Source organism: Solenopsis invicta, chromosome 6 (assembly GCF_016802725.1).
Source record: "Solenopsis invicta isolate M01_SB chromosome 6, UNIL_Sinv_3.0, whole genome shotgun sequence".
NCBI classification, from domain to species: domain Eukaryota; kingdom Metazoa; phylum Arthropoda; class Insecta; order Hymenoptera; family Formicidae; genus Solenopsis; species Solenopsis invicta.
Genome location: NC_052669.1, coordinates 22,220,001 through 22,339,439, shown reverse-complemented (window position 1 = coordinate 22,339,439; position 119,439 = coordinate 22,220,001). Strand labels below are relative to the sequence as shown.

The 119,439-nt window shown below is 33.9% G+C and overlaps 6 protein-coding genes across 9 annotated transcripts; 5 read left to right on the top strand and 1 right to left on the bottom strand.

The window, feature by feature from the left end:
- The first annotated feature begins 404 nt into the window (after window positions 1-404).
- LOC105203876 (homeobox protein Nkx-6.1) lies at window positions 405-55,456 on the top strand. The gene is made up of 4 exons (XM_039451330.1): window positions 405-3,027; window positions 16,384-16,494; window positions 30,625-30,836; window positions 52,391-55,456. The coding sequence occupies exons 1-4, from the start codon at window positions 2,238-2,240 to the stop codon at window positions 52,679-52,681; spliced, it is 1,404 nt and encodes a 467-aa protein (XP_039307264.1). The 5' UTR covers window positions 405-2,237; the 3' UTR covers window positions 52,682-55,456.
- A 9,998-nt stretch (window positions 55,457-65,454) lies between these two features.
- LOC105203850 (ubiquitin carboxyl-terminal hydrolase 8) lies at window positions 65,455-76,886 on the bottom strand. Of its 3 annotated transcripts, XM_011172772.3 has the most exons (11): window positions 76,108-76,886; window positions 75,682-76,028; window positions 74,650-75,574; window positions 74,387-74,556; window positions 73,703-73,832; window positions 73,460-73,618; window positions 69,782-70,018; window positions 68,803-68,907; window positions 68,520-68,726; window positions 67,782-68,137; window positions 65,455-67,546 (listed from the first exon to the last, which is right to left on the bottom strand). In XM_011172772.3, exons 1-11 carry the CDS (start codon window positions 76,369-76,371, stop codon window positions 67,432-67,434), a joined length of 3,015 nt encoding a protein of 1,004 aa, XP_011171074.1. In that variant the 5' UTR covers window positions 76,372-76,886; the 3' UTR covers window positions 65,455-67,431. The 3 variants fall into 3 exon arrangements, with proteins under 3 accessions (XP_011171074.1, XP_025991606.1, XP_025991607.1); XM_026135821.2 differs by lacking the exon at window positions 73,460-73,618; XM_026135822.2 differs by lacking the exons at window positions 68,520-68,726; window positions 68,803-68,907.
- A 629-nt stretch (window positions 76,887-77,515) lies between these two features.
- LOC105203849 (SCY1-like protein 2) lies at window positions 77,516-83,622 on the top strand. Its single transcript, XM_011172771.3, has 7 exons — window positions 77,516-77,939; window positions 78,050-78,288; window positions 79,156-79,494; window positions 79,823-80,125; window positions 80,631-81,015; window positions 81,188-81,563; window positions 81,643-83,622. The coding sequence occupies exons 1-7, from the start codon at window positions 77,516-77,518 to the stop codon at window positions 82,154-82,156; spliced, it is 2,580 nt and encodes an 859-aa protein (XP_011171073.1). The 3' UTR covers window positions 82,157-83,622.
- Window positions 83,623-87,221: 3,599 nt separating this feature from the next.
- On the top strand, window positions 87,222-104,801 carry LOC105203875. Of its 2 annotated transcripts, XM_026135851.2 has the most exons (16): window positions 87,222-88,100; window positions 92,843-92,981; window positions 93,329-93,566; window positions 94,522-94,726; window positions 95,286-95,507; window positions 95,595-95,744; window positions 96,108-96,456; window positions 97,593-97,723; window positions 97,807-98,052; window positions 98,499-98,754; window positions 99,643-99,861; window positions 100,154-100,325; window positions 100,553-100,726; window positions 102,164-102,305; window positions 103,386-103,584; window positions 103,678-104,801. In XM_026135851.2, exons 2-16 carry the CDS (start codon window positions 92,921-92,923, stop codon window positions 104,733-104,735), a joined length of 3,822 nt encoding a protein of 1,273 aa, XP_025991636.1. In that variant the 5' UTR covers window positions 87,222-88,100; window positions 92,843-92,920; the 3' UTR covers window positions 104,736-104,801. The 2 variants fall into 2 exon arrangements, with proteins under 2 accessions (XP_025991636.1, XP_025991635.1); XM_026135850.2 differs by having other exon boundaries at window positions 103,386-104,801.
- A 1,791-nt stretch (window positions 104,802-106,592) lies between these two features.
- On the top strand, window positions 106,593-114,521 carry LOC105203874. The gene is made up of 16 exons (XM_039450851.1): window positions 106,593-107,270; window positions 107,517-107,701; window positions 108,014-108,058; window positions 108,152-108,261; window positions 108,433-108,649; window positions 109,020-109,197; window positions 109,266-109,418; window positions 109,859-110,193; window positions 111,334-111,421; window positions 111,667-111,851; window positions 112,155-112,199; window positions 112,289-112,398; window positions 112,588-112,801; window positions 113,171-113,348; window positions 113,417-113,569; window positions 114,024-114,521. The coding sequence occupies exons 1-16, from the start codon at window positions 107,216-107,218 to the stop codon at window positions 114,365-114,367; spliced, it is 2,595 nt and encodes an 864-aa protein (XP_039306785.1). The 5' UTR covers window positions 106,593-107,215; the 3' UTR covers window positions 114,368-114,521.
- A 231-nt stretch (window positions 114,522-114,752) lies between these two features.
- LOC105203873 (neuronal acetylcholine receptor subunit alpha-9-like) lies at window positions 114,753-119,089 on the top strand. The gene is made up of 9 exons (XM_026135865.2): window positions 114,753-114,988; window positions 115,096-115,922; window positions 116,186-116,370; window positions 116,690-116,734; window positions 116,828-116,937; window positions 117,130-117,349; window positions 117,720-117,897; window positions 117,968-118,117; window positions 118,566-119,089. The coding sequence occupies exons 2-9, from the start codon at window positions 115,868-115,870 to the stop codon at window positions 118,904-118,906; spliced, it is 1,284 nt and encodes a 427-aa protein (XP_025991650.2). The 5' UTR covers window positions 114,753-114,988; window positions 115,096-115,867; the 3' UTR covers window positions 118,907-119,089.
- Window positions 119,090-119,439: the final 350 nt, after the last annotated feature.

Below are 119,439 nucleotides of genomic sequence, written 5' to 3'. Positions count from 1 at the left end.
CGTCCTCACGTTTTATTTGAAGCCGAGTTATTTCTTTCCTCGCTTGAATTGTGATTCTTTTTTTACTAAAATAAAATTTCGTAGCAAGATGTTACAAGTTAAATATCGTAGCTATAACTAAAACGTTATCATTCCATCCTACAAGATTTTATCTCGCACTTACAGAAGCGTTTAAGCACGTAAGATCGGAAAGATCTACGTTTAAAACGTGAAGGTAAAAAATTTTGAACCGAGAGAAACCTGCTCCAAGTTTGAGAATATTTAGCTCACATACGGTGAGCGAAAGAAATTTGCGAGGAATTCGTTAAAGGATTATACGGTCGCACGTCGAACTGGAAGAGTCTCTCGCGTGAGTGTGCGGGAGGAAAAGGAGAGTGCCGAAAGAGAGAGAAGAGAGAGAGAGAGAGAGAGAGAGAGAGGGCGAAAAGCGCGCACACCCCGACAACGTGGCGCTTAATGACCGGGAGCGCGAAGTGCAGTCAGCCGCCGTAAATTATCCGTTCGGTCGAAGGCGAGTCTAAAACGCGGATCCAATAGACGAGAGCGGAATCGAGCGACGAAGCGCGGTCGACATTACATTGGTCGGCTGCCAGAGCCGGAGAGAGCCGGCAAGTTCATCTGACATTAGTTACGTCAGCCGCGCGCCGCACCGAGCGCGACGCAGCGATGGTTCATCGGGATGAAGTAACCGAATTCTCGTTGACACGTGTGCATCGGCATACGTACGACGGGCAGGAGGAACGGGAGATCAAATGGACCATCGGCAGCGAATAACTCGATTTGCTCCGTCTACGCGTACTCGACTGGCTGAAAGGTCGAAGAGTAGGTAGGTGGTGAACAGCAGTCGAGTGGGCGGGAAGGATGGAGCCTAAATGGTACGGGAGAGGATGAAGGAAAGAGATAGGAGACGGTTAGGGTAGGTAGCGAGGAAGGAACGACGGAAGGAAGGAAGCGAGTTATCGAGACAGTAGTGTCACCGTAGTCGTGCGGAGGTGCCTAGTCGTCGAGCAAACTAGAGGGCCAGTCTCAGAGCCAAAGAGGCTCAGTCAGCCAACCAGCCAGCCAGCTAGCTAGCCAGCCTGCCTGCCTGCCTGCCTGGCTTGCTTGCTTGCTTGCTTGCTTGCCTGCCTGCCTGCCTGCTTGCCTGCCAGCCAGCCAGCGAACGTACGAGCGAGCAAGCGAGCAAGCGGACGAGCGAGCGAACCAGCAAGTTCTTGTTTTATTCAGTCGGGATCATAAATTACGAATTTAAACACACAATGAAAGACGCTTAACAAGAAGCTAACGCGAGATTGAGAGGCCCCGCCCGGAACACCTCTCCTTCCGGTGGAAAACCACCAGGCCGACCAATCCGACGGCGGTACCGCCCCCGGGCACTTAAACGACCCACGGACGGCACGCCAATCGACTCGCGTCGAGGGCCGACCTATCTCTCCCTCCGCTGCGGCAGTTTCCGGAACGCGCGCGCGAGGACGAGGGCAAGGACGAAAGCACGGGAGAGAGACTCGATCTCCCGCCGGAGAGAGAGCGCGCGCCCGATGCACCCTGCTCGCACACCATTTGGCGACGCGGCGAGTCACTCGGTGAGGACTACCCCGTACCGTCGCGGCACGGACGACGACTTCCTGATCGCGCGTGTCGACCGCCCGTCGATGACCACCAATTCAGTCCGGAGCAGTCGATGACTGATCGTTCCCCGATCGTTCCTCGTTCTCCATGTCATCGCGCGGAACCGGTGAACCGGTGACTGCTCACGGTGTGCGGTGATTACTCGTCTCCACTCATCGATCGCTTGCACTCGCGAAACGTGCCAAACGACGCGACGTGTGATCCGCGGGGAAACCATGAGGATCAGTGATTGACCTTTTGCCTTCCAGTGAGACGGAAGACCGGTAAAAGGGTCGGGAAAGGGAAAGAGCGATAGAACATCATCCTCCTACTTCTTCGAGAACAGTGTCACTCGCGGTCGCGATCGCGGTTAAAGTGTCGAACGTGTCCTGTGTCGCATCGTCGGTGCAGTTCGACGTCGTTCGAGCGAAACGACGCAGTGAGACGATATATTTCCTGATTCAACGGCCGACATCGCCACGGGACTTGCTCCCCGGCACGGCGGGCGGTTCTCCTCGGGAGAATCCCTTTGCGCGCGAGGACTCCGAGGCGGCCGCACGCCTCGTCCAGCGCGCAGCTAAGCACCGGCTAAGATTTTTCGCTCACTACCGAACTATGCGTGGTGCGAGATGGTGTGTTCTCTGACCAGCGGCAAGGCCTGCGCCGACAGCGGAGACCCGTGCCCGGACCCGCCATCGCGCTCCACGCCGGAGGGCGGTGGACTCGAGATTGCCGAGAACATGTCGTCGTCGCTCAGCGACGCGCACCGACGCAACAATAATCATCACCTGGACCAGGGCGATCGTAGCTCGTCCGCGGGTTCCTCGCTGGGCTCGTGCTCCCCGCCGCCCGCCTCGAGCCACTCGCCGCCGCCCCCGCGGCCGCCCTGGCTCCACGACTTCCACGCGGCGGCCGCGCCCCATGTTTTGCAATTTCTCAATCTAAGCGCCGCTGGGGGTGGCATGCTCGGCAGCCAGCCATTGGCAGCGCTGCACTCTATGGCGGAGAGAAGTCATCAGCATCAACAGCAGCAGCAACAGCAACAGCAACAACAGCAGCAGCATCAACAGCAGCAGCAGCAGCAGCAACAGCAGCAGCCGCACCAGCAGCAGCATCATCCACCGCATCAGCAGCAGCAACAGGGCGGCATCCAATTGCCGCGTATCACGGTGCCGTTATCCACTATCACGCAAGGTCAATCGTCACCCACCGGTAGCGGCAAGCATAGTCCGGCAACGTCCATCACCTCCGTCGGCAGCAATCCTCACGGCATCGACACGATACTTTCGAGACCGACGGCGACGGTCCATCCCCAGACAACGGTACCGCCATCGCACGCGGCCCTGCCACCGACCCCACATCCTCAGCACATGGCCGCGCCGCGGTACGCCATGCACGCCGGCTTCACGGCGTCCTCGGGTGCGTATACTACGGTCTTTCTAAGTTTGATCATTTAAATTCAGGTGACGCGATTGCATGCTTAATTGATCACGGACTGCTTATCTGCAGCCGATCTGTGTCGTTCCAGGTAGATAAGCGCTAGAAAGAATTTATTGGAACATTGATTCATTTGAATAATTTAAACATTTCCTTTTGAAAGAGTTTCAACAGTCTCTAACATGTCTGCGTTTTCTTGAGAATGAGGAAAGATTGAAAAACTTTCAGTTTGCTGTTGGATTGGTCAAAATACCTAAAAAGTTGCGAATGACGTGACATTTATAAGTAAATTTCTTCTGTCCCCTCTAATACGCCTTTAGATAGGAGAAAAAAATTATTTATTCCCAATTGTTAATTAAATTTCAAAAAGATGAATATAACGTAGATAATTTTTCATTTTATTTTATATCGAGCTACTAGTGGAACCTCGATATAATATTTAAAATCATTTAGGAAAGTTTTATAAGAGTTGTAGTTTAATTCTAATATTAATCTATTTTACTTAATAAAGTCAGAACATTATTAAGAAGTTCAGAGGTGTACATTCTATGCAAATAGCTTTATCAGTAAATAGGGGAGAACATTGGCATAGTTTTCACAATTTTGACATTTTAATAAACAATTTTGATTAAATGCACTATATAATCTGATAGAGAAAATCTTTCTCAATATTTTCATGCCAAAAATGATTCCGTATATGATATTGTTTCTTTGTAATAAGTAAAATACGAACATGCCGTATAGTATTACTTATACGACAAGCTCCATGTTAAATATTAATGAAAACATGATAGAAATAGAAAAACAAATCGCAGAAACGTGTGTACTTCTTGTAGACATTGTATCTTAAGATTATTTTCTGATGATCGAATAATAGAATGCCGTTACAGAACAAACAAACGTAAACTAATTTAAATGAAAGAATTGTGAACATTCAATTGAATGTTCACAATTCTTACTCGCGCATGAGCTAAACTTGCCTTACGAGTCAATACACCCTACGTACATTCGATTTTAATCATTTGGTTATAACAAGTTATTTAATATTTAAAATAACATCATATAGTGACAGAAACTTTTTCTTAACAAATACTACTTCACTTAGAACTTCGAATTATTCTCTCAAACTGGAAAACATTAATACGAAATTTTGCATTACTCGCTTTAATCTGATTTTTTTCCTTTTTAAATGTAATACTTGTTTGATTTAAATAAAACTTTGGGAAAAGTTTATATCATAAAAGACATATTTTGCGACAATTTTTCCATTGTTTCTTACATAAATACGTAAACAGACTTCAATACCAACTTGTGTCAACGAGCCCTGGTCTCCCCTACGTAAAGATTAACTATGTTTTCTTTGCGATAAATCATATCATACACTTTTCCAAAATATAAAACTTCAACTAAATTTCCTCGCGACAATGTGAGAAAACAATTTCCTGATAAAACAGCCAGCAATCGTAGTGAAAATATTGTGAAAAATATTTTGTAAACGCGGAACAGAGATAAATGTCGAGGGTTATTGATGCTTGTAGATATTAGTAGCATCTGCAACGGTAACAATTCGGTAACCATTCGCGCGTTTGTGATAGAAAATCGGGGGGAAACCGCCGTTCTCTACGCACAAATCGTCGCGTGCTGCGATAGCGTGCGTGTAATGCGGGACGGATTGAACGCATTAATCGTAGAATTACCAAGGGCGGTCGATCGAACAAGCGGGCCAGACGAAAGCGCGACTAGGAGTTACAAATCTATTACGAAACTATCTGTGCATTCGATACGATCGGCCCCGGCGTATAATTCACGGATTTACATAGTCCGAGTCTGATTTTACACTTTGATTCGCGTGAATCACTATCGCCTGGTTTTAACTCATTCTGGCCTAACGAAGAGATAAATATCAAGCGCGGCTTTTGATTTATCGGCGAGACAAGTGAAACTTGCATAAAGAATCATTTAAATCGGAATTGCGAGAACAAATGTAAAGCTAAAGAGATTTAAAATTTTTTTTAAGTGCTCTGAAATGATCCGAACGTTCTAGCAGTCTCAATGATTAGATTTTCCTTAAAATTTGTCGTAGAAAAATTATGAAGACCTCATAAAGATCTTATCCTTTTGTGCGGTACATTTTTGACATAAATGCACGAGCTTTCAATTCACTTTTACAATGTTACTTCCTCGTGTTTTGTTGCTGGCAGCCTGTGCCATCAAGACCTCGTTTGTGATGTTGCAAATGCATAACTTTTCCATCGGATGACGCGCGACAAAGCAGAAGGCGTTTGTCATCGCCTTGAAAGCATGTGAAAAGATGTCACGTTCAAGAGTGCTTTCGTGTGCAACGTCTTACCTCGCGTATATATTAAGTTAAATATGATGCGGTGCGCATCACTAATATTTCACACTAAATTATTTGCCATTAACAACAACGCCCGAGTCCACACAAGAATGTATAACACGATTCAAAATAATTTATCTCGGTAATATTTCGAATCGATAAAATTGCAAAAGTCATTCAAGCTCAATGCCGCTTAAATAAAGTATCGATTTGTTATTACCAAGTTATATAGATAATAGATATATAGATAATTACCAAGTTACAATTATTACTTTACTTTATAATCGATAACGATTTTTAGAAAAATATTTATCTCGAATAAGAATTTACAAATTTTTAAGGTTCACATTTTGTAAAAATTCCCCCAGCATTCTTTATGAGTCACTTTTCATTCCTTAACTATCAGTAATATATATATTCAGGTATCAATTTTAGAATTATCGGAGAGGGTCGATGTTACAACAGCGGCAAGATAGGGTCGTATTATGAAGTTGCTCATACAAATAACGTGTCGTACAATATCGCGGCAATATCGGAGACGTGGGTTTAATTCATAAACGGTATCACGGTTTAAAATCTATAATCTGTTAAAATGACTTTATCGCGCGCCTTCTGCCTAAACGAAATTTGCTACCCAAATATTCGAATACAACTGCAACGATTTGACAATCTAACATTCACACAATTAACAAATATTACATTAAAAAAACCCTTGGAACAATAAATACATAGTAATATATTAGAGGCATTTAAAAATATTTCTTAAGGCTTCGTCTAATTCCGAATATATAATGAAAATAAGAATAGCAGCTCTCAAATCCTGAAGTAATTAGTGTAGAATTAGTTAAACACGGCGTTACGTCATCTCGTTCGATTCTTTTTAACCGCTGCGAATTAGAAAGGCAATTTAATACAGAAATGTTAAGTTAAATAAAAACAAGAACATGAATAAGAATTGCGGCGTGACTTTGATTGAAATATTGACCGGAAGGAGCAGCGGACGCGGAACGGCGGCTCTAAAATTTATGCTTACCGAATTACCTGCTCTCCCCCGGTACATTAACGAGCGACGCAAACGAGGGACGTTACTTAACATTCATGACATTAAATTTCTAAATGATTTGCTCCCGACAGAGCGCGGGTATACTTCGTAATAACGAATCGCTAAACAGCGCGCGCTAATATATCCGCGATTTATACGTTTCGCATATCGAAATGTGCTAATCGAGGCATCGCGAGTTCGATTTTATCGCGTGATAATACGATATATGCGTACGTAATACAGCGAGAAATATAACGCGACTTTATAGTGATTTTAAGCTGAGAATTCTCTGCGCTCAGTTTCACTTTTTATTTATAATTTTATTCTCTTTTTTTGTATATAAAAAAACAATTGTCCTTTTCATAATAAAAGAGAGAACACCAATACTGTTTCCTCTTTACAACTTTGTTTTCGGGTAACGTTTCTTAAACAAAAACTAAAGATAAAACTTTAAAAACAAATTAGAAAGTGTTTTCTATCGGAGCAGTTTTCACTGTACTATTCCGTAATTGTGTTATAATTAATATTTTTGCAATATAATCCAAAAAAGCGTCTGAGAAATTATGCCCCAAAACTGGCATAATAGGCAGAATTCAAATACAGTCCTATAAGCTATTAACTATAAAATAAATCGATAAATTAAGTAATAACATATATTTTTATGTATTAAATAAACAAAGTTTATAAAATTAAGAAGTTAGAATTGAACTCTCCTACTTTATACATTTTGGCGTTTTATTAGGGTTATATTTGGATCTGACGCTATTTTTCAAGATGTGAAAATATTCATGAAACATCTGTCAACGTTGTAGTTGAAGATTTTGTAGTTGTTGCACTCTATTCTCACGAAGAAGTGTATCGGTTTACGCTGCATAGCGTTTTATGTTTCAAGCTGCACTAAAAGGAAAATATGAAAGAGAAAAGTATAAACAAAACAGTTTTAGGGAGCTGCAAACGTGTAAAATGATCTAATATTATCAATAACATACTCACTATTGTTTAAACTACGTAATTTGCAAGAGAAAATCGTGTAAACTTTATTCTCGCTTTTCAAAAATTCGTTTTTAGTAGATTTTATAGAAAAAAGAGCTGTAAATATATGAACTGTGAGATTTTATTTCTTATCTTAAACAGATCAGGTTTTTATCATAGTGTTTAATTTTCGAGAAATAAAGATATGTCGCTTCAGGAGCCAGTCAGTATTGGCAACTTTCCTCTACTGATGGTAGGTAAAAAATAACCATCTTCAACTTATCTTAAAGCATCCTATCTTTGCCATTTTAGCTACACATCTCTATTATCTTAATAATTATTCTTGCTTCAATTTTGTCGCTAAATTTTCATTTGCTCACTTCTAAATTTTTAGCCGAGTCGCAAATCAAGTAGCACTTTATGTACGTGAATGAGAAATTAAGAAAAAAAATGCAGGAAGGAATATTATACTGCGGATGGTTGTGTTTACAATAGGACGCGAATTATTTGATAGCCAAATAGGGCGACCATATACGAGCGGAAGTTAGGATATTGCGGGTTAACCAACTGACGACCATGCTCGTACGCGGCTTGGTGGCGAATTCGGATTTCCGCGAGAGGATGCATGAGCTTCTGGTCCACTTGCGGTTGAACGAACAAAAAGATTACACGTTACGATAAACTGCAGCGGTAAACGGGCGCCGAGCAGCGCAGTACGGCAATGATAAAAAAAAAGTGACGATGGAAAATGCGTATAAATTTAATGCCGCGCAGGAAAGAAGAGGCCTCTTGCGAGGCAGCGCTCGAAAAATAAAGATTTATACTAAATCGCGATTGTGATCGCGCACCAAAGCTTGCCGTATACATCTTTCATTACTCCAGTCCAGTAAAAAAAAAAAAGAAAAAAAAAGAAAAAAGAAGAAAGAAACGAGAATCATATCTGGATGCGACGCAGCGTGCGCGCGCGAGCAATTCAATTTTGGAAAGTTCGTCGCAAAAATATCGCGGTTACGTTCTTGCCTCGTTCTTCGTGACGAATTACATCCTGCGGATTTTTACGACGTTGATGACACCGCGCGGAGTTATTACTGCCGCTGCTTCGCGAAAACGCCCTTTCAAAATTGTTATTCTTTACGCGTTTCGCATGATCGATTTCGGGAAGCTAGATCTAATGTCACTGCCGTATATATCGTAGAAATTAGGATCGGACATTCGTGATGCCGGAGACCGGCACTCGTGTGCCAAAATTGGGTTCTCAGCAGGTGTAGTACGTTCGCTACGTTCCAAAATAGGGCAACGCCCGGCCCGTTGGAGCCGAATATCATGAGGCGGTATGTTTATCCTGAAAGCAGATATTCACATCATCCTAGAAAAGGAACTGCCCGACGCGCCATGTGCCTCCTCACGTGTGTCTTTCATTTTTTATCGCTTGTAATAGAAACCTCGGAAATATTGCGTGACATCTGCTCCGGTTTCTATATCATAAATTATGGCGTTTTCGTCCCCCTCTTTAAGCGCTCTCGTCGCGAAATCTCTCGCCTTTCTCGCGACTCGCGTCTTTCGTGACATTTTGTTTATTATACAAGACGATACAAGAGTATGTGATTCACGGGGATCTGAAAATTCCTGTGCAATCGAATTGCCGTCGGTAACTGCATTAAGAGGTAGAGACCACTCGCTTGCAATAAACGCAGTTATCTGGTGAATAAATTCAGGAGCAACCAATGGGAACGGGAATCGATAGAGAAGCGAGACGTTTCTTAAACACATTTACTTGCGCCGCGTCCAATTAGATGGATTAATTGTTAAAATATGGGAGCCGCTGCCGGCTGCAGGCTTCTCTCTCAAAGGATTATGCACAGTTGCAAAAACCTGTGCTAAATTTAACTTATATCGCATGTTCTAAATGGTCCGCTTACATTTTTGTGTTAATTTGGAACGAATGTAGAAAATAACATAATTATTCTATTAAAAATGAACATATTTCTTTAGTCAAATTAATATTTATGTTAATGCGTACATTTTATTCATTTCGCTTAGAATTTACGTTTCAAAATTATGTTATTTTCAAGTTGTTTGTTCACAAAGATGTTAAATATCAATTAAAGTAATCCAACAGAATACCCACAGAAAAGATTTCTGGATTCACTGCTATTACTCTTTTATCAAAAAAACAAGAATGTTATAGAAATACTCATAATTACTGTTAGGGAAAGATATTGTATTCTTCTTTCACAATCGGTAGTCTGATATTGCTGAAAGAGCTCGCTGTGTACCAAAACTAACTTGTCTCGCAGTATACACCGATTATGATGAGATCAACCAAAATTTAGTTAAATAGTGATGAAATGAATTTTGTAGTTACTGGTACCAAAAACTTAGTTACATTTAATAAAACATTTGATCAATTAGTTGCATAAAAATAATTGTTGGGTTAAGGCTACAATTGTTTGAACAAAACAATTACATATTTAATAATTATAACTGTAAAATTTATTTGATCATTAACACATTTAACTAAACTTTGGTTGATCTTACCAAATATTTTTTTCAGCGTATGGGTTAATACACGGAAAGAATAGTTTTGCCGAAACATCTAAAAATTTAGCTAGATACAGATCTAAAAATAAGTTTGTTAAGCCATCAAAATAATTGTGTAGGACGTTCAAACATGATGATCAAGACTGCAAGTTTTGATATTCTAACAAGCAATTAGTTTGATTGCCTGACAGTTATTTTAATGGTCCAACAAAATTATTTTCAGATCTGTAGCCAGCTAAATTTTTAGACACTTTAACAAAATCGTTCTTTCCGTGTGAGGTCTTGCTTTATGCGTAGGAAAACATTGTTGAGCTTTCCGCAAAGATTCATTAATTCTGATACATTGTGTCGAATTTTTTACAGGAGATTACTTGTCCACACAATTCCCTATCGTTAATGCTGCACGCGGCTATGTAGCAATTAATTATTGTGCCGAAAGAACAATTTTACTGAAACATAGATCTGAAAATAAATATGTTGCATCATTAAGAAATTGAGCTTGGACATTTTAATTGGTTGCTAGAATGTCGAATATTTTTGCAGCAGTGTTATCATGCTTGAATGCCTTACACAATAATTTTGATAGTGCAACATAAAATTATTTTCTGATCTGTATAATATTGTATCTAGCTAAACTTTTAGATACAGCATTAAAATTGTTCTTTCCGTGTATACTTTTTCAAAATGTAATTCTTTACACGCTAAATATCTACTTCTAAACGCCGTTTTTTTTTAAATATTTTGCAAAAAATGCTTTGAAATGAAAACGTCGAACACTTTGGAATGGCGACGCGCGCATGTACCTTATGCAACACGCAAACGCACATGCACAATTTTAGTACTGCGAAATAAAATAGTCATATATCGTTATTGTGTAATCCTGTCAAATGCATTTGCGATATTTGCCTGTGTTTCAAATCGGCGCGGTGTACATACACACCCGCGGCTCGTATTTTAGAGCATATGCCCGGCGTACAATGGCGCGTATACGTTGGAACTATCTCGCCGTAATTCGCGTAATCGTATACGGTTTCAATAACGGTTTAATGGGTAACCGACTTCATTGTCGTATTAGACAGATTACGTCGATTACAAATACGACGAGCAATGTGGCTCGTATTTACGACGCGAATTCGGTGGCGCGCGAATGCCGCTCTGTCAGAATTATAGACGGCTACCGGATACATACGTATGTATGAGTATACTGTTCCGGTAGCACATATATATATATGTATATGTGTGTGTGTGTGTGTGTGTGTGTGTGTGTGTGTGTGTGTGTGTGTGTGTGTGTGTGTGTGTGTGTGTGTGTGTGTGTGTGTGTATAATATACGTACAGCGTACATATTCCCGTATAAATTCCCTCCGCTAAAACACATCGTCGCGTTTTATTCATATGAATGGCGCGCCGCTGATTCGATTCGAGACTGACTGACTGAAATAAAATAATTTTAGAAAAAAAAAGAAAGACTCAAGGATAACAAATTTGTTAAAGTTATCTTTAAAATTAGAAGCCCCGTTCTTTTCACGCTATCGTAATCCCACGATGCGAATCATGCGACGAAAAACGTGTAAAGAAAATAATTTAGTCGAGCTATTATGTCAAGAGAATATTGTCTATTTGCAGAATATAAAAATATATATGATTATAATCGCGTCACACTGTATGGAGATCGTTCTTCTTTTTCACATTGCCGCGCTATCGTCATCGCGATTATGCGATTCGCAACGCGCGCCGCTAATTGACATCTGATACCGATCGATCTCTCGCGCGCGTACGCTTTACACCGATGGTCATTAATTAAATTCTCGGCGGACGCGCGCGCGAGACTGCCGAGATCGCCGCTGTATAAATGACAAAAAGCCAATCAAAATGTGCGGTATTAAACGATAAATATTTCGTCCGCTTACTCGCCCGTCGACGTCGCGTCCGTACCTTATTCACCGCGATATTCAGTGCGTCAAATATTTATAGCTTACGCTCTCGCACCATGTTTTCCCGATTGGTCGTTCCAATAAACGCGACGTATCGCATATATACACATAGGATGTTCTAGATTGCGATTTAAAACAAACTCTTTTTGGCAAAAACGTTGACACATCGATTGCTTTTCGCAGCGTATATATACACGGAGAGAATTTCCTCTTAGAAGTTACATTGAAAAAATTATGATAATCGCGAGATATAACATGAACTTTGGAGAATTTTACTATACGTCTGGTTTAGTAAAATTTTTATAAAATTTGGTGAAATTTTAGGAAAAGTATTTTATAATGTAAAATAGATTGATTAAATTTTATAAAGAACTTAAACTGTAGAGAATAAGATGATTATGGCCACTTTTGTATTATCTTCGTTATTAGGACGAATTCTAATTACTTATGGAAGTGTATGTTTAATGGCTTGTTATGTAATGGCGCTAACCAATACTCAACAGACATTTTTACTTTTGAGTATTTCAAAACTTTTACAAAATACATTTTAACATTTAATTACACACTCCTTCATTGTTTTTAAACTTGAGCGTATTATCACACGAATGTATGCACACTCGTGAGTGATTTTTTTTACTATGTATTTAGCTGTACATATTTCGAGTTAAACAATAGTAGTTTGTTAATACGATAGAATATTGGTAATAGCATCAAAATTTTCAAACCGAAATAATTCTTCGAAAAATCGTTTGTCATTCTCCAGAGGGCTACGTTCAGAAACATTTGAAATATCATTTTGTTGTTAAATGTTAAACAAAAATGAAATAATATCTCTAATGTTTTTGAACGCAGAAAAATTCTAAATCATGAAAGATTAAAAATATATAATTTTGTAACAAAATACTGTATCTTTTTTAAACAAAACCATTTTCTAAATTTACTTTCATGTTAGCCCATATTAACAGCCTTCTATCTCGTCGATTCATTATACTATGTTGCTATATTTTTAAAAATAATATTCAATGTAATAAGTAATTCATAACTTTGAGTTTAGAATCCATTAAACATTTTGATGAATATAATCGTTAAATTTCAATATAAAATATTATTAACAAAGTTATTGCATAAAATGTAAGTGGCTACCATCTTCTCTTCTACTTTTAGTAGAATTTTAGTTTCAGTAAAATTTTAATAAAATTTGGTTGAATTTAAAAATATTTCATAATATAAAATAGCTGGATTAATTTTTATACTAAAATTTTACTAAATTATAATAAAAGTATAATAAAATTTTTCAAAGGTCATTGCATGGTGACTACCATGATTTTGAAAGTAAATTCTAAGAGAAAATTTTCTGCGCACAAAGATTCGAATTAAATTTCAAAATTGAAAACAAAATAATCTTATTTCTTGATTTTGAGTCTCTCGCGTTTTCAGAATTTTATTTCGAAATTTAAGTTGTATCATATTACGTGTCAAGATATTTAATATTGAATATTTTAAAAAATCACGAGGGATAATAGCTGATCTTGTGACTTTTTCAAAAGATTGACTGTCCAAGTATCCGTAATTAAGATTAAGAACGAGGATATTTTGGTAACATGCGTACACACTTTTAAATGCTTTTAATTGCCCGATTCACGGCGCTTTCGAACGAGGCGTCGTAAAAGCGCGTGCCGGGGGTCCGTTTGAGGATCGAGTAGACTTCACCTTTCCACTCCTCTCGTTCTTCGGGCCCCGGCCACGTGGGCCCGCGGACAAAGAGCATGATCGTCGGTATTTTCGTTGATGAGCGTGCGCGGGTTTAGCCGTTTATGATCCCATAAATTCCATCTGATTTCGGCGTAACGGACAAAAGGAGCGGCGATCGGATGGTCGTATCGCGCGTATCCCACTATTCCCGTTCCCGTTTTCGTCGTCGACGGTAAAATGGAAATGACGCTTTATTGTTCGGACGGACAAGCGTGGATGGCCTGTAGAAACACGCACCCGAAACGAATTAAACGCGCCCACGCAACCGGGAGCTCACTTTCTCTCCGTCGCGATTATGGCTAATTTCTGAATGCGGACGACGACGGTGTCACGAATCCGAATCGTCGAATGATTTTCTTTGGTAAACGACGTTGTACCGTGAATGTCCTCCCGATGAAATATTGCGAGAATACGCAGGCTTATTATATGATGACGATCAATTAAACGTGGGTGTAAATAACTTTCCGAAATTGCATTACAAAGGTAAACGTCCTGTTAGGATCTTCTCGAAAGTGACGACATACATTGATACAGTCCTCTGCATAAGATTCACGGAAAAGGGGAATAATTTATTAGAAATTCGTGCAAATCAAAGCTTTTTTAAGGCAAAGTTGAATTTTATTTCTTTATTCGAATCCGAATCGAACTGAATCGATGAAACGTAATCTTAAATTAACATCATAATTATTGTTAGGTATTGAATTTTAATATACAGATGAAAAAGATTTAGGAGATTTCTATGTAAAAAGAATCATTGATAATATGATAGAAGGTTATTTTAGATTATTTTAGATATGATTTTATAAAGTTATCAATATGTCATTCGTATTTGAACTTGGATTCGAAATTTTCGAATAGCTTGGATAGCTCAAATAGTTCGAATTACAAAGAGATTCAAATCTTGATTCGATTCGCATTCGACTAGTTCATATATAATTCATTATTCAATAAGAATTATACATACATACTTTCTTACTAACAAGCTGAGCAAATGAAAACAACGACTATCTTCTAGAATATTTTAACGATTATGAATTAATCATTTTGAGCACGACATACTAAAACAATAAATAACGAATTCAATTTATATAAGCAGCTAAATCATTACAGACTTTTCCAATTAATAAAAGTTAAGTAGAGGGAGGCATTCACTAAAGTTAAATAAAAATATAAAGTTTGCAATAAAATATTCTTGAGTTTGTTGAAAGAAATAATCGCTTTTGAAAGCACAAGAACTCTCAGAAATATGCATGAATGGACATAAGTCTCGCGCCTTTCTCACAAAGACGATAAGATAATAATAAGTCTTGGAAACGCGAACGATGATAATTCCGCCGTGTCTTTTATTCGATTCGCGCGTTTCGATCGGTCAGAGAGATCAATTTAATCTCCCTTAATCCGCGCAAAAAGTCCGTCGGATCCCAACGACCGATATTTACGGATTCGATATCCCAGTCATCGTTCCCTCGCATAGAGCCCGGCTTAAGTCGACTAATTTCTCGCGTTCGAAAGGTCGGATCATTAAGGTCTCCGCGTAGCGGGAGTTGCCGAGAAGCCAGCCTCCTCTCTCGAAGCTGCGAATCGAATTGGCGTCGTGTGTGCGTGCGTGTGCACGAGTGTGCGGTCGCCGATAATCTCGACTGAAACACCAGATTCGATAGATACGAATTTCCGTCGAGCTGAACCTGCGGCTCCTAAATAGAGAGAAACGAAAAATGCCTACAGATCCTTTAATAACTTTTTTATGCCAATTTCGTTGATGTAATATATCGTCTCTGTCGATACTTCTGTTACAAATTGTATTCAGTCAAAACTGGAAAGAACGAAACCGTACGATTTGCAAAAATCAGAAATAAAATTGTAACTACATTTGTAATACAATAACGGGCGTTCGGAGTTTTCTCAGTTTGACATTTAATTATTCGGCGGGGAGGAGGGGAAAAGCGGAAAAAGGGCGAGATTGAAATCTGTCGCGAGGTCGCGCGGCTTATAAAATTGCGGCATTTAAATTCCGCTTGCATATCCCGGGCGGATGCGAGTTGTATGAAAATTGCGTATGATAAAAATGTGAAATGAATCGCGTAGATGTGGAAACGAGCGGGAGGGGAAAAACTGAAGCTTAATAAAGCGGTTTACGGTGGAGAAACGGGACGACTTGGCCGACATCGATCCAAGGAAGCTGTTTTACTCGGTCAGTAAACGCGCGCCCGTTCTACATCTCGCCGTTGCATTTTACGGCTTCCTTCGATTATTACTTCAATATGCGCTCTGCTATCTGAATTATCGTAAATCCAATATCGTTATCTACACCGACCGTCGGGTCAAAGCATATGTTATGTTCGCTACGTTTAATCCCAGTATCAGTTAAATATACATCAACCATTATTAATATCGCGAATAATTGTATTAACGTCATTAAGTAGTACACTTTTTTTCAAAGGAGAGGAAAAAAAGTCGCGAATAGAAAAGTATAGATGATTACATATATTTTCAGCGTCGCTGAGAATCTTTTATAAGATTAGAATTCATCATTGTTATTTTCAATTTGCAATTATATTTATTTGTATCTTATTTTTGGAAAAGAGTTAATTGCTGCGATTTTTACCAATTGAGAGTTATTAGTTACTTTTAATTACCATTTAAGTTATAGAAAAATTGAAAAAAAATGTACAATCCCGGTGATTCGCGTGCAGACTTTGGAATAAGTTTCAAGTCAAAATTCGCAATATGTAAGAGAGTGCTCATTTGTATATCTCCCTAGGTATCGGTCAATTTCAACAAAGAGCAGAACCACGGCACACTGCTGTCTATTGGCCGGGCCTTCAGGGACTAGTCAGCGATCCTCTCGCATGGCGCGCAAGATTACACACATGTAAGTTCGATACTCTCACGTACTACATCTTTTATATATACATATGATAATATTATGAAAAGATAAAGAGGAGAGAGAGAGAGAGAGAGAGAGAGAGAGAAAGAGAGAGAATACCGTTCTCAATACTCACATATTTACGATATTGAAAACAATTCATCGCAAATGCTCTTAACATTAAAATGTAATTAATACAAAGCTTATTGGTCATTAAGATTTGTTAAAATGATACGCTCGACTGTGTCTAATAGTAATAATAATTTATTGCATACGCGTGAAAATCAATGCAGCACTAAAATTTTTCAGAAATTTCTCAGAAATGTTTCAACTGAAAAGTGAAACATTTCATAAAAATTGCGAAATATACCTGCAACATTTCTAGAATAGCAAAATGGTCGCGATTCTTGTACTTCAAAGTTTATAGAGAAGTTGTTGAAAAGCTACTGACAAAATCTACAACCTTTTTAAAATATTGTCAAAAGATTACTGAAATGGTTAAATTATGTAAAAAAAATTATAATTTACGTAGGAATACCAAACAGTCCAATTTTGAGGGCTCATCGTCGAAGAATATTTCCACTAAACACGGGCGAGAAATCTTGTAATGTTGCACCTTTTAATCCTCAATGTTTTGTAGAATACTAAGTTTTTATTCTACAAAATATTTCGTAGAAAGTAGGTTTTTGTCGAGAAATATAAAAATCCGTCGCGTCCATCTAAATAGTGATTCCGCGTATTGCCCGCGAGTTTTCAAAATCATTTCACGCGAAAGCTTTACGAAACACTCACATGTTTTCAGATTTATTAAATTGTAATGGATTTTAGAAATATTTCTCTGTTGCAACATTTTATTTCACATATTGCAGAATTTTTTCAGAATTGTTGTGTAAATGTGAAAGGTTGAAATGATTTTGAAAACTTTCTGTAGAAATCGTGAAAAAGAAGGTCGGTGAAAAAGAGGAAAAAAGGGAAATTGTATACACAAATGGTAAGCAAGGTTGCGTTATAACGTCTACAATTATATTCAGGGAAGTAACGCGTTACTTGTAACACCATTACCGTTGCAATTACTTTTTTTAGTAGCGGACTGATAACGGTATTACTTTACTTCTTTACTAACTGTAATTTAGTTACGTTTTTTCAGTAATGGTAACGAATTTATGTTACTTTTATCGTTACTTTTTACATTTTCAACCTATTTGTGATAATTTCATTTGTATACGTGTGTGTTCAATCTTCAGTCTCAATCTTCACTCTCCAACTATATTCATAATCTATTATTATGTTTAAACTCATTGTTACCAATATGTTTAAAAGAAATTATGTTTAAAATATCTTAAATATAGCTTTAAAATGTCATAAATCAATCATATTGCTGCATATATTTTAAGAATAATTTTGAAATTATTACATTAAAATTTTAAAATACAAAATTACTAAAACATATAAATTTATAATATTACATAAATATCGCTATATTTATAAATTTAATAAAAACTAAAACTTTTAATTTGCATTTCAAACATTTAAAAATTTTTCTTTTCAACTTTTTGAAATATTTTGTGTTTTCGCAAATTTAAGATAAAAGTAACATTGTTTAATATGTTAATAAAAAAACAAAAAAGTAAATTTTATATTTAATTTCATCTTGTTTTTGAACTAAAAAAAGTAACGGAAAAGTAGCGAATCATTTTTAAATAAGTTACTTTTTAGAATTAGTACGAGTTACTTTTAAAAGGTAACTTGGCCAATCTCCTGATTACATCTTATTTTTAATTGGAAACCTTTCGCACATGCCTCTTTCCTCTCTTATCCCTTAACTTTTGACTTTACTCGAGCATTTCTTCGGCAATGGAAGAATGTATTGTTGTTACTTCTAAATACGCGCATTGTCGTCGTACGACTCAACTGCCTGCGGATGTTTCGTTACCTTTCCCCGGGCGGATCGTCGCGGCGGATTTGACAGCTGCGCATGTTTGCTTTTGCGGCAGGAAAATCACAGGGCCGAAGTGAAGAAACACGTGCTGCCGAACGTGTCTCCGTTTGTAACGGCGCGGCGTGCCCGGAAAGTCGTTTGAAACGACTCTCCCGGCGTGGGTCGCCTATGGGGAGGAATTTAAAAAATGCGAGAAAACCATCGTCGCGCGCGGAGAGAGCGCGGGAAAGGAAGTCGTGAAGCGATCGAGGGGCCCGCGGCTACGAGAAGGACAAGGGGGACCCTCAATCTGAACGGGGACACGTAGATGACGCATAAACGGAGAATTTGACCGCATGAAAAATGCACCTCTATCAATAGCTCTTTTGCCGTTCGTTAATCTTTTCGAGAGAATCACCAGAATTTATCCAAAATTATGATCAAAAATCTTTCAAGTATGCGCTTAAGAAGAAAAATGAGCATACAACGGTAGCTCTAGTAGTAGAATGAGAATCGTTGAACATAAAGTATTATACAGTGAGTACCAAGTGAATAACTGTTCGGTTTGTTACATGTGTACGTGCGTATTATTTATAAATGTGCAATATATCACGTTTATAGATGTGATTATTAAATGGAAATTTATAGAATTACAATATACGAAATTAAAATATAATTTCGAGAAAAATGAAATTCTACGTGCTAGCTAGACAAAATTGTGTCGTGCATGTCACAAGAGATATTGAACGTTGAATTTAAAATTAATTCGAGTTATCGAGTTTACAGTATCATCGATATAATGCAACGCATACTAATTACTAATTGAATTGCAAATATTCGTGTAATCTATTACTTCCCAATTTACACTAATATACATCATCTTTTACATGCAATTTTGTGACAAAGAAACGGATGCATGAGTAGCTAAATGAGGTAGGTCAATTCTAAATTTTTAGTATTTGATTCACGAAAACACATTGTTAATTTCAAATTTATTGTACGTAATTAAAATCGAGAATATACAGAGTGTTCCGCAATTCGCGAATCATAATACGATAGCAAGAAAGTTCTCGAAAAATTTAGTAAAAAAAATAGCTATTTATAGATATTTATTTCAAGAAGTAAGTTTTGGGACATAAAAGTTTAAAGCTGGACAATCACAAATTACGTTTAGACGCATGTTCGTGAGTCGCTAATCTATCACGCGAGCGATAGTTTTAATGACCGTATGACAGACAACCGTCTAAAGTAGGATTTGAAAAAATCCGAGTTTTTTTTTTAAACCAGCCCAATGGGTTTTTTAGGTTCTGTTAAGTTTTAGTGAGTTTTTTTCAGGTTTAATGAGTTTTTATTTTTCATAAACTAATAAATAATAAAATCTGCTATTCATTTGATAATTAAATATAAAATTCTATTTTGAATTAATTTCAATTTAAATTACAAATTTATTTCTTTTTATAACATATATCTATATATCTGTATAAGGTATTCTGTGTCAAATCGATCAGTCTTTAGTTTCGACCATTTTTTATTCAATTCATTTTTTGACAAAAGTGATTCATTTTGTATAAGGTCTTTATGCTCATTACGTATAATAATAAATTTTTTGTAACTTTACTCAAAAATTAAGAAATAAAGTTTTTAACTATAATATTTGAAACAGAATAAAAATGCAAACTAAAATAGGTACAAAACACATTAAATTAAATTAAGTTTTATTATGTGTCCTTGTTCTTTATCAATTTTACATGTATCTTTTATTTTATTTATATTAAATTATATTTGTTTCTATTAATTTACAATATATTAAATATACTATTATATTATTAAATTCTAATTAGATTTTGAAATAAATTTTTAAATAGATCCAATAGAGCCCGATGGATTGGACGATCTCGCCCCTGATCTAAACGTAATCTCTAATTGACCGGTATTAACCTCTTATATTTCAAAAACTACTTCTTAAAATAAAAATCTGTTCTGTATATCTGAATCTTCAGATCGTAATCTTTCTAATCTGCAGTGTCGTAACTGTGATCATTAATGGTTATTCACTAATCAGTTTTTCAGTTTCAATTGAGAAGGGGATACTCTCACTGATCGGAAGTAGTGTATTGTCATTGAAAGACAGTGCATGTATCACTGATTGATACAGTTAAGTACCACTAAAATCAGACTATTCATTCACTGTTTTTCAGTGACTAATACAGTGATTCCGATTTACATAGTACAATTAATTTTTCTTTAACTTTCTTGTTGTAGTGTTTTTTCGATCACCGAATTTTAGAAAATTCTGTATACGTACAAACATTTTTACTTGATTTTAAATCAAATAGAATAATAATATTATGCAAGACAATCAAATCTTTGCGTTATGCAAAGTATTAATCTAAACGTAACGATTATCCAGAATATCAATTTATTAAACTTGTCAATTTTAACAAAGTAGATTTACTAATTAGATACTCATTCGATTGATTCTTCGTGTGTGAACTTCTCAATAAAATGTTAGGAACTATGGATTAGGTATTTGCAAAACTTGTTCATTCATATCTAGACTACGTGATCATCGTTTCGTGTAGACACCGGCAACGTCGATCGTAGCAGGTCGATCCCGATCGTTATCAAGTGCCGACACACTCCCTTCGCACTCCCTCGGGCACTTGGACGGTTCACGCTCAATTAGCCGGCGGGATCCCCCCTGACATACATACCGGGACATTCTCGATGGTGATACGGCCGTCGTGTATACACCCCCGTTCTTACGAGAAGACGATTAAGGGCATCGCAGAGAGAGCAACAGCGAGAGAGAGAGAGAGAGAGAGAGAGAAGGAGAAAGAAAAAAATCACAAACAAAGTGAAAGAACACGTGACATCCCGTCTCGTTCCCCTTTCGACGGAGAGCGATGGCGATGAAGGCGAGAGACGGAGAAAAGGCAACGCGATACATCAACTCTCTGCGGGGGACGGCACATGTGCCGCGGCGGCGGCGGCGTCGCGACGTAAGAAGAGCGTGTGGAACGCGGGCGTGGACACACCGTGTGGAGAGGCACGTGTGTGGGCGCGTGTGCGTGCTCGCCGCCGCACGGCATGTCGACAGAGAGAGAGAGAGAGAGACGGGGGGGAGAGGAGAGTGTGTCATACGAAGCGTGGAGGGCGAATAAGAGGGTGGTAGCGGTAGTCCGCTGCGGCGTCGGATCCGGGATATCATCATATTCAATATCAACCCTGCCGCCAACCCCCGGGAGCAACCGCTGCCGGCCGTCGGTCGCCCTATCTCCGTTGCCCCGTTCCCCCCCTTCATCCCGCTACCTCTCCCGCACGCTACGTTTTCCACACTCGCGCGAATAACTCCGGCAATATTTTAACTGCGGCATCGGGGCATCCGCGCCTGCCTTTTCTACCGCCTCCGGTGGTACACGCTGCGGTGGACTCACCCCTCGACCCCCTTCATCGAATTCTCCTCCCATGGGGTGGCGGAGGAGGGGACACATGGAGACTGGCGCGTACCCCGCGCTTCGCGCGGAACGTAAGAGTTACACCGGCTACGCGGTATATTTTATATTCCGGGACGAAACGTTGATCGGCTCATGGCCCTCGCGAGGCATCGCCGAACGATCGCCACGGGAACCGTCCTTCTATTTATGCCTCCGCACCATATATATCGAGATACAACTATACCCTGAGATAAGCCAACCCGAACTAACTTTCATCTTTTTCGCCCCCGCAGCCTTTTATTCTCCTCTTGTGCCGATGGATAGTGACAATAATCACCTCGATATTTATCCGATATTTGAGAATCGTATCGATAAGCACAACTGAATTCGAAATTGAAGCGTTTATATCAAGAATCTTTCATGGGTAATTAGAAAAATTTCAATTATAGAAAATCTCAAGACTGTATTAGAGGAAGAGAGGGAAAAAATTATATTTGCGAAAGTCTTCTGCTATCTAAAGAATTTAAATTGTACTGTTTTTCAACCCTTACAATCACACAATTCGGATCTTGCATATTACTATAGGTTCTGGAGATTTTCGCTGATTTCAAATCCGCTGTCGTCAGATTTCTAAAATAATATGGCAAACGAAATATTTAAAAGTTAGCTATACAACACAAAGTTGAAAAAATGTAAGTTTCTACAATTAAATGCAATTTTACATCTGTTCGTAGAAACTTACACCTTTTCAATTTTGTGTTGTAAAGTACTGAAAATTTCATGTGCAAAAAATGTGTAAAAAAATCATATTTTGCTCTTTAGAACTTTATCTACTTTATTTAAAAAAAATAGTGTGCAATTATCTGGAATAATTCAGAAGAAAGACAGGGATCGTGAGATGCCGTAACATTTCATATAATTCGCGTTAAGTTCTAATAGCAACCGTTAAAATTACTTCGTTACAGTCTATTTAGACATTGAAGGATGATTACTAGTCATTAGTGTTCACTGTGTTTTTATAAAAGCTAAATTTTAATCACAAGTAGCGATTTTTACAGATGTATACTTTCTATATAATTTTGAGAAATATGTTAGACATTAATTTTTTTTAACTTCAGTCTAGCTTAAAAGCCTTGAATGTAACTTTAAAATAATGTGATGCTTTATAACGTTTTATATTTTTAATATTACGAAATTTCCTGTCTACATCACAAAACTTTTAAATAGTTTCAATATTAATTAATAAACAGGGGCTATTAAAACTTTTAATAACTTTCGTTAATATTAATTTGTAATCGCGCGCGCGAAATTTTCCGCATAAAATCCTCTCATAATGCTACGATTTCGCTCCTACGTATAGCATAAAATCCTATCCTATGCATAAAACACGAACTTCTCGTGAAAATGACGGGCATCTATCCATCCGCACGTCGCTCCCTTCATTCCCATTCCCATAACGAGAACGTCGGATATCGTGCACCTTATTTCTGTTTAGATATCCACGATGTACACTGTTATTCCTGCCGCCCTTTCCTGTATTTTCCTTCTCCACACTTTTTTTCACGCCGTCATCGCCCGTTCTTTTCCGTGTTTCCCCCTTTTTTCTCCCGCGTTCACCGACCCTGTCTCTCCTCACTTTCCTCATCTGGTGGGCTTTATGGACATGAAACTCACCCGAGTAAGCGTCACGTAAGCGAACCCGGTAATGAAAACGTCGCTGACGCGACGAGATTCCGGTGGCGGTCCATGCCGGCCGATGTATATTGTTATTACTCACGATGTATCCATAGAGAGCGAATCACCCTAGCAGGGAGAAGCCGACCGCGATCTGGCTTCCAATAACTTTTCGCAATTGTGTTTCATTGTGGGACATTGTCTCGGCGTAGAAATCAAGAATAATCCTTCGACGACGGAAAAGTTCTCAAAAAAGGTTTATACCATTTCCGAAAAATTATTTTCGTGCACAGAGTTACATATGAATTTTCGTATGTAAGCATCAAATAATAAAAATATTTGAGATTAAGTAATTAACAAGTTAATTATTTTGATTCGATGTGAATGATTTTAATTATAACTTTTTTTGCATTATTTTAAATTTGTTATTGGGATATTATTTATATGGAAGGATCGATATAATTTTATTTGCGCGCGCGATACATTCTCTTAAATCTCGCTAATGATCGCAACCTTTCGATCGGCGCTGGTATCATCGTTAGTGGATCTCGAGCGGCGGGGAGACCTCGTTAGCTCGAATTAACTAAGCATCCATTTACTTTTGGTGACAACACACTTTGCACACTCGATAAAGCATTCCTCTCAGACGTCAGTCGACTCGATGCGCGCCGTTATTACTCACGTCGTCGATGGAGCGAGCAGCCCCTTCAAGAGCGCCCGATCGTGCTTTCTAGAAGTCAAGTGATATCCGATTCAATTACGTCGAAGTGACGGACCATCGCCCTACGTCATCCCTGACTTTTTATTTCGACAAAAGCATTGCGCTATATCCACTTGAATATATGCAATTATTATTGATAGAGAGCACAAGTGACGTACATACACATGAAAACGTACCGTTTCGGAAGTTATTTATTTCTCTTAATGGGGAAGAGTTGCCGAATGCGTATCATTTATATTATAAATTATTTTTTATTATATTTTATTTGGTATTAATTTGTATACGAATAAACATTAAAAATTGTAGTTTAATAATTCAGGTACTACTTATTACTATGTTTAAACTTCCACCAATAATAATTAATTTATTATGACTCTTTTTGCAACATATTGCAAAAGATTCGATTCAGGTAACTGATCGTGTAAATCATACCTGTGGGTCTCCTAAATGGTATTGGTTTAAAAATATCGAATTTAAATAATTAAAAATAGAAAGAATTACTAATACTTATTTTATTAATAATTTATTAAAAGAAAATCAAATATTTAATAACAAATAAATAGTAATGAAAAAGTTAAGTTGTCGAAATAAAACTATTAATATCATTTAACGTAATGAAATTTGTGACGGCACAATTTAGAAAACTTATTTATAAATGTCATATAAAATATTGATTTAATCTCTAATATATACAATTGCAAATATATACAATAAATGTAAAATTTTCTAGAATAAATTCTTTTATGAAAATATAAAAAATCAAATAGCCTGATTACCTATATTATTACACATAAATTAATTAAACATTAACATGAGAGTGCATTGAGGCGAATCGGATCAATTTTTCTTCATTGGTAAAAGAATAATAAAAAAACTAATTTTGTTATTAAGTTTTACCAAATTTTTAATATTTACATCTTTGACTTGAGTTTCATATAATAAAATAATACAGCAACATTTCTTATTACACAACAAAAAAATATCAAAAAAATGGAATTTATCCGATTTGTCTCAACAATGGGTGCGAAGGAGATCGTCAATTTAAAAGAAATAAAATCTGAAAGAAATAAAACTGAATGAATAAATTCTTTAAAAGACTCTATTAAGCATTTTTATTACAAACTCACAAAATTGGGATCGTGATTTTATATGAGAGACATAATTTTTTCGCGTACTCATGATCTCTGTGCTTGTAGCATTGACTGACACTGAATCATACGCAATACAAAATTATTGTTTATTGTTTCCGCTACAGAAAGAACGGGTGGAAGTAACTAACATGATAAAACAGATCGTATGAAATAAAAAACTAATGATAACTATCTCAAAATCTTTTTCTTTAAAACTATCTTTTGTAATAATCCGATTCGTCTCGGTTCACTCTACATTTAATTAAACTGTTGCAGCATGCATAAATCAGGATGATTAAATATTTGTCTATATCACTTATTTCTCATTTATTTCATATTTTTATCACTAAATGGTGCTTACATTAAGTAAGAATGTAAAATATTGAGGATACACAAGATCATCACGCATTCGGTAACTCTCCTCTGTATGGCGTGTAACTTAATATAGGAACATATATATTTGTCATCTAAAATTTTACAGAAATTAAATATGAAGATATCATTTATTGCACACTATTTCTAGATATCGCTTAAACCTTTAATGAGAATAATCAACAGAACTACATTGAAGGAACAGACTTTTTTAAATATAGCTTAACATTGTCATGGTTATAAAGTTCTCTTTTCGGTTCTTTAGAATACCCAAGTGGAAACAGCAAGCACAAACGATTAAATTTTGATATTGCTAAAAAAATAATAGAAACTATCCTATCGATCTCGTCTCCCCCCCCCCCTCGCTCTCTCTCTCTTTCTCTCTCTCTACGTCCAAATCGCGACGCATCTTTACCACGAATGATTTGTTTCGCCCCGAACTCTCGGGTGGATAAAACGGCCCGTGACACCGCGTGCGCGCGCGGGGGGTCGCTCACCCCGTATAAATCGAGCAATCGAGCGCGCCGAGCCTCGCACCCGGACTTCCGTTCGCCGATAACGAATATTACGAATGGCCGGACGGTGTCTCGTTTTTGATCGTTCCTCTTTTTTGAAACGCCGCGCGCGCTCACGCCGATACGGTCACCTGCCGCTGATTTACATCGACACGATGCGGGCGGATGCATCAATTTGCCGTGCCGATACTTCGTCTAATCGGACATCGGAAGCGTTATCCGCGGCAGCGGCGATGCTCCGGCGCGCGCGCGCGATGGGCGGCTGCGTGTGGAGGCGGTATCGATATATACGCATTATCCGGAGCGATTTCGCTCGCATACACTGCCCGCGACACGCGTGTCACTTGTTCACTCTAAATCGGCTGATTAAATTATGGTCCTTCCCTTCCCTCTCCTCGTTACCCTCTATCACGCCGCGACACGCTACAAAGATTAATCCGGAATCCGTTGGCCCAGCGGAGGATGATACCTTCGACAGATATGACCACGTGCCGAAGACAAATAGTCCTTTTGATCGACGTAATGCGTAAATGCGACTCGACAAGTGGACGTCTCTTTTCGAGCAACTGTTTGTTTGCGTAAGACAAAATCGGCGTAATCCGAACACGGCAATTTCGATGGCTCGGAAACGATCCTCTATTTCATTTGTTCTATTAACTATCGTTCTTTGCGGGAAAAATTCACGCGAAACAGAATGGGCAGATTCAATTGAAATTGAACGGCATGGCCAATAGTTGGGTTAAAACTTTATACCACAGGTCCGAATTCCCAAGCGAAAAAAATATTTTGTAGAGTCGAGCAATAAATCGTCGGAACGACCGGACCCAATCGGACGTTCGGCTTGTTTAAAAAAAAATCAAGAAAGTTAATTAAAAAGCTTTAATTAAAAAGCTTTTGCTGTATGGAAACGTGGTATTTCTTTGTTATATATTGTTTAACACGTTTTATATATGTTGCAAAATATATTATGGTAAATCGTTCATCGTCCGTTGTTAAAACTTCCTTCGGTAATGTAATAAAGTCCAAGTATTATAATCGTACATGTGTTTCGCGATCAGTGTTTGCCGTTATCTATATAAAATTATCTAGACAAGGAAATGGCTTTATCTTATTTTTACCTAAATTATTAGAATGTCTTCTTTATCTTAGATAAAAGAAGTGTTATCTTTTTCAAATTCTCTAAATTTTTTTAAATTAATTTTCTCTAAACTAATGTGAACGAGTATTACCTTTTTAGCTTCAACCTTCAAGTCATTATTCTAACAGAGGAATTTCTTTGAAGTGATAACAGCAGATTGTCAAGATCGAAAAGTAGTAACACAATATAAAAGTTGCCCCTAAACCGTAAAGGAATCAAAAGCTGGCATAAGGAATTTTCTCATTATAATGTGAGTTATATTCCCCTTCTGTATTTCAACTTTAATTTTTATTTGCATACTGATCCAAAAAGAGATACTTTTTCAGATTGAATTATTTGAAGAATACTTGTTTTTAAGAAATAGAGATTGATAAATTAAAATATGAATATATTCATAAGAAAACACAAATAAATGAAAACATAATTGATTTAAAAGGATCATAGCTAGATTTTAGTACTGATATTTCTTGTGTGCTTTCATATACAGGATGAGTTTTAATTCCTGTGTCAACGTTTTACCACAAGAGGTTACTCTAAAATAATCTGAAACGATATAGAATTTTATCTAGCAAAATTTAAAATTAAATCATCTTTATTTTATCTAAAATACGTGTGTTTCATTTTTCTTTATATAGATAATTTTAAGTTATCTAAGCGCAACACTGATTACGATTATATTTTTTATTGAATTTTAAGTTCAATCTGGATAGACATATTTTACTTTAATGTTTTAATAAATTTCTCACAGTGTACAAAGTCCGAATGTCATTATTGCGTTCAGTCAAGAGTTCGATCCCAAGTTCCCTGAAAAATTGCGCCATCGCCGATGACACTGATAACGCTTTATCTCGCGAGGAGAAGTCTGAAATTACACCGCGAAAGAAATCCCGCGGCGCGCCGTATGCGGCGCATACAAATTTTGATAAAAACGCGGACTTATCGGGTTTTGCGGAGGCGGCCGCGGAGATATGCGCGGCGGCTTAGTAGGACGAATGGGGGGATATCCAACGGCGGAGAACGTACGCCACCCCCGTCGCCGTCGAAGGCACCGGGGTTGGAGTGCGGTAAGCAGCTCATTAGAACCCTCCCCGCCGACCGGCCATTATTGCCTCGTTCCGTATTCCGTTACAAATTGCTTTATTAAATTAAAGTCCCACAACCCACACTGTACCGCGTCACGACGACCCTGCGCGTCGACCCTTCCTTCTACTCACCCCCCTTCAAGTCCCTTTCCGCTTCTCGCCCCCTTGTATATACGCGTCCACATGCCACATCGGACCGTGTGCGGCCCCCTCATCACCGCGGAAGACGGTCCCCCTCGACTGTCCCTCTCAATTACCCTCGAAAATTTTCTCGAGCCTCTCTTTCCGATCTAATTAAGAGTTGGATGGCACGAGTAACCGAGATTAAAAATAATCAGCCGGCGCGAACCTTGATAAAGTCGTTTAATCTATGAAGATTTTTTACGAGACAATATTGTTGATGCTGACAACAATAATTGATTGAAATTCGAAATGATGTAAATGCCGAAAAGACAGCTTTAATAAATTGGAGAAGAGATTATAATGTAATCTAAAATGTTGACTTTGCTTAAAAACATAAGAATATAAAGGAAATAATGTGCTGAAAATATGTACATTAAAACTACTTTGTGCTCATGAAAAGATTATGAAAAAATATGAAGAAGAGTGAAAAAGACCTCTTATATAGTTTTACACATTTTTAGTTTGCATTTTTTAAGCAATTGTAAATATTGCAAATAAAATAATTAAATTAATAAAATCAAATCGCTGAAATATCGAAAATAATGTAAATTATGTAAATTAAATAAATATAAATACAGATTTGATTATTTTTTAATAAGATTCGTAGAGACTGACTTACGTCAGTAATTAAAATATAAGTAATATAACTTATTGTTGTAATGTAACTTGTTATTTTGCAAGGTACAACTTATTATGTAAAATAGAAGTAATTAGAGAAGGAGTATAAGTTATTTCGTAGAAAAATCAATGCTATCGTGAGTCCAATGAAAGAGAGAAATATTAAATGGTTGCGGCAATAATTACCAACGTTATAAGGACCGTAATTAATTCCCGGGATATGGCGAATTAATTTCGAACTGCGGTTAAAATGAAATACTTCTTACAGTTATAACACGGAAGCTAATTATGCTCGAAGATATATCGCAGACATATTTTTCCTACGTTAAACAAATGGGGGTAAGTGTGTATATGGGGCAAGTGCATATAATAGCGTTGCATCTCCCTAATAAATTTCATTGTGCTATATAATTAGCATACTGGCAATATAACGAAACCAAATTTATTAAGAAAGTACAAGCGTATTATATGCACTTGCATACATACATACATATTCTATAACTGCATATGTACGTACTTATCCTCACTTATCTATGTAACCCAAGCTGTTGGTGTTAGTGTAACGAATATGGCGATATTTCCCTACGACTTGTCGCGATGGAAAGTCACAGATGGGACTCCCAGCTTCCCCTTTAATTCTGTGAGTCGGAAAAGAGATCATGAGGGGCCCAATAGAATGTCCGCACGACAGTGTGCACAATCGAATGCGCACAATTGCACGAAAATACAATAAAAATGTACAGTCAATCGTAGATGTGACATCAAAATTCAGATATACCTCTTTTAACAATCGTATCTCACTTTATTAACAATAAATTCATATATTTATATGTACATATATACAATCAATCTATTGTTTGTTATTAATAAATTGCTAATTAAAGTTTACATTCTAAAAATATGGTTTTTAAAATTGTTATTCCTAATTTTAAAAAATACTCTGTACGAATATTTTTTGCATCCACTGTTAAATTATAACAATATAATTGTTACAAATAAAATAAAATATCGTCTGCATAGAATGTCATTGTTGTCAGAATTTCGTTAGGAAAAATATATTCCTAGTTTTAAAGGATATTCTAGAAAAGAAAAAGAAAAAAAAATATATATATATATAGAGTCATTAAGTATATGTGTGTTAAGAGGGCTTGTGCAAAGTATATAATCCTCTTATTTCGAGAACACCATTTTTCCGGTGTAATCTCAACTCTCTCGCTCCGAACGGTACGTTTTAGGCTAAATTAAACAAAACGCCGCCCGATGCTATTGGCCAAGGCTAATTACTCCATTCGCAGCGAAGCGAAACGGATATTCAGGAGCCACTCATCGGGTGACGCGAATGTTGCAGTGTCGCAACAGCTGGGCTGTCAGCAAGCGATGACGGGCACGGGCGGCGGCGCCGGGGAACACGATGGCGGCAAGAAGAAGCACACGAGGCCCACGTTCAGTGGACAGCAGATCTTCGCCCTGGAGAAGACCTTCGAGCAGACCAAGTACCTAGCCGGCCCAGAACGCGCCAAATTGGCGTACGCCCTCGGAATGTCGGAATCCCAAGTCAAGGTAACATCTCGTTATTAAACTCACCGTACATTCAGCCAATTCACCGAGATGACGTTTCTGTCCAATCGATCTGTATTTTAATTAAATCTTTCGCTATTTAAAGACCACTATAAACGCATTCTCTATAGAAAGAAGATAATCCTTTACGTTTATTTGTGAAAATTATCTTTTTAAAAGTTATCTTTTTAAATGATTAGTTACATACATAGAAAAGACCAGCAAACGTCAAGTTACAGAACTGTTGATCATAATTTTCTATTCAGCAACATAACTGTTACATAATGGGCCGGTTTCACCGATACCGTTAACATAATCGGCTAATTTTTCTGTTGGAATTGGCTAATCGCATCTGTCGTTAAGTAAAATTGATCAGAAATAACCAATCATTGACATTTAATCGGTCGATCGAAGTTAACGGCGTTGGTGAAACCGACTCAATGAATAAGTTACGTAACAATTACATTGTTGAGTAGAAAATTATAATTAATAGTTTTATAACTGTAACTTGGTATCTGCTGGGGAGTTTTCAATATCCGAGGGATATTTTTTACAAAAATTATAGGTTATAGCGAGCATAACGAGATTTCGCATGATTTACGTTGCAAATATCTCGACAGTCGTCAAAATCACATCGCAAGTACCTCCCCGTACGTAAAAAAGGAAGGCGAGGAGACATTTGTCTTCGAGTTCGCCGCTGACACAGAGAGATCGATCAAAGCATCGCCCCGGCGCGGGAAACGCAAATCCGCGCGTTGCGAAGTAATCCGCGACCGAAAAATCTCCCTTGAAAAAAGAAATCCGCCGCGATCGTCCGTCGACGCCCCGAAAGGGGGGCACGGGGAGGGAAGGGGGCCCTCTCACGATGGTTCTCGCAAAAAGTGGCGCGGAGGCGCGATTTTAAAAAACGTCCTGCTCGTTGCCCGGCTTACTCCATCAACGCGCTTCGCCCGCGGGACGAAAAGGGCACAGGGAGCGAGAAAGGGGGGCGAACGGAGGAGGCGGAAAGGGAGGGCATCTAACGAGGTAGCCGGTAAAAAAGTTCGAAGGATAAAAGAAGGTGACAAAACAGCCGGAGACGTGTCAAGCTTTGCGGCACCTGTGTCATCCTCAGCGTCGCTCTCTCGCGAACGCCGACGGTGCGTCCGCCTCTCCGTCTCTCCCCCTCCCCCCCCCTCCCTCTTTCGCTACTCTCTCATCGTCAGGAGAGAGAAGAACGGGGAACACCGGGTGAGACACGGGTGAGGCCGCGGTGACGGTGAGCGAAAGGACGGAGGGAGAGTTATCTCTCTCCTTTCGTCCTCTGCATGAGCTTTTGCACTCCTCTTCTTCCTTCCCAGAGGCATCTCTCTGGTCTCCCTCCCCGCAAACTCCGCCGCCTCTTCGCCATCCACCTTCGACGTTCCGCTCCGAGTCGAAGCCTTCCTCTCACCCTTCGTCTCCTTTTCCTCCTCTTCCTCTTCTCTCGCCATCTTCGACCCTCTGAGAGAGAAAGAGAGACGGAGAGAGAGAGAGAGAGAGAGAGAGAGAGAGAGAGAGAGCGCTTCCCATTTGGAAACCCTCAACCCCTGCAGGGCAGGGTTTTCCCTTTCTCTCCTTCTCTCTCTCTCTCTCTTCTCTCTCTGTTTCTCTCTATCTATCTATCCCTCGCGGACTCGGGCGTCGATGTAGCGCTGTCATTGGCTCGTTCTACGCCGCCATATTTACATTTTTATTGAAAGCTACAAGTCTGTGTCGGTGAGTGATGGCGAAGGGGGAGCGAGAGTGCGAGCGTGGCGCCCCCTGAAGTCCACGAGGGTTGGGGTAGCTAGGGGGGTGGACGAGGGACGCGACACGGGGGAGGGTGGACGAGGAGTTGCGCGAAGCGAGAGCACGGGCGAGGGGACGCGCCGCGGGGGTGAGGAGGGTTAGCATTCAATTACCTCGGATTTCCTCGGGAAGAGGCGATTCACCTCCGCGTATATGCCATCTTCGAGGGCGAGATTGCCCCCGGATCTCGGAGTGCCGGCGCATTTTTCGAAATATTACGACAATATATACCCGCGTACTCTTTTGCGCGACCGGCTGACTGAGAAAAAAGATCGGGAGGAAGAGAAGGCTTGTTTACATCAACACCCCCTCCCTCCTCCGATGAATCCCGCGTTATCTCGCGGTATCGTGCGATTTCCTTTAAAGTTTCTCAGGAATGAGTGCGGTGATCGTGAAATTTTGCGGTAACATACATGTATCTATGTATATGTGATAGGGGAAAAAAATGGTGATATCGGCTGGGATTACAGCTGTTGCTTTACACATCCAATCGGCTTCACCCCTCAGCGCGAAAGATCACGGTCTAAACATTCCAACTTTCTTAAAAAGTATGAGATCATCTGCTAAAAGAATCGACTTCAGAAATCCTCGAACCTTGTCATAAGAGAAAGAAAGGAAAAGATTACGCAAAAGATTCCAATAAATCTATCGCTGTCCGAAATGAAGAAAATTATACAACTGCGCTCGCGCAGCGCAGCATTGCGACTGGCTGTGCACATGGTTGTTTTATTCGAGGGTGATATCTTATAATTGGGATACACGGAAGGATGTAGAGAACGATGCGGTCGATGTGAGCGGAATACCAACGATAGATCGATACCGCTCCCTCGCGGTTTCGGGTAATACCGGATCATTACATACTGGACCTATCACTTTTTTCAATATTGGAAAGGGATTTACGCGGTACGAAGGGATTTGGCAGCGCTACCCGATGAAGATTTATACCGGCCCGCCATTTCACAATTCCAGATTTATAACTTTTTCATTATCGAAACGTATACCTTACCGACGCCCGCGTCCGTTATGGACGCGCGAGTGCGCGTTCCTTTCTTTCTTTTTTTTTTGTTCGCCTAATAGCGCGACGGCGGATTTCGGGAGATGTAATCCCCGGAATACATTTTGCCACCGATGGTTCTCGGGGTTATATCCGTCAGGCTGTACAAATTGCCCGCACGTTAATATATTCGATCAACCGAACGTCGTTGCTCGAATGTGACTCCCGTATCCTTCTCGCGGAACGACACGGGAAGGAGCGTCTCTCCGTAATGCGCGCGGTCGGCGTTCGCATAAATTCTTGCGATGAAATATTTGCCGGTGATGTATATGCGTAATCTGAGCTAATAAATGATACAGGTGTTTCGCATGTAGGATCTTGTACGCGACACATATGTAACATTGAATTTAAATCTCTAAGGGTTGATATAATCTTTTCGTTATTACATTAAAACATGGTAAATTATATTATTTAATTAATAAAACGATAAGCGCAATTTCTAACATATAACAGTGATAATTTCTTTTCGAGACGTATTTTTTCTTTTTAAATTTTAAATGTCTCTATTCACTTAAGGTAGACCCCAACTATGCGAGTCAACGACAGACTCAAACATTATATTCCTAAATTTGGACGAAATCTACCATTATGTAAAATTTAAAAATAAAAAAAAAAAAAATTTTATACACTTACATTATTAAAACATAATAAAATAAATTAAATTATGAAAAAAAGGAAACATACGTATCATTATGTAGTAAATGATAACATCTTTATTGTCATTCCTTGACAATGTGACGATGTTAAACCTACTAGACTTTCTCAATTCTTGAGAAAATTTATAAAACCAGGATCTTTTAATGACTCAAACTTTATCATCATACGGTAAACATTTGTGGTCTTCTTACACATATTTTCTCACGAATTCAATTACTTGAGACTTGTTTTTTGATTACCTTTTTGTAGTTTCAATATTATATGAAAATTCGTGTCGCAGAAATAGCTATACTACAACAGCAAATACGGAAAAATCTGTGATATTTCAACGGGACGGTAAATCGAGCTCATATTTTACAGGCACATGTAATAATATCTTATTTACTTGAGACGAAAGTTTCAAGACATCTTGAATCTATGTGTTTTGGGATCTAACTACTATAAAAAATTGAGTTAAATTAAACACGAATATTTGTTTGAAGAAATTAATTGATATCATCGTTAATCTTTCGCAATTCCGTATCAAAGTGTGCTTGCTATATTTATCTATACATGTAAATTACTTATACATATGTCCGCAAATAACTGCGCTAATTTCATTACATTATTTAATGACAGTTGGACATTCGCGCGATCGAATAGGTATAACTTCGTCATTGTCGAAATTGGTAATAATGTCCGTCGCACGATTTAATCAGGGACCACCGCGTAAACACTCAGTTAAGACAAGTCAAGTGCAACGCGACGCGACGAGACGAGACGGAGAGCTTTTAGCTATGAATGAGCCCCCTTCAGTTCCAGCACGCGTGTCCCCCTATTAGAATCTAATACGGCAAAGTGAACGCGGGGCATTTGCGAGTTAAAGACCGTGGCGCCCCTGTTTCGTAGGCGGGCTCTATCTCTCTCGCGTATCGGAGCGTGTATCAGGTAGAGTAGGAGAGATAGAGAATGGATTCAAGGGCGATGAAGAAGAGCGTGAGCGAGCGGTAGCACGGGAGACTATTCGAGAGCAGTGAAAGAGAGAAAGAAAGGAAGGGAGGAAGCGGACAGGATTGTGTATAGCGATGGCATCGACAGTGAATCAGGGGGATTAGATACTTTCTTGTACAGATGATGCCGGGGGTGTGGTAGTCGCGATTCATTGCCGCGACTAAAAGTCAGTGGTCTCTCCAGCGCCTCTCTCTTTATCGAGGCGATTGCGGATACGGCGGAAGGGAGTGTTTGGATAGACTATAACTTTGCTGAGCTGGTTAGTGTGCGAGAAGAGGAGCGGCGAAGAATCCTTTATCTCTACAGTGTGGTCTAATAGTTGTCTGAATTGCGCGGATCCTATTTGAGTGGTTCGCAGGTTCGAACTTAAAGATATTTTATAAAGGTTTTTATTATTTTTTTAAAGAAAGTTGACTATAGTACACAGACAGAACGTTTACGAGTTTATTGAAGTAAAAATTTAAAAATTTAGGTAGTTACAGATTCAAAAATAATTTGTTAGACTTATCAAAATAATTATATAGAACATTCATGCACGATGAGCAAGGCTGCAAAAAATTTTGACATTCTATCAACTAATTTGAGTGTCTTACACATTGATGGCCCAATAAAATTATTTTCAAATCTGTATCCAGCTAAATTTTTAGACACTTTAGCAAAACTGTTCCTTCCATGTAAATTCGTCGAAAGATTCGGTTACAACAGCATCCTGTTTGTTACTTTATGTCTGATTATTAAAGAAAAATTTACATAGATATGGAAATAGTTATTAGAAACAAGAGATATAAAATTTAATCATTATTTAAAAATTATTTATTATAAATAATAACTGTTCGTTTAATAGTCATCGTAACGAAATCGTTAAAGCAATATTGTATCAATCTTATTACGATAAGATGAGAGAACATTCATAGCGTCACTTTTACCACACAATCAACCGACTCACCCTACACTTTCCCTCCTTTCGTCGTAGCTTTTAAGCAAAACATCCTACACCATTTCGAGTTAATTGAAAACAGCGGCATCCCCAACACATTAAACACGATATCAAACTACACGTCGCAAACGGGCTCGGGCCCTTCGCTACGACTGTGTTTCATCCAAAGGGCAAACGCTGGATAGGGTCACCAGTACACGCGGAATTGCAACGTGCCTTACAACGTGTGCTGCGCATCCCTATTCACGCTGTACGATGGTGGGTGCTGATGCTGATGGCAAAGTGGTTCCCCGTCCAGGCAGACTGCTCGGCAGCGGCTACCGGAGGGGGATCGGCGTGACTCGGTGGTGACTGAGGGGGTTGGTGGGCCGAGTTGTTTACGGCGGAGTAATCTGCTCGTCGACGGATACCAATATCGATGACGTCAATTAGTACGAGGCGGAAGGTCTCTCTCTCTCTCTCTCTCTCTCTCCCTCTCTCTCTCTTCTTCTGCCCCGCTTCCCGCCTCTGCCATGTATCATCATGGCGGTGTATGTACGTGGCGCGGCGCGGCGCGGCGTGGCGTGATAAATCACAGCAGCAGGCGGCGTACCCTTCATTCACCTCCCACTACCACCATCAGTGTGCCGTATCGCACTGCACCACACCACACCACACCACATCGCGTACCCTCGAAATTGGCCCACATGTACTTGACTCCATAATGCCCGCGATTCCACCGGCTCGACTCACCTCGGCCCGGTTCTCTTTCTCTTTCTCTCTTTCTCGATAAAACCGACTTTATTTTTCGGCCGAACCTGCCAGCTACCTTCCCGGCTGCTGTTGCACAGATCTTCTCTCTCGGTTTGTCTCGTGTGTCCCGCCCGAGTTCATCCATCCATCTTTCTCTCGCTCCTTCCCTTCCCTTCCCTTCCCTTCCTTCCGCTCGACCCTGCCAGCGGAACGATCTCGTTGAGATCGCCAGCACGGAATTATATCAGGGTGTATACACGGGCGCCCGAGACGCCATTATGTTTTATGGGCCGCGTAATTGTATGGGCCGACCTCGGGAAATTATTAGGAACCTTTTTCCGGGGGGCCAATATTTCGATACCGACGAAAGAAAAGTAATGTCCCTGCTCGCTAGTTCGTAACGCGAGTAGCTTGATTATCGCGGCGACGAGAGACCGTGTCAATGACATTTGATAAACCGGATGCGCGTAGCTTTTGCGCTTTCGCGACGCGATAATTGCTTTTCAATGGCGTCGCGCTTCATCCAATGGACACTTACACTCCGCCAGTTATTTTCAAAATGTACACATTCTGCGCTTGTTAATTTTTGAAACGCTGCGAAGGTATCGTGCATCTCCAGTTAATATAATGTAAAAAAAATACAAAACATCGAAATCTTATCTTATATAGTTAGCATTTAAGGTAACTCCGATATACACGCCGCATCAATTGAAAATTTAATTTATCAAGTATTATTTATTATGTTTAAGGAAAATAAATTATTGTATATCAATAAAAACTTTATGCTGTCAATTACTATAAAAAAATTTGAAATACAAAATATTTTTTTGAATTTGGAAAAAACTTCAAAAAATCTCTGCATTTTTGCCGTATATCAAAAGTGGTGGAATTTATGGCCACTATGAGTAGGACAATCAAATTGAACGAGGAATACAAGATCTAAGCACTTATATTTTCATATCCATCCTTTATTAGGGATGGATCCCTTATCTCTCTATACTTATATATCATGAAATAATTAAATCTTTTACATTCCTGCAGAAAAAGTAATCATTTTACGTAAATTATAATACATCGCTGCGCCACTCATAACATTGACCAATTCATTCGTCTCATAATGATTTTGTTGATATTAAGAGTAAGAAATTAAAATTACAATAATATAACATATAATAGAGTGATTGCAAGGAATACAAGTAAGTTATCTCCAAGCCTTTTATTTTTTCTGACTTTTGCTTGTGAATCCTCGCGTGGCGGGGAATACCGGAATTATCCTATGTGACTTAATTTAGATTTAGGAATATTTGATAATTATGTTTAGTTTAATAAAATAAAAAAATTGACAAAAAAAATAGAAAAATGTATTAAAATTATAATACTAATCTTCGATTAAATTAATGCCAGGTACTAAATACTCGATAAAAGTAATTAATAATATATAATACATTGTAATATACATTCCACAATTTTTATGTATAACATCATTTACCGCAAACGTATAATTTATTTTTACGTATTTCTTTATATATGTATATTTCTAAGTGCGTATTATTATGTAAAAATGATCATGAAAGGTTTAGTTGACATGCCACAAGGATCGTTTCGATGCATTCAGTTTAACGGGTGTTCATCATTGAGTGTCAGTCGACCGTTCGTGTCGAGACGTCTAAAGATATTCTACATAATGCGTTTCTTGTCTAAATTAGCGGCACTGTGCGTTGACATGTACCGTTCCTTCGCGTACACGTGTCACGCACATCGTACGTTTCCGGAAATTCGCATTAGAATTACACTCCGCGTTTACAAAAAATTAATTTCCATAAATCTCTCAATAGGGACAGTATTTCATGAAATAGACTTTGTAGAAAATAATTTTTTTTTTTCAAGACGCGAGGATAAAGAAGTGAAAAAGAGAATGCAAATCTTATGGCGTATTCCATAAATGATACTTTTATTCCAAAATCATTGAGAGCAATTCTGCATGGAAAGAACGATTTTGTTGAAGTATCTAAATAATTAGCTAGATACAGATCTGAAAATAATTTTATTGAACCATTAAAATAATATGACGGATGTTCAGGCATGATGAGCAATGCTGCAGAAAATGTTGAAGCATTCTTATTTTGATTAATAAAATTATTTTCAGATCTGTACCCAACTGAAGTTTTAGATATTTTATTAGCAAAACCGTTCTTCCCGTGAGCAATTAAATTTTTATCAATATATCGATATCATCTTACATACCGCTTATTTGATAGAATGGCATAATAAAGCTTCTAAAATTGAAAAAAGATAAGGAAAAAAATTTGACATCTAGAACATCATAAGTCAAAAAAGATTTCTGTTAAGAATTTATTTTTATAATAGAAAAGTGGGAATTTAATACACTACACAGGGTTAATAATACGGGTTTTCTCCTTTACAATCATACATTACGTCAAAATCGTATTTGAAAATAATATTTTATGATTCAAAGTTTAAAACGTTTAAATTCATTTGTTGAAAAATCTTTTTTTGAATTATGTTGTATCAAATAAATAATGTATATTTTAATAATCTATTATATTTTTCTTTGCGATGGCGATGTTGACGAATTATTAGATTCTTTTGGGGCTTCCTTCAATTCGATCGATTTTCATATCATAGGCGCGACATCATTTTTGGGAGGATTTCATAGAAAGATCGAGGCATTTATGGTTAGAGAATAGATAATAACATAAATTTTCAATCACATTTACATCGTCTCTATTGCAAATCCGACGGCAAGCGCTGGATATTTTTAGCTGAAAGATTTTCGAAGGGATCTCAACGAGGATTTTGGGTGACGAAAAATGGATACTATATCATTTCTTATAGTCGCAAAAGACGGTAGAATTTTGCAAATGAGACAGGCAAAGAATTATGCGCGATAACCGAGCAAATTTTGCGATATTACGAATGGCGGATCTATGTACTACGTCGCGAAAGACGTGACTTTTTCCCCATTGAAAAATGTTTAGTACAGTATTTCTCTTATCAAGATTCGTTCAGCATTCGCACTGACAGAGAAGAATCGTCCTAAATCGTTTCTAAACACCGGAACGTCACGTGGAAATTAAAACAGGGAGTATTTTAATAAACGCGGGAGCATCTCGATTGGGGACGGTAAACGTAGACGTGAAACAGTTCTTTTCTATTACGGCGCAGGGCGAGCGGGAGAGTACATCTCGGAGAATTAAGAGCAGCTGCTCTAACGGGAAAATGCTCTCGCGCGCGAAGATTCGTGCTTCAACTCCGGATGTTCGCGACATAATATTAACGTGCGCGCGTGCGAAAATGGAAAGAGTCGCGGAGAATGAAATGTGCTCTGCGCTTCGAGTTAAGGGAATTCATCATTAACTTGGACCGCTAGTGTTCATCTGACATTTCAATACGCCGTTATACCTTATATAACCCACTTCATAATCGTATATCGAGATCGAATCGCTACGACGAGTTTTCCGAGGGCGGAGGATTCGTCGGATCGAGGCATCCCGCCGGGAGAAGGAGAGAATCGTAAAAGTACGGCGGGATCGCGACGGCCGTCGCGAAATTTGATTCCGAAATAAAAATAGAATATTGGGGATAACGCGAATCGGTGAAGCCATTTGATCTCCGCGCGGGGCCAAATGGGCGGTCGGGGAGAGAGGTGTCGCGGGGGTGGAACCGGGGGAGGGGGAGAGGGGGTAGAGAGGAAACATATCGATATGGGGAAGCGCTACGGCAACGGAATACAGAGGAGCGCATTATCGCCGGCAAGCCAACTACCCTCCGTCGTCCGACCACCACCTCTCCCGATCCGCCTGCCTTCCTCTCACCCCCCTTCCGGCCATACCCGCGAAGAGATCGCGTTACTTATTACTCGAAGAAACGTTCTGTTCCGAGCACTCTGTAATATTGCGAATCGTGGAGTCTTGCGATTACTCCGAACCGATTGACGGCGCAAAATCGCAGCAGCGTTTGCGATTCGCGACACCCTGCGCGATTCGGATCGTTCGAGGGTGCGCGCGACGAGAGAATTTCCATTTCTAATTCTGTATAACGCATAAATATATATGTATATCGCATTTATCCAATCTTTTTATATCTCTATCAGAATCAAGCAGTACAATGCAAATCCAAGTGTGTATTTTTGCGTGTAAAATCATGTAGTCACTTTTTATGCATTTGTATGCGTGTTATTTTTATTCTTTCGTGCACTTACGTGCGTAATTTCATGTTGATGAACGTCTAAGCGTGTAAAAAGTACAAAAATAACATGTATACAAGTGCATGAAAAGTGACTACACGATATTACACAAAAATACGCATTTGGATTTGCCATGTAGAGAATTGAATTAAATTAAAGTCGTGCATGCATAATAAAGTGAAAGTCTGAATAAAAAAAGATGGTATCTTTTTGTTCATTCTAAAACGTCTTACATTTGATTTCCACGAAAAACAAATTAAATCTAAAAATAAAATTGAATCTAGTTCTTAAGTCTTTTTAAAGTCTCTTTTATACAAATTAAAATTTTAGCTATGCATAAATACATACGTATGTCACATTTATCCAATCTTTATATATCTCTATCAGGACTAAGCAATAGAGAAATGAGTAGAAAAAGTTGAAACTCGTACGTGCAAAGTGACGATATTTATTTAGAATAGAAAAAAAAACAAGTTTTATTTAACTAATAAACAAAAAGATCTATATTAAAATAAGATTATTAAATAAGTCATTTCATTAATTAGATTTAAATAAAGATTCTCTTAATAAAGAACAATATCTTTTTTGGATTATTCTAAAATGTCTTGTGTGATTTTCGTAACAATAAAATTGAATCTAAATGTAATTCTTAAATATCTTTTTTAAAGTCTTTTTACGAATTAAAATTTTAACCATGCATAAATGTACTTATATAACGTTTATCTAATTTTTATATATCTGTATCAGGACTAAGCAACGGAGAAATGAATAAAGTTGAAACTTGTGCATGCAAATTGTCGAAATTTATTTCGAATAAAAAAACACGAGTTTTATTTGATATTAAATAGCTTTATTTTGAAACAAGCTTATTAAACAAATCATTTCGTTAATTAGCTTTGAATGTAGATCAATACAGAAAAATATTTATTCTATTCATTTTAAAACTGTTTACATAATTTCCACAAAAATAAAAGTGAATCTAATATACTTCTTAGGTGCTTTGTTAAAAATCTTTTTTAAATTAAAATTTTAGCTGTACATAAATGTGTAGGAGAAAGTATAGGTATCGGTCTTCTCTCTAAAGCGTATATTATAATAGTAGAATAGAAAAATTCTTATAGTAAAAAAAGATTGTTAAATAAATCATGTCATTAATTAGACTCAAGTAAACATCAATAAAGAATAATAGTTTTTATTCATTCTAAATCTTACGTGATTTTCACAAAAATTAAATTAAATCTAAATATAATTCTTAAGTGTCTCTTTAAAGTCTCTTTATAAATTAAAATTTCAGTTAAAGTGACAGGTACGATTACTTACGTCAAATGTAAATAATCCCGTCATCGTCGTTCGCTTAATTATTCACTCTGCACTTTTGACAAGTCGACAGAAAAGCGCGGTCGCCATCATCGACCTGCCTTACGACAAAGTTAATGTAACATGTGACACAAATATCGAGCCTGCGGCGGTTAACACTCTCGGTTTGATGGCATTTAGGAGCTCTCGTTACTCCACCCCGCTCGGTGGGTTACAAATAGGCTGTCGCGTCACGCCATATGGCGTAAATGCAAATTTTATACTAAAAGAAGCTTGGGCAGTCAATGCGTTAAAGGGCATCGGTCCGAGGCTCAATAGTTTTGTTTGCATCACACGGATATGTCTCTCGCTATACTATCGTACCACATGCATCAACATGACAAAAGGCAAAAGCCAGGTTTTTCTACCACGGCATATAACGTGTAAAAAAGTGGATATTAAAACCACCGTCCTCCGTTATCTTACGATGTATTCAATTAGTTGCGAACAAAATCGGTAAATGCAGTCCCATAAAACCGAAATTTGCCGAAATCTTAACACAGATGCTTTATTAAAAACGAGATTATAATATAATTTTATAGGAGATTATAATATAATTTCTTTCAAATTGATTCAACAATTAAGTCTGTGAAGTCTAAAATCATGACGTATTTATACTATCAGTACGTAATTCTTTCAGATACATATATTTTTGGTAATAATGTAGATAAAAAATTGTATTCAATTGAACTCCTATAAGCACACAATATTTCTAGAATATTAATATTAAAAATTAAAATAATATTAACAATGTACAGAGAGAGAGAGAGAGAGAGAGAGAATATTATTCAATATTTTTTTTAATATTATGAGAACATTGTATTAATGTTAATCGTTCGATTTACATAATATTTATGTAATTATAGTATATTACTTTAACATCCGTGAAATATTATGAAAATGTCCTACGAATATTTATTTTGGTCGAAAATTATTATACATAAAATATCCATAAAATTTATAATTATTACATTTAAAAGTTATATCCCAATAATTTAAAATACTAAAATAAATAATATTATTTATATTTCTTCCTGTAATATTCATATAATATTATGAGGAGTGCACATATATTATAGTCATTTTTTATTATTTCAGCAATATTGTTTAATCTTAAATAATATTAAGCCGCACGTTAACTCGCTGTACAGATTAATACAAACCTGATAATTAAACGAAATTTAAAAGATGCATCGCGAAATCCGCGCGAAAGACGAGAGGAAGGAGTTATAAGAATAAAATTCTACTAAACGCGCCGGAGCCGCGGTAATGCTTAACGACGCGTGCGGAGTCATGTGTGACATTTACTCGAAGGTTTTCCGCATCATTGCTCGAATCGCTTATTATTCAAAGGGTACGCTTTCATCGGATCGCCGATAAATTTTTAAGCTCCGGTGCACCTTTTTTACGCGGCAGACGTGGATATGGATTTTGGAAAAAGTTACGGGAGTTACGTTCCCTCGTCGACGCGACGACGACGTTGGTGGTATAGTAGATCTCCCGTATCTCAACGGACGACGGGATCGATCGCGGATTAATCGTACATGTTATTTAAAAACAACGAACGAATTCTCTGTGACGGAAAATTCAACTGTGATATGCGAATATCAATTTCTATATAATATCATTCCTGCATTATCTTTTTAAATGAGTTTGTAATATTTCCTGTATGTAGCAACGTTCTTTTGTACACTAAAAAAAAAATCTTGAAACAAAAAAACTTTACTCAATACAAAAAAATTATTATTACTGGATGGATTCCAATAGCTTATTTATCTTACGGAAAAGTTAAAAATTTTTTAATTAAAATAATTATGTAAAGAAATTGAAGAAATTTTTTTAATCAAGTAATTTTCTCTTGCAGTTCTAGAAAATATTTACTGTTAGACTATTTTTATATTTAATATAATCAAATTTTTTAATCTAAGAAAACAATTTAATTAAGTTTAATAATATAATTAGCTTACTCGTAAAATCATTATTTAAATGAAAATGTATAAAAATACAAAGTTAAAAACTTAAGGTAACATGTTTATTTATTTAGTAAATATTTTTACTTAACAGAAATTTACCTAACAAAATATATGGTTTTAAGAAAATGTATTTTTTTTCATTCAAAAAAATTTTCCTCTTAGTGTAGATAATGAATATAGCAAAGTAAAGACAATAAATTTTAGTAAATTTAAAAGTAAATTTAGATTTGTACTATAACAAAAATTATATAAAGAAAATTTTAAAAATTTCCAAAAATTTATTAAAAATAACAATTTATAAATAAATATTTAAAGTCCATATTTTATGTAATTAATATTAACATACTAATTCAGGAATGTATTGTTATATAAAATAAATTGTGACAAAAATAAATTGGACAAAAGTTTGTGGCATTTGTATGCGAAATAATACATGTAACTAATAAAAAAATTGTCTATTTTAGTAATTTAATAAGCATGATTGCGTGTGAAAAATATAGAAAGCTATTGAGAAAATTAAATGCGAGTAAGAGTAAAAAAGATTGATGTAATACATCCATTTTGGTTATTGGCAAAAGTATTGAAAACGAGTATTCTATATGCGATACGTGTGCTGCTAGTAGTAACTAGTAGAGAAGCGTGCCAAGCCACTGAGAATAATGCATTCCGAATGCAATAGAGGCAGAAAACACGATTCACTTTTCCTCCTTTCCCCTTTTGGCGTTTAATTGGAAAAATATATATATTTCTCTTACGTGCGTCGTTTCGCTCGTCGTTCTCTTAATACGCGATGTAATTCAATCGCGCGGAACGGAAGTTCTGTCGTATTTCTGGCAGCGCTTCCGATTAATTGACTTTTTGGCAATCAGCGTTACCGAGAGTCCTCGAAAACGCTAAGTGCTCCATTTCAGCGCGATCCGCTTCCCGCGAACGAGAAGTCATTGAATTACCGTTCAGTAGCGATGTCGTTTTGTCCTCGAAACTCTACTTAATCATAATTCACTACTTTACGAATGACTCAATCTTTATATTAGTTTGTAGAGAAAAATTGTTTTAAATGAAGAAAATACATTTTCTCAAAACCATTTCATTTATTTTAATGTAAGCATTTGTTTGTTCAGTTCAAGTAAAAATACTTGCTCTTAAATAAATAAACACATTATCCTAAGTATGTAATTTTGTATTTTTACATTTTTTATATTTAAATAATGGTTTTTAAATAAACTAATAACATTATTAAATTTAATTAAATTGTTTTCTTAAAAACTCTGATTATCTTGAATATAAAAATAGTCTAACAGTATTTTTATTTTTCTAGAACTAGAAAAATTTTTAAAATATTACTTGATTAAAAATTATTTCTTTCTTTTATTTATATAAATATTTCAATTAAGAAATTTTTAACCTGCAAGTAAATAAACTATTAGAATCCACCGAATAATTTTTTGTGTTAAGCAAAATTTTTTTGTTATAAAATATTTTTTCTCAACGTAGTATCGATAAGTAAATTGCTTTATATATAGTTAAATTACTTTTAAATATAAACAACATATTTAGATTTTGTATCGTACTTTTTACATTAGTAATAATAGTCTGATATAATCTGATATTATTTTTTTACTGATTTGATATTGTTTTACAAGTTTATTATAATTTTTTTTTATTTGTTTTTAAAATTTATTTGCATTCTAATACAAAGTATGTTTTGTAAATGGCGACAAAAGACATATGCAGTCGTCTTATCTCTCGCCCGTGGAAAGCAGAAGGAAAAACTGATTAGGACTATCAGAGTTGCGCCAATGGCATCTCGGAATATACGCGGCTTTGGACAAGAGAAGCTTTGGAAAGAGAGAGAAAAGGAGAGCAATCTGTAACTACAATCCGCAGTTTCCTTTCCTTTCCTTTCCACGCATTTACATCGAAATCCGTTCCTATGCATACACAGTTCTTCCATCTGCCCTCCTTCTCTCTTTCTCTCGTAATCTCTGTGTGCCACCCGCCAACTCGCGCCTCTCTCGTTTTCTCCCCCAACGGAATATCCCACCTTGTCAGTCGGTTTTCTCTTTCCCTTTTCTTCCCTCTTCTCCGATTTCCACCTGTACCTAGGTTTTTGTGTTAATTTACACTCTTTGCCTCCTTTCCAACCGTTCCGTCTCCTGCGTATCAATGACGTTCTTTTCCCCCTGCTACGCTTTACCTTCCGGGTATCTATGTCTATAGACTTTCTTCACTGCCTTTTTATTATTGTTATATAGCTATATCTCGAAATTAATAATATAAAAATGATGTTTCTTCAAAACCGAACGTTTGAAGAATATGTACATCACTGTGTTTCGCGAGAGAAACATTTATAATTAACCCTACAAGCACACAATTTTCCTAAAATATTGTATGAATATTATTCCAACTTAAAATAATATTACCAATATTTCAAGAATATTATTCAATATTATTTAATATTATGAGAATATTATCTTAATGTTATATGTCCGTTTTTACACAATATTCATGGTGTATTACTTCAATATCCGTAGAATATTATAAAAATATTCTAATAATATAAATATTCTTGCGGTCAAAAATTAATGGGAATTATTATGCATAAAATATTCATAATTTCAAAATTATTACATTTAAAAGTTATAATATTCTCAATAATTTAAAATACTGAACTATTAAATAATTATTTACTTGTTCATATAATATTCATATAATATTCAGGAGTGAACAGATAACCATTTTTTATTAATATTTAAGAAATATTATTTAATATAAAAATATTACGCGCTTATAAAGAATGAACCAGGAAAATTTTTGTCTTAAATATTGTTTTAATAAAATAATTCTAAAGAGAATTGTCCTAAGAAAGAGAATCGTATAACATTCTCAATTTTTTAAAACTACTTTAATCATAATTTTAACAGTCATCAACTAAAAAAATAGTAAAAATACAATAGATTTTCAACGAACGCTTTAGCATGCAAATTCGAACAAGAGTAAAGAGGTTTGCGCGTTTCGGTCAAACCTCTTTACTCTTGTTCGAATTTGCATGCTAAAGCGTTCGTCACAGCACTTATCTAGATAATTAGATTCGCGATGGCCTTATCAGAGTTTTGATTCGAGCGAGAAGTTACTCGCGTGAATTTGGCCACCCCCCTCGAGGGCGAGAACTGAGTCACACGGCCGTAATCTTTCGCATAATAAATTGTCCCAACGGCGATATCAACGGCGAGATCAGATGCTATCGGTATTATCTGTTGTACGGACAAGGGGGTGGGAAGGGGTAGGTGGACGACCGCGGAAATCAGTGCCGCTCTCTGCGGGCCCGCCCTAAGGGCTTTACGCGAGTTACAAATGCGGTTTTGTATCTAGCTCTCGACGGGACAAAGTAATGGGCTTAGATAATCCTGATTTAATAAATCGAACAGTTGTGAGGCGACGCGCAACGTCGGCGACGAGGGAACAAGGGAGAAGAGAGAACGACAACCACCGCGCCGGTTCCCCGCCCCCGTCTCGCAACGTGCGCGTGACTAATGCGTTCAAAAACAAGATGGATGGATCCCGGTCGGGACTTTCTTTGCATTTACATTTTCGCACTGTATCAGTCGCGACGATTTAAAGAATAACGATCGGGAAGGCTTTGCGGTTACTCCCCTAAATCGGTTTTTCATCGTTTCATCGAGAAGAATCGAATTGCGGAGACTACGTTTTGCCGGCCCCATTTTTCCAAGTTAAATTGCTCGCAGAAATTTTTCTTGTCATGACCAAAATTACATTCTGCATTTTTTTATTTATCGGAAATACGTTTTTCAACAAAACTTAACATAATTTTAACAATAATGTAACATTTTTGTATTTTTAATAAATTACATTAGTCAGTGCACATATACCCCTATTTTTCCAAATTAAATTGCTCACAGAAATTTTTCTTCATGTTAAAACAAGAAAAATTTCTGTAAGAATAAATGATTACTGTAATCATAATATTTTTATATTTGTAATAAATGGCAATAGAATCATTGTATGTATTTTTTCCAAGTTAAATACTTAAAAAAATAAATGCAATGATTCTATTGCAATTTATTACAAACATAAAAATATTACATAATTGTTAAAATCATGTAAAGTTTTGTTGGAATACGTATTTCTGATAAATAAAAAAATATGTGGTTCTGGGTTGAAACAACAAACTAACTGCAAAGTTTTTACAAACAATAAATCTGATAAAATATAAAGGTAATTTTGATGAAACGCGCACTTGGCAATTAACGAAAGAAAGAACGTTCTTATTTCAAAAAGAAGAACGTGATAAGTCTTTATCTCGCGAAATGCAACATCCACGTTTCTGGAAAAATAGGACATCGCATTTGAATTTATTAAGGGCTTAACTAAGTGCTTTATCGTCTTTAAAGTTTGTTTTAGCAAAGTAAACAGGGTCGGTACTAATAGAGAGAAACTAGGTCGGCTCGCACGATCCCGAGGGGGAGTTCGGTAAACTTAGCATCAATTTTGATTGTCCTCAGTTTCACCGATCCATTGAACGATATCTCTGAAATTGCGAATCCTCGCGGACGGAAGGAGCTTGTTTATCACGATTGCAAAATCACAATCGCATATAGGCAAATCCGCGAGTATCTATTTCACTGTGGAAGCTGCATTTGTATAGTTCGAATATAACGCAATATCACATCGAATAATATTTTATTAGTCTTGGCGTTCCTAAAAAAAAATATAAAAAATCTGTTTTTTCTCTAATTAAAATATTTATCGAAAAGATCCGCATATATTTTCATTTCGGAGAAGAAGAGATGGGGAAGATTTTGGGAAGATTTATTAGAAGAAATAGTCTTTAAAAATTATAATTAAAAATCAAGCGAGTCAACCACAGCCTGAATGCACCGTCTAATCTTTTCCTCGCATAGCTCACTTTCTTCCACCCTTTATCTCTTCCTCTCGTTCTCTCTCTCTCTCTCCTTCTTCTTCTTTATGAAGACCAACCATGAAATATAAATTGGACTTTCGTTGCCGGGCCGAACTGCTTTTTTACGTCCGGCATTTGCCTGCAGTCAATCCCTGCAGATTGTCCATTCGCCTGCCTCTCCGTTATCTTAATTCCTCGAGTATTTTAATTTTCATCCGAACAACCATTAACTTTTACGGCCGGCCGTTTACTTTTTAATTCGTTTACCGCTTCGCGCCCGCGCTCGCTCGCCGGGACGCTTATATCTTTAATTTAAGCTCTCGACTTGGCGGCCATTGAACAAGCCTGCGGATTGGGGTTGGATACGGAAGAGCGGCGGCGGCGGCGGTGGCAGCAACGGGGTGGCTGGAAGGAGGGAGGACGAGGGCGAAGAGGAAGAGGAGGAGTTTAGCGGGGGCCACACGCTGGCATGGATCGGGGGTGGTTTGTGGGTGCAATCGCGCTACGGTGAAGCTCCCCGTACTCCCCTGACACCCGTTACGTTAATTAAATACATTGTTGCGGGGACACAGACTCCTACTGTGTATCTCGAGCTTTATAGGTGCAGAGGGGCACCTTAAGTTAGCGCCGTTTCCGACTCCCTCCGGTCCCCGCGGGAGGCCAGTCGCCGATGAATTTTCTCCGGGACCTTTGCCCGTTAATTCAAATGTTATAGACGCCTGCTAGAGTCGAGGCCGGCGTATTAATCGAGAGAGGTCGAATGGACTCTACGGGTGGGCGATGTTAAAGATGTCGAGAGTCGGCTATTTCAATAATTCGCCGGTCGATTCGCGTCGAAGGGTTGCTGCTTCACGACGAGGGTTTTTGCTTTAAAAGTTAGTTTGTTCTTCAAAAATCCAACTAACGTACTTGGAAGGTTTAAAAAGCCATCCTACATCATAATTTCTATTCACTTAGCGTTTATAACTTGGGTATACATATAATAGAGAAAATTTACTTAAAAATTTTTAGCGTTATCAAATTAGATACTGAAATCAATTTATAATAAAATTATTAGTAAAAAGAAGTATTCGATTACTGTGACTGAACGATTGCTAAGATTTGAAAGTTTTCGATGCAGCTTGATGCAGCTTGATGCAGGAAACATTTACCTACAGAGAAAGGATTAGTCAACGAAGCTAAAATATAGCCATGAAAACTAAGACATGACCTTGAAATAGGGACAGTTAATACCGTTGTTACTGAAGCTATTAATTATTGAAATGTGATAGCTATAGCAAAAAAATATTTGCTTCTAAAATCAAGTATACGTAATTGCGTCTCATAAATTGCGATTCAAATGCGCAATTTTATACACTCTGTTAAGAGGAACCTAAAGTCAGTCTTGTTTTATCGATTAAACGTAATAATTTTGTAACAACTTTTCGTATGAATTACTTCTATAGATTTAGAAAACCTCTTTCAGAATTAAAGTACATGCATTAATGCATGTTTACAGTATTTACAGACTTAACGCAGAGAACAAAAAAAGTTTTTTTTTTTTAATTCAAATTTCTTTTATCATTGCTTAGAGAAAAATGGCATTCAGAACTTGTGTGTCAAGTTGTGACAATATTTGCTTGATATAAAAATTCTCAGTTTGTACTTATAAAATTGGAGCCTCTAGACATGTAAATTACACGAAGAAAAAACGTCGAATTTTTAAGTTAGATTTAGATACTTAATTCAATATTTATTTATACGAAAAGTTTATACGAAAATTTATTCGCATATATGCGTGCGATATTGATGTAGTAGTATGTAATGACATATTGATATTTCGTAAACCGTATATATTTTAAATCGAATATAAGTCGTTTCAGTCAGTAAAACTCACGACTTCAGAATTCTCTTAAAAATCAACAGTAAAATTTAATGTAATGTAACAGAAGCAAATTTCAAGTAGGTACACCCACGGTCATCGATTCTGTCCCTCGGAAAATTTTACAAACTGAAAAATCACCATCTTTCTACATACTCGCAGTTCATGATTAACGTAACGTCAGAGCTTACTGCCGCGCCGGCCGCTTGCGACCGCATTTGACATAAAGGCGAAGTAATTTTTATGTTAAATACGATAAATTTTCGAAAGTTAATCCGCGAACTCAAGTTTTGAAGATAAATATAATTAATAATTTCTCGTGATGAAAAAGAAGATAAATTAAAGATAAATTTTTAAAAACTATCAAACTATTATTAAATTATTGTACTGTTATTAAATTATTGTGTTGTTTCAGTGTCATTTAATTAATAATTTCTACGCTAATCATAAACTGCGAGTACGTAGAAAGATAGTGACTTCTCAGTTTGTAAAATTTTCCGATGGACAGAATCGATGACGGTGGGTGTACACTAAAAAAACATTTAAAATGATCAAAAATGCATTAAATTTCATGCACATACTTTTCAGTTATAGATACATTAAATTTAATGTATTAATACTTAAAAATACATTAAGTTTCGTGACTTTTTTAACAATACGCTTAAGATATTGGGGAATAAGTAACTACCATTTTCTTAGCGATTTGTATAAAAGTCCATGAAAACTGTATCTCGCAGTACACGTATTTTATCTTCAATAACCAGCTTTAAGCAATGACAGAAAAATTCCATGTGCTATTGACATTTCCAAATCACAGTGTAGTTTTCATATTACTCACGACTGCAACAGTGTCGCTTTCGGCAAGTCTTTTTACCTTATTTTCCATTTATCGCTTTACAACTAATATAAAACTGCACCATGAATATTCAATGAGCATTTTAAATTATAATTTTCGGAGACCGGCGAAATTGGAGATTGAACTTAACGAATGCATCGGAGAATTAAAATCACGATTTAATCATGAACCTGTTAACACGGGCGTCCGTTTCTGGATTTCCAGGTATGGTTCCAGAATCGGCGGACGAAGTGGCGAAAGAAGCACGCGGCGGAGATGGCGACGGCGAAGCGGCGGCAGGAGGAGGTCGAGGGCGTCGTCGCCGAGGGTGAGGACGGTTGCAGCGATGCTGAGGCCGACGGCAGCAGTGGTGGCGGCGGCAGCGGTGGCGGCGGCGGTAACGGTGGCGGTGGCGGTGGCGGCGGTGGCGGTGGTGGTGGTGGTGGTGGCGGCGGCGGTGGCGAGACCGCCGCGAAGAGGCTGCGAAGGGAGCTGGAGCAGCAGTACAGGCATTGAGAACCGCCGGGGACGGCGGGGGTTGCCCGGGGACACGCGGGGGCGCGAAAAAAGGGAAAAGAGGGACGCGGAGGAGAAGGATAAGGCGTGGCCCGGGGGCGGCGCGTTCCGGAGGGTTCCTCGCGGCTTGTTCGGGGAACGACGCGCGTGTCGGCTCGGAAATGATCGCGGAACGACTGTACGGCGGCAGCGACGGCGGCGGAGAGAGAAAGGGAGAAAGGGAGAAGCGGAGAAAGAGAGAGAGAGAGAGAGAGAGATCTGCACGAGTATGTGTGTGTCCGTCTTTCTTCGTGATTTAGCCGAATGCTTAACGCGACGTCGCGACTGACGTACGGGATGTCCGGGAAGTCGCGCGTCTTCTCAGTATCACGGAAAATACGAGAGGGAGGTTTTAGAATTTTAATAGAGAGCAGATTGGGAATTTTGAGGTTCACGGAGTTGACTCTCTTGTCGAGTTACGAGTAAAAGATCCAGAAGAGTGGAAAGAACTTACTTTTCGAGTTAACTTCGGATGGACTTTTGCCGAAGCCAAATTTTAATTGAGGAAGTTTAATTCGTCTTTCGTAAGATTCTCTTCGATTTTCCAAAATTGAGGAATTCCGCAACCGAGAGAAAGCGCGCGTGATTTGCGGGACATCCGACGTGTCTGACGTTCCGCAAGATGGGACGCGTAAGTGTTTCGCGACAATGCCGTGTCAGTACAGTCGAAGACGATCGCCTCACTTTCGAAGCGAACCAATCTTTACGGTAATTGCCATTAATTTTGATCGGTGCTCGGTTTTAACGGGCACTTCGATTCGCTCTGACTGAAACATTGCGAATTGCGAAGCGTTGATTTTGTCGGTGGCGGATTTGTTGATGCTCAACTAGGGAACTTTAAGTAAGCACTAGCGACGGTAATTTAAATCCAATTGAGTGTTGTACAATATAAAGCGAAATGCCACTTATTTTCATTTTTCATATCGATTAAAAAATTCATATTATTAATATGTGAATATAATATCGCAATTATTAAGTAGGGAAACGCTTTCGTGAGAAGAGGCTGACTAAAAATTTCGGTGCATAATGAATCTGCCATCCGACAAAATGATCTGGCGACAATTGGAATTCAAACTACGTCCCGTTGCCAAAACTGATCTCTATGATAATTCGAAAGCGTCGATAGAGACTATCGAGTCATCGCTGATCTCGAAATTTAAGTCAAATTGCTCGACCAAGTTGAGTGCGTTTATCCAGGGACTTTAACCTTTTGCGGCATAGTGACACATCCACACTACCTCTCAGTTTTTTTTTACGATTTTTACAAATTTTTTACACATAAAATTTTCAAAATTTTCAAATTTGGATTTCGGATTTGAAATCAGGCCAAAAATCTTTCGAGCATCAAGTTGAAATTGAATAGAAGAGCGTATGCCGCAAAGGATTAATTAATCAGTCAAGATACCAATTTATTATTATGAAGTGAGTTTGCTTTTTTTGCGACTACAGAAATACTTTATAAATATTTGGTTCCAAGAAATAAATACGAATCTAGCGTGCAGTAAATGCTTTTAAGGGGATGCTGAAACGCAACGAGAATTGGTTGTCAAGCAAGTATATCGGATTAAGTATCGATATTTATATTTTCAAATTTATATTTTTTCAAACAGAGTCATCATGAATTAGCGTCCAGTATCATAAATTAATATCATTTTAGGGGGGGCACGTATCTAGACGAGACCTCAACTTTTTTGTGGGAAAACGGATAAGGATAGACGAGTTGAGTTTATTCCATTGTAAACGTTATACCTTTTTCCATTTGACATTTAAGTTTAATTAAAAAATTATATAAAACGACGTCGCTATTTAAATGTTTTCAAAAAAACACGTGACCACTTCGGTAAAAATCATTAGGCATTTTTTTTTCGTTTATTTGGATTTCTTCCATTTGTATTATTTCATATTAATTATTGACATTATACTATCATTCAACTAAAAAGTCGCAAAACTAGGTATCATTTTGACCTATTTACGTGTATATGCAATCCCTTAAATAATGGATGTATTGCGTGAAAAAAAAATCGCCTGATAAAACTCGCGTGTATCTGCCGATTTAAAGTCGGCAAGTGTCACAACTCCGTCGCCCCGAATTACGCAATCCGCTGCGCGCCGTGTTTGATAGGAAAATATAGCGACGTCCAAATATCGTTAACCACCTTCTCTGGATCGCGACGTGTTACCATCCCCAAAATCTCTCGATCGCGTGTGCATATTTAGTCTGTAGCTACGAGAGCATACGGAGGAATCGATAGGAAGGGTTTGCCGAGCTGCTTATGCGATGGCAGATTAGTCGCCGGGGGCTTTGTTATCCATCCGACAAACAACGCACGGCAAATATGGCAAACAACGCACGCGACGTAACGTCAGCCCCCGTCAAGAAGGTGTTAATGGATAACCATAAATCCAAGGGCCCGGCAATCTCCACGTCGTTCTAAACTAGTCGAATCGTCACCGAGGAAAGGCGCGAATTATTCTCCCGGTTGAATAAATAATTGTACGCGAATGCACTGGACTCGAAATGAGAAAGTACTCCCCGGGAAATTACTCTCTGCGCCAAACACATGACTGACTGTTTTATTATATTGGTATCACGGATTCACGGACATGTCGCTTTAGAAAAGGATAGTGTTATTAACATCAGACCTCGCGTTCACGTACCGCTTAATTAAATTATTTATTTAAAAAAATGAGAAGATATCTTTAATTTATATCTGCAATTTTATCTACAAAAAAAATTTCTTGTCTCAAGTAAATACATTTTTTGTTTCAATTATAATTTATCAATTCAAAGAAATAGTCGTAATAATACTTTTTTATTCCAATGAAATATTATCTCGATAAAAAAATTGTTACAAATAATTATTTCTTTGAATTAATAAATTATAATTCAAGAAAATGCATTTACTTGAGTCAAGAGATCTTTTGCTGTATATAATTTTTTTTAAACCTCAAATAATGAGAAGTGACAATTTAACTGTACTGAATTAGTGATTTTGCTATCGACAAATAAACAAAGATCGTTTGTGAAATCGCTCTTGTTAGGAAAGTGTTTCCAGAAAAGAATTAATTTATTTTTCGGAGAATTAAAACTCATTAAAGCAGCTAAAAGTTTTCTGTTGTTTGTAAAGTTGAAAATTGTTAGAATATTAGTTCATTTATCTTTGTACGATTTTATTCTTTACGTACGAATATTTATTTATTTACGTAAACTGCCAGCAAGAAATTTTTTTTATCTTATTTGTTTAAGCTTCGTTCGTCTGTAAATTACGGTGAAGTTCCCCGATCTACCGTAAAAGAAAAAAAAATCTATGAGAGATAAATTACATGTGAATTTCGAACGAACTTTGCGCGTCGACGAATCGCGCGAAAATGGACTTTGTATATTATGTAGATATACGATAAACGTGAATGTGATATCTAACGTATTTAATACGGCGTTCGGTTTAGGCGCGTAAATGAAATAAGTAGATATCGTCTATTGTAGACTAAAATAAAGTGCAGAAGGAATAGGAGAAAAAAATATATATATACATACACACAAATATATATAAATCGCACCCGTGGCGTGCGTCTAAACTCTGGCTGTTTTTTTTCAGCTGCACTTTCTTTCACATTTTCCACATTTAAAATGAGACGTGTATATTCGAACTTTTTTTTGGGGAGGGGGGGGGTAAAGGAAAAAAGGGTTGACAGAAAAAGGGAAGTAAAAGTGCAACTAAAAAGAACCTTCTGCATTCTTGCCGCAAGTTAACGCTAAATGATTACATTGATCTTGGGCTCTCGTCCAATATAAGGACGTTATATCAACAGTGTATGTCAAACTTTGATTTTTATCAGATTTTATAGAAATTTATATACTTTAATAGTTGTCTGATAGAACCCTCATATTATACGAATAAAGAGAGATTGGATTAAAACTATACAGAGATGTAGTTTTAATCCAGCATTTGTTAATACAACTTTCATTAAAATATAACTTTCACTATACAGGGTTTTTACTCAAATTTTGTAAAAACATTTTCTAAGAATTCCCGAATTTTTTCAAAATTTTATTCAAAATTCCAAATAAGATTAGACTTTTTCTTATGCAACTTTGAAATAAATTGGTTTTATTATATCTTTCTTTTAATGATCTTTAATCAAATATTCTCAATAAAGCCACTTGAGTATTGGATATTAAATTTGTGAAAGTACTACAAAAAAACAATATGAATTAAATACGCATATAATGCCATATGTGTGGCGTACTTGTTGCTAATATAATTTGCGTTATCAAGAAAAAATGTTTAAAGAAAAAAAAGATAGAATTTAAATTCAAAAATTCCAAGAATCTTCTGAAGCATTAAATCCATGATTTTCAAGGAAAAAAAAAAATAAATTAAAAATTCCTGGTTTTCCCGGTTTCTCCCAATAATAAACAACCTGATAATATAACGTCTTTTTTGTAGAGAAATTATATGTTCGATTTTTCTCACTTACCTTACTCTCAGATTAAAATTAAAAAAAGAAAAAAAGATTTCTTGCGTGTATAAACGCGTGATTAATGGCCGGACTGCCTTTTAATCCTAACATGCGGCGGGAATGCAAGCCATAGAACTTGATAAGCGTCAATCGCTGTGTTCAGAAAGATTCGGCAGCGGGCAAGGTCCCGAATATGGGGACAAGAGGGTTCGACGAACGTTTTCCGGACGCAGAACGAAAAAAAGAAATGAAAGAACGCTTCGCTACTTCGCGTGCTGTGAATCTAATCGAGCGATCGTTTCCTAAAAGGCGCATCCTAAATTCTTGCATCCTTGTAACGTCTATCGAGTATGCGACAAACACACACATTGCTGTACAGTAAACCTAGGTAAATTGTTAATGGACGAGGTAGAGACAATCTGTATAAAATACTGTATAAATTATACATACGTGTTATCTATCGCTTGTGTATTATATCTCCAATTTAATAAATGGAACACGTATTATGGTATAATTGTAGAATTATATTATATATCTCGTAATGCGTTCACTTCATTTATCCCGTCCCACGTCGATTATCGCACGTACAATTTTCAGCTCCGTTAAAATCGTTGTAATCAATGTACGTTTTCACATTCGATCAAATTCCGTTTAGCTTTAAACATCGGCTGAATATCCGTTTAATTACAATGAAAAATTAAAGAAAAACGTTAAAATAATATTCTGTACAATGAAATTGGTAACTTCTTTTACTTCAAATTCAATAGGAATATTGATTCAGTTTTTCCATATTGGAAAAAAATGTAAATCGCGAACATCGCGTTTCCTTATCGAATCAACGTTGCGCAATAAAGAAGATGAAATCAATGAAATTTGCGAGAGGTGCAAAATATGTGAATCGCTCACCGGTGATGACCAAATTCCCAAATCCATGCTTCCAAATAAATTTTCTCACATCCGATCGCCTTCATCCGTTGATCTCCTTCCCCCATCGATCTTCCTTCATCGGTCACGTCTGGAAGCAAAAAATATGTTAAAATGAATTTTATATTCTACTATTTGTTATAATTTAAATGGCACACAACGTTCATAAATATTTATTACTATTTATTTTTTTTATATTATATAAATTATTCATATTTTATATACACGAAGGAAAAATAAAATCTTTATTCATCTTATTAAAATATGGATCAAATATTTTATATTTATAAGTAAAAAATAAGTATTTATATTATATATTTCATAAATATTTTTATTATGTTATATATATGGTAAGCTTTTATGATCTATTGATTATTCGGTATAAGATTACAAAAAATATTTATAAAATATTTTAATAAATATCTATAAAATACTCAAACAATTAATACAAATATTATGTACATCCTTTATAAATATTGTACGCTAGCTGGAAATGCTATAAACATCGATTTTTCTTGTGGCAATAAAGAAAACGCGGCTTCGGTGTGACGCGCGATACAAAAATATACGGAACAATGCGATATAATAAATATAATGGAGAGAAAAAGAGAAAAAAAATCGTTTTATCTTACTATGCATAGCGTGGCCGTCTGTCGAGCTCTTTTTGTTATCCCTCGCACGCAATTTTAGCGCACAGACGCGATATACTGTTAATTGGTATCTCCGTATTCTGATTAAATCACGGTTACAATGCAATCTCCGCGTAACTTGCGCTATATGAAGCCACGTATCCGTGTCTGGTGAAATTATTTGCAACTTAGTCCCGGCGATTGCTGTAGTTCGCGAGCGCGGCTCGAGGAAGAGCATTAGTGCGCAATTAATCGGCCATCGCGATGTAGAGAGACGGAGGTAGGGCGAGGGAAAGGGGAAATAACGACGCAAGATGCAAAAAATTTGAATGGAGGAAGTGATTTTCTAAAACGAATTCTCCTAGAAGGATATTTGCTTTTTGCCAGCGAGAGGTAAATTATCATCAACTTTGTCGCAAAAAATTTAACACCCTCCGGTCTAGCACATGACTGTATCGCATATTTACTTTTACTACGCGTGATATTAGAAATTATTATTATAAATGGACAAGGTGCAAACGCATATCATCTTTCTTCCCGTATACAAAACTTACAGTAACATTGCATATTGCAGCAATACTGCAGAAATATTACACAGACTTTTTTGTAATATCATTTCAGCAATGCATTGCAGCAATGTTTCAAAAATATTGTGAATCTTATGTGCTATTATCCTTGAGTAGTACTCGGTAGTTATCATCAGTGAATAGCACACTAGATGGGTTCAGTCCTACTTCTCGTAACTAAAAATAAGACTCATTGTTAGAATACAAGAGATAGAGTAAAAGGCGCAGCGTTATGAAATTTTTCAAGCACTTCCTAATGAAATGATTTCTCGAAGGAGCCAGTTTTCGAAATTGAGTTCAAAGAAGAAAGTAAATAAAATGTATATTGATAGTATACATTTTGTTTCTTTGTAAAAAATCAATTTAGGGACTATCATAAGATGACTCCGGTATTTATGCCATGCAGAGATTTATGAGTGAAGATCAGAAGAAATAGAAAGAGTGGAGAAAACTTGCTTGCAACAACTCTATTATATGCTTTTATGTTAAATTAGTATCGTGTAATTTTAGTTTTCTTTTTGCTCTTAAAATTAACGAAGTTATTGTGAGGTGAATCAATTTGTCAATGTTATGGGTGGCGCAGCAATGTATTATAATTTACCTAACATGAGTACTCTCTCTGTAGGGAGTGTAAAAGATTTATTGATTACTTCGTGATACATAAGTATAGAGAGATAGTAAAGGATAGAGTACATGAAAATACAAGCTCTTGTACTCTTTGTCCAATTTAATTGTTCGGATACTCATGAGTACACTCATGAGTAGCCATATAATCCTATCTTTTTTTTATATACAACAAAAATGTAAGAAATTTTTAAAGTTTCTTTTTCAGAAATATAAGAAAATAAATATTTCGTCTTCCTAATTTTTTTATAGTAGTTGACAGACACAATTTTTATTAATATAATTCATTTGCCTTGAACATAGTACTTGAGATTAAGTTTTTGATCAATGCAGTGCATATACTGGAATTACTCTATTTTTGGAGATTTTATATACCAAAATATTCATATAATGGTACCTAAAATATTATCTCACAACCAAAACATATTTTAATATCGTTGTAATACTGACACCTGGATACCAATTGTTGCAATGTCGCAGGAATATTACAGCAATATTTCATAATGTTTTTGCAATCCCAAACAGCATACAATATTTATAAATATTCATAAATATTTATTACTCTTTACTTTGTGAAAATGTATAAATATTTTATACATATTTTTTTCATAATAGAAAAATCATAAAATCTTATTTATAGTATTTAAATATATAATAAATATACATATATATTGTATACAATATTAATAAATAAAAAAATTAATATTTATAATAATATTTTGTAAGTATTTTTATGATATTGGATAAATCTTTAATAAATATTTCTTGCTGTCTGGGACGTTGCAATCTTGCAATGAAACATTTCTGTGCAATGTTCCTGCAATCTTTTTGTGCTGTATCTATTAGATCGCTGAATTATTTCGAATGAATAGATAATACAACGAATCTCTTTTTTGGAATATAAATTATTGCAATATCAAGGGGAGCCCTCCAGCAAGAGACATACATTGACACAGGAGTCATTCTGTCTCATTTGATATTCAGCGAGAGACAAAGACAGAAAGACTCTTGTGCCGATTTGTGTCTTGCTGGAAAACTCCCTACATCTAAATCAAATCTATTGGAACAAAATGTTTGTTGTTAAAACAAGATTGCTACTGTTGATCCTTCGAAAGTCCATTCGGGAGTTTCGACTCAAATTTGACGAAGCGAGACGGTTTCATGGCATACAAGTCGCGTCTATCTTGTCAACGAGTTCGTCTCACAACGCTATTAGATATTTACCCAGAAATGTAGCATAATTACGGTATCAGCGATAATCAGACCGTATCCAACGGTCCTCTGAAACGTGTCAAAACAGCCGCACGAACTGGACGAAACTAGACTGAACACTCTTCGTCTTCGATCGTCTTGTCGCGTAGATCAGAAATGCTCGACGAAAATCACTGCAAGCGCCATCTCTTCGTGACGTTTTAAACTGCGGCCGATTAACCTGACCATAACTACTTGATGTAAGTAGAACAACTCAATTATAAGTAATAGCAAATTTGGTTGGACGCACTACTGGTACACATTAAAACCCCCGTATACCAACATATCAACATACAAATAAATAATATGTACAAATATGTGATACATTAGTTTTACATTTAAATTTGATTAGTGTATAGCAAATTTTAATGTGCATCTGTGCGTATAATTAAAGTGCAGTTTATAATCGAGTTTGCTATAAGTTATTCTTAAAATATTTTTAATTAGCTTATTAATGTCCATTTTCACCAATGCAGAATTAACTTTGATCTCAGTTTAACTTGCTCTTTATATTATCTTTTTCTAATTCTTAGAACTAGATAAAAATTAAATCGAAATCAAAGTTAATCTTCATTTATGGACATAGACAATTTAAATGTCATATAACCATCGCCATACAATCGACAGTTAAAAAATTTTAAACACAATTTAACGTAAACTCAGCAAAATTGGATAGTAACTACTAAAAAGTAAAATAATAAAGTTAAAAAGTTAATAACTTTCAACCTAGTTAAACAATAATTTAAAATGAGGCTAATGAGAGACAACGCGCGGATGTAGATGCGCAAGAACCATTCTTAACGTTATTATAAATATTTATTCATTTTCACACAAACTCAAATGAATGTTTCGACTCACTTTGGAGTCATCCTCAGCGTATTAATAATGGAATCTTGAAATTTATCATTCGCCTCGCGCGCGGCCTCGAGTCGCTCGACTTTCCGTCGAAGAAAAATCTCTAATACGGATGTCGAGTGAGTACCATGCCGTCACTCCAGCATATCGCCTTAAGAACACGTGGCGAATAAAAATTTCTTCGACCAAAGGGGACATCGAAGACGGGGAATAACTTATTCTCAACTCTCTCTCGCTCTCAGCTTCCCTGCGGGGATGTACGTGCAGCCCGCCTCGGGATGATTTTCTTTTTTCGCAGCGAGGGTCGGGGAAACGAAAGAAACACTCGTAAACAGGCGGGGTGACACGCGCGCGGCCCGCTCACACCCTCGCGGCCTCGACGTATCGATTTCGGATAAGCATGGTGATTAATGTTAACGAGAGTTTTTGCGACTCGTAAAGTGTGTCGGCGGCGCACGTAAACGCGCGCGATCCTTACGTTGCCCCTTTCCCCCGCGGCAGCGGGGACAGTTCTCCACCTCTGAAACGGTGGCTGCACCCCCCGCGCGGCGTATCGGCGCTGTAAATTTATCGCAGCGTTAAGCCGTTAATATTTGCCCGCCTCCTCGGCGGCAGGGCCTTAAATCAATGGGAAATATTCCTAATTGGAATATGGAAAAAGTTGGACCGAGCGGGCCGCCTACGACACGGCGACGACACGAGGGCGCGCGCGCGCTAGTGGGGCACCCCCAGGGGAAAAAGAGAGTCGCATTAAAGGATAAAAGAATATAAATTGTCCCGAGAAGGGGGCGACGCGGCTGAGAAAAACGGCAAGAAGTTTCCGATTAAGGCTCGGAATCGCGCGCGGGACGTGTATTGAACTACAGATTGCGCGGCAGTTATTAACGACGCAGTTATTAACGACGCGCGAAAGTTCGGCACTTTCGGCGGGGGGGGGGGTTGATGCTAATTGCGACGACCGCGGCTGTCGTGCTTGGCGCGAGTATACGAGGGCGATTCGCGAATTGCGGCGCGGATGTTCAAACTTCCCCGACAACACAGTCGATGCGGCAGTACAATTAAATAGCGTTTAATTAGTAGAATGGATACAAGGGCCAAGTATATTACCGAATTTTACGTACGGAGTCATGCGAGATGGGCAGTTTAACTTTCATGTTTCATAAATCTTTTTATTCAAGCGCGAAGATCACTCGTTTTTAAGGAGATATTCCCCTATAAACGCTATATTATTTTTAATATTAAATAATATTCTTGGAATATTAATTGATATTAATAAAAAGTGGTTATATGTCTACTTTCCTGATAATATTGTACGAGTATTATATATGAATATTATATGAAAAGTGAATAATATTATTTACTTCAATATTTTAAATTATTATTAGGAATTAGGAATATTATAACTTTTAGATTAAATGTAATAATTATAAAGTTTATAAATATTTTACTTATGCATAATAATTTATATTAATTTTTCATCAAAGTAATATATTAAGAAAATATTAAAAATATTGAATAATTTCAGAATATTATTTTAATATTATTTTTTTATATTTGTAAATTTTTTTAAATATATTTTATATTTTTTATAATATTCTAAAAATATTGTAATATGTACTTATAGGGTCCTAGTCTACAGCGACAAAAACTTTATTCAGGGAATAAAAAAAATTTCTGCACATATTTTTCTATGCTGTTACAAATTTACTTGTACATAATTAGTAAATACTTACAAATGTTAGTATTATAAAACGTTTATTAATTTTAATGTTACGTAAATTTATAAACAAATACACTTTCCAAATGTTGCATGATTTCTCAAAAACTCAATCTATCGATTGTAATTTTTGCGATTATAAAATACACGTCTGTTTATTACTTGAACTAGAATTATTGCGATATCTGTAAATTAAATGTTTTTTTTTATACATGTTAAATTCAATCAATTTTATAATTAAAAAAATTAATACTTGTTTTTTAAAACTGTCATTTAATGAAAGCCAGAATTGGATAAGTTAATATTTTCTTAAAATAAAATTAAAGTTAATGACTTATAAAATTTAGTTATGTTAAAAGTTAATTGGACAAAAAACTAATTACTGAGTTAAAAATTACATTAAGATTAAATTAACTTTAGTTAAGTTAAAAATTAATTTTAAAAAAACCTTATTTATATTAAATTAAAATATCATAACTTTTCAAAGTCAGATACTCTAAATAGTAAAACAGTTATAATATGGAACATAAAATAAATTTAATATTTTATTTATAAATCAAATTATTTGAAATAACAAAGAAATATTGTTTTTTTAATTTGAAAATTTACTTGGGTAAATTTTTAACGTAAAAAAAGCTAATAAGTTAAAGTTTTGAATAAACGTTTCAAAATCTACTCAAACTGTAAGAAATATATTGTGTGTTGACTTTATATAACTTTCTTTTTAGAAAAAATATGTTTTTTCTCTTCGTAATACTGGGAGTTGCTCATAGCATTCAATTGTTTGAGCTATTTTTACTTCTCTCGGGTATAATATTAATAAAATGATTAGTAATTTAATAAATTTATACTTTCGTGAAAAAGAAGTTTTAACGAAAAAGTTTGAACAAAAAGTAACATGTCAATTTTAAAATAAGACTATTTAACTTTATTTAAAAATAGGATTGTTTTTAAACTTACGTAACATAAAAACTAATAAACATGACTATATTTAGTTATTCCAAAATTGTAAATATTTACTAAATATGTAGATATGTATTTACTAAATATGTAGATATGCATTTACAAATATATAGATATGTAAAAACATAAAAAAATATTGCAATTTTCTTTCAAGAAATTCATAAAAACTAAAAAGTTTACTTTAAATTAGAAGTACTCTCTTAAATAACACAAATAATACTGTAAATTTTTCGGATATTTTGAAAATTCTACGCAATAAGTAGTTACGTTCTTTAGAAATATTAGCATATCTTATAAGACATGATATATCTTATAATCCAAGTATAGAGGGAGAGTACATTGTGTACAAGATATTTCCTATAATTCGATCATTAAGAGATCTAGAGAACATTTTTTAAAATAGGATAAAATATTTTATTATATATATTAACACGGTTTTAAATGTAACTCTTTTATGTTTAAAGTTATTTTTTTTCTTAAAGTCAGCATATAATTAGGTTTTCATAAACTGCATTATATTCCGTCAATGAAAATATGCTATCCTACAAAATTTTGTTTTAAAAAAATCTTAAAATAATAAACATGAAACATAATATTGTCTATCATTTGTCCTTTCGACACGAACAACTTTTCTCTTTTTGCCTCATGTTTAAAAACAACAGATATTTTTAAAGAATCGAGTTACTGGAAACATTCTGTATATGTTTTTTTGTACAAGAATAGGAGGTAATTTAAAAAAATAAATACATTGGACAAAATTGTAATGATGTTATTGACATTGTTCCATAAACATTTCAGATATATATAACGCTGCCATCCAATCATCGGACTAAAAAACGTAAAATACTAACTTTTTAATAAAAAATAATCTTTCAGGCATTAAAAGAGTAATCAAATAATCAGTAATGTTATTGATTAAATTTTTAAAATAATTAAGGCCATTTAAAAAACTTATTTGCTGCGAGTCTATTTTTGGATTGATAATACACAATAAATTTTTTTCATAGCACAGTTTAAAAGTTTGTAAAAACAGGAGTTTAAACAATATATTTCAAAAAAAGGTAAAAATTAAAGTTGCACTTAAAGATACCTTAGTAGCAATTAGTATGATGAAATAATCATGACTAGTAGTACCAATTGACATTTTGATGAGTAATTGAGTACTTGGTGTACAATGGTACTGGCGAAAGGCCAACTATATTCTTTTGTATGTCCAGCAATTGTTTTTATCTTTGTTTTTGTTCCTGGCAACGTGATTTTACATCAGCTATTTTTGGCTAATGGTATAAAATCAGACATCAAATCAGTATCCAGTGAACTAGTGATTGTTATAAAACGAGGCACAAAATAAATATATAAATAAATCGCTCATATTTTACAAAATTTACAAATTTTAGCTCAGGAAAAAATGACTGTAGTAACCCATTTTAAACAATAGTAACTTTATAACTTATAAAAAAAGGGTAATAGAAAGTAACTTAAGTGATTGGATGGCAGTACATATATTGCACATCTTATGAAGAATTATAATAATATAATCGTATATGGCAATGATAAATTAATAACGTGAGTTGCGTGATGAGAACTAGCAAGCTCGCGAAGATTCTTTTAGCTTTTGCGAATGCAAGTTACTTTCATACTCCTCGTTAATGTACAACAAATACATATAAAATACCCGAGAATCGTTATATATGTACTACTTGTGAAAATATATTTATATATATAAATATATTAGCATAATTCTAATTATATACATAAATTACATTAATATAATTATATACATAAACATGATATTGCTATGAAGTATGAAAGCAGCTTGTATAAAGCCTTTTATTGAAACGTGTGATGTTCCAAGTATAGAAATATTATATTTATGACTAATTATAAAATGTGATTTCTTTGGGCTGCTCGAAGCCAATAAATGTACATACATACGTATACAACAGTTCGTACGTAACGAAATCCTATTTAACTAACTTTTTTGTGAGAAGCGTACGTTTTTCAATGAAGCATTTTGCTTCACATATAAAATGGTCATACGTTGCGACAATACTGGTAGCGCAACAAAGGCAGTTTGTGTGCTGCTAAATCGATCTAAACCGCATACAACGTATTGATTTTATTTATGTTAAACGCTATTTATGATGACTGTCGAAACCATTTGTGCAAAATATGATTAAACAGAACATATTTTTAACACATGGATTCTAAATTCAAATAAATTCTTCGAAAATATTATATAAATTGATTGATTAGGCAAAGAACTATGGCCCTTTTTGCCTCGTTTTGACATATAAGGCAAAAATGATAATAAGGCTACAATCATATAATAATGCAAGATGTCAAACATAACGTACTCTGACTGTATCTAAGTATATTAATATAATTATATGAAGCTTTATACACATATTAAAATATGTTCGAGCACAATTATATTTTGTTTTATCTCTAAAGCGACAGACTGCGGAAATACAGGGAAATCGAAGTATGTATTTACATGTATTCTTAATGAATTCCAGCACCGATAAAGCTTTCAATATTGTTACTGCTCTTATACGTTTTGTTCGCGTATAGATTTATCATACAAAATATAACCGCTTAATATCTACAAAGTGTCAAAAATCATATACTCATGTACACCTTCCCTTAAGTATAATAATATCACACTGAAGACTTTCGTCACAATTGGATCTTGATCACATCCGTGGCTGTGTCCTCATACTACATAATCGTATTTGGAAATGACGTATAAAACAATAAATAGGCACTCGCATTTTGAGATTTAACTTGACTCGGTGACACCTCCGTGACGGTTTGATCATCGTACTTGTACCATCTGTGCATTCATATATATATTATCGTTATAATAAAAAATACTATAAAAATTATGTCATAAATATTTTCGATATAGATTTTTATCAAAAAATGTTCATACTCTGCAAAATAACTATAAAAAGTATTGGAAAAAAAATAAAGACTAATGTTAAAGTTTTGTTTTTAATAAATTTGTTTGGAGAATTTTATAGATTTCTGAATTTTGGATCTAAAAACTGTGTAAAAACTATACGTACTTATTTTGAGTAGCATTTTTGCAGAATGCCGTGTAGTGGCCGCCATCCATTGTTCCGTAATGATTCGATATCGCGTAGAGACTGTAATTGTAATTACGGATATTGTTCGACATGATCGCTTTTGCGTTCTCTAAGACGAGGTATGGTTTCAAATTGAATCCCGTGAGGGGAAAATCGACGGCCGTGTTGCGCTTTTCTAACCATCCGCCAGTCTCGGCAAAACGGTTCAGATGAATCACAACGATAGGTGCAAGTTTAACAAAATCGAATTTTTTTGTTGCGTCGCGGGGTGTCTGGCACTTGGGACATTTCCAACCGCTTACTTTTTGTCCCGTTACAAATTTCTCCATGCAATCCTGAAATAATAAAGCAAAACGTTTTGTATGCAATTGCTATAAAATGCTACACATCTTTTTATTTTAAGTTTAATTGATGTAATTATTTAGCTTATGCTTATATATGCAAAAAGAGAAAAGTAAAAAATACACAATTAAATCAATCAAATTATAGTAAGTAATTATGTTTAATAGTGAGATGTCGTGTGAGGCTCTATGTGAGAGCAACGAACTCGTAAGTGACAGGTCGCGAGTTCGACTTATACATCCCAGATATACGGATTTTTAAATTTATAATTTTTACCGGGAACTCACAGAGGAACTTTTTAACTTTAAGTATAGGGATTGATAAATCCACCCTCTTCTTACTATTACTCTGTATAATATTTTGTAAAATACTCACATTTAAGCTACACCGACTGGACTGAGATAAAGACATTGTTAAACTATTAAATGTTTCGTATGTAGTGCTCGCTTGTTTGCAAAATAAACATGTAATGGTTGATCTTAATTGTCCAAAAAATAAATCTGATATTATAGATCTTTGGGAATTCATTGCTTTATCCCATTCTTTTTCTGCATTAGTCATTTCGATCAGCATTGTTGCCTCCTATGAGCAGAAAACAATTTTAGCATTTATTTTAATATTAATTAAATTTCTTAAAATGCTCGTAGCAAATTTTTACCTTTTTTAGATCATTATGCATCCAATCTAAAAGAAACGTCAGAAATTCATGGGAGTCTTGTTGATCGTAACTTTCAAATTGTAATTTATATTGCCCAACTGCAACCTGTGATGATGATTCGTGATAATTAAAATAATATTTTAAAAAATTATATTGGTAGTTTAAGAAGGTACATACATCTAGATGTATGAAAATCAGACCTAAATTTTGTAAATTTATTATTATATTCAAAAACAAAGAAAGAGGTAGAAAGTCCTGTTTCTTTCATTATAAAAATCATATTTTTTTCTTGACAGTTAATATTTAAATTTTATTGAAAAAATAATACATAATATAATGTATTATTAAAAATAATACATAATATCGTTATTCAAATTTCTTTAAAACATGTTCTTTAAAATCGATGTTTACAGTAACCACTGCTGTTCCCACAATACTCAGATAACAAAATGATGCAAACTTTGTAAAGTTGAAACGTAGCTCTAATATTTAACGTAGCCGGTTTTCGAAATACTGCATTTAAACAAAATGACAGCTGGTCAAACAGTTATTTTTTTACTATAAATTTTTGCTCGTTTTTTGACATTAACAAAAATCTTAATAGCGTAATAAAATTCTACGCAAAACATTTCGATTCTTAACGTCTAAAAAAAGTATAAAATTTTATTAGTCGAACTATCTTCAATATAGTCACGCTTTTTGAAAATGATTTGAATGATGATGCCATTTTACATAATTTTTTAATAAATAATTTAGATAATTTAAATGCCAAATAAAAATGAAGAACTAAATTCTATTCTATTCTAAATGTAAATGTAAAAAGTATTATCTTTACAATGGAATAAACATGACTTTTCTAACTCTTTCAGTTTTTCCACATAAAACTCGCCAAGTTAATCCTTCATTTTGACACTAATTGTAAGATGTATATGTCTAGATGTATATGCTCCTATAAAAATCAAGTTTTAAGCTAAAGTACCTTTAGATCATGAGGGGATATGCTTTTATATTGACCTCTCCATAGTGCCTTGATTACTTGAGCTACCTCTTCTACTACTTGACCTTGTGTCATATTGTCATTATTCGTATTCAGATCGTCAGCGTACGAGTTATCAGTAAAATATTTCGCCAAGTTTGTTGTATTACTCAGGCACTGAATTATGCTGTTCATATAACAAGAATTGCCCAAGTTCTTCAAGCCGGTTATGCCCGGATGCTGCAAATACAAAAAAGCTGTTTTTACGCTGACAAACCTCATTATCAATTGCATATTATTATGTCGTATATACACAACATACAAACGCACACACCCTTTTCGCGTGCTATGACAAGAGCAAGTACATTAATCAGAATTTTCCGCTGGAAAATTTTAACGTTTAAATTTTATCTAGGTTGTCTCTTATACATGTTACTCCACTTTAATCTTAAACGCTTTTTTAAATGCCAGTTGTATTTAAAACTTTTAAACAAACTTATTAAAGTTGTTTTAAAAAAATTCAATTTTTTACAGATCTTTTGCGATAAAAGAATAACTAAGTGCAAACGATTGGTCTGTTCTCAAAGAGCAGTTGCAGAACTGTGCGATTTACTTTCCGCGTAACGTAATTAAGAGCGAATGGTTTATCGATCTATTGACATCAACATACGATAGACAACTAAATCTTATAAAGCACTTATGTTGACGTATTTTTACATTATATATCGATGTAAATCTACCATTAATTGTCTTAACATGTGACATTTATTAATTATTTCTTAATACATGACATTTAAAAGATTTCATTAAAAAATCGTGAACAAACTTCGTATTTATTAAATATTTAATAAATTTACGTTAATTTCATATAATGAATAATACATCCAAACGTAAAATTATGTATATATATATAGCTTAAACATTAACAAATATTTAATTAAATAAAATAATTAAAAGAAATAAGAGATGTATTTAACCATTACTACGCGAAAAAAGAACAATATCCCTAATTTCTTTATTATATCGGTTAAATAAATTATTTAAAATTAGTACAAGATTGCTTGCTCACTTTTAAAATTTTACCTTTTTAAAATAACTGAGCAATTGCAATGGAATAAATCTTCTTTGAAGACACACCATTAATTCTATTATCATTCTTTAGCACGCCAACGAAAAATTATTTTATCACATTGTACTTATATGCATGTTGGACTATGTTATTGTACATGGACTATGTTGTACATCAAATTACAATTAAATATATCATTGTGTGAGTTAATGAGTGAATGAATCATAAGTCAATAGCAAATACATTAATGTAATATAAATACATTAATGAACACACACACACACATACAGACGCATATACACACAATAAAAATAGACAAATAATATTTCATTGTTATCAGTTTTTAGTTGTAAAAAATGCCTCTTTATAATGTAAAAGAAAGATATTTCGAGACGAAACACCTTTGACAGGTGATTCTCGATCTGGCAAATGTTGCTCGGACACTGGCGCGTGTTTGTCATAGTAGAGCTAATTGTTGGAAGTTTGGATTGGATTGAGTTAGAAGTCTGTGGATTGGATTGTGAAACCCCAATGTGTGTTGAGTCATTCCGCGCGTATACACATGTGCATATATTTATTCGCATTATATGATAGAAATATGTTGCGCGTGAATTACGAAATTTCTTTGCAGGCAGAAATTATTAAATATATATCAGCTATATATTCTCGAAATTTTTGCGTTATTTTTATCTTATAGATTATATAGATAATATTTTTATCTTATAAAAGATAAATTATATATACGTTCGCCCTATATCTATAATTATGTTAAGAAATATATCTTGTTGAGCCTTTTTACAAATTACAGAATCTCTCTGGGACAATATTATAAATATCAAAAACCAAATGTAATATTTTAATGGAGAAACAACTTTAACGTTACAAAAAACACGTGTAATTATTCTTAATATATTCTATTTTATGTTCGACTTGGGGAACGTCTAACTAATGTTCTCAAAATTTACCTATAATATTGGAGATTTGTACTTAAAAAAATTTTTTTCAAATTCTTTACAGTATTTGAAAGAGAAGGGGATAATACATGCTTATTAGCATCATTATTATTAATTATCAATTTAATATCGGTATTACTATTCTTATTTGACTTAAAATTGTATTTCAAGACCAAAAATTTATTCGGCGCATAGTTTGATGAACTTAAAAAGATATATAAAATAAAATTACACAAAAAATATCAGCACAAAGATCTAATGACCGAAGAAAACTTATGTTGAATCAGTTGTATTTTCACATATATCAGTCTTTATTCTTCTATAATTTTCTATTATTATTTTAATTTATTTATTCCACTAATTTACTTATTTATGTATGTATGTATTACAAATAACTGAAATGCTCTTGTGTTACACGTTATCGCTTTACACATTAGAATTACATTAAATTATAAATTATAACTAAATTCATTATGGCTACATATTACGTCTTAATTTAGCTTGGTGCATTTCATTCATAAGGCAATAATTTAACTTTTAGTTCTGGCAATCTAAGAGTGACTCAATTCCCAATCTACCCTCCAGAATGTAAATATTGCTTATGATGGCTCGAAAGGAGTCAAATTGTCTGGATTGATGCAATTTTGAATATAATATATTAACACAAACATTGCGTTCCACTAACTGCGCCGTAATTTCATTAATCCTATTCATTTCTCATTTTTAATATGTGTAATATATATGATATATATGTTTAATATATAATGTATAATATATAATATATAATAAATATATAATATTATAACTTACATATAATTGCATAAAGTTTACTATCTATTTGAATCATATTTATATATTACTTACTATTAAAACATTTTTTTGAAGATAATATGGATTAAAAAGATAATCATAGCATATTTTTTTCAAGATATGTTCAAAAGATTAAAGTCCAAAGAGATAATAACCACATTATGTGTTATATAAAATACTTTGTTGTGTAAGTTATGTGTTAATATTAAAATAGAGTGTCTCTCCATCAAAACACTTGCAGTATTATATTTACAATATCTTCCTGAAAATTATTCTGTAATACATCCTTCATACTTGAAATTATATTTTATAAACTAAATTATACTTATTTTTAAATTGTGAAAACAATTAGAGAATTTAAAAAAATGTAATTATATATAATTATATCCCAATCACATAATATCGTAATAACAATACTAATTAATATTTTAATATTTGTATAAAGTTTTAAATAAAAGGAAATTGAAATTAATTTCTGAATTTTAAACGTAATGTCAAATATAAAATTATATACATAAAATATATATAATTATGTTTAAAGTCTTAAAAACTGTTATGTTAATATTAACAGCACTGTGTATTCTTATTCAGTGCATTATACTGAATTATTATCATGTCGATATTATTCGTAGTTCAATATCATACATGTGACTTAGCCAAACACTATATAAAATGGAAGATTGACTCCAACACCGTAAGCATTTTTGATCATTCAAAACTTTTATATTTATCTCTAATGTCGCGAAAACGAATGTGATGAAAGCGAAAGCTGTGATAATTGATATATAAAATTGTATTAGCAATTTTGCTGGGAAGCGCCCGTACAATCTTGTCCGAATAAGTACTTACAACAGTGCCGTGAATAGGAGTCATTCGTTCCTCACGATTGCCCCAACTAAGAGAAGACACTTTGATGTTCTCATTTCCAATTGCCAATCCATTTTGATTGCGAGGAGAAATATGTGGCTTAGAAGTTCTATCTATCTGAGGTGCTTTACGATCTCCCAACTAATGGAATTATGTAATTATGCGATATTTTAAATAAGTAAACAAAAAAGAACGAGTAAAATTATAACGCGGAGTTCTTCGTACCTGTAATAAATTTGGACTTGAATAAGAACGCTCCAAGCTCGTGTTAATGGATGAACCATCCTTCAAGGGTTCTTTATGAACATCACTGTCATTTTGCTTAATTTCCTTATGTTCTCTTTGTAAAAATTCTCTACAATCACACAACATAACATAAATTAAAACGAGAAAGAGACTTATTTGCAAAAGTCTATTTTAATAATAATGATGTAAGATATCGATAAGTATCTCAATATTATTGATAACAGATATAATAAAAAATAAAATAATGTTTTAAAATATCCTCTGTATTATACAAATACTTTTTACATTTACTGTAGGTGACTTTGTCCCTAATGTAATTTTTATATCAATGCATTATTTTGATATGTTATTTAATTAAATTTATTTTTCATAAAGCACAAAATTCAATAAAATTTTTAGAGACAAAGTTATCTACAGTAAATGTAAAAAGTATAATACAGAAGATATTTTGAAACTTTATTTTTAGAAGGTAAATATTAATTAGTAATAAATTATTAATAACAAACATAATAGGTTGTACGTATAAAATATATACAGTTAATAAATTAGGTTTCAAAAAATATCCTGTGTATGAATATTTATTATATTCACTGTAAGTACAGTAGCAGATGTGTTAAAATATTAGTACTATAAAAATATCAAGATATACATGTGTATACTCACTCCTGTAGTTTCTTCCTTTTAGTTTCAATGTCTTTGTTTTCATTTTTTAGCATAGAAAGAGTAAATTCAAGATTTTTCTTTTCGTTGTCATCCGTGGGATTAAATTTAATTGTATCCGCTTCCTTTAAATATGTGTTAAATTCATTTTCAATTTTGAGGTACATTTTGTGCTGTAATACAAATGATAAATGTTTAATATTAAATTTATTAATTTATGATTTACAGTTCTTGAAACAAATTATAAAAAATAAATAAACAAGTACCATATCCTCCAATTTAATTTTCAGAGATTTTATTTCTGCTCGTAGATATTTTTCGTCACTAGCATTATATTTGTCATCATGATGAGAATAAAGCTCGTATTCCTGGTTCAACAATTCATGAGCAAGCTTCTTTTTCGATTTCGCCAATTCATTTAATTCTTTCATGAACCTTAGTACTTCTTTACATCGTGGATCATACGTCTTTGAGGTGGTCGGTTTACTGCTGCGATCAATTACCGGTTTCGTGCTTACTTCGTTTTGTGGCACTTTATTTGACAATATCTTAGGCTGAGCGACTGACACTGAATTGTCTAGACTTTCCAATCGTTGCCCATTCACACTATCAGCTCGAGATGGCTGTTTGTCATCAGCTGATATTGTTACATGAGTAACGAAATTCTTGGATTTTGCTAAAATGACGTCGTTGCTGTTCGATTTGGGATGTCTAGATATTGCTGACTTATTGTCACCATGATCCATTTCCATGTCGATATCTTTGTTAGAAGCTCTTATCTTGTTTAATTTGCTTTTTCTTCTTCGCTCTGCCTTTATAATTTCCTCCTCCGAATCAGATTCGTAGATATCGGGATATTCAAACGTCTCTAAAATCTCATTCACAACGTTGTTGAACTCTGGTACTTGGATATTTGGATTTGTTGTAAATGCTGGATATCGCTCAAGCCATTCCTGATATCCTCCGCTCAGAATCTTGATCTTTGGATATTTTATACCAGGATCCCATTTCTCAAAAGTAGTCTTTAACAGATTTATATGAACTATACCAGACTGTACAGACAGAGACTCTTGTGTGGAATTCCAGTCTACCAAGACTAGAATATTTATGTACCGTGTTGATCGTTGAATAAATAACTCAAATGAGTGCTGATCATTTTCAAAACATTTTTCAAAGTGAGAAGCCAGCAATCTAAAAGCAAAAATTCATCATGAAAAATTAATATAAATTAAGAAAAATACAACAGAATTGTAATATGAAATAATACAGCACAGATAGCATGAAAATATCTTGCTTACCCTACTTTAATTTCAGATTGTGGAATGTTGATACAATGATTGGATGCTATCCTGGAACTTTCATAATGAGCTTTCGGTCTAATATCAATAATCAAGTATCTCATATTTTTTTTATGTATGAGATTATACACCTGATCACAGAATATAAATTCGTCATTATCGCAAAGATTTATATCTTCTGTTGGTATTTCTGGCAATTTCAAACCAATGTCACTACTCGATACTTCCGACTCGTTTGTCTCTATTTCCATCGGTTCCACTATATTATTGTGCTTTTTGGAGCTAAGTTCATAATGTACTTCTAACTTTTGCTTCAAGTCTGCAAGTATGTTTTTCACTTCATTTATCTGGAATATAAACGTTCATGTATACCACTGTCTGCACAGCAATAAGTCAGGGTGATTAATTTTTAACGTAACTTCTTACCTGACCAACAGTAATACTTGTGGTATAGGCCGACTTGCCATCCTTGTTACGGGTTCTCTTCAGCCACTCCACCGCATCCAGCCACCTCTTCAACATGATATACGCGGTCTCGTCGTCTCCGTCTTTCTTTGCCTTATCAGATATTTCTCGCATAGTAGGGAGCCTCTGGTATACACTGCGTGGCTCTTTACCTGCTAAAGCAACCTTGGCTTTTTGTTCGAGATCTTTGACGCAGGTGTATTTGAGTTTCGACGCGTCGGACATGCTGCCGGTCGTGGTGACTTCGGATTCTCAGAACAAGATCGGGACCGTTCGGCATTCGGTACAACATACGCGGGCGCAGTTCCCTCGCTGTCAAAGGGATAAAATGTTAATCGCCTAATCTACATAGAGCCACGACGTAGCAACCCGTGGCGATGATTCGGACGGAGGCGACTGAACGGCTGAATATCACTCGGCGACGTCGCAGGAGCGCGCGAGGTGCTATCGATCACCGCGCATCGCTGTCACGTCATTGAGAGAAGCCTTTCATGACGATCTAATAACAGATGAACTCCCTGCGCGAATTTTGCAAATTGCTCACTCCTGAGTTCCAAACTCCAATCCGCTCCAGAATATTTCTTTCCACGACGCTACACCTGTTTGTCGTTCACCACGGTTTTAACTTGCAACTTCCAACTACTTCCAACTTCTAAGTCTATCCAAGTCTGTCCAAGTCTTCCAACTGCTTCCAACTGCTTCCAACAGTTCAACCGAACTAAACCAAACCGAACGGTTCACTGCGGTTGTTTCAGAGAATTGTAGATTGTAGATGTCAGCATGTGACAAGCGACGATCGTCCAATACGGCAACTTCTCGCAATGGCGCACCCTTAGGGCGATATCGCAATTATCTCTGTCGCACAACTTTTTCGAAAATTCTCCCTCAAATTTAGGTTTTGCTATTACAAGAAATTTTTTAAAAGAACAAAAAAATTCAAGAAAATATCTTACAATTAAATGCATTAATTTCTTATTTATCTCGATCTACAATAAGTGAAATATGCCCTAAGTCGTACAAAATTGACCAATCACAGTTTATTATTTTCCTCATAGTCGACTGAGATTGGTCAATTTGTAAATTTCTTTACTGTTCCATAATCGGAGCACAGCTGTGTAGCACACACTATGGGGCGTCTCTTTCGGAGTATCGTACAAACTCCTAATCTATACTCTGTGCAATGACTCATGGCGATATGTAAAAATTTTGGGAACCTTAGCCTCACTGAGACATTTAAGTAGAGATACAAATATCGATCCCCTAAAGTAGTCGGATAGTCGTTTCGACATTCCAGAACGCGTTTTGCCCGACACTCGACACACGTGGGTTTTTCACTGAGTGACATCGTTGCTGAGTGACAGTTGACAGGATGGACGTCCTCAACAAACTTCGTAACACAGTCAGCAACACTATCAGTAATACCGTCCAGAATACAGCTTACGGCTTGTCGCAGCTATCCAGTGTTTTGCCCGGTAATCCAGTCACCAGGGAGTTCGAGGCGACCGCTCACGTTGCGAGCGCTGGGCCAGGATTACTGTGGAAGATCTACAGTGGTTATAAGAAGTCCACCAAGCAAGAAGCAGCAATTTTTGTTTTTGAGAAGCGTATGCTGGAAAAATGGTCTGCCAGGGCGGATCGAGAGCTTGTGTTGGAAACTCTGAAACGGGGCGTGATGCAGTTGACAAAGCTGAGGCACCCGCAGGTTTTGATTGTACAGCATCCTCTGGAAGAGTCAAGGGACAGTTTGGCATTTGCGACTGAGCCAGTGTTTGCTAGCCTGGCCAATGTACTAGGTAGATGGCATAAATGATCTATTAGCACATTAATTCTATGTTGTTATTGGGCTTAGGTAATTTTTCAATATTTTATTGTATTAACAGCATTGATTTGTGAAATATTATAGGTAATTATGAGAATATACCTCAACCGACTCCAGTAAACTTGAAAGATTACAAGCTTCACGACATAGAAATACGCTATGGATTGTTGCAACTGGGAGAAGGCCTGGCATTTTTACATGGTGATGTAAAACTGCTGCATAGGAATTTGTGTCCAGAATCAATTGTTATCAATGTTCATGGAGCTTGGAAGATATTTGGTTTTGATTTCTGTGCCTTAAATCAAAATGCAGATAGTAAACAGGTACAAGTTTTATTAATCAAAGTTGAGTAGTAACTAGTAGTAAAAAATTAAAGTAAAAAAAGTAAAAAATTAAAAGTAAAATAATATAATTACAAAATTAATAACTTTTAATTTAAGTTAATTTTAGGTATGTTATTTTTTAACTTTAACTAATTATTTTTGAAACATAAACTTTAACTTGTCAACTTCTTTCTAAGTGAAAAATTTACTTAAGTGAAAGAAATTGTAAAAGAGGAAAAAGTTTAATTTTATAAGAGATAAGAAAAAAAACATTTTTTATTATTTCTTGTAAACTTAATTCACAAAGTATTAAATTTATTTGGTCTATATTGCAATTTCATTATTTAGAATAATTTAACTTTAAAAAGTTTTGACATTCTAAATATAAAGCTTTGATATAAAGTTTTTCAAAATTAATTTTTAATTTAATTTACTTTAATTTAATCTTAGCATAATTTTTTACAGAATTAATTTTGTTTGTATAATTTTTAACATAATTAAATTAATTTTATAAGCCATTAATTTTAATTTAATTTAAACAGAATATTTAACTTGATCTAAAAAAATATTTATTTCTTTTATCTCTCTTAATAACACACACTTATTAGTTATGTCTAATAAAATTAAAAAACGACATTTAGATGAATATATTGTATTTTATTAACCAAAAATAAATGCATAATAATTATTATAAAATATAATTGTAATAAAAAATTATGATATATTTTATAATTTATTATGATTGTTGTAATTTATATTATAAAATTATAATATAAGATATAATGAAGATTTGCAAACAATTATTATTTATTCATGAACTAAAAATTTGTGTTGATTATTGCATGAATTATGTTTTGTTCATTTCAGCCATCGTGGTCTTATCTGGAATATGATTCCACGATTCCTGCGGTTGTGCAACCTCAATTAAATTACCAGGCTCCCGAATGCATATTAGCGAGTAGTAATGGACCATCTAGCGATATTTTTGCTTTGGGTATGCTAATATATACGATACATTCCTCGGAGCATCAACCGCTGCAGGCATCCCATAATGATTTAGGAAAATGCCGACGTTTCTTGGAAAATTTTAAGGGATCTAATATCTCGGCAAAACTTCTTCCAATTCCCGAGACTTTGAGAGATACTGTAAAGCTTATGCTGAGTCATAATCCGGAATTGCGATTAGATGCTCATCAGTTTATTAAGGTAGATGGAGTTTATTTTTGTTTTTCTTTAGAAAGTAAAAGAATTTTAACTTTATATGAATTGGATTAAATAAGAAATGATGATAAGATAAGAGTATATAAAAGGAAACTTTGTTTAAGATCATTAAAATAAGAACTCTGATAAAAAAAATCAGATTGGAAACGATAGAAAGGTTCAGAAACCTGATTCAAAAAAATAAAATTCTATTGTTTTGAATCAAGTTTCTGATACTTTTTATCGTTTTCTATCGGTTTTTTTTTTATCAGGGAGTATAAAAGAAAATATGTTTAAAATAATTGGTGGTATTTATTATTATAAATTGTTACAGATTGAATATTTCACAGACATTGGTGTTAAGACATTAAATTATTTGGACAAATTATTCCAATGGGATAATCTCCAAAAATCACAATTTTATAAAGGTCTTCCACAGCTATTGAAACAATTGCCACATAGAGTTGTGCTGCATAGAGTATTACCTGCTCTTTACAAAGAGTTAGTTAATCCACCTATGATACCATTTGTATTGCCGAGTATCTTGCAAGTAATGGAAGTTACTGAAATAGAGGAATTCCGAGAACATATTCTACCTAATCTAAAACCTGTTCTTGCTTTAGAAGATCCGCCACAGGTAAACATTTTCTACAAGACTAATAAAATAATGATATGCTTAATAAATTAGAAGTAAATTAATTATTAAAGATATGTGAACTATTTGATTAAGATTTGAATCTCTATTATTCAAATCTAGATTATTTCGAAAATTTTAAATTAAGATTTGAATATGAATCACGTATATTGACAATCTTGTAAACTATATTTAAAATGATTTAATATCATATAATTAATATAAATTTATCTTACGTAATAATCTTTTTTATTATCTATATTAAAATTCAACCTAACAATAATTATGTTGTTAATTAAAAGTTATGTTTTAACAATTTGATTCGATTTAATTTGATTCTGTTCAGATAAAACGTTTATTGATTCGGTTCTATTCAAATTTGAACCAAAAAATAAAATTTAATTCAATTTGATTTAAAATTGCCTCAAGCTTTAATTCATACATCTCTAATAATTATGACAGGTGATAAAATTACATTTATGTAACAAATAAAATGTTTTTTTTATAGATTAGTCTAGTTCTTATGCAACAAGTAAATTTATTATTGAAACTGTGTCCTACGGACGTTATTAAGACCGACATAGTGCCTATGTTACTGCGTGCATTAGAATCCGAATGGGAGCAGCTTCAAGAACTTTGTTTATCAGCATTGCCGAGCATAGTGACGATGATCGAGGGACCAGTCATAAAAAATGCCATACTTCCGCGAATGAAAAAGATATGTTTGTCGCCAGGAAAGAAATCTACTAGTCTTGGAATACGCGTTAATTGTTTATTGTGTCTCGCAAAAATGTTGCCGAACTTTGATCGCTGGCTGGTATTCGATCAGATATTACCATTCCTCCAGGAGGTTCCTCATTCTGGCGAACCAGCAATTTTAATGGCTATTATAGGTAATATTTATATACTTGTTGAGAGTATCAAATTATTAATTATGACAGAAGTTATGCAAATAATGGCAAAACTTTTTAATTTAAGTAAAGTTTTAATTTAATAAAATTAAATAATTTTATGCTTGTTTTAATTTTGCTTTGAAAAAATTGATAAAAATCTTTATGTCGCTAGGTATTTACAGGATGCTGCTTACTCACAGTAAATTGGGTATGGGTAAAGAGATACTGGCGACGAAAGTACTACCGTTTCTGTTGCCTCTCTGTATAGAGCAAAATCTTAGTATGTCGCAATATGAGACACTTTCTACGTTAGTCGTCGATATGATAAATCGAGTAACCAGCGAGCATCGAGAGGCATTACGACAATTGGATGCGGTGCGCCGTGAGACGCAACAACTCGATCAAGCGCTTTCTCAAGTGACATCACCCACCTTTATGCAAAGCAACAGTCTTAACGACATTAATTTGATGCCTCAAGTTTCTTCTCCGAATGCTAATTCTAAAACTGTAAATATTGAAAATGGATTAACCATCGAAGACAAGTTCAGGTTTGTCTCAATTATTTTAAAGTATTTCTTTATATTTTACTCAATATATGAATCGTAACGCTAAATATTGTTTTTCTAGGCTTATTCAACAGCAAGAAACGCATCAACGATTGCAATCTCAATCTATACTGACTCCTAAAGCTGTGCCGCAATCTATAAAATCGCAGCCGAAGGATTTGACCGCGACTTTGCTCAAAAATAATCTGGACGAACTAAATTTGTCTATGTCAAAATCGACTATGTCACAACCGGATTACTCGGCTATTAAAAATACTGCGTATAAATTTAACGACATTAATCTAACGCAGTCACAATTTTTAACATCTCCGACACTTAATTCGCAAACAATGTTGAATAGACCAATGAATTGGAATTCCAATGGATTGAACATGCCCATGAATTGGAACTCACCACAATCTACTTTGATGTGGAACTCTATCACTCCCCAAAGTAATGTAAATTTTGCAACACAACCAGAGGTTAAATCAAATCTAAATTTTTCTATGCAACCCCTTATGTCGCCCACTAATGCGCAAACCAACGCAAACAAACCTAATTCATCCACGCAAGATATTATGGATTTGCTTAGTTAATAGGTTTAAATATCTTTGAATTTGGCGATTGAATGAGACAGCTGCATTTTTAGAGAGCTATATAAAAGCGTTACAGTAATTGTAATATATATTCTCTCGTTTAGTGTAATTTTTGGCAGCATTATCGAAGATGAAAGTCATTATCATACAATAAGGAATTGTAAAAAGTAATAAATCATCTTTTGTATCAGCACTCAAGCAATTAAAGATTGCAGTATTAGACCAATATTAAATGATAATTTTATTGCATATTTTATATTGAGGCTGTTTCGTGTAGAGTAATAATGTAGATCTTAAGAAATATCTTTGAGAACAAAAAGTTATTACAGGAGTCGATTTAGCATAAAACTAATATGCTTATACGATGTTCTCGAAAATGAAACGCTTGTCTACATATTTTTTGTCTTCAGTTTTTAAGATGTACGATTGGACTTTATGTGGTCTTGTAAAACTTGTCATATATATATATATTCCGTCTACATTTCTTATTTTAATAATGTTATTGATAACTGGAAAAGTCTATATGTGTTATAATTCTTTTTTGAGCCCTTAATTAGTTCTAATGTATACTTCCTGTTTTAATATTTATGAATCATTAAATATATTTATGAAGATGTTCGGAGTCGAGACAAATATTAGAATATACTTTCAGATAATATTAAACCGTACGCTAAGTATGAAACTAATTATAAGTTACTACATACATCGAAGGGTAGTAACTTTGAATGTGATAATAAAGTGGGAGTCACAGTCTTTTATACAAAAACGCATGTTTTTATCGTGATTTAATTTGCCATACTTCCTCATGCTTCGATGTACATATAGCTTGCCCGTGGGATAAGGAAAACCACAATATAAGAATTATTTAATAAAGGTATAGTGTGTACTCATTCAAATGATCCAGGATCGTGGACCGTTTCTATTCCATACTTCGTGATTTGTAAACGGGTCGTATGTAAACGGGTCGTACGTATATATCAATTTGTAAATTATATTAAATGACATAATTATCTTCTGCTGATATCTACTTTTATTGTAAAATAACGTCATACAATCTCTGCAGAAATACAGTTTATTTTATAATATATTTTTCTGTATGATATGATCAAGCGTTGTATATGTTACAAATGGTTGAAATAATATATCAATTCATGATCATATCGGCACGGAATGGTCGTGTTTCGCGTCGCAATGAGCCGCTTGCAAGCCCGAGTATTCGAAATTTTGTGCATTTGAATTTACTGCGTAAATCTGTACGTAAGTTACTACGTAAATCTTTTCGCCTGTACAATTGTTATTTTGAAGCAAGTGTGTTTGTATGAAGTTGCAAAAAGAAAAAATAAATTGTATGTAATTATTTGTAATATTATCCTGGATCTGTTTGTTGTTTATTTCATTGGTGTGTACGATTGTTAATGTTTGCTGTTTGAGTCTAATAAAACTGCTTTAAATGTTACTGCTTAAAACGCTTAAAATATTTCCGCTTCTAATTGTTTTTTCCTTTTACCCATTATTATTTGCATTATTATTAATTGTGTTTTAATTGCATTTTAATACTAAACTTAAAAACTTTTGATTTTATAATTACTATCTAATAGTTCAAATACTCTTGCACAAAAGTTAAAACGTTTTGTCATCATCGATACTTGCATAATTTTTGTTATATTTAATTAATAATTTGATTCCTTCATATATTTTTTACGTAAGAAAAGATAAGAGTTTGCAAACATCATTAAAAGTTTTTCAAATTTTCTTCTCATTTGACAATCATTTGAATTTTTTTAACTGTGCAATTGACTGCAAGCATGCAGTAGGAGATGCGGAACTACTATTAAAAAAACAAGAGTTTGCGTTGAAAAGGGACATTCACCCCATAGTTCGTCATAAAGAACCGATTCCTTTGTTCTCGGAACACCGCGCAATTAGGTTTCGTAGACGCCGATAGCTGTGCGTGTGCAGCGGTGGAGAAATGCTGGAAGTATCGATTATTCAAGCTGTACTATCGTCGTCGCCGAGAGACGCAAGAAGAAGTACCGAGACGAAGAGAATACCGCCTTCTCCGTCGAACAGACGATAAATAGAAAAGATCCTGCGCAGAAAAAAAGGGAAGGTTTTTAAATGAGAGCTGTACTCGTTAATTGGCTGAGTATGCCACCGTGCAACAACCCTCCATTCTCTTTGGACTTGCAGCTACGAAGGGCTGCGCAGAAGTGGCTCGCGCCCCAGGAAGTTAAGTACTCAAACCCTCGTTTGTTTGAGTATTACTTGCGATAATTATCGTCGTGTTTTGTTAGCCAATGATTTATTAAGGAACAAGAAATTTGTAGAATTTGAATTTTGTAGAAAAATATCTTTTTGCATCCCTGTTATATCCCTTTTTTCAATCCTATATTTATTTATTATATTATTATAAAAAATAAATATTTTTAATGCAAAATTTTGTTTGTAAAAACAAAATAAGATAAATGATTTAGAAGAAAGATAAGATAAGATAAAATTAAAGAAAGAAAACTTAGTATTTTTGTAGCAATATTCTTTTATGTAAAAATATTAAATTAAAATTTTTAAAATCTGAGAAAAAAATATTTTAAAACAAAGAATTTTATAATACCCAACACAAAAGATTATTTACTCGGTGGCTCTTAATAGCTTATTTAATTATAGTTAAGTTAAAAAATATTTAGCTCCACTGTAAAAATCAGATAAACATCTATTAGAAGTTTATGAAAACTTTCATATATTAGTTCCAGGGGACTTTGTTTTTACGATGAAAGTCAGACAGATTTCTATTATATAGCTTCATGGTTACTTATTTTAATGGCGGTCCAATTTCCATTGGAAATAAAGTCCCATGGAGAAATGGAGGTTTAATGGATCTTTAAAGGACGTCTATCTGATTTCTATCATGGAAAAAAACCCATAAATTCATGAAGGTAGGATGGATGTCTAATGGACGTCTGTCTGATTTCTACCATGGATATCATAAGATATTTTATTAATTAATATTTTATTACAATATCCTTAAACATATTTAAATATCCTACATATTATTTAGCTTTACATAGTACTGAATATGATACATGTGATTTTACAATATCAGCGTATTATTTTTTGCACGTAATACGTTGTGTATTTTACAACTAATAATATAATGGAAAAACTGGAATATATATTCAGAATATAAAAATATGTAACCAATTTGAAACTTTTTTTAATTATAATATTTCGCGAAAAAAAAAATATTTTTTATATAAGGATCATATTAAAATTTTACAAAAATCTTATAAATTTATATAAAATCCACATATATTTAGATTTTATTAAAACTTATTAAATCAAATTTATATAATTTAATTAAATCTTAATAAGCTCTTAATACGGGATAAGGATTTAATATAGAGTTCTAATAAAAAATTTTCCTGTATTATGTAATCAAGAAAATAAAAAGTATAATTAAATTAATTAATATGATAAAATTGTTTATTAAGTCACAATTTTGATGCAAAACTTTTCAATACAATAGTTAAAATATTGTTCAAACATTTAATACAGAATATTATATAATTTAATATGGGTGTTCGATTTAATATATACATATAGGAGACTTAATAAGGTATCATATAAAATTTAATTTGGTTCTACGTAATGTAAAAAAATAAATAAGAATTAATTATTAAAAATGTGTCATGAGTATAACAAAATGTGCTACAATAAAAAATCTAAAATAAAAAAATTGTTTGCTTTTTAATGATATACTCGTGGACGTCCAGTAAAAATTTAATGAACGTTCACTGGAAGTTTTATGAACTCTCTATTAATAACACGTCCAATAACACTGCTTCTTAAATTTTTTATTAACAATCTATGTGACAAATCTATCCACCAAAGTTTCATAAACTCTTTATTAATCCACATAACATCTAATAGACGTCTATTACATACGAGTATCTATGAATGTTTAACAGAGGACATGTGCAAAGCGGAACTATGGATTTTTAGTGGCGGTCCATTGGAGGTTTAATGGATGTCCACTGGAGGGTCCGAATCTCTATGGCAGACGTATAACAGGCATCCATTGGAGGTTTTTATTCTATGCAAGATTCTTTTAATCTAAAAAAACAATTTAATTAAGTTTGACAATATTATTAACTTATTTTTAAAATCATTGTTTAAATGTAAAAAAATGTAAAAATGTAGAATTATATACCTAATAAAGTAACATGTATATTTACTTAAAAGTAAATATTCTTACTTTTAAGTAAAAATTTACATATTTACTTTAATTATATATACCAAACAAACAAATGTTTGCATCAAAATTTAATATATTTTTTATGTTTTAAGAAAGTGTATCATTTTTATTAAAAAAATTTTGTTAGTATATAAAAATATAAAATTTGTTAAATCTTTGATAAAAGTATTGCTAATAATATCATTAGTGGAATTAATTTCGATATTTATAAGATACATTACATATTTATATATTGTTTTATTTATATATAGCATTAATATTTTAGATGTCGGAAAATACTCTTAATATCATTAAGGGGGATAAAGGAAGATGTATACGTCTCATATCTACATTTAATGTACAAATTATTCTTTCTTCCCCTCTCTAAGCATCACATCACGTTGGTAGTTCAGCATTACCAACACCACCCTTCGCTTTCTCAGCGCCGACATTGCTTAAAGCCACCCCCGACTTTGGCGCCTTCGCAATCGCCTCTTTGCCGTTTCTTCGGATATCAAATCGCCACCCTCCACGAAATCGGTCTCGCGTTTCGGCTACGAAAACACGCAACGGCGTGGCGCGCCGTGTATAGATCGGACATTCATTCATAGAAGCCAACCTTCTGTCATAATGCTCACCCCCGTGGCGCACCCCGCCGAACGATGAACGGGGGTGCAGGCGGGGCGTCGGCGGCAGCGCACGGCGTCGTCGTCGGCGGCGGCGGCGGCGACAGCGGCAGCAGCGGCGGTGGCGGCGATTCGACCCCATCCGACACACAGGGAAAGAGGGGTGGCCGGCGACCCCGGCTTTAGTCGCGATGTGCGCGTCGCCCCATCGCAGTTGCTCCCTGTTTCGCATTTCCGCGGGATCCCTCACCGACCAGCAAAAATCTCGCGTCGTAAATCTCTCTCTGATCTTACGGAGTAATTCGAAACGAGGGAGTGGTGGTGATACAATTCGACCGGACTGCTGCTGAGAAAAAAAGAAACTGTTCGATTTCTCAACTGGATTTCTTTTCGGTGTTCTATAGTCTTCGCGGTGCCTTTAGCGTCGCGGTGTTGACAGCGACGCTAAGAAAACGACCGAGGAACATGAGGAGGAGCGTTCATTTCTTCCCGTGTTAATTCGAAAGATGCACGTGTCACAGCTATGAGCTTGTTACTAAAGTTTTAATAGATAAAAAAAAACAAAAAATTATTTGTTTACTTTTACGAAGAAAAAGAAAGAAATAGAAATCGGGAGAGAAAAAGAGGAGAATAAAAAAGTAAGGATAGTGTTGGTTCTTAGCGTCCCGACTCTCATAAACTTCGTCGGCATTCTCCCTCGGAGGGAGGGTAATTTCGTGTCCGTCGGAGGGTCGACCCTCGGAGTAGCGCGGGGATGCGCGCGAGGGTGTTTGTGCGGCGTGGATAGGCGAGCCGGCAATTTCGCGTGTGGCTCTCGATATCGATTCTAGGAGGCCGCCGCCACCGTTGGAGTAATCGAGTACCCCCTTCGTCGTCCTTCGGTCGGCAAAACGGCCGCTCGTTGACATCGTCGTCGTTGATACGCGGAGGGGGGGATCGATGAGAGGCAAAAAAATCGATCGATCGGTTCGGGGAACCGCCGATCGAACTCATCTGTACTGTGCTGCCTGACGCGGAAAGGATCTATATCGATCTGAGATTAATCGCGCGGGAGAAGATGCGGATTGTATCGGGATAGAAACCTTGCGTAAGCAAAACATGTTGACTTTTAAAGGGCTTGACTTTTACAGGGTTGGGTTAGATACTAAAAATTAAAAAGTTAAAAGATAAGTAGTTGAAGTTAAAAAATTAATAAGTTGTAACTTAACTTGATTAATTTTAAATAATTTACTTTTTAACTTTGAATAGTTATTTTTAAAACCTCTAAATTTTAATTTATTAATTTTGTTTTAAGTTAAAAATTTATTTATGCGAAAGAAAGAATTATAAAAGGAAAAAGTACATTCTCAAGTAAAATGCAATATTTCTGCGTTATTTCATATAAACTTGATTTACAAACAAAATATTAAATTCGTTGCTCCATATTATAATTGTTTTAAGTAATTTAACTTTAAAAACGTATGAATTTTTAATTTATACTGTATGAATAAAATGCTTTTCAAGATTACCTTTTAATTTAACTCAATTTAATTTTAATATAATTTTAACTAATTAGTTTTTTTATTTATGTAAACTTTTAACAAAATTAAATTAATTTTATAAACTATTAACTTTAACTTAATTTAGTTAAAACAGTATATTAACTTATCCAACTTTGTTTTTAAACAACACTTAAATTTTGAAAAAACGTTGCACAAATTTATTTTAAATTAGAATGTATTTGACGCGTTTTTTTTTTAAACATCTCTCATATGTTTTCTATGTTACTTTTAGAATAATCAAAAATGTTTGATAATTGAAGGTTGATCGAGTATAAGTTTAAAAAAATTAGTAAAGATGTATAATTTAAAAGTAATTGACGATGTGGATTATTTTAACTTTAAAAAAAAAAATTTCAAATATATGAACATAAGAGCAGAGCATTGTTCGGTAGAGCCTTTTTAATTAAAGCAAAAAGCTAACACTTAAATTAAATTTTCCTTTTGTATTAAAAAATATAATTATAAATTAATTTTATCCTAAAGACTTTGGTTAAATATATAAAAAAGAGATAGAAGAATTAGTGCATGATTATTATTTGATAATTTATAAAAATATATTTTATTGCTTGATATAAGATTGAGATTTAATCAAATTATTCAATAATTTTCTTTCAAATTTACACATTTATTTTTAGTATATATATATATATTATATTTTAATCATATTATACTTTTAAAAAAATGCACATAATTTACTTTGCCATAAATCGTCGATGCATCTTGTGCATGTTTCGCGATTGTTAGTACGAGAGTGCTCGACGTTGCCCTACCGTCGCGCCTCTGGCAAAGGGGCGATGTTTATCTGCGATATATCAATGTTAATCACCACTACGCGTGTTTGCTGTGATAAGCAGTGCGTATCTGTCTGCGTGGGGTCAGCATTCTCTTTTGCACGCAGCAACGAACTCATTATTCCAATTGCATAATCGATCCCACTTTCTACGCCATTCCGACACATGGACTGTTCACATTGGACATCATTTAACATTCTTATGAGCTCCATTATAAGTACTTATTAAAAGCACTTGCAAAATAAAGCTTACAAGTCATAACTCTTCTTCATTAATCAGAATAATATGCGATAAGAAAATTTAATATTTTTTTATCTTGTGCCAAGAGAAGAAAACGTAAAATATAAAATTTATTTAATCTGCATCTATATTGTAATTGTTTTGTTATTTAGATTTAGATCTAACTTTTAAAAATTACAACATTTTAATTAAGTATTAATAAAACTTAAATTTCCACGAAATTAATTTTTAATTTAACTTGATTTAATTTTAATGCAACTTTTAACGTACATAAATTAATTTTATAAGTCATAAAGTTATTTTGATTAAAAAAAAAATATTAAGATATTTAATCCTGCTGATGATATAAGTAATTCTGCTAAGTAAATCACATATTTTGGTTTCTAATTTTTTTTTAATAACAACATTAGGTTAAATTATGAGGATAGTAAATCAATCTTTTTATACAATATTATATTCTATAAAGTATTTATAATAAGAATTTTATTTACGTATTAAAGTTTTGCAATTTTTCAAACGAAATATTTTAACAAAGAAGTGGTCGCGTACATAGATCGCGTTTTCTCGTAAATTATCAGGGGAACGCAGGCAGCGAGAAATCTCGATTTTAACGAGCACATTTATGGAAGGGTCCACCATCCATCCATTTTTGTTTCGCGTGAAAAGAATCCTCAGGGGGTTTAAGACACCCCGTGGAGACCAGTCAGGTCTTTCACAGATATGAGCAAATATTTTGTGGACATAAGCGATATTGGAAAACGATTTAGATGAACATCCTATATTTCATAGTACATACAATAAGTTTTAGTAGCTTTGATATTTATTGAATATAAAATTGAATATAAATAAAAATTCTTTAATGCTTATTAATGTCTTAACGTTATTAATGTTAATTTATTATTAATTTCTTTAAAATAAATTTGTGAAAATCAAACTTTTAAAAATTATATTCATACAAAATACTATCTGTAATAAAAATATTTACATAAATAAGTAATTTAATTTAAGTCAATTACGGACGAGGCCTTAGACCTTGGTGCCTAATATTATTATTAACTGAAGCTGTAATATTCTTTCTAGCTTCAGTTTATTATTGCGTTTTAAGACTTACAATGTTCGGCGCGCAGTTTATAAAAACTGAATATGTAATTAAGATTTACGCACCCCTAATAATATCAAGCATTAAGATCCAGCTTCAATCGTAGTTGAATTTTCTTTACTTACTTATTTGTGTAATTGCACTTAAACGGTCTAGTTAAGATTATTATTGTTTAAAAGATATTCAATGTTCAGTATAAAAAGTTTTCTAAAAGTTTATCGTACATTATGCAATATAAGATAATTATAATTTCTATTTGTTTACATTTATCACACCTCAAATGCGTAGTGACAATATATACATAACTTCAGGTTATTAATTATGTTACTAAGCATGTAAATGTTAATTGTGCTATCTCATTATTAGCCTCGTGAATATCATGTTAAATACGCATCCCCTAATGCGACGTCGTACACAGACGTGTACGTGCGTTTTCTGAAACGGTGTATGCTATACTCTATAGGGACACCGCCGATCGATACGAACGCGAAAGGACGATGCCCGATTTCGATTTCCCTCTGAGAAGCGGCGCGGGGTTACCCTAAGGGTGCAACACGTGCAATTATACAGGGCTGCAGATTTTCAGAAGCGGGTCGGGGGTGTAAAACGCACGCACGTTGCTCGACTTTGATCATTGGCTCAAAGTAAAATTATCTTGCTGCCACAGCTAACTTATTTGCATCTGGTAGGCAACCAAGTCGACGATGTGCCTGGCATTAATATATCGCTTGCAAAAATAAGGTGACGATCAGAGTCAGATAACTTTAACAAAAGTTTAAAATTGTTGTGAAATTATAAACTACTAACTTTTTAATTATTGAATGTTTATTTAATTTCTTAAGTAAAATAAAAAAAGTTATAAAACAAAAATTTTGATAAATATTTTGAATATAATTTTATAGAGATACTATGTTTACAATTCTTGTATTAAAAGTATAATAAATTTTTATTAATTATTTAAGTTAAAAAATTAAGAAGTAAATTTTTGCGGAACAAACATTACATTATCAGCAGTGTTGGATAAAATTTAATCAATTTATCAATTAATAAATACGACTAAAAATTCAATTCTTAATTATAATAAACATTTCAAATTTTTTAGTCACCGAGAAATAAATCTTGGCTAATAACTAATAAAATTTGTAATCAATAAAATAAATTGATTAAAATAAATTGTGTGTGATTGCATAAATAATTCAATAATTTAGTTAAGTAATTTACTACTTTTAAAGAAACAATTGTTAATTATTAGTAGTTAGTTTTGATCACTGATTCATGGATTGATTGATAGTTAGCTAGCATTGATTAATATAACAAATAAAATAATTCATGAACTAATATCAATTTGAATCTTTTTGATATAATAAATTCAAGTATTATGGTTCTAATTAGTAAATTTGTAATTGTTTGTAAAAATTATAAATATAATTTTCAAAATATAATAAAAAATTATTTACGATTATTAATTTTTAATTAATTTTGTTAATTAACAGTATTTGATTATTTATTAATAATTGATTCAATTAAATTGATTAAATCAATTTTAATTATGCCTATCATCAATTTTTAAACCATTACTTTAATTAAACTTAGTAGATTATACAAGATAATTATACAAAATTGTTTAATGAATAATTTTATTAATTGATTACATTCTATAATTATGTATATTTAACATGTTTAGTCAGGTATTTTAGTAAACAATTAGTTAAATTAATGTTCAACATTGATTATTATTAATATAATCAACTTTATATAAATTCTTTGTTCTCATTCACGCGACAGAGAGTAGAGACCTTTTAATACATTATGTGGAATTTTATTTGCGTATAAAAATTGTACTAATAAGAAAAAATATTCAAGATAAAATTAAAAAATGTTTTTAAATTATAAAGTATCTTAATTTTCAAATTATGGCCATAATTTTTTGGAGCACGTAAAATGCCTCAATTGCATGTTCGATAGTTATCATTTCAGGTTAAAAATATTTCAAGAGCTTTATTATTCCGACGTAATCTAGGTTAATCTAGGTTTACTTTCTTTGAACGTAATCTGCTATGCTCTACTTTACTTTAACTCATTTCATATTTACAATGCTTGTCCAACTTAATTAATAATGGTTTAACTGAATTTATTCTTTTATTCTTATTTTTAACAGACTACAAAATTGTTATATTTTCCGGGGCACCGAAATCTCTCGGTTAAGCCCTGGCCAGTCATCAATGAAGAGCCGGACATGAATTGGACATCCGAACGGTCATCATTGGGATTATTAATCATCCTTCTTCTGAGATGCGGTATTAATAACAGCTTTTTTCGCATAAGCGTTATAAGAAATGCAACATTGTATTTAAAAAAATATAGCATTGTATTGTACTATAGTAATGAGTAATATAATTAAATTAAATAACAATTCCATATTAAGTTAGAATTAAAAATAAATGTCAAGATTAAAGGTCTAGTTTGTATTAATTTTTCTTGATTTATCTCTAATAAATAATTGAGCCTGCATCTTATTAATTAGATTATTAACATTTGATTATTCAAATTTATTAATGGATAATTATTGATTAACGCTACTATTTGTTAAAGGATGTATTTGATTTTGTGCAACTTTAGAGACCTTCGTGTTTACCGGTTTCAGGTATCATAAGATCGATGACAGACGCGAAGGAGCCGATTCTATTAAAAGTTGTTGCTCCTCCGTCACACACGGCTTTGTCCGGCGACGTTACCGTATTTATCCTGGACTCAGCGGAAATGGAATCTTCTACAATGTCCACAAGTACCATGTCTATAAACGGCATAAAGAAAGACGAGAAAGAAGGAATCGATCCAAAGAAAGACGGAGTTAGCGCGGGTCACGAACCGCTTGTGCTTAGGTATGTAAAAAACTCATAAAACTTAACGAACATGCGCGGCGTCGCGAAGCCCTGAAATGTTCAGCTGTTTACATTCACCCTTTAATATCCTAATATTCCAATGAAATAACAGCGATGTTATTCATAATTAAAAACCAGTGCTAATGGAAAGATTGAAATAAATTTGAGAAATATTGTATTTATTTAAAGAACGTATCTATAAAAAATTTTTATTTAAATAAGTATTTTATGTAGTCAATATGAAAATAGCAAATAGTATTTAATATTTATGCGTACATTTACTTGAAATAAGATACTTTATTTTACATTTTGATATGTCATGGATAAGTAAGTTTTCTCTATTTTCTATTGCATATTTATGATTTATTCTTATTTTTCTTGCAGTAAATAGAAAATAAGTTTAAAAACAGTTTATTTTTCAATAATATGCAGATCATTTCGCTAAACATATTTTAAAATAAATTTATTTATCATTGGTTATCAAGGAAATAATTATTTTAATCTTAATATTTTCTATTTTCTATTCTTAAGAAATAGAAAATAAAGAAAAATTATGACTTTAATTATAACATATCAAAATGTAAAATAAATATTTTATTTCAAGTGAATGTATGCATAAATGTTAAGTACTATTTACTTTTTTATATTTACACAGAATATTTATTTCAAATAGTATTTTTATAGACATATCTTTTAAATAAATACTTCTGTTACTATTTTTTTCAGCATTGTTAAAAACAACTATAACTATAAACCTATTTTCATGAATATTTTGTTTTAATATTAATGAGTGGTTGGAATAAATGGATAGTTTTATAAATTTCTCTTTTTTACAAAAAATAGAAATTAACTTATTATTATTAATACAGTATCATATAATAATGTAAATAATAGTTATTAATGTTAATAATAGTTAATTATATATGTTGTGCTTTTGTTTGCTTATTAATTTCAGAGTACTGTACGTCGATGGCCTCACGTCGGAATTGATCGGTAATTTTCCTCTGGATACCTTGCCGCATAAGGGTGAGAATATTTCTGTGATAATACCTTGTGGTGTCTTCTCGCGTGGCGGAATTTATACACTACGACTTCAGTACAAGTTCTCAACCGTGGCTACCAGACACAACACTGCCATTGCTGGGCTGCCCGAAATTGAGGTGGGCACACTATTTCTGTCAAAGCTTTATATCATCCCAGATAACAAGCACAGAAATTCAAAAGAAATTAAAAAAGAATTTGGGTTTTTGAAGGTTTCATCAACTCAAAGTTCATTTTGAGATGAAAAAGGAATTTTTTTTCTGAAAAAAATTTTTTTTGCATCTGAAAATGAATGACATTAGCCTGAATTCTCTGTCTGGGATGTTATATAATATTGTCAGATATGTACATATACTAATTAATTTAATATATACAATTTGAATAAGTTAACAATAATGAGTTGTTAAATCTCAAATTATTAAATTAGTAAAGTTATTGATTATTAGTCACATTATAAAACTTTTTAAAGAAGAAATTGATAATATAAATCAAAATAGAATTGAAGACAAATTAATATGTATAAAAGTCAAAATTAATTTTTATTGAGATCTAAATTTAGGAATTTTTTTCGATGACGTCTAAGAATCGTGAAAGAATTCATTCATTAGAACGTTGTGATTACAATATCAATGTCTCGTTTAAAGAAATGTTATCTATTGGAATGTAAAACACGTCTAGATGAGCAGTGCCTTAGACGTAAAGTGGCCAACCCCTTCTCTGCTTCTGGAATCCCAACACTTCGGTACATATCCCAGTCAGCCGGTAATAGCTACTATAAAGTACAATGGTATTTCGTGTGTACCTGCCAACGGTGTTCCGGTGGCGGCTTATATTTTGCAACTCATATATTGCGGCACCACCGCGGCAGCCTGCGATCCACAGAACAACGGTCGCATGCAAGTAAGCGTTTTAGCAAAAGGGAGTGTCGTATAAAACGCGTGAGAATGTCACGAAATCCAATCTCTTACGTTCCACGAATTTGCCTAGGTGCTCTATTACGAAGAAATAAATGGTTTCACCTCGCCAAAGATCGTCAAATTGAAATGTGAATTTTTTGGACTGGCCGGAAATTATGCGCTCAGATTAAAGGCCTCGGACGTTAATCCATCCGCCCCGACGACCAGCGCGTACATTAAGGTAATGAAATTATTCAATTTAAATAATTGGAGCATCATTACGGAAAGTAATAATTAAAGAGAAAGCCATTAAAAATAGAGGGATTAATATATCATCTTCTTCTAAAAAAATTTATTAGAAATATAAATTAAAAATATAAACATTTCATTCAAAACTGCATTAAGTAGCTACATAAATTAAACAAAAATTAATATTAGTTATACTTTGATTTTTAAAAGTTTTGTTAGCGTAAAACAAGATGTAATCTGTTTCAATTTTTGTTTTACATTAAGTAAAAATAAAAAATATTAAGTAAGATTTGAATGGTTAGTACGCAATCAGTAATTTTTCTTTATATATGTTTTATTTCGTTTTTACTCGCAGGTGGAATGGTCCGACGAGTTTAGCTTCAACGTCCACGCGAGATCGGTCTACCCATGCGAAGGATCGGCGGGTATACCGGTCCTCTTTCAATATCCCGCGTGCCGTCTTCAGGGCGATCGCGTGCGGCTCTACGGCCGTCTTCGGGCGGACGTGAGTTCCCTGGCGCCGCCGTCCGCGTTGCACTACGTGGCGGAATTGAAGGCGGCGCTTGGCAAACACTCCCTGAATTTCGATTGCGATATTTTCACTGAGAAGTTCATCGAGTATTGTTTCGTTTACGTGAGCCAGGCCATCACCGGTGCGATGGCGGAAGTGAAGCTCGCGTGTATACCGACCTTCCCGCTTCTGGGTGAGTGGCATGCAAACGCTTAAAAGTCGGGTGCCTCCACCCACAGATTTACCGCCTCGTAATTCACCTCGAGAAATCGCGCGCTGCACGTAGATTTTATCCTCTTAACGAGCTTCGCGATTGCTCACTGTTTGATGTAGGTCAAAATTCTAGAAGTCACGTGTAATTGTTTTCAGTGAAATAAAATTGGAGTAGAAATAAAGATGTTAAAGAACTCGAAAGAATTGAATAATTAAAGGGTATTTAATTTAAATTTATATAATTAAATTAATATAATCAATAATAATAGCGCTCTCTAAATAAATGTGCGTATTTGTATGATAGTACAATTCAACTTTGATAAATTATTTGAAATAAAAAATTAAACAATTCTTTTTCTCTTTACTTGTCGTTTTAGCATCACAAAGGAAATTTTAAAACATTTTATTTTTCGCTAAATTGCACACATCTAAATTTGAAAATTGCATTTTTAAAAAAATTTTGTCAACTAAGAATAAATTAAAAATCTACGCAAAAAGTGGAAAGCCTCCGTGAGCTTATATCAAATATTATTTAAAAAAAATGTTTTGTAAAAAAAGTATTTAAAGTTTAATAACACTTTTTCAATGTAATTTTGCATTTTACTTTTTTAAATATACATTTTTAGGATATACAACGTATTATTTATTTATGTTTTTAAATAAAAATGTTACACGGTGTTGAAAGATCTTTTTCGCTATGATTCTACAAATACTTTTAGATAACCAATAAGTGTATTATTAATAATACTGTTGTTTCATTATTAAATTTATTCTGACAAAATTTTATTTGATTAGTTCTTTATTCATTATATATGTAACCATTGAAAGAATAAAATTCAAATTATTTCTGTTTTTTTCAAGTTGTAAATATTATAGATTAATTCTCACAAAAATAATTAAAATACGCATGACAAAATTTATTTTAAGGAATTAATAATTAAATTTTATTTTAAGGAATTAAAATTTTCAATTGCAAATATCGAAGATTAAAAGATTGCGACAAAGCAATAAAGCCTATTCAAACTCTTTTAGCAATTTATGTCGTGACAAAGTGCTCGACTTTTGAGACACCCTATATAAATTCTCTTCCCTTCTCAATTTCAATTATTAATGCAGAAAACGACGCGGCCGGTTGGGGTCCTTGGAGCGCGTGGAGTCCTTGCAGCAGCTCCTGTGTGGGTGGCGTTCGCAATCGATATCGATTTTGCGACACGCCACCCCCGAAATATGGAGCGAAATTCTGTCAGGTGAGTTTGAATAGTAAACGGTGCAAAATTGCGTGGCAATCGAATCGAATAGCGATACGTTAATTGCTCAATAAACGAAATAGGGAAGAGCGGTCGAAACGGAATCCTGCGGCGGTACCGGCAGGATCAATTTCCAGGAGGCGTGGAACACCGAAGGATGGGAGTGCCGGCACGGAACAACATTAGCTGCAGCGAGACCGGAAGTTACGGCTCAGGTCGGTGCACAATGTCGGTGCGGTTGTAGTATCAATTTCGGAAATAAAACCTTGAATAAGATACTGGCTGCAAATACTCAAGCCTGTCCTGGTCGTTCCTTTTGGCTGCTGCAGGTAAATCCTAACGCATTGTATTTTTTTAAAAGTTAACCCTTTGTGATCATATCTCTTGAAAGTTCCGTAATAGTCACACTCGAGTCAAAATGATCCCAACGCATTTAATTAATTGCCAGTTTTCGTTCTTTGAAATAAAAAAAATTGCAGAACATATTTTAAACATTATAAAACATGAAAATCTTTATAAAAAAGCGGTTTTATAAAGATTTTAACATATTAAAAAAAGTGCAAAAGTAAATTTAAAAAAAGTTTTACTAAACAAAATTATAACTTCTTTATTTTTTAATTATAAACAAATTGAACTTAAAGATATAGAAGCTCACACCTTTTTTTTGTGTCAAATTGATTCCGCGAAGGGTTAAATAATTTTATTACTCACAGAAATATAGCATTTTCTTCTTCCGATTTGGAGAATATCTAACGATTGATCCCGTTTTGCGTAGGCAAAATCGGATTACGTAATCCGACTACATTTGGATCAAACGCAGTTTCCCTGTCCGGGGCAATATTTCCGCGTTCGCGACGGTGACTCGCTGAGCGCGGAACTCTTAACGGATATCGCATATAATAAGGGTGCACCCGCGACAGGAACAATATTTTCTTCAGGTCAAAGTTTGTTGCTTGAATTCTCTAGCGACGAGCACACCGCTTCGGGCGATTCCTGCGTGGGTGGCTTTTTGGGACACGCGAGCGTGTTTCGTAAGCGTTACACAATTTAATAAATGTTATGTGAAATAAAGCAAAATTTCAATATATTGTATTAGGTGTGAAAGTTATTTTGATGTCTTTGCATTCGGTGTCTTATAATTTTCCACTTTGAAATTAAATATTTTTTTACCATTTTGCGACTTTTAAATGTAGATCTTTACGCTTTCAAAACCCTATATATTTTGGCAGACGATGTAATTTCACAAAACAGCAGTAAACACTGGTCTGAAAAGCAGTAATTGAGGGACTGCTTTTTTTCGCATTTTGTTAAAAAGTAATACTGCTGAAGTCATGAAAATAATTTGGTTTGCTCTAGCTGAAAGGGTTGACCGTTCATAAAACATGTAAAAAAACATATCAAAAGTTTCGGAGTGAAGATTTTATTTTGTAACACAACGTTCGACTACAGTGGCAAAGACGAAATGTGCTATGAAGTTCTTTTTTATACGGATTGTTCTTTGGACCTAGCCCATTTGGATTTTACCTGTTTCAGTCACTCCGATATCTAGCTGATTCACATTTTAAGACAATGAGGAAAAGTGGCAAAAATCTTGAAAAACTTAACATCTTAAAACTGCTAAGTTTTTTCTGCAAAGATATTTATCAGCTGCACGAAAGATGAGACAAAGTCGTCAAAAATAATAGAAGTTATTTCAAATATTAAACTCCACTATTTGATTTTTTTGCGAATGAACTTTGAATTTTATGAAGAAAGGCACCAAATTAACTTTTTGCACATTTTAATAGAATAAAAATAAATATAATATTTAGAGCAATATAAATTACTAATTACGTTAATTATTAGGTATTTTTATTTATATGGATTCCATATTACTGTGTCCGGTATGTGTAATTTGTGTAATTGATTAATATTTTCAGATAAACTGTACGAGAATAAGACGGCGACTTCACTCCCTTCAGAAACAAATTCTACCCTCACCGTTGAGCAATGGATCTTCTGGGGACCCGCGCATTTGGCGACAGCATCTCTTTTGATACTCATATTCTTTATATCTATTTTTCTAGCACTGCAATTTGCACTGAAATATAGAAAGTACCATATCGCGGAGGACTTGGATACTTTGAGCGAGAATTCTGGTAAGATATAATTTCGTGTATTAAAAAATTAGATACTGATTGCGCATGTTAACAATTTAATATTGCTAGCAAACGTTGATTGTAAAGAGAGGATTAGTTAGTATTGAAACAATTATTATCAGGGTTGGCAATAATTAAATAAAAAGTTAAAAGTTAAGCAACTTTTTACTTTAATTATCTCAGAGATTGAACTTTTTCTACAGACTTGATTTAATGTACTAATTTAATACTACATGTAAATCAGCCTACAGTGTATTAAGAAGGAAAAAGGTTAAAATTGATAATAATTTAGGATGTAGCGATATGATGATGGGCCGAGCGAAGTCGATGTCTTCTACGACGTTAATTTCGGAAGTCGTGTCTCTAGTGGGACTACCAAAGAAGTGCACACCAAGACTTTCGAAACGTAAATTAGCATCTTGCGCGCTGGAGGATGGTTACGATAGTTCGGAAACTTTGGCGGAGTAAGTAATAGTTTATTACATTAATATTAATATTAATATTTCTATATATCCAAATATTACTGTTACTTGATTTTGAATTCAATTAAATTTAAATATTTAATATGTTAACATTATACGAAAAATTGCGCGATTTTGTTTTATTTAGGTATTCTATGAAAGCTATCGATCAGTTGAATATTTTATCACGACTTATATCGGGGTGATATTTTAAGGTACAGTTTTTATAGGTATGAAGACGAAACTAGCTTGAGTTCGACTACCTTGAAGTTGCGAGATAACGAGGAAAGCTGTGCGGAAAAAAGCGTGATACCGAATAAGTTGCACGATGATGAACCACCGGCGACAGTATCGGCAATTATGGCAATTGGCCAACCGGAAGTTAAATATGCCCAACCAGTCAAGTAAGCATAGTTCACGACATTTGACGTAGAAATATTTTATACAATATTATCTTTGGTCAAATTTTGAAATACTTTCAACAGTCGAACGGATAATTTAATAAACAATAATAATAAAAAAATATAGATTGATGTGAAAACGGAACCAATTAAAGATGAGCCTTGTTTGATCGCAGTGCTGATATATTTTGTGCGATTTTAAATGTTTAGTTCATCAAACTGTGCGTTAAATAAATTTTTGGTCTTGAAACACAGTTTTAAATTGAACAAGAGTAATATCACAATATTAAATTAAAAATTAATTTCATGATGTTAACAAGTATCTATTATAACATGGCAATGATATCAATAAGAAACTTCTCCCGCAAATATTGTAAAAAAATTTATTGACACACACAAAAAAATGAATTTTTAAAGAAATGCATAAATGCTTTAATCTAAAAATATTTTATGCTTAGAATAACGTCAAGAATAAATAATCTTTGATTAAGAATAAATTATTCTTAAAACAAAGCAAAAAAATATTTTTAATCAAAAACAAATTTTACTTTATTTAAAGAATAGAATTGCGCCCGTTTAATATTAAATATGGATTTTTTTATTTAAAATTTTTTTTCTTCTCTTTTTCCTTTCTTCTTTTCATCTTCTTTTTTTTCCCGTATTTAAAAACTCCTTTTTTCTTTTTCCTTTTATTTTTTAATATTTTATTTATTTTTTTATTTAATTTTTAATTTTGTAATTACCAAACCTTGTAAATGAGTTACGAGAGTTTATAATGACGATGCGATGTAAAAAGTTCTACCTAAAAGTGTTTAAGAAACGGTAGTCTCGCGCAGCGAGAGAGACTCCGCGTTACGTGCGCGCCGTCTGTTAAATGCCCCACTCGGGTTGTTGACCGCGCACGGTCCCGTAAGATAGGCGGCACGCCGCGTGCCGTCTAGGCCGGCCTCCCCACTCTCCTAGGTCATTCAACTTGCCCGAGGCGCACGTGGCCGACGGGGCACATGTGCGCCTCGGACAAGTTGAATGACTGAAAAGAGTGGGGAGGCCGGCCCAGACAGCGCGCGGCGTGTTGCCTATCTTACGGGACCGTGCGAGACTACCGCGTCTCTTGATCAACGACTTTTAGCGAGATCTTCTTAAAGATCTTCCTAAAGAGATATAAAATATACTTCGCACAGATCTATTTATTATTGATGCAAGTGAACAGTTGTAATTGTAGAGAGAATTTTATACTTAAATGAAAACAAATAGCATTCAAAAATAAAAATATACGTAAATTAAAAATTTATTTTTTTGTGTAAATCAGAAATAACAGCCGTAAATGAGACCTGGACCTTCCAATTTTCTGGGATGGAAGTTTTAGATTTTTTAGAATTAGCTAATTTAATCAATGAGACATGGAACAATTTAATGATTTGCACATTATTTACATTGCAGATTGCGTACTCTAGGATCTGTCAGTCCCGCGGACAAGTTGACGTCGGGCAATACGACGAGATGTTCAAGCACAGCGAGCATTACAGAGAGTCCGCACATCGCAAGACTTCATCGTTACACGTCTAATACTTTGCAGTCTAGGGTAAAGAGTTAATTCGATTATGTAGATTTCATTTAAAACCATACATAGATAAGTTAAAATAAAAAAAAAGCTTTTCTTTTTTTCAAGAAAAGGAAGAAGCTTTTCTTTATTTTAAGAAAAGGAAGAAGCTGAATTTCTTTTAAATCTGATAATGCAATGATATTTAATATATTGCTTTAATTCGTGGGATAAAAAAGTTTGAAATGATAAAAACTCGCTAAACTTTGACTTGTTAATATAGTTAAGGTGTGAATCAAACACGAGATCTTATGGACTATTTATACTATATAATAGATGCAAAATAAAAAAGCTATTTTTAAAGTTACAAAATATTATTATATAAAGCTCTGTATATGTTGTATATTACGGCCTGATCTATTGGTATAAATTGTAGTTTTGTTAAGGTTGAGGTAATCTATTTGACATAATTAATTGAGCCAAACAACACTGTTTCAAAAACTTTCTACTATAGAATAAATTAAAAAAAAGAATTCAGTAAAAATTAATAAAATAACAAAAAAAATGCAGAAAACAAAGAAATAAAATGCTTATTATAAAACGTAAATAAATAACAATATAAAGTTGACTATGTTTAGTTTTATAGAAAATTTAATGTTTTTTTAATTAAGAGAAGGACCGTCTTGATATTTCTGTTCGTTCTCGAGTTACCTTTGCAAAGCTGTAGATTTACACTGCTACACTGATGGATCAGGCTGCAATGTATTAACATTTTGTAGCTTCACAAATATTATTGTTAATATTGTTAATATAGTATAAATAATTCACAAAAGAATTTTATATTTAATTAATTCCTACATTTATATTAATGATTCAAAGTTGACTGAATTTTTTTCCATTTCAAACATTTTTATCTTCCTTACTCGTTGAGACAATTTATAATAAATCAGATAATTTTTAAAGTAATAATTGCCTAAATAAGTTATCTCAGATAAATTATGTAAATTTATTATGCAAAGAAAACTCGAGGAGAAGGTAAATTTCGACGTTCTATAATACATTAACGGTAGAAAAGCTAGATATTTAATTTTTGCTAGATATTTAATCAAAACTTGTTATCAGGATTCGTCGATGAACAGCCCACTATCGGGCGTGTCTACGTTACGCAGCGGTAAGGAGACGAAGGACCGTCGAAATCGCGAGCGGCTGCTGCAAGGACCGGGCTCGGAGTTCAGTCTGACAAATCCAGAGACGGATATGGAGCTCGATTATTACGATTACAACGTCGCGAACGCCGGCGCCGCGCCGGGCTCGTACTTAGGTATGGATCCAGCTTTTCTCCTATGGATACCTCCGTTGTCGATGTCCGAGGATTCTCAAGATCCGTCTGCGGATCATCCGGATTGTTTTCAAGGCACGTCGACGAGCTCGGCGTTGTATCGACTGCCGGAGAGTACCGAGGGCGCGACTCTGACCCCGGCCGAGTATCGGCGTATGCGACATCAGATCGCATCTGGCGTCGAGGAGACTAGACCGAGTCTCGAGCAGCAACGCCAGGATTCGACGTCCTCGTCATCGTCGAAGAATGATTCATCGTCGGGCGCTAGCGTTCTGTCCGACGACAGCATCAGCGAAAGCAGGACCGCCAGGTTGAACGAACGGCTGTTGCCGATCCATCGGATCCTGGAGGACTCCAGGACTCGGGTCAGCGAGGAGTCTCTATGCAGTCAGCTTGCGATCGAAAGGACGCAATGCACCATTCCCAATCGCCTTCACAGCGTTAAATCCGATCTCTCTCAGGAGCAAAACGTTTCGAAAAGCGATCGGCAGGACAGCCATGTAAATATCGTCGACAGCGTCGTGGCGAAATCGGAAGACAAATCAGAGAAATCGAGACAGACCCCTAAGAGACATTCCGAAGATGCGGTACTTCATCACAGTACTTCAAAGTCCTACGCGAATCAAAGGGCGAAGGATAGTACTCAGGGAGACAAGAAGAATCGCGGTTCCAAAAACGAGAATACGTCCAAGTTCTCCGGCAAGTCGACGAGCTCGAAGACTCAAGGACACGCGGACGGCAAGGACAGGGGTCTTCAGAGTGTCAGGAACGAGCCTAGTTCGGACATCGTTTTGACAAACCTGAATGTAACGAGCGGCCCTTGCAAGTATCGAGACTTTACGCAATTCACGCAACCACGTGAGATCAATAAACTGTCGGACTGCACTAATATCCCGATGATTGAGCTCTCGGGACCGCGCTTAAATTCACCGGCGACGGCACGGAGACTGACGACGGACAACCTGAACATCAGTCTGTCCAAGAAAGAAATTCAGAGCCCGGATTACGGGGTCGAGAGTGACATGAAGACGGAATCGCGCGACTCCTTCTACGATCTGATCCGCGAGAATGAGGACGGCATCAAGTTTGCGGACGACGACGATGAGTATATTGATAACCGAGCAAATCTGTGAAATCTATGTTGTAATTGCTATATATGGAGCGCAATAAAGATTATTGCTATTTTACGGTTGAGAAAATTGTATCAGTTCTGCGATTTGACAGTTTTGAAGGAATCCCAGATAGCACAGAGAATTTCAAAAAAGATTAAAAAAAGAATTCAAGTTTATGCCACCAATACTGAGTTTATTTTGAAATGTAAAAAGAATTCTTTTTTTTCTGAAAAAGAAAGAAAAAATCAGGAAAAGAATTCTTTTTGCATTTCAAAATAAACTCAGAATTGGTGACATAAACCTGAATTCTTTTTGAATTCCGTGTGCTATCCGGGGTCTGATGACGGGACACATTTTGACACGTTAAGCGTTGTTATATGTATTTAGCGATCATGTGAATATAAACTTTTTGACACGTACAAGCAACGGAGTAACATAATATTGCAAATATTTTGTATTTTACAGTAATACAAATTATGAATAATTTTTGACAATTATGACATTTGATGATTTCAAAAAGGACAAGAGTAGAATGGGTCAATTTTGTCTCCCAAAGTGTCAAATAAAAACGATATGTTTTTATTGTAATTTTTTAACTGCTAAATTTGATTTTGACTCAATTTTTAAAAAAGTATTAAAATTAGCATATAAAGCTATTAAATACACAAAAAGATATTTGTGTGAACGGTATGTTGCTGAAAGTGTAAACTGCAGTAAATTAAACAATATTAAATGAAAATTGATCGACATACATTGATCGTGAACAATATAAATTAATAAATAAAGAAAATTTTATTCTGTCAAAGCAAATTGGTGCTCTAAGGAATCTTTTTGTAAAACTTATCATTACCAGTAGTAAAATACTATAATAAAATACAAAATACTCAAGGAGAAAGTCCTTGAAAGATGAATTGAATAATATTTTCAAGTACTATTCAAGATTAAAAAATATTTCTTATTGCTAATACATTTATTTTTAAATATTAATAACCTTTTTTTATCAAGCAGAACACTAATTTAGAGAATATTATCATACTAGCAAAAAAACACAAATTAATATATTCGTAAATCTCAAAAATAATTTATTAAGTGTTTAATAACTTTATATGTTGATTTTACTTTCCTGATAAATTAAAATTGTTTGAAGATCAGACACAAATTTCAGCAACTCAAAAAAATTATAAAAAATTATGTTTACTTGCCAATTTATTTTACATTATTGTCCTTTAAAAATAAATAACGGTTTACGTGTCAGACCTGGACTAGATATAATTTTTTTTCTAATACGAAAGAACTTGAAAAAGCGAATATAATTTCTATAATCGCTATTTTTATAAATGTGTAGAGTATCCTGCACAGAACTTGTAAATACGCTCCGTCCATTGCACTGAAATGTAATTATTTTGAAAATTCGTAACCCTGCCTCGAAAATACCTCGCTATTCTTATATTTCACTTCTTATATAATCATATATTTCTTATAGACCTTTAAGTGAGCTTTCTGCGCTCGCAATTGGAATATCGTACAAATCACATTAGGAAACGTTGTCAATTAGCTAAATAATTAGACCTTGTCGATTAGCTATATAGTTAGACCTTGTCATTTTCGCTCTGCTAATTTAAATTTCCGAAATACTTTTAGATTTACATACAAACGCGACGCACTAACAGTTAATTGCACCGTGTATTCGTTGTAATTTCTGTGATATGTTGATGTTCTGTGGAATTACCGCGTGTAAATATAGTAATAAACATTTCTCATATATAATATATTATATACACAGCTTCCCACCAAACTATCATTAATTATAATTGCAACAATGAAAAAAAAATTCGAAAAACTAAAACATTTAGTCTAATACGTTCAAGTAAACATTGGGTTAATTGAACAATTATTTAACTACATAAAAAGGCATGGTTTATTTATATCAATCATTTAAATTTTTAAATCAAGAATTAACTGAATTAATTCAGTATTTAATTGAACGCATCAGACTAAAGATTTTAGCTATTTTCAGCAAATTTCTTTTTCAAGTGAAGAAAAAACTCATTTTGATACTAAAGGTAAGTAAATCTTTTTACATAGCAGTTTGAAAGCAAAACGATTATGTTTATAAATTTGATAAAAGAAACTTATAACTACTTATAAATTCAATTATCATGGATTGACGCATCATACAAAAAAATTTTATGCTACTTTTTTATTAATTTTTTCATGTAGAATCACTTCTTTCCCAGTTGAACGAACAGTTACGGAGCAACCGGTATATAATTTTAATAAATCGCAGATAATTTAAAAAACATCCAATAAATCAGCTGGACAATTTATTTAAAAAAACTTTGAAAAATTGCAAAAATTAGTTGCTATTTTTAAATCGATATCCATAGCTCGGGGGCGTCCGGCGTATCAACAGCATAGAATTTCACGAACTGTTTGATAATCTAGTACTAATGAGAGAACAGAATTAGTCGAATCGGAATCATTGGTACGTAGCGATCAAAATGAGAATATTAAATGTGTTCGGATTTTTCGGTATCGTTTGCATCAATCAATTTTGTACGTAAAACAACGACTGAATTAAAATAGAATATTTGCGTCGTTATGTATGTTTAACAAGTTTAATAATATTGTAGCTGTATTATTGATATTTCTGTAAATTAAAAATAATTTTGATGTTAGAATTATATTATCTTAAATATTATTTTAGTACGAAGTAATTCTAACATAAAAAAAACAGTTATTTAATTTATTAATGTATGATTTATTAAATTAGTCTAAATATTTTATTATATGTTTCTGTAGACTCTCTTGAGATCAAATCTGGGGATTTAGATGTAGTGATGCGAAAATGTAAGAATTTAGAGAATTTGTCGATAGAAATGCGCCTTAAAAAGCATCTCTTTTGCAACTATGATTATACTGTGAATCCGCATTATCCTAAAATGACCAACGTCACTATGAACTTCTTGCCAAAGCACATAGATTTTGTAAGTGTACGCAGCAATAAAAAATAATACAAATTATATTAACAGTTTTCCGACTACGGAAAATTATAACAAGCTAATTGTGTAAATATGCGTTATTATCTAAATATAAAATTTATAAGACATTTTGTAAATTTTAATTTTACTTCTTGGTAAAATGAATTTTTTTTCAACAAAATAAAAGTTTTGTTACAGTTACTTAAGAAGCAAATTATTATGAAAAGCTTGTTGTTATTAAATATTTTTATTTAATAGCTATTTATCGATAATTTATTGTGACGCGTGTGTAAAAAAATTAAACAACTTTATTTATAGCAAGAACACAATGCTAAACTGTTAATGCACAGCTGGATAGGATTTGTGAGTGTATAATTTCTTTGTTATTATAATCCGTTGTTACTATTATAGTAAAGTATTTAATAAAATAAATACAATGTAGTATTTACTTGACAGTTTTGGAAGGACCCGCGACTTACTTGGACATCGAACAATTATGACGAGATTACTAATATTCAGATTAATAGCTGGCAGATTTGGTTGCCCCGTTTAACTATCAATAATTCGTAAGAAGACTTTTTCCAACAATTAATGAAAATTAATCCAATCCTATTCTTTTTAAATTATATTTTAAAATCAGCCTTTCAAATATCCGTGTTCTTTATGTAGACCGAATAATACATAATATGAGAAATTTTTATCACGTTACTTTTTAAAATCTTTTTGATCTTCTTTAGCGCCGATCTGTCGCGTGACGGATATGAGCAGCGTGGAGGAGGATGCATTCTCTACAATACAGGCCAAATCATATGTATTGCCGTAGTGAAATTTGTTTCCAAATGCAATACCGATTTTACTTATTGGCCTTATGATAAACATGAATGTAGTATCACGTTTATTTCATGGGCGCGGGGAGGAGGGAAAGAGGTCAATTTGTTGATAGATGGAGATGGGGTATGCGTTTTATCTAAAAATGATTTAATTACTTAATTACTTAATCTATTATTACAGTGTACATTGTTAATTCACTTTCTCTGCAAATACTTTCTTTGCAGGCCAATATCTATTAATTTTAAAAAAATAAAAAAAAAATTATATTGCAAAAATCAAATTTGCGCACTTAGGAGTAGTGAGGAATATTTTTATAACTATGTATTTAAAATATAATATATTTTATAACGCGTTCTTGCCAGTGTGCAAAAAATTAGTATAATTTATATTATACATATAAAGAATCAGAATATTTCATTGTATGTATTTGCATGCAAATAGATATTGGCTACAAATAATTTTATTACAAAATAATCAATACATTCTTTCGCAGATTCAGATAAACGAATTTGACAATGATCTAACATGGGATTTTAAGTTTATAAATTCGATAAGAGAAGTAAAAATATATAAGTGTTGTCCGAATGTCACGTTTCCAAAGATCACTTATAACTTCTTGTTGATACGCCATTACGGCAAAAATCACACATTTATTATCATACCAGCTATTGGTGAGCAATTGCTCGCAAAAACAGAAATGCAGGAAACAAGTAATAATAAGTATAATATTTCTTTCCAGCTTTGATATTACTTACTTTAACAGTGCTCTGTCTTGACTTAAACTCGATTGAACGAATGATGGTGGCGAGCTTAAATGTTATTTGTCATTTGCTCTGTATGTACGCTCTGCACTGGATTGCGCCATATAATGGCGCTAATACCATCAATATAAGTAAGTAACAAAATCTTAAGAAACATAATTATAAAATAGATTAACTAATTTGAAGAATTAATATATAATTTCCATAATTTATCATTTCAACATTTTCTTTTATATTTAACAGCATTAGCTTAATTATTATCCAAATAATTTCGTTTTATAATTTAATTGCAAAATATCGTTGAATTAAAAGTTAACTTATAATACTACAATATCAAGTATTAAAATATACTTTGATTTAATTTATTGATGATAGCATGAATTATATAGTATTATATTAACTTAAATTAAAATTGTATTAAGAAATTTTGGTTACAGTAACTAACAAACAAGAAAAAAGTGTTATTAAAATTACTTAAAAAAATATATTTTTGTTATTTACATAATATAATTTATATAACAATTAAATACGTGAATTAACGAATTAACGAATTTTGTGTTTATTGATGTAGTGTTATTTTATCGTGAATCATTGGCGTTGGCTGCTTTCGCAATACTCCTGACGGCCTTATTACGCAAACTGGAAGATATGAGTACAGATATACCAAATTGGATCTCGTTCACTACAACATTTGTTTTGAGCAACAAGGCTGGCCGTTTTCTAATTCTCAACGACTCCAAAATGGCAAGCAGAGATACAATAACTGAAGAAAGCTCGGACATTCCAAAATCTGAAATGAGCATGAAGGAATCGTCCTGGAAACATTTTGCTGCTATTATCGACTGGTTATTTTTTTTCTGCGTGATTATCACTTATGCCATTATCTTGGTTGTTCTAGTACCCGCGGATTAACACCAATATTGATGCGTAACGATGAAGTTATATCCACGTTGATCTGTAATGTACAAACATATCTAAAAAAATTAGTATGTTATACTTAAATTATTTAATATATTGAAAAATAATTATTACGCACCACTAAAATAAATCGACATTTTATTCCGTAAAATGGGCAGTAAAATAATAATAAAATACATGGTTACTCCTTTATTGCCAGTTGTTTCTTAAATCTCCTCTTTCTCTCAGATTTCTTCGTTTGAGCAACTCATTCACGAAAATAAAATTAACTTTAATTACATAATACTTTGTATGACAATCTTTATTGTACGTAAATATTTGTACATTTAAAAAGTTAAATTATTGCAATATGCAATGACCCACTCTTTTAATTTTAAATTAGAAGTATGTAACTTTCAATCTTTTTAGAAAAATGTAGTAAATAATATTGTTAATAAATTAATTTCCATTTTCCAATTAAAATAAATTAAAATCGTCAATTTGCAACATGCGTGATCGAATTTAAGATGCCGCTTTTAATCAATGTACAATTACATACAGTTTTAGTGTTAAGTCACGCTTAATTCGTTTCATCCATCCTTTTTACTTTCTATACTTTACAAAAATGTAAAGGAAATATAAAGAGATATGAAAAACATTACAGAGAAATGGAAAAGAGAGCGATAAAGAGAGAGAGAAAGAGAGAGCAAGCATTTTAAAATTTATTAGATGAATATTACAAATTAAGGTGCAAATTTATTGCGATTTGTTCCAAACGATACACAACTATCTTTATTTAATTGGTTATTATGTTACTCTCAAGTATCGATACTTTGGGGACGTTCAATATATCAGCAGTTTCGGATTTCATGAGGCGTTTGATTGTTACAGTACTGTAACAAAGAGATTTAGTTGAAACAGAGTCGTTGGTTTATTCCGATTGAGATGAAAATACTGCAGGTGTTGGAATTTTTTGTAATTTTCTGGTCTGGTCAATTTGGTACGTCAAGTAGTTTCTATTAAAATAATAATAACTATTATTTTGCACATGTAATTTTAAATCCATACCTCGTGGGCGTCCAGCGTATCAACGGCATAAAATTTCACGAACTGTTTGATAATCTAGTACTAATGAGAGAATAGAATTAGTCGAATCGGAGTCATTGGTTCGTAACGATCAAAATGAGAATACTAAATGTGTTCGGATTTTTCGGTATACTTTGCATCAATCAATTTTGTACGTGAAACAATTGACTGATTAAAATAGAATGTTTGCGCCGTTACGTTCAACAAGTTTAATAATATTATAGCTAAATTATTGATATGTCTATAACTTAAAAATAATTTTGATGTTAGAAGTATATCTTCCTAAAAATTATGTCAGTAAAAAGTAATTTTTACTAAAGAAACATTTATTTAATTCATTAGAGTTGTATTCGATTTATTAAATTAATGTTAATATCTTGTTATACGTTTTCGTAGACGCTCTTAGGATCATACCTGAAGATTTGGATGTAGTGATGCGAGAATGTAAGAATTTAGAGAATTTGTCGCCAGTAATGCGCCTTAAGAAACGTCTCTTCTGTGATTATGATTTTACTATCTGTCCGAATTATCCTAAAGTGATCAATGTTTCTTTGTACCTGATGCCAAAGCACATAGATTTTGTAAGTGTTTGCAGCAATAAAAAATAATTATATTAATAGTTTTTTGACTACAAAAAAGGGTAACAAGCTAATTGTGTAAGTGTGCGTTACTCTCTAAATATAAAATTTCTAAAACATTTTGTAAATTTTAGTTTTATTTCTTGGTAAAGCAAATTTTATTTTCAAAAAAATAAAAGCTTTGCTGCTGTCACTTGAAAAGCAATTCTTTATGAAAAACTCGTTATTATTAAATATTTTTATTTAATTCCTATTTATCAATTATTGTGACGCGTGGGTAAAGAAATTAAATAACTTTCCTTATAGCAAGAACACAATGCTAAACTGTTGCTGCACAGCTTGACATCGCTTGTAAGTGTATAATTTCTTTATTATTATAATTCGTTGTTACTATTATAGTAAAGTACTTAATCAAATACAATGTAGTATTTATTTGACAGGTTTGGAAGGATCCGCGACTTACTTGGGCAGCAAGCGATTATGACGAGCTTACTATTATTCGGATAAATAGCTGGCGGATTTGGACGCCCGGTTTAACTATCAATAATTCGTAAATAAATTTTTTCCAGCAATTGATAAAAATTAATTCAATCCTATTTGTTTTAAAATCAGCTTTATGCTTTAAAATCAGCTTTTCAAATATCCGTTATCTTGATGTAGACAGAATAATATATGATATGAGAAACTTTTATTATGTTATTTTTTAAAATCTTTTACTGATTTTCTCAATCTTCTTTAGCGCCGATCTGTCGAGTGATGGATATGAGCAGTCTCGACTGGAGTGCATTCTCTACAACTCAGGTCAAATCATGTGTGTTCCCGTGGTGAAATTTGTTTCTAAATGCAATACCGATTTCACTTATTGGCCCTATGATAAACATGAGTGTAGTATCACGTTTATTTCATGGGCGCATAAAGGGGAAGAAATCAATTTGTTGATAGATGGAGATGGGGTATGCGTTTTAGCTAAAAATTATTTAATTTCTTAATTATTTAATCTATTATTACAGTGTACATTATTAATTTACTTTCTCTGCAAATACTTTCTCTGCACGCCAATATTTATTAATTTTAAAAAATTATTAAAAAAGTTATATTGCAAAAATCAAATTTGCGCACTCAGGAGTAATGAGGAATACTTTTATAACTGCGTATTTAATATTTAATATATTATATAACGCGTTTTTGCCTGTGTGCAAAAGATTAGTATAATTTATATTATACATATAAGGAATCAGAATATTTAATCGTATGTATTTGCATGCAAATAGATATTGGTTGCAAATAATTTTATTATAAAATAAACGATACTTTCTTTGCAGATTTGGATGAGAGAATATATCAGTGATATGACATGGGACTTTAAGTTTATAAATGTGATAAGAGAAGTAAAAAAATATAAGTGCTGTCCGAACGATACTTTCCCAAGGATCACTTATAATTTCTTGTTGACACGCCATTACGGCAAAAATCACACATTTATTATCATACCGGCTATTGGTGAGCAATTGCTCACAACAACAAAAACGCAAAAAACAAGTAATAATAAGTGTAATATTTCTTTCTAGCTTTGATATTACTCACTTTAACAGTGCTCTGTCTTGACTTAAACTCGATTGAACGAATGACGGTGGCGAGCTTAAATGTTATTTGTCATTTGCTCTGTATGTACGCTCTGAAGTGGACTGCGCCATATAATGGCGCTAATACCATTAATATAAGTAAGTAACGAAATCTTAAGAAACGTGATTATAAAATAGATTAACTAATTTAAAGAATTAATATATAATTTCCATAATTTATAATTTTAACACTCTCTTTTATATTTAACAGCATTAGCTTAATTATTATCCGAATAATTTTGTAATTCTGTTTTACAATTTAATTGCAAAATATTGTATTATTGAATTAAAAGTTAACTTATAGTACTACAATATCAAAGTAACTTAAAATATACTTTGATTTAATTTATTGATGATAGCATGAATTATATAGTATTATATTAACTTAAATTAAAATTGTATTAAGAAATTTTGGTTACAGTAACTAACAAACAATAAAAAAGTGTTATTAAAATTACTTAAAAAATATATTTTTTTATTTACATAATATATTTTATATAACAATTATATACGTGAATTAACGAATTAACGAATTTTGTGTTTATTGATGTAGTGTTATTTTATCGTGAATCATTGGCGTTGGCTGCTTTCGCAATACTCCTGACGGCCTTATTACGCAAACTGGAAGATATGAGTACAGATATACCAAATTGGATCTCGTTCACTACAACATTTGTTTTGAGTAACAAGGTTGGCCGTTTTTTGATTCTCAACGACGAGTCCAAAATGGCAAACAGAGATACAATAACTGAAGAAAGCTCGGACATTCCAAAATCTGAAATGAGCATGAAGGAATCGTCCTGGAAACATTTTGCTGCTATTATCGACTGGTTATCTTTTTTCTGCGTGATTATCACTTATACCATCATCTTGATTGTTCTAGTACCCGCGGATTAACACCGATATTGATGCGTAACGGTGAAGTTACATCCACGTTGATCTGTAATGTACATACACATCTAAAGAAATTAGCATGTTATATTTAAATTATTTAATATATCGAAAAATAATTATTACCCACCACTAAAATAAATCGACATTTTGTTCCGTAAAATGGGCAATAAAATAATAATAAAATACATGATTACTCCTTTATTGCCCATTGTTTCCTAAATCTCTTGTTCCTCTCGGATTTTCTCGTCGGTGCAACTTATTTACAAAAATAAAATTAATTTTAATTACGTAATATTTTGTATGACATTCTAATCTTTATTGTAGGTAAAGATTCGTACATTTAAAAAGTTAAATTATTGCTATATACAGTGATCCACTCTTTTAATTTAAATTAGAAGTATGTAACTTTTAATCTTTTTAGAAGAATGTATTAAATAATAATGTTTATAAATTAATTTCCATTTTCTGATTAAAATAAATTAAAATCCACAATTCGCGTAATTGAATTTAAGACGCCGCCGAGAGGGTAATCACTCAGAAAAAAGATGTATACTGGACTACAGACTTCAATGGACTTCATTGGACTTTCGTCGGAATTCAGTAGAAGTCGTTACAATTGCTGAGGTATCTTCCTAAAATAAAGTCATAAAAAATTGCTTTTTAATAACTAATTAATTAATTTCAACCAAAAATTCGTTATAAAATTTAAAAATTCATGGTATGATACATAGGATTCATCAAATTATACCGGACTTCATCAGACTAACGCCACACTTCATCAAACTTTGAGGAATTCAACGGACTTCTAACAGGTTACACGTTGGAATTCAAGAGTGGTTACCCCGTCGGACGCCGCTTTTAATCAATGTACAATTAAATACAGTTTTAGTGTTAAGTGTTACAAAAATGGCAATTAAATATAAAGAGATATGAAAAAACATTACAGTGAGGTGGAAAGGAGGGTGGGAAGGGGAGAAAGAGAGAGAGAGAGCAGGCACACCAAAATTTTTTTGATAAATCTTAAAAATCAAAATGCAAATGTATTGCAAGAGATTTTAAAAGCTTTAATTGATAGTTTTAACGTTCCCAATGGTACAAAACTGTCTTTATTTAATTGGTTGCCGTGTTACTCACAAGTATTGATACTTTGGGGACGTTCAATATATCAACAGTTTCGGATTTCATGCAGCGTTTGATTGTTACAGTGCTGTAACAAAGAGATTTAGTTGAAATAAACCCATTAGCTCGTTCTGATCGAGATAAAAATACTGCAAGTGTTGGGATTTTCCGTAATTTTCCGGTCTGGCCAATTTAGTACGTCAAGTAATCTCTATTAAAATAATAATTATTATTATTTTGCATATTGTACATTTAATTTTAAATCGATACTTCGGAGGCGTTCGGCGTATCAACGGCATAAAATTTCACGAACTGTTTGATAATCTAGTACTAATGAGAGAATAGAATTAGTCGAATCGGAGTCATTGGTTCGTAACGATCAAAATGAGAATACTAAATGTGTTCGGATTTTTCGGTATACTTTGCATCAATCAATTTTGTACGTAAAACAATCGACTGAATTAAAATAGAATCTTTGCGCCGTTATGTATGTTCAACAAGTTTAATAATATTATAGTTAAATTATCGATATATCTATAAATTAAAAGTAATTTTGATGTTAGAAGCAGTTAGAAGTATAACTTCCTAAAAATCATTTCAGTATAAAGTAATTTTTATTAAAAAAAAAACAATTATTTAATTTATTAAAGTTGTATTGGATTTATTAAATTAATGTTAATATCTTATTTTATGTTTTTGTAGACGCTCTCAGGATTATACCTGAAGATTTGGATATAGTGGTTCGAAAATGTAAGAATTTAGAGAATTTGTCGCCAATAATGCGCCTTAAAAAACATCTCTTCTGTGATTATGATTTTACTATTTGTCCAAATTATCCTAAAATGCCCAATGTATCTTTGTACTTGATGCCGAAGCTCATAGATTTTGTAAGTGTTTGCAGCAATAAAAAAATAATACAATATATAAATTATATTATTAGTTTCCCGACTACAAAAAATGATAACAAGCTAATTGTGTAAAGCACATTATTCTCTAAATATACAATTTATAAGATATTTTGTAAATTTTAGTTTTATTTCTTGGTAAAACAAACTTTTTTTTCTCAGCAAAGCAAAAGCTTTGCTGATGTTACTTAAGGTGTAAATTTTTATGAAAAGCTTTTTTTTTTAAATATTTTTATTCAATAGCTATTTATTAAACACATATTGTGATGTCAGTAAAAAAATTAAATAATTTTTTTTATAGCAAGAACACAATGCTAAATTGTTGCTGCTTAGCTGGATAACACTTGTAAGTATATAATTTCTTTGTTATTATAATCCGTTGTTACTATTATAGTAAAGTATTTAATAAATTAAATACGATGTAGTATTTATTTGACAGGTTTGGAAGGACCCTCGACTTACTTGGACATCGAGCGATTATGACGAGATTACTTTTGTTCAGATAAGTAACTGGCCAATTTGGATGCCCGTTTTAGCTATCAATAATTAGTAAGTAGACTTTTTCCAATAATTGATGAAAATTAATTCAATTCTATCAACTCTTTCAAATTTTTTTTTAAATTAACCTTTCAAATTTGTTATCTTTATGTAGATAAGGAATAATACCTAATATGATTTTTTATCACAATAGGAACTTTTATTTTTTTTTGATCTTTTATTGATCTCTTCGATCATTTTCAGCACCGATATATCGAGTGCTAGATATATGCTATCTATGAGTACCGCAAAATGCGTTCTCTTTAATTCAGGCCAAATCTTTTGCTCCTTCGCAATGAAATTTGTTTCCAAATGTAATACCGATTTTACCTATTGGCCCTATGATAAACATGAATGTAGTATTACGATTAGTTCATGGGCGCATAGAGGGGAAGAAGTTAATTGGTTGATACATGGAAATGGGGTATGCGTTTTAGTTAAAAATTATTCAAATCCTTACTTATTTAATCTTATTTAATTATTGCGTTGTACATTGTTAATTCACTTTTTCCACGAATATTTTTTCTCTGCACACAAACATCTATTAATTTTCAAAAAAAAATTATAAAAAAATTGCGTTGCAAAAATTAAATTAGCATATTTAGGATTAATGAGGAATAGTTTTACAATTGCGTAATTAATATTTAATATATTTTATAACACGTGTGTGCAAAAGACTAGTACATTTTATATTATACAAAAAATTAGAACATTTAATTGTACTTATTTGTATGCAAATAAATATTGGCTGCAACTAATGTTATTATAAAATAATTGATACCTTTTTTTCGCAGATTACTATGAGCGAATATAAGAATGATATGATATGGGACTTTAAGTTTATAAATTTGATAAGAGAAGTAAAAAAATACAAGTGCTGTCCGAAGGACACGTTCCCAAGCATCACTTATAACTTCTTGTTGACGCACCATTACTACAAAGCTCACTTATTTATTATCATACCGGTTATTGGTGAGTGCAATTGCTCGCAAAAGTAGAAATGTAGAGAACAAATAATAATAAGTATAATATTTCTTTTCAGCTTTGTTGTTACTCACTTTAACAGTGCTCTGCCCTAACTTAAACTTGATTGAACGAATGACAGTAGCGAGCATAAATTTTATTTGTCATTTGCATTGTATATACAGTCTGAACTGGTCTATGCCATATAGCGCTAATGTTCCCAATATAAGTAAGTAACGAAGTCTTAATAAACGTGATTATAAAAGAATATAACTAATTAAAAAAATTGATTTATAGTTTTCTTAATTTACAGTTTAACACGCTTTTTTATATTTAACATTAGTTTAATTATATCAAAATATTTTTTAATTGTTTTTTATTATTAATTGAAAAGTAACGTATTGCTGAATTAAAAGTTAACCTATATTATTACGGTATCACAATAATTTCAAATATTCTTTGATTTAATTTATATACTAAAAAAAATTAAGTTATATAGTATTATAATAATTAGAATTAAAATTATGTTTAAAAATTTTTAGAACAGTAAATGAAAAACAATAAATAACTGTTATTAAAATTACTTAAAAAACATATTTTTAGTTACACATATAATATATTTTACATAACAAATACAAAAATTAACAAATTAACAAATTTTATGTTTATTGTTGTAGTGTTGTTTTATCGTGCATCTTTGGCGTTGGCTACCTTTGCTACACTTCTGATGGCTTTGTTACGTAAATTGGAAGATATGAGCACAGATGTACCAAATTGGATCTCATTTACTATAACATTTGTTTTGATCAACAAGGCTGGACGTTTTCTGATTCTCAACGACAAGTCCAAAATGGCAAATAGAATTACAATAACTGAAAAAAGCTCGGACATTTCAAATTCTGAAAGGAGCAAAGAATCGTCCTGGAAACATTTTGCTGCTATTATCGACTGGTTATCTTTTTTCTGCGTGATTATCACTTATGCCATCATTTTGATTGTTCTAGTACCTGCGAGTTAACACCGATATTGATGCGTAAAAACGAAGTTACACCCTCGTTGATCTGTAATGCACTAACATATCTAAACAAATCATATGTTATATTTAAATTATTTAATATATTGAGAAATAATTATTAAGCATCACTCAAATAATTTTTATTATTTAATTTTGTACAATAGGTAATAAAATAACAACAAAATATATAATTACTCCTTTATTGCCTGTTGTCTCTTAAGTTTCCCCTTCCTCTTGGATTCCCTCGTTATATTTGCGCAACTTAATTTAAATTAAAAGTATGTAATTTTTAATCTTTTTAGAAAAATGTAGTGAATAATATTGTTAATAAATTAATTTCCATTTTCCAATCAAAATAAATTAAAATTGTCAATTTTGCAATATGTATAATCAAATTTAACGTTTTTAAATCAAAATACAATTACACACAGTTTCAGAATTAAGTCACACACTTAATTCGTTTTATTTATTTTTTTCCTTTTTATATTTAAAAAAAATATAAAGAAATATGAAAAACATTACATAGAGAGGGAGAG

Excerpts from the sequence above, each read along its gene's own strand:
- LOC105203876 (XM_039451330.1), top strand. The coding sequence starts at position 2,238 with ATGGTGTGTTCTCTGACCAGCGGCAAGGCCTGCGCCGACAGCGGAGAC. Across the intron at positions 3,028-16,383 it reads CGGCTTCACGGCGTCCTCGG|GTATCGGTCAATTTCAACAA; the intron begins GTGCGTATACTA and ends ATATCTCCCTAG. Across the intron at positions 30,837-52,390 it reads TGTCGGAATCCCAAGTCAAG|GTATGGTTCCAGAATCGGCG; the intron begins GTAACATCTCGT and ends CTGGATTTCCAG.
- LOC105203850 (XM_011172772.3), bottom strand. The coding sequence starts at position 76,371 with ATGTCCGACGCGTCGAAACTCAAATACACCTGCGTCAAAGATCTCGAA. Across the intron at positions 76,029-76,107 it reads CAAGTATTACTGTTGGTCAG|ATAAATGAAGTGAAAAACAT; the intron begins GTAAGAAGTTAC and ends TTTATATTCCAG. Across the intron at positions 73,833-74,386 it reads AAAAGGAAGAAACTACAGGA|AGAATTTTTACAAAGAGAAC; the intron begins GTGAGTATACAC and ends GTGTGATTGTAG.
- LOC105203849 (XM_011172771.3), top strand. The coding sequence starts at position 77,516 with ATGGACGTCCTCAACAAACTTCGTAACACAGTCAGCAACACTATCAGT. Across the intron at positions 78,289-79,155 it reads AAAATGCAGATAGTAAACAG|CCATCGTGGTCTTATCTGGA; the intron begins GTACAAGTTTTA and ends TGTTCATTTCAG. Across the intron at positions 79,495-79,822 it reads ATGCTCATCAGTTTATTAAG|ATTGAATATTTCACAGACAT; the intron begins GTAGATGGAGTT and ends AAATTGTTACAG.
- LOC105203875 (XM_026135850.2), top strand. The coding sequence starts at position 92,921 with ATGAATTGGACATCCGAACGGTCATCATTGGGATTATTAATCATCCTT. Across the intron at positions 92,982-93,328 it reads CATCCTTCTTCTGAGATGCG|GTATCATAAGATCGATGACA; the intron begins GTATTAATAACA and ends TACCGGTTTCAG. Across the intron at positions 100,727-102,163 it reads AAATATGCCCAACCAGTCAA|ATTGCGTACTCTAGGATCTG; the intron begins GTAAGCATAGTT and ends TTTACATTGCAG.
- LOC105203874 (XM_039450851.1), top strand. The coding sequence starts at position 107,216 with ATGAGAATATTAAATGTGTTCGGATTTTTCGGTATCGTTTGCATCAAT. Across the intron at positions 108,262-108,432 it reads CGTTTAACTATCAATAATTC|CGCCGATCTGTCGCGTGACG; the intron begins GTAAGAAGACTT and ends GATCTTCTTTAG. Across the intron at positions 112,802-113,170 it reads TGTTGATAGATGGAGATGGG|ATTTGGATGAGAGAATATAT; the intron begins GTATGCGTTTTA and ends CTTTCTTTGCAG.
- LOC105203873 (XM_026135865.2), top strand. The coding sequence starts at position 115,868 with ATGAGAATACTAAATGTGTTCGGATTTTTCGGTATACTTTGCATCAAT. Across the intron at positions 116,371-116,689 it reads TGCCGAAGCTCATAGATTTT|CAAGAACACAATGCTAAATT; the intron begins GTAAGTGTTTGC and ends TTTTTTTTATAG. Across the intron at positions 116,735-116,827 it reads TGCTTAGCTGGATAACACTT|GTTTGGAAGGACCCTCGACT; the intron begins GTAAGTATATAA and ends TTTATTTGACAG.